At 42.6% G+C, this 126325-nt stretch overlaps 1 protein-coding gene across 1 annotated transcript; it reads right to left on the bottom strand.

Annotated features, from left to right (window-relative positions):
• Window positions 1–22343: 22343 nt before the first annotated feature.
• XIRP2 (xin actin binding repeat containing 2) lies at window positions 22344–109990 on the bottom strand. The gene is made up of 9 exons (XM_079974905.1): window positions 109856–109990; window positions 78113–78264; window positions 65890–66015; window positions 44237–44350; window positions 42061–42133; window positions 40247–40371; window positions 29416–38875; window positions 25097–25230; window positions 22344–22482 (listed from the first exon to the last, which is right to left on the bottom strand). The coding sequence occupies exons 2-8, from the start codon at window positions 78167–78169 to the stop codon at window positions 25136–25138; spliced, it is 10050 nt and encodes a 3349-aa protein (XP_079831031.1). The 5' UTR covers window positions 78170–78264; window positions 109856–109990; the 3' UTR covers window positions 22344–22482; window positions 25097–25135.
• Between the last annotated feature and the right edge of the window lie 16335 nt (window positions 109991–126325).

Raw genomic sequence — 126325 nt, 5'->3', positions numbered from 1 at the left:
ACAGTTTACACTAGCAATAGTACCTTTTTCTTCTTCAGCGCACTTGCTGTAATCATAAGGCTTCACAATAATTTTTCAGAGAGAAAGCTGACTGCACAGAGGATGGACAGCACAAGCTACAGCTCAGCATCCTTTTGACAAGTTGGGTACCACTGTATCAACTGACAACATTCTTAGTTACAAAACCTTGTGTCATTTGGAACACGACAGTGATACAAATAAGCAAGCACCAAAACATCTGGAAAGAATGATATATATGCAGGGTGGTTTAAGGAAATAGGGATCCTGTGGTCTGCATCCATCAGACAGCCGACAAGAGATGATACAAGTATGAGCTCAATGTGTATGGTGCATCCTTGTGTTTGTAGATTAAGGTTGTTGCCTTCTTACAAAACACCCTGTTGTACTTGTGGCTGGAAGCTCATCCCTAACAGGGATGAGGGAGCCTGTGGCCCTAAGGACATTGTTCAGCTCCCACCACCCCGACCTTTGGCCATACTTGCTGGGGCTGATGGGAGTTGGAGTCCAACAACCTCTGGTGGGTCACAGGCTCCTCATCCCTCATCCAGAAGAAGAATCCGCATGATGATTCCTTTAATGAGTTGCTGTTACAGGATGAGGGTAAAAGATGTCAATGGAGCGTAATGCCCTAAACTGTGCACAGGCTAATGCAACATTCCTGCAGCCACAAGGACTCAAACAGATATGTGTAGTTCCTCGGGAGTTTATTAACTTTGATGGAAGAGGCAGTTCCATGCACAGAAAGGAATGTGCATGTGAAGTGGTGTCCTTCATTGAAACGAATGGTGACACCTGCATGCTCAAGTATGGCACTCATGTCAAAGCATTCTTCACTGGGGCATCAAAGTCCAATGCAACCACCAGTTTTCAAAATGTGACTCTCTGGATGCAGCAGAATTGAATTAAAAACTAATTATCAGCTGTAAGTTACTCAAACCTTCAATGAATATTCAAAAGCTAGCCTACGGTATTGTATGTGAGTTAAAGCAGATATTTAGCAATAGAAATGTTTAGTTGTCTTTAGAACATAAATATTTAAAGTCTGCAGTTTTACATATAATGTATTTTACATTTTCCCTGTGTGGGATTCATAAATCCTTCAAGCCGGGGGGGAAAAGGGAATAATTCTGTGTTCAGTTATTTCTGAATAGCTAAGAGAAATATTTTTGTATTATCTAAAAAACGTAAACAAAAACCTTCAGCCATTCCGCTTGGACAATATTGGCCATCTCATAAATATAACCTTCAAGACTCAACATTCTGGTGCAGTTTCTTCCCATAATATAATAGCTCTGGTGCACACAGTAGCTATTTTCTTGTCCAGAAAAGCCTGCCCTCAGCCTACTCAGAATCAGTAATATGTCTAACCCAATTCATCAAAAGTGTTGGAAGATAACTAAACAGCATTTGGTTGGAATACAAAAACCATCTATCACATCTCAACAGCCGTATTGTTGCAGATTCTCCCAAAAGTGCCTGCTGGAAGAATCTTGGTGGAGGCAGAGATAAAGGAAACAAACCGTTTAAAAATCACATTTTGGGGAGGGGTGTGGGTGGAAATCACATCAGTGATATGCCTAAAATTTAATTTAGCTAGCACTTATTATCTCATTTTTTTTTTTTTAGCTCTCCCTGTTAGTAAGAAATGCCCCACATAGGTGAACTCACTGCACAGAAAAACTGCATCGTGAAGAACCAGGTCCTAGTTTTCAGCATTGTCGAGGCTGGATATTATTGTATTAGTAGTGCTAGATTTTACTGATGATTTTCTGTCCATTGCTGTATTGTATTGCATTGCACTATACCTATCTGCACTATACATTTAAAGCAGTATCATGCCACTTTAAAGCACTCATAACTTTCCCCAAAGGATCCAGCGTTTCTTAAGGAGGCTGAGAGTTGTTAGGAGACCATTATTCCACTCACTGAGCTACGATTCCAAGAGTGCTTTAACAGTCAATCCCAGGGAACTCTGGGAATTGTGCCTCTGTGAGGGGAATAGGGAGCTTCTAATGATACTGCTATGATAACAGTGGTATATGATACTGCTCTGGTTTAAATGTACAGTGCAGATGTGGCCTGTGTTTCGTTATTGAGATCCTTTGCTTTTTTAAAATTCTGGAACCTGAACCTGTAACTCCTCCTCCCCAGAATCAGACAGAACATATTTCTGCGAAGATGAAATCACAGTTTGGAACTGTTCCATAAGCAGACTCCACCCTTTCCCCTTCCTGCTAGTGAGCAGAGGTATTTGGATCCTGGTTAATACTCCTCAGGGACCTTCGTTTTGACTTTTAGCAAAATGATCCAGCTTTCCAAACAACCTGACTGAGACAGGCCTGCGAGTGTCTGGACTCCTTCCCAAAAAGTCACACATCATCCCTGCCATGGGAAAGGGAAACAGGTTATCTTCTCATGATTATTAACAGCAGCAATTGCCAGATTATCCCATGAAAAGCCTTTAGAAAGAAATTACATGCAAAATTATAAATAAAATGAAAATATTAATCACGATTAAGGAAACCACTGAACAAAACTACAGATTTATGCAAGCTGAAAGCTGAATGTTCTTTCCCTCGGTTAATCCAGTTCAGATTAATTTTTTGTATTAGAAAATTAATTTTTGCATTCTTGATAGCATTAATGTTCCTTGAAACAGATGGTCTGCTACTGTCTGGTGAGGGGGTGGAGAGACAGATTCTAACCGGGGGGTGGCAGTGGGGGGTGGGATGTGAAATAGCTTAACCACTCACAGATGCAAAGGAAGATTGAACAAAAGGAACAAAAGTCCATTCTGCAGTCCACTTACCTTGCTTGAGTCAGAAATTAGTTTAATTTATGGGGGTTGTGCTCTCACATGACCTCCAAATCTAGGTGCATTCCATCTCCCACCATCCCTGACTTTTGGTCATGCTGGCTGGGGCAGCAATATATGGAGGGGGCCACATGGTCTAGCCGTGCTATACTTGTCTGGAGAGTAAATCAAGGACAGTGCAATCCTACCTGTGTCTACTCAAAAATAAGCCCTACTAAATTCATTGGAGCTTACTCCTAGGTACGTGGGGTTAGGATTGCAGTCTTACTTCGGAGTAGACATGCCTTGGCTTAAGCTATATATAGTTTAGAGCCTCATTTCCTGTACCAAATTTACAGTGCAGAAGGTCAATGTGCTACAGTTCACAACCAGACTTACTAGATATGTACACACACAAAAGAGAACACTATGCAGCCTGCATCACTCACTGGTTCCATAATCATTCTGCACCACAGAATGAAGCCCCTTCAGCATATGCACTGTGGCAATTTCATGTGCCATTGTCCAGAGAGATGTGCGGAAACATTTCTAATGAGAAGTCTTCATGCATTTATCACAGTATTACATGCTTCTGTACATTGCTTAAGGTCAAGGTAGATAATCAAATTGATAAGGTGACCTTCAGAAGCCCTTCTCCGGGTGCCCCCGCCAAGTGAGCTATGACTAATGGGTATTGGGGAGATGGCCTTCTACCTTGCCTTCCACCTTCTTGACTTGCACCCACTCGGCATCCTTCTTGGATTTTAGGTGCAGACCCAGTTAAATGCCGACGACAACAACTACTCAGTGTTTCTACAATACAAAGCTGTTTTAACACAAGGTGCTCTTCCTAGGAAACCCTGGGAACCTGTAGGAGAAAATGGGATGGGGCATTTACCTGACCTCCTAGCAGCAGAGTCTCTACAGCTCACCTGGAGGGATAGTGGGAAGGGCAAGGAAGCAGGGAGGTCAGTGCTGTGCAAACACACCAGCAGGAGCACCATGTCAGTTGAAGTCTCCACTGCCTTGCCTCATTCACGCTCCCTCTTGGAAAGCAGCAGGAGGTTATGTAACTACTGCCATCCTACCCTATCACCTACTACTGCTCAGAACTGAAGTTCTGGAGTGGTTAGAGTTTTTTTTGGGGGGTGCAGACAAGCAAACATCTGAAGACACACCAGCTATGGTCTAAGGCATTTATTTTCAGGGCAGAGAATGTTTTCCGATATGTGTTCCACTAAACATAATAGTATGTAGGAATTCCCAGTGTTTTCACCAAACTACCAATCCCAGAAGCCCTGATAGTTAAGATGATATAAAACTGGCATAAGTTTGTATTGTAGCTGCACTGCTGCCCCCAATGAAGGGATTATAGGTGCTTCTGGAGGACATTCTGACAAATGGACAACCACTGTCTCTAAATGGTACCATGACCACACTCTTGGGGGGGGGGGAGATTTCTGCATGCTTCAAAGAATCCAGCTGGTGATAACAAAAGATTGTGAATATAATTAAGTTAAACATAATGATAAAGAATTCTGAGACGGGGCTGAGTGATTTGCTGGTGAATCATGATGACACAACAATTCTATTGTTAAAATGTTGTTGATCAAGAAATATCTTTCTGGCTTCCAACCGATGGCTATTAGCAGCTGTCTATTTACCCTTGGGCTCAGCACAAAGCCATCAAAAATATGCAAATGAATGAAAAAAATGGATTTTAGAATGCAGTGTAACAGAGCACATCTCTCCATGAACAAAAGGAGGTAATTTGGAGACAATATGAATAGGGTGGAACCAGTAGCTTGCAAACAACTTTGTGTCCTGACCAATCTACAATATTCATTGTCTAAAATACCCCACATGGAATGCATTCTCTGGTGCCTAAGACCTGGAATAGTCCCCTGTGCATGTTAGCAGATTCAGCTTGAGAAGAGGTGTTTGGATCCCCCAGTCCTACTACGTTAGGTAACTTCATAATACAAATCAAACCAGGGTCCATGGACAAGGGTTTGATTTGGTATTTCTCACTAACTTGAAGTGTTGATGCTAACCTTTAAAGCCCTAAATGGTCTCGGCCCAGTATACCTGAAGGAGCATCTCCACCTCCATCATTCAGCCGGGACACTGAAGTCCTCCTCCGAAGGTCATCTGCTGGTTCCCTCATTGTGAGATGCAAAGTTACAGGGAACCAGGCAGAAGGCCTTCCCGGTAGTGGCACCTTTGGCCCCTACAATAGCCCTTTCCTGCTCATGATCCCCAACAATTGGTGTTCAATGCTGCTTCTGATATGGGAGGTAATATAATCACCATGAATGGTCCAATCCCTCTTTAAAGGTAAAGAGGTAAAGATACTCTGACCATTAGGTCTAGCTGCGGTGGACTCTGGGGTTGTGTGTTCATCTCGCTCTATAGGCCGAAGGAGTCAGCGTTTGTCTGCAGACAGCTTCTGGGTCATGTGGCCAGCATGACTAAGCCGCTTCTGGCAAATCAGAGCAGTGCACGGAAACACCATTTACCTTCCCGTCGGAGTGGTACCTATTTATCTACTTGCACTTTGACGTGCTTTCGAACTGCTAGGTGGGCAGGAGCTGGGACAGAGAAATGGGAGCTCACCCCATTGCGGGGATTCGAACTGCTGACCTGCTGATCGGCAAGCCCTAGGCTCTGTGGTTTAGACCACAGCGCCACCCGCGTCCCATTATTACCTATATGACCATTAAAGTTCCTTTGAAGTGCTAACTACTGTCTTCCTATGCATCTTTTAGACCAGTTGGATGCTTAAGCTCTGAAGATTCAAGACTGCTGTATTTCAAGGATCTTTGGGGATATACCCACTAATTTGGGGGATGTAGTGAGGTACCCCTAATGCAGCAGGGCAGATTGGGTAAGAGGAGGAAGAACCCTAATCTCTCTCTCTCTCTCTCTCTCTCTCTCTCTCTCTCTCTCTCACACACACACACACACACACACCCAAACTTAGAACTGCAAGGTAAGTTGGGAGGGAATAGGATCACATATGTTATGAAGTAAGGTATGTAGAAAATCACTTAAAGTTGTGGAACACAGCAAGTACAAGTGGGATCAGGGTGTGGGAATTGTTTTCACACTTGTTCATTGCCCTGGAATCTCCTGATAAAGGACACTTTGGCAATATTTCGGCTGAATAACTAAATATATAAAGCAAACAAAGCTCAAGCTACCTGAGCAAATTAAAACAGCTGAAGGTCAATAAAGAAGGGCAATCATGGGTCTCAGAGAAGAGTTTATTCCACAGCATTGGGGCAATGTAGTCACGTACACATTTATACATAAAGTAATTAAGAAACATGAACATGTTCTGCCACTCTGCCTTTGCCCTGGACATAGCACTCAGGTTGTACTTCTGATCAGATTAGTTGACGATCGAAGCCCACAGAAATTATTTCATCAGTTTGATCCTTCAATAGCCCTTACAATATAATCCTGTACACATACACTCAGAAATAAGCCCCATTGGCTTCAATGGGACTTACTCTCAGGTAAGTTGGTATAGAGTTGTAGCATTAGTTGAATTGATCAGAAGGTGCTTGTGTGTGGAATATTCCAACCTCTGGCATCTCCAGCTTCTCCAGATGATTGAGGGCCCCTGACATGTCTTCCTGGCACTGCGCACATGATGATGTGTGATGTCCTGATGTCACACTTGGAACTCTCTGAATTTTGAGGGGGCCCAGCCCCTGCAAAAAAGATCAGGGCCCAAAGTGCCTTGGGCCCAGAAACCGGTGCCCTTGTACCCTGGAGACGCCAGAGATTGGAACAGGGGGCTGTTGCGTACTAAGCAGATGCTTCATCACTGACCTCCAGCCTTTCTCCAAATGGTAAAATGGGGAAAAGATGATAGGAACATAGGAATACACCTTATACCAAGCCAAGCCATTGGTGCATCTGTTGACAATGACAGGAAGCAGCTCTCCAGATTTTCAGCCCAGGGTATTTTTCAGTCCCACCTGGAGATGGAACCTGCAACCTTCTGCATACAGAGCAGAAGCTCTGTCACTGCAATACACATCCCCCCCTCCCAATATATGGAATCTCTCTCATTGGTTTTAGAAAACGCTAATTATCTGATATTGCCACAACCCTGCTTCTAAAAACCAGGTGACTTAGGTGGTGTTCCAGCTGTGCAGAGCTAAGAGGGACAGAGGCAAGAAGAATAAACATTCAAATATAGTGGTTTTGATCCCGAAATGTGCCAGTTCTTTGAAGTGCTAAGAATCCTCCAGGGCTGGAACTATATAATGAACACATCAGGAGGAGACATGCCTTCATTTCAAATGGTGGCAGGCCGTTCTGTCCTGTAGCCGTTTCCAGCCCCCGAAGGCCAAACATTTCTAAACCAGGCACCTAACTTTGTACTAGAAGGTGACTTTATTCCGACACGGTGCACAGTCTCTCCAGTCAAAGCATCTCCCTCTTCTGCACATTTATTTTCCTGATGGTTTCTCAGCCTTGCTTGTGGAGCCCACGTGAGCTTTATTATGTCAGGCTACCGTAAAGCACCAGTGAGCTTGACAGTGAATCATTTCATCGCAACATTAATCTGGGCGGGTTGTGGGTATTTGGGGGAGGGTTTGTATCTTCCTTTCTGGCTGTGCCATATGGTGCCTTAAAAAAAAAAACTTCCAAGGTGTGATAGTGCACAAATTGCAGGCTTACGTGCTTCCGAGGAATAAAAGAAAAATGGGGAAAGGCTCCTGGCGATGCTGCTTCACTCCACAAGCAGGGTTCACATGGCTTCTCTTTTGTTGCACTCCGACAGCAGAGACAACAACCAAGAGCCTTTCAAGTTGTTCTCCGTTGCCTCTTTCCCAAGTATCAAAATAGCCGTGCTTGATGGCGATGGAAATCTCCTCTCACCAGCCTTCCTCACAAAGGCACAATTTGTATCTTTTTTTGAAAAACGAGCCCCGTACTGATGAATTATAAGCACTGACTCAGCAAGCAAAGGAAGATAGAAAACAAGAGGATGCAAAAAAAATAAAAAAATGTGCAAGCATTAATTTCTTCCCCTTCACTTATTGCTTCACCCTAAGCCAGGGTTGGAGGAGCTGGAGAGATCCAGATGTTGATGGACTTCAATGCTCATCAGCCCTGGCAAGCATGGCCAAAGGTCAGAAATGTTGGGGATGGTAATCCAACAGAAGATCAGGAGGAAAACTGGTTGGCTGTCCCTGCCCTAGGTTGCACAAGGCTCAGAAAATAAGAATGGAATATATAATAACATTTAGCTGTCCACTGCACACCTTCCTCCTCTTAACTGCTTTTATAGTATGCCTACCTTAAGGGGGTGATCCAGAGAAGACAGAGTACCCCTCATTGGAAGAAGATTTATACACTGAATATATTGTACCTGCCAAGTGCCCCAGAAAAAAATGGGACATCCTGTTTTTTTGCACAAGATTGTGGTGGTCATTTTGGGTATGGTGCTCTCACTCTGCATTCTCACCCCTAAGCAGTGCTTTTTGGGGGTTGCATGAGATCTTGCCCTCCAAAAGTGCTTTTTGGGGCAAAAGGAAGGTCTGGGTCAGGTGACTCTCCCAGAAGCACGTCCTGGAAGACATGCACCCAGTTTGGGGTCTGGAAAAGTTGGACAGTGTGATAGATACAGTGCTTCCCACCCCCCTTAAAAAATGTTTAGGCGTACTCTCATTTTGACTCAAGAAAACTACCATTTTATAGTTCAAACCAGGGGAAATAAATTCAGTAAGTGGACAAAAGTACAAAGAGTCACAAAATGTTTAGGGGTATACGTACTCCTGCATCCCCCCAGAAAAAAGCACCGGATAGATACATTCTGATGGTTAGTTAGTTGGCAGGGCTTCCAGATCACAGGGCACAGAGCTGGGCACAGGGCCTTTGCAGGTACTTCCAATCTGCTGGTTGGTGGTGCCCGGAAACAACCTGTTGGCCAAGTCTCTTAGTTACCTCCCCACCACCTCCACTTGACACATACCCTCCATTTTTCCAATGAAAATAGAAATGTCCCTTCCAACATTTCTCCACTGAAAATAGGGGTGTCCTAAGGAAAAGCAAGGGACGTGGGTGATGCTGTGGGTTAAACCAGAGCCTAGGACTTGCCGATCAGAAGGTCGGCAGTTCAAATCCCCATGACGGGGTGAGCTCCCGTTGCTTGGTCCCTGCTCCTGCCAACCTAGCAGTTTGAAAGCACGTCAACGTGCAAGTAGATAAATAGGTACCGCTCCAGCGGGAAGGTAAATGGCGTTTCCGTGCGCTGTTCTGGTTCACCAGAAGCGGCTTAGTCATGCTGGCCACAACCCGGAAGCTGTACACAGGCTCCCTCAGCCAATAAAGCGAGATGAGTGCTGCAACCCCAGAGTCGGTCACGACTGGACCTAATGGTCAGGGGTCCCTTTACCTTTACGGAAAAGCAGGACATTCCAGTACAATTCAGAAACCGGAATGACTTCTGTAAATCCCGGACTGTCCCTGGAAAACAGGGATACCTGGAGGGTCTGTATATCATATGTGACATCAGGTGTAAGGCAAGGGGGCATGGCTTGACCAAAACAGCCTTGTGGGCCAGCTGTGGAAGCCTGGGAGGCCTAAAGAGGCCTGATGGCCAGAGGTTCCTATCTGCTGCTATGTAGGTTGGAAGGAAAATCATCCAGCAATGTTCTCCAGGCTCATGCTGTATCTTTATTCCAGGTGGAAGGGGTTGTTGAGACCTTCACTATCAAACTGGCTAGACAAATTGCACTTAGAGGTGGCACTTTCACACTTTCACACTTTCACCATGACAGAACCTCCCCCCCCCCCACAATTTTTCTCATGCTGGGCAGCTGTTAAAGGCATAGACAAAAAAGTATGGGGGGAAAACATGGCAACTCTAGTAGCAGAGTGCCCCATGTCCCAAGTGTGAGGGAAGGCAGAAAGTAATCTGTTACAGCGCCTTTTAATAACTTCCTGAACTTCTTGTTTGTTTGTTTTTAAAAACACCCTGCAAAACAAATGCTTCACAGCCTATTCATGATGGATTTAATTTTTAGTCGCAAGTTCAGTTTATATACCTAGAAGCCATTAGCACTTATGAAATATTTCATTTAGATTATTATAATTAGACATTTGATAGTTGTTACGCATTTTTTGCTTTTGCCTGTCGTTTGCTCTGCATTTGTTTGTTGTGTGTTGTTCACAGTGGTAATTTAATATGCTTGCAACTGCATTTACCAGTTGGAAGTTAACTCCTGTGACCTAAATCTTACATAAATAATTCTGGTAATTATCCTCCATGTTGGAACAGAAGCCTTGACTGTAAATATTTATAGCTGAGATTCTGCAGAAAGTGCTTTGTGGGGTGCTAGATAAGGTTGGGCTCTAGCATGACAGGAAGAGTTTTCTTCAATGTTGCTGGGGAGGAATTTGGAAGCTTCCATCCGTTTAACCACCTACAAGACTATCCTCTGTAGAGAAATCTCACCAAACCAGCATCCTTTCAAGGCAATCGAACCCATATTTGCCTTAAAAAAACAACCATCCCTTGCATTTACTTTGGTGGGGCTGGGGTAAGGTTTTTCTTGGCTCAGAGTATTTTCTTGGCTACCTCAGCCAGCCTCCAGATCCCATGAGTTGGTGGGCGGATTATGCAGCAGGATAAAAAATTCAACACCCGGTGCTGCCTTAATACAGTTGCACACTTCCGTCACTGGGTACTTTTGAAAATGGCTTCTCCATGCAAACCAAGAAGGGATCTTTCTAGACAATGGAACACTCTTCTTATCTCTGTGGCTGTGATCTCCTGAGTGATGTGTCAAGCAGTTGAATGTGCATGCATACTATGTCTGTTTCCCTCCTTCCCACCCACCCCTCTGCGCAGCCCCGGGCACTGGCAACCCATGTTACACCACTGATCTAATTCCATCACCAGGGCAGGGTGTGTGTGTGTTAGGTTTTAACACACGGTAACCTCCAGGTTTTGTTGGACTACAACTCCCATGAGCCTTGATAATTGGCCATACTGGCTGGGGCTGATGGGTATTGGAGTCCCAAATACCTGAAGGGCACCAGGTTGCAGAAGGCTGCTTTAGATGAAATGAAGTAGTGATGGATTTTCTCTCTTTTGGGTGTAGGAAGAGTTTTGTCACCCAACTTCACAAAATTTCTAGAATTCAACAGCTAGGATTTATGCAAAGGGCATAAAATCATAGAATCACAGAACTGCAGGATTGGAAGGGTCCCGAAGGACTGCCTTGCAGTGAAGATGAGAAAGTTGCTGTTTCCTGCTAAGGACTTTCACACACACACACTTTCCTCTCAATCCTCCTTCCTCTCCCCTCCCCACCTTCTTGGCTAGTCTCTAGGGATCTTATCCCCCAAGGTCATCTAGCATTCATGGATCCAAGAAAAGCAAAATTCCTACCTAGGAGAACTTTACTGTCGCCACTAAAATTTCCTGGGTCATTTTATGGTGCTAATATATGTATGTGTGCTGTGGGCCATAAAGTTGGCTATGTTTCACAGAAAACACAAATACTACCAAGAAAGTACAAGAGCCATCCACTGCCTTTTCGTGGCCACACATCCCAATGAAAATAAGGACACCTCAGGCAGACATTTACAGTTATGATCTATGTTCCATTTTTTATAGTTGTCAGGATGCACCTCGTTGATCATGCAAACAGCACCAATTCAGGTTGTTCCAAGCTGGCCCGGGTGCTAAGCCAACTATGTTAATGAAGCTGCAAAGGGCCTTCTCTCCCTCCCCTCCACACATTTACAAGCCCCATAAAGCCTAGTACTAGAAATGCAAAAGTCTCTTAAGGACACATCAACTCACATCCTTTGATTAGTGCAGAAGAAAACATGTCCACTCTTGGGGCCCTGTGATACACAAGTGGGTGCTCTGCCCCCTGCTAATAGGGTGGCTAGTTTTAGAAGCAGGCATTCTAACTGTTCCTTTAACAGCCGTCTGATTTGCAGCAATTAGCAGGTGACCTGGTTTAGCTTCATAGCCTGAAAAGTCCAAGCTGCTGCTATCAAGCTGCTGTTAAAACAACAGGGATCAAGACAGGCCGTTTCTTTTTCCTTGGCTGGCTGGCAACCTTAAGTGCCGATACGGATAGAGAGATCTAGACTGTGTTGTCCCAACAGCTATGGATCAGTTGAATTGTTTACATTTTAGGGACATAGGTAGAAACATAGAAAGCAACCTTATATTGAGTCAGATGATTGGCACACCCTTCAGCCTTTCTCCTATGAAAATAGTAACGCTAAAGGGACCCCCTGACCGTTAGGTCCAGTAGTAGGCGACTCTGGGGTTGCGGCGCTCGTCTCGCATTATTGGCAGAGGGAGCCGGCATACAACTTCTGGGTCATGTGGCCAGCATGACTAAGCTGCTTCTGGCGAACCAGAGCAGCGCACGGAAATGCTGTTTACCTTCCTGCCAGAGCGGTACCTATTTATCTACTTGCACTGTGTGCTTTCAAACTGCTAGGTTGGCAGGAGCAGGGACCGAGCAATGGGAGCTCACCCCATCATGGGGATTTGAACCGCCAACCTTCTGATTGGCAAACCCTAGGCTCTGTGGTTTAACCCACAGCGCCACCTGCATCCCTATGAAAACAGGGACATCCTATTCTGTAACAACATCTCTACTATCTATAGCCCACCCATCTGACTGGGTTGTCCCAGCCTCTCTGGGCAGCTTTCAACATATATAACAACAACATGAAACATATATTTAAAAACTTCCCTATACAGTGGTACCTCGGGTTACAAACACTTTGGGTTACAGACTCTGCTAACCCGGAAGCAGTACCTCAGGTTAAGAACTTTACCTCAGGATGAGAACAGAAATTGTGTGGCAGCGGCAGGAGCCCCCTCAGCTAAAGTTTTACCTCAGGTAATAAACGGTTTCAGGTTAAGAACGGGCCTCTGAACAAATTAAGTTCATAACCAGAGGTACCACTGTACAGGGCTGCCTTCAGGCAGCTTGGGGGTTGAATAGTTCCATACCCTCCAACATTTCTCCAATGAAAATAGGGATGTCCTAAGGAAAAGCAGGACATTCCAGGATTGAATCAGAAACTGTGATGGCTTCTGTAAACCTGTGACTTTCCCTGGAAAATAAAGACACTTGGAGGGTCTGCATTGGTCCATCTAGCTAAGCGCTGGGGAATCCTTGGCCCTTCAGATGTTGCCAATCCACAGCTCCCATCAGCCCCAGCAAGCAAGGGCAATGGCCAGGGATGGTGGGAGTTGTCGTTCAGCAACATTTGGAGGGCCACAGATTCCCCACCCATGATATGGCTCACTATTAGTCACACTGGCCTGATTCACACTGCACAGTCAGCCAAACTAAGGTTAGCATGAGCTTAACCACAGTTTGGACAACACAGTAAACTGAACTTTGGCTTATCTCAGTATGGTGCAGCAACAAAAAGCACTGGGAAGGAGCAAAGTGACTGCAAGCTCCTCTCCAGAAGTTCGCACCCTTGCACAGTCTTCACTTAGCACATAGCGCAAGTGACTGGTAGTGGCTTTTCAGGATATCAGGCAGCAGTCTCCCCCAGCAGGGGTCTCCCCCAGCCCAATCCAGAGATGCCAAGGGTTGCACTTCGGTCCTCTGCCGGTGGAACACATGCTCTGCCATTGAGCTGTGGCCCTTCTATGCAGAAGAGGAGAGGCAGTCCTGTGCCAGATGGCACCCTACATTGCAGGGCGATGAGTGCTGTGCTAGGGCTGCAAAGTGATTAAATAATGTTTGATTCTTGCCTCTTAAAGCAGTTCCTCAACTGTTGAGAAGAAAATGGTTCAGTAAATGTCCTGAACCCTTGGCCTACCTGGTGGCAAGCGCCCAGTTCAGGGTCAATCCATATGTCCAAAGTCCAAAGATTCTTCCTCATCCAAGCTGGGGTCCATCAACATGGGCACTTGAGCAGACACAGCACCTCAGCTCTGCTGCTGTTTTATAGTTTGCATGCTGATTGCAGCACCTGGGCTTGGCGAGGCAAGTGACCCTCACCTGTTCCAAGTCTACTCCAGCTGAGGAACACTAGTGAGCCCCACCTGGCTTGCTAGTGAGCTGGGCTGTGGGCCCTTGCCTGCCTCTGCCTCCTAGAGCACCCTGCTTGTTGCTCCCTATGCCTCAGAGCCCTCTGTGTTTGTGGAGGCTGGGATCCCTGTGGCTCTGGTGATGGGTCTTGCTGCTCTGGTTCCTGTGCACTGACCCCCATCCCCTTGTCATCCTCTGACACTCCATGAGTACTTTCTACACCAACCTCTCCTTGCCCATCCTCAGCTTTTCCCGGTGTGTCCCAGTCCCAGCTACATCCCTCACTGGGATCCTCTTCCTCTTCTCCATTGTCCTGCCAGTCCATGACACTAAACTAAAGGCTTTCATTGTAAGAATGAGAGTCTGTTAGAAATAAAACTGCCTAAAACATCAATAAGCATGTACGAACTGACATGCCACATATTGCACAAGTGATTTTAGTCATCATCCTTCATGCTAGAATTGAATCTTTAACTATAATTATTTGAACTATAATAATATCAAAAATAAACAAAGTTGTGACACAATGTAACTGAAGGTAGTGTACCAGAGAGTGACATTTTATTGCTAACATGATATTTAATTTTTTTAAAATCTTGTAAGTGTGTGTGTGTGTGTATCCCAAGCAGGTATGCTTTTACTTCATATTTTGCACCAACTAAAAGTAGCCCCAACTAAGGAATCAGCTGGACCAGATGCAAGTCTGCATCCTCAGTTTATACTCACAGTTGTGAGAAGAAGAAAAAGGTCACCTGTCATTTTTCCCGTGTTGAATCTGTATTTGTTGAAGTGCCTCCATGTGGTTCTATGGCCCATCCCATGGTCACTTTCCCTCTGTCATAAATGATGACACAAACTGACACTTAAGAGGAATTTGCATGACTCTTTTCAGATGACAACTAATGAATTGTCAAACCAACACAAGGTTGGGAGAAGGGCATAGTAAGTGGTGTGATAACCCCCCCCCCCACTTTCTCCTCCCTCTCTCCCCGCCTCTTCTTCCCCACAAATCCCACCTGCAAATCACCTGGGCTCCCAGTTCTCTTGCTATAGCGACAAGATGGCACTACTGATAAAACACGAGTGTTGCCTTTTATACAATGATAGGTTGTGGACCACATCCAAGCCAACATATTTAGCAAACAACAATGACAACTCCAGGGAAGAGGCGTTTTACCCTTGGAATGACCACCAGTGAAAAGTAGCCCCTTTCTGTTTTGTGGGCTGTTTTGCTTCTTTATTGCAGTCTCTAGCGTCTGCAGCAAAGAGTCATTCTGAGTTAAATATGGATCTGACAAAACTGAAAATGAAACTGTCCCAGGATGGCATTTTTACAAAAGAGTTTTAGATTTTTATCTCTCTTCCACCAGATTAACTTTTCTACTTAAGAGAGGCACTGTCTTATGAGTCAGAGCAAATGTTGAAAGGTTTAATGTAGCTTTTAGTCACAGTTCCATAGCGAGGCCACAAAATGGCCTTTCCCCTCCTGCTCAGTCTCAGCAGAGCTGACTGGATTTTTGGCAGCCCCTGATTTCAGAGGTAGCAATTCTACAGGTTTATGTATATAAAAGAACCAGGTTTGAGCTGAAAGTCCAGTTTCAAAAACCCTCATGGCAGCCTCCACCCCCCCTTTTTTGGCAGATAGTCTGAAGAAAATGTGCAAGTAGAGTCACCGGTGACATTTCACATAAAGCAAAATTCAAAGTGAATTTTGTGGCAGGGCCTGAGGTGCAGCCAAGGAATTTCAAATTCAATAAAGCTAGTGAACCTTCCCAAGGGGCTCCTGTGCCTTCCTAGGTTGACAAAGGAATTCAATTTTTAAAAAGCTTTTTAAGAACATTAGAAGAACTCTAACTCTGCTGGATCAGACCAAAGGTCACTGTAGGTTGAGGCCACCATCTTCATTTCCACCAGATGCTTGCAGAAAACCCATGCGTAGTCTGAAGGCAACATTTCGGTTTATACCCCATCTCTGCCCATGCCAATGGTATTCAGTGATCAATGGGCTCTGGATATAGACATTTCTTAAAGCCACCCATGAATTTGTGACACACCATTGATCCTCCTTTCTCTTTTAAAGGCATTTGGCAGAGCAATCCAAACCCGCTTTGTGCCAGGCTGAGGGATGGGTTGGATTCACAGAAGTGCCCCTCTGCCTAACTCCGCCAGCCTCCATTGGCCTCCCACCCACTGCTACCTGTGGATTGACTCTGGTATTGCTCTACTGAGGTGCAGCTCCACCTGCTGCCCACCAAACAAGTGGATGGAAGCAGGGCTGGCTTGAGGTACTTTGGCACCTGAGGCAAACCACAAATGGTGCCCTTCCCCCACAACCAGGGAAGATGGGCTGAGTAAAGATCGACACCTGGAACAAGGTGGGAATCAAGATCTCTATCAGGAACCAGGGAGGGAATCAAATTAACCATAACCAATGGTGGTCTTGGGGATCAAAGGCCATGCAGGGGAGAAAGGTGCTGGCTCTGAATCAGAGCCCAGGAGACCCCAGAAACTGGTCCCAGCCATTTTCTCCCTAGAGGTGGAACAAGACCAGCAGTATCCTCTTTTCACTGAAAGGTTGCTGTAGTGGCAGGGGAGGGCGGCTGAAGAGGTGGTAGGGTTGGCCTCCAAGGACAGCACAGCTGATGCCTTCCTTGGAGGAAGGACCGATTACCCCTTTGGATCTTGTTGCTTCTTTGGATCCTACTGCCTGGGACCTTTGCCTCACCTTGCCTCGTGAGTGGAAGTGCATTGGTGGGATCCCTACCATCAGAAACCTCCCAAATAGGTCCCTTTGGATCCTCGGCAAGGCCCTATTGCTGTGCAGCAATCTGCTTGCCCCTCCCACCTTATTATTATTATTTATTAAATTTTGCATACTGCCCTATACCCATAGATCTCAAGGTGCAGATGGACTGTGAAGGTGCCGGTGGTCTCAGCCCTCTGGAAAACTCCACCAGGGTGGAGTAGATTTGGGATCACAGCCTAAGCCATTGGCCATCACCACATTTCAATTATTATGCTCCATCAGTCAAGGCTGGTTCCTGTCCTGTCAGGTAAGCTCATTTACATGTTACTAGGAGATGAGAGAGAAGTCAATCCAGGCTTGCCATTGCTGGTAGCAGCTCATTTCCCCCACAACTCTGTGCAATCCATTCTCTGCAGCTTGTGCAAGAGGACAGGAAGGTGGAATCCAAGCCACACAGGAAGAAAGTTCATTGTCTACCTTCTACCTTTCACCTTTGCTGCAGAGCAGAAAGAGAATGAGGAGAGGTCAGAGCAGCCCTAAATTAGCCAGGTCTGCTCCCCCATGATTGGTCACCATGGCCCAGGTGACCTTGCCCCCTTCTTCCTTAGGAAATTCCTGTCAGCCTCTTTCAGGAAAGTGAGTAATGGTGCAAACTCACCTCTGCTAAAAGATGCTTCTACATTGCTAATTTGCCTGTTTGTCCTGACAGCTCCAGGGCTCCCACAGCGCAGTTCTTCCAAAGCTTCTTAGATTTGATTTCAACATACTATTGATATTACAAAGAGCACAATCACATCCAACCCCAACACCATTTCCCCCCCAAGTTTTGCAATGGAGAGTTGCTACAGTCATTTTCTATTAGCCTGATGAGAAATACTTTCAAGAATGCCACTTCCCTGATCTCTTTGACTTCAACTTTTTTTATTATTATGCTAACGTCTGCGCTGCACGGACTGGTTTGGCTTTACTTTCGCATTCTCTTTCTTTCACTCAGCCTTCTTCACTGAAATTGATGGGGATTTGGGCAAGTGATCCATGTGTCTCATTTCTGGTATGGATGAGCTGCCTCATTTTTATCTCCTTCAGGGAAGATTTAGAGTACTGCTTAAAGTTTTAGACTATTGTGCAATGAATATATATATATATATATATATATATATGGAAAATCTTTTCAGGGAGCACTTTGGGCTGGTAATCATTTGTGCAATGGAATTTACGCTTGCAAAGTCACACTCCCTGCCAATCACTTAGATGCAAGTCATAATACCACGTTTGTTTCATCGGGGGCAAGGATGAAGGATGCAACCTCTTTCTCAGAAACAAATAAAAATGATTAGCATCCAAAAGGCCATGTGAGATGGTTCTGATGATGGCAAATCTCTGAATAAATGTTCGATGAGTTGTATAATAGGAACAGTTCAAGGCAAAGTGCTCTCAAGTGGAGGGAATGTGCATCTTAAAAAAGAAACAACTACCCACAAATTTTTTATACAGTACAGCCCTGTAACATTAATTTCTTTGGTGGAGTGAGGCTGGGCTTCTTGCTCACAGTGTGAGAAGTGGGTTTCTCCACACAAAGTGCATCTCAGTCTGTTCTCCCAAGTCCCACCCCCCTTTTTTGAAGCACCACTTAAGCTGAGTGTTTTACACAGAGCAGAATTGATACCTTGCTGTTTTTTGCCACACCCAGCCTTGGCCAGCGCTCCAGGAGCTACATGGCAGTGGGGGCCACAGCACATTCTGTCACACACATACAAAATACATACACAGATCCTGATCTTTCCTCCTCCTCAGCTGATCCATGCAGATCAGCTGAGAAGGGTGGAAATTGCCCCCTCCCTGCTCATCAAATAATCAATCCCAGAAACTACAACTAATTCAGAATGCGGCAGCTAGACTGGTGACTGGAAGTGGCCACTGAGACCACCTAACACTGGATTTGAAAGACCTACATTGGCTCCCAGTGCGTTTCTGAGCACAATTCAAAGTGTTGGTGCTGACCTTTAAAGCCCTAAATGGCCTCGGCCCAGTAAACATGAAGGATCGTCTCCACCACCATCATTCAGCCCAGACACTGAGGTCCAGCTCTGAGGGCTTTCTGGAGGTTCCCTCACTGCGAGGTTACAGGGAACCAGACAGAAGGCCTTCTCGGTAGTGGCGCCCGCCCTGTGGAATGCCCTCCCATCAGATGTCAAAGAGAAAAACAACTACCAGACTTTTAGAAGACATCTGAAGGCAGCCTTGTTTAGGGAAGCTTTAAATGTTTGATGTTTCATCGTGTTTTTAATATTCTGTGGGGAGCCACCCAGAGTGGGTGGGGAAACCCAGCCAGATGGGCAGTGTATGTATGTATGTATGTATGAATGAATGAATGAATGAATGAATGAATGAATGAATAAATAAATAAATAAATAAAACTACTACTACAATCTGATGACCAGGGAAGGGGCAACTTGCATTCCTATCTGGATGCTGGGCTGCATGGTGAGGTTGAAATCCCAACTCCCAAAACTGCTTTAATGGGACAGTCGACAAATTCATGGTCTGTCACTGGCTCTTGTTGTGATGCTCATGCCGTCACTGAAAAAGTGTTTATGCGCATAGGAATGCTTTTGCTCATGTGTTCCACTTGTGGGCTTCTCGCAGGCATCTGGTTGGCCACCTCAAATTAGATGGGCCTTTGGCCTCACCCAGCAGCATCTTTCTTCTGTTCTCATCATGTATATTACTTTAGTTTTATGAGCCAGTGTTCCCAGAGAAGAATAATTATGAACGTTAGGCTTCAGTTTGGTTTTCAGTGCTGCTGATTTTATTTATTTATTATGTTCACCACAAAGTAATTCTCTTATGCTAAAACCATTATAGTAATTTGCTATTACCAAACTTTTTCAAAAGTGTTGGGCTTAAAAATAAACTCAAAAGCTGCATTTTGTAAAGTGCTTTTTTATTATTAGGCATTGTCAACTGCTCAGTGAAGTGCTTTCATGCAAGCTCGACTACTGTTAACCTAGAAAAATCACTGCTATTCAGTACATAAAAGTCAGTCATCAAAAGTGCTACATGTTTCTAAAACTGAACCAGAGCCTGGTTTCGTTTCCAGTCACGCTGGAATATTTCAGTGAATTAACATTGGCTCACCAGCTCACTATTTCTGTAGAAGTTCTCTGAATGCACATCAGTTCAACACAAGCAAGCTGAAGTCCCATTGATTCCAATGGGAGAAACTTAGCTTACTGTTTTCTCATTGAGCTAAATGGGACTTTTAGTGTGCAAATCTATGAAGGTAAGCCATATTGAACTTAGTAGTACTTACTTTTAAGAAAATATGCAAAGGATCTTGCTGCATACTGCTTAACTTTGGTTGGATCTTGCACCTTATTTTTGGTTTTCAGGCAACATAATGTATACACTGGATTCAAAAACATGAAGGCACATCATACCTCAACAACAAAAACAATATGTATAATGTGCAAATGCTGGATAAATGGATTATGGTGCATTATGATGATCTATTTCAACCAAGGACTCTGATTCAATATTTCTTTTCTTAAAAAAAATGAAAAAGAAACAATGCTACTCCTATAGCTAAGAAAGCAAATGTACATACCATATCATGAAACAACAGCTCATTTACTTACAGTAATAACAGTAGGTGAAAAAATATCTTTAGAAACCTTTGTCTTAGAGCACACCAGGTGCATCATCTCCAAGTTTATTACAACAGATAAAGCATATATTTGAAAAAGTGCAGTAGAAGAGAATGATATTGTAGCTTGTTTTTCCAGGTATGGAGTCACACATGCACGTTCATCTCTTGAATGCAACACTAACACAATGATCTACAGCATGTGTGAAGGGACCCATCATAAGAGCTAAAACCACAGTGAGAATTTTCATACACGCAATGTCACCTCAAACTAGATACATTTCAGTTCACACCTTTAGCCAGAGCTATCAAGCATTGGGTAAACAGGAGATGCGCTTGCATGTATGAAGTAGCCCTTAATAAACATTTTTTTTTTAAATACAGATTATCTTTGTCTGAACAGACATGACAGATATTTCTCAGCTATACATGAATTCCAGTACACCTCCAGCAAATTAAGTGTAAATCGTTGGTGAAATAGAGTACAAATAAATGTTTTCTGGTGCGACCTCGTGGTTTAAGTGTTTACAAAAAGTTATGGCAGGTAGCCGGATGTGAAAGGTATATTTCATAAATAATGGATATATAAACGTTTAACCACAGTTAACAAATTGTGCTCGGTCAATTGGACTACATTTACTCATTATCATCATACTGTGTATTTCCTTTAAATTGATCTCCATCAGCTGGCTTCCTCATCTTGACATAATCTTCTTGAGAAGACAGAACAGCTCTACAGCTTGAGTCCAGTGAATCTATGCTTGTATCTTTCTGCATAATTTCCTTTGCTTGACAGATATTAATACGACCATTCATAGCGTCTTTTGAATATGGTCTGGAAATATCTTTGGTTGCGCCAAAAGAGCCCAACAGACCAATGCTGTCATTGCAGGATAAAAAAAAAGTTTCTGTGTTACCGGATGAAATAGTATTTAACTTTTTAGCATGTCTGACTGCTTCCCTGGTGCCTAGTAACTCACTATCCAAAGGATATGCTGCATTAGCGACCTCCTTTAAAACGACGGCGTTGCTAGCGCGTGGTTTTTGACAACTGGCAATTTTATTATTATGTTGAATAAGATTATCTGAGGTAGTGGTAACTTTCCTTTTGATGCTTTCTTCAACGAGATTTAAAGCCTCAGTGGAGTAGCCCATGTCAGGGTCAGTTCTACTGAGCTGTTCTGAATTTCCTGTGTCTCTCTCTAGCCTTTCAAATGCATATTCATAGGGAGCATTCTTTGCGTGGCTCAATTCTCCTAACAGAGAGTGCATATCACCAAGATATACTTCCTGTCTCCCAATGTTCTGATACGGAAAAGCGGATGTACAACTGTTGTTGTTGTTGTTGTTGTTGTTGTTGTTGTTGTTGTTGTTGTTGTTATTGCTGCTGTTGAAAGTGATATCCTTATTATTCGGCAATATGATGTCCTCATCTGTGTTAGTAACTGGTATAACTTCCGCAACATCAGCCTTGCTATTTCTTCCATCCATCTCCTTTTCAGTACCCTTCATAGTCGTGTTACCACATTCTTTCACATTCTTTCCACTTTCCTTCTCCTTTTCTGATTCTTCAGCTTCACTTATTTTCCCTTGCCTAGTTTCGTTTCCCCCCTTTTTGCTGACTTCGCATGTCCTTGTCATACTGGTATTTGTGGCTTCCACTCCCTGAGATGCAGGAGTAGGAAAGGGCTGGCCATTTGATTGCGAGTCAACAGTTTCACCTCTCTTTTTCTCCTTGGTTTCCCAAATATAGTCATCGCCATTTGCCAGTTGATGCTGGTTTCGGTCACCCACACATGGATTTAGACAGGTCCTGACAACCTCTTGTTCAGAAACTTCTGGTGGCCACTTTGGTTTATTCACTTTAACCTCCTCCTCAATAGAAAATGATTTTTTGGGTGATTCCATAGAAGGAGGCCATGTGACATTTAGTTTTCCCCACTCTGTGTTTTGTTTTAAATTCTCACCCAAAGTTTCACGATGCCCTCGCCGCCTGCCAGGATTTGAAATTTGATCCGTTGGTTTATCTGTCTTTGAGATGGATGGATTAACTTCTTGAGCACGAACACAGCCAATGGGACCTTTTTGATCTTTGGGAATCCATAATTCTTTATGTTGCTTGTGTCCAAAACCTTCATCATAATTTCCTTTGGATTTGAAAAGTTGCTTAAAATGGGGTTTACAGTATATTTTTCCATGGAGAGAAGCGTAATTTCCCAAGCTGCCAAATCAAAGAGAAAGTGTTTTATGGCATCTATCTATCACAAATGCTCCAAGAATATCCAATTTCAGTTGACATTTTAAGTACCTATAAATAACAGTTTCTATAAATATGGCCCTAACTCATATCATTTTAGAAAAGAAATAATAAATGCATTTTATTTAATGTATTCTCAGAGATTACCGATTTGATGTATTCTAACAGATTATGTCTACTAGCAAGTGATATAACATTCACTTTCAATGTTGGTTTTATAACTTTGTTTTAAATGTGGAAATTGTTTTTTCAGGGCACACAAACCATAGCAGTGTGCAGCACTAGAGGGAAATTGTTCTTTGTGAGGCAGTGTGGAAGAAGAGTAGGTTGAAGGTGCCTATTCTTTTGAGGGATCAGTCTTCAACTCACTATTGGGTTGTGGCCTGATCCAAAGGAGGTTGCAACAGGAGCACCACCACCATGCAAATATATGGCCAAAAGAAGAAGAAATGAGTCCTCACATGCGTGCCTGGATAGCTCAGTGGGTTAGAGGGTGGTGATGATAATGCCAAGATTGCAAGTTCGATCCCTGCATGGGGCAGTTACATATTCCTGCATTGGAGGGGGTTGGACTAGATGATCCTCAGGGTCCCTTCCAACACCACAATACTATGATTCTTTGTTTGGGTTAAAAGTAGGTCATGGGTCTCCAAAGGCTGAAGACACCCGCTTTAGAATAAAATATTTCAGAGGATGGTGATAAATTTAACAGAATGATGGACAATACTGGCACAGTCCACTCAAGATCCGTAAGTCCCATTTATTTTACTGGAAAGGCTAAACAAATATTTACCCTTTCTCAGTTCTCAACAGGAATGAAATATGCTTAATTTTGATTGGTTCACACTCATTTTTACCAGTTTATACAGTGTGGTGAACCGCTTAGCCCATGAACCTGATCTGGACCACCAAGCCTTTTTAACAGCTCACCCTTGACCCAATGTACCAGGAGTGATAGCTCAGCGGCACTGTGATGCTGATCAGCCCCACCCCCACCCTGAGAGCGGGTCAGAGCACTCCAGAAAGATGAAGGAGCATCCCATCCATAGATTAATTTGCTTCACATTGAGCAGCTTTGCACACTATGTGGATGTTACAATCAGAAACTATATGCGAGTCCCGCTTCCTGTTTCCCAACAGGTTTGTGAAAAACATACCCAAGTGTGGCATTTGCTCTCCCAGGTGTGTGACATCATACTGGGTTCATAAGGAAAGGGTTAACTAATTGTAAGGGGCGGAGTTAACTGTATATAAGGTTTAAGCACAGAGGGGTTTTTTTTAGAAAGAGTTAGAGTTAGGGTGGTTGAGAAGACAGTCTGGAATTAGAAGAGACAGAGGAGATAAATCTGTGGGTTGGGCTAGTCTGGTGTGAGAGAGTGAGAGAATTTGTTAAGAGGAGTCAGTCAAACAGTTGAGATAATCCCTCAGAAGGTATTAGGAAGGTATAGGCTGGTAAAGAAACTAAAGTTAAGATACTGACAGGAATATTATCTGAGAAACCATAAACTTGTTAATGTTTGTAAAATAAACTTGTTTATTTGGTTCACTTTTAACAACTGTCTGGACTCAGTGTTCTACCCAAGAGTAACAGGTTGGTGGCAGCGGGGAAGCGAGAACAGTGGTGGCACAGGGATCAATAGACCGTTAAACGTCCGGGGACCCTGTGTGATTGCCACACCAAGGAACATCAGACCTTGCATCTGATAGCCACGCATCTCCCTGGATCGTATGTGTGCCGGACATTTCACACATGACCCCCGAAGTGTGGAAAGAGGAACCACAACCCATTTGTACTTTCTGTTTGAACACTTTTCAGATAAACCAAGGTGTGTTTCAGATTCATTACACAAGTATTGATTAACTGCAGCGTACTGAAATACAGCACAGCAATGCAGGCATGGTGAGGCTGTCCAGTCACATCACTACTATTCCTGGGAGCCAAATGGGAATGGGCAACGTGGCAAGGAGAGCAGTGCAGTGCACCTCTTCTCTTTTCGTTGATCTATACTTTGCTGATTTTTCTTGGAATCATTTTACATGGTTGTTTTTTTTAATAATCATACATAAACTGATATATTTCTTTTCTTTGTTTTTTAATTGCATGATTGTATTACTGTAAGCTGTCCTGAGGCCTTTTGTTGAAGGGTAAGTAATGAATCTTTCAACTAAATAAATATTATGAGTTCCTTGGGAAACACGGCATATTTAGTGTCCATGTGCAATATTATTTTGCAAACATAGCAAATGGAAAATAATTTCCAGGGAACAGATCCACCCAATTATTCTTGTCACTCTGATTCTACCTATAAGACTTACATCGCACTTTGCATCCAGCTCTGACAAGTTCTAAAATATGGAGAACCGATATTTCCCCCCCCCCTCCTTTAGATGGAAATGTCCAAAGAGAAAGAGCTTACAGTAAGTGACCTGCCAAATAACCATTTCGGTGCTAGAGTTCAGCAGGAATTCCCGGTCTGTTGACTTTTGACCCACTCTCTTGGATATCACTCATATGAAAACAGACACCGGCTTTGACAGTATTTGTACGTCAACGTGTTAATTGTTCACTTTATCTTACCTTAATTTACTGCCACAATGGTGACACCGGAAACATGATTTATGAAAGGTCTGCTTGTCGGCAACCAGGCATTCCATTGGATAGACTCTCTTTTGACAAAGTAGGCACGTTTCCTTTCCCTGAAGTTGCAGTTTCTAGAAATAAATAAGACAGGGTCTCAGGGCTATTACTCATTTTTCCCCCCTTCAAGCTCTGCACCAAATGTTTTGCCACCACTAAGAAAGCTGAAATGCTTGACTCACATAGAATTAACACCTAAGATTCCAGTTTAAAGGGCCAAATAAAATCCATGTTGCATCGAAACCTATACATCCTTGGGAGACTAGGCTCACCTGTTTACTTGGAAGGCACAGATTGCGGTTTAATATTCCAAGAGGAAGAGTGACTCATGCTTCCTACTTTTACATTTTCACTGTCATGTGCCAAGCAGGAGCTTGCATAGCGAAGCTGCATATTTCTGCAGCCGGAGCTCGCCCACACCTTCCCACTGGGGAGGCGATGCATATGTTCCCCCTTAGCACATATTTCAGTGCAAATGCCTGTTTTTCCTCTTTCACTGCATTGGGGATTTTCTGCAGGCAGCAGATCATACATTTTTAAAGGGTTGGCTCAACAGCATTGATCAATAGTCCAAGACATTTTGTGTTATTTACTTTGTTGAATCAGACCTGTTCTCCTTGGACAACGTGGATTATTACAGTGATGTTGATCCCTTTGTGTGTGTTTGTGTGGGGGGCTTGATGCTGTTTAGCAATGAAGTTGCTGCCAAGGTTTGCGTTGCTGTGCTCTCTGCGAGGGACTGTGTTCCATCCAGGAATGGATGAAACCAGCTGACCAACTCCACTCCACAGTCCCACCACCTGCGTACTGATACTATAAACCAGGGCTGACTCACCTTTGCCCCCTCCCCCAGATGTTGTTGGATTACAACTTCCATAAACCCCAGCTAAATTTGGCCAATGTTCAGGAATGATGGGAGTTGTAGTCCAACAACATCTGGGGGAAGGGGCACGGCTTAGACATCCTTGCTAAAAAGAAGGCACTTCAGAATAGATGACAGCAATCTGGTTTTTTCCCCCTTTTCTTTTTGAATTACATTTGGCCAGAAGAAGAGAGAATGGGACTTAGAGAGAAGTTTGGTTCTTAAAATACCCTATTTAGGTTGAGCTAATTTTTTGAATTATGGTGCCGAAGGAGACTCTTGAGAGTCCCATGGACTGCAAGAAGATCAAACCTATCTATTCTTAAGGAAATAGGCCCTGAGTGCTCACCGTAAAGACAGATCCTGAAGTTGAGGCTGCAATACTTTGGCTACCTCATGAGAAGAGAAGGATCCTTGGAAAAGACCCTGATGTTGGGAAAGATTGAGGGCACAAGGAGAAGGGACAGCAGAGGACGAGATGGTTGGACAGTGTTCTCAAAGCTACGAACGTGAGTTTGACCAAACTGCAGGAGGCAGTGGAAGACAGGAGTGCCTGGCGTGCTCTGGTCCATGGGGTCACAAAGAGTTGGACACGACTAAACGACTAAACAACAACAGCAGTCTGTGAATATTCTACATGTGCTCCTCTATGCTTAAATGTATTGACACTGTGGGGTTTTTTTTTTTTTTTTGCATTTAGACCATTCATACAACTCTTAGGTTGCTGATTTAACTGTTTTTAGCATTATTTAATTGGAATTGTTTATATTAAGTATTGATTTTTGTGAGAAATTAGCTTATAATTACTGTTGCTTTTGTACTCGGCATATTGATATGTTAGGAAGTAATCTGAGCCCTTGATCCATGTTCCTGGAGGGGGTTAGAATTGGGCAAATGTCACTCCATCCAGCTCTGCTGAAAGGGTAGCTCTACTGCCATGGATGCCCCATTGCACCTACTGAAGATGGTACTGTCAGCCGTATTCCTGCTGACAGTAGCTGGTGCAAGGACCCCAAATGTGGGTGTTATATGGGGAGCAGCAGGAGTGACCAAGGGTTTACTGGGTCCTAAAATGGCCCCTTTTCAAGTTAAGGTCTTGATTTGGGCCTCTCTGCTGATCGTGCTCAGAGCTGAAACAGGAGAGAGAGAGAGAGAGAGAGAGAGAGAGAGAGATATGCCCCCAACTCTGCCAGAAAAGGTTTAGGTAAGGCGATGGTCCCATGACTCTGATTTTCCCTGGGACCAGATTATTCTGATTTGGATTGCTCTGTTATTATACTTTTGACATTGATGTATTTACTGACATGTTGTACATATTATTGCTATGAAGCACTTTGAGCTCAACTTTGCTGTTGGAAAAGTGGCATGCAAGTAAATCAGATGAAATCCTTTGAAGATGAAGCCCATCACCACTTTTATTATAGCAATTAAAATGGATTAATATGGCATCAATATCATCACCCTTTGTTTTTCGTCTCTTAGCTGTGATATAACGACCTGAAATGTTTTTATTGCTGTTATTATGACCCTGATTATATTGCTTATATTTTACAAGGTTTTTAATTGTTTTAAATCTTGTACACTACTGTGGGAAAATATTTTGAATGAAGGCTAATAATTTCTTTAAATAAATAAATATCCAGGGAGGCCAAAGAGTTGTTGGAGAGGGGAGAGAAAGGGCCAGGAAAGTCCCTTTCTATGAGCTTCTTTTTGTTTCCTATTCATGGGTTCCAAGCCCATAAGTTGGTTTCACATTTACGTATACTGTAACAGAGAGTTTGGAAATCCCAAAATCCTACTGATGTAATCACCCTAAAAAGTTCTGGTAGTGCAAGCATTTCTGGCAATGCAATTAAACTTCCCCTGTGGTGTAGTGGTTAAGAGCGGTAGTCTCGTAATCTGATGAATGGGGTTCGAGTCCCTGCACCTCCACATGCAGCTGCTGGGTGACCTTGGGCCAGTCACACTTCTCAGAAGTCTCTCAGCCTCACTCACCTCACAGAGTGTTTGTTGTGGGGGAGGAAGGGAAAGGAGAATGTTAGCCGCTTTGAGACTCCTTCGGGTAGTGATAAAGCGGGATATCAAATCCAAACTCTTCTTCTTTTCTTCCTGTCCAACCCCATGAACCACTTAAAGCTGTTCCAGATGGTTGTGGAGAAATCCACAACATATTTCAGGGATGTGCAGGCAGAGAAGAGGGAGAGGAAATTCTATGGTGCAGCCAAAAGTGTTTACACAAGTGGAACTATTTACCTGGATAACATCTAGTGATTATATCCATAACTTCACCACTCCTTTTCACAATGTTTTTTACTGCTCTTAGGGTCTTCAGTCTCTCCTTCACTATAACATGTATTTGCAATAGTATGAATGAAGTGTTTTCACCAAATCAGTGCAATATTATTGTGCTTCCTTTCCCTGCTCCATCAATTTGTGCCCATCCCTTGGCACAAACATCACTGAGTATGCCTTCCTATGGGAGAATCATTTTTGACAATAATACCACACTCCACAGAGTAGAACTGCAAATAAATGCAACATTTTATGATGTCTTCTTTCTCTCTGTCTGGCATTCTGAGGTTTCAGCCCTAAACACACTTCTATAATTGGATCATTACCACGGAGCACATTGTAAGGGTTGGGCTATAAATCTCTTTAAAGGCCTGCACATATAAAACAAAATGAAGTTGCATTAAGGCAGGGGTAGCTAACCTGCCACTTTCCGAATGTTGATGGACTACAATACCCATCATCCCTGACCGTTGGTCATGCTGGCTAGGGATGACGGGAGTTGTAGTCCATCAACACCAGGTGGCTGGAGATAAGACACCCCTGCATTATGGGAATACTCTTCTAGGAAAAAGTCAAGCACTAGCCACTTTTTTAAAAAAAAAATGATGGCTGCAAAAGATCATATTAATTTTATACGCCATGCAGATCCAAAGACCTTCATTCAATTAAGTGCAAAAAAACCCAAAACAACCCACACAGGTTAGCATACTTTTAAAACTGTAGGAATCAACAAAAGTATCTTAAAACAAATGTCATAGTATGTTAATTATTTTGTTCTAATTTTAGTGCTCAGGAAAATGTCATTCCCAGAAATCAAATTTAACATTTGCCTTTTTCAACCTAAATCTAGGTTAGTCCCACACTTGGCACATATATCAAAGCACATGCCTTTGGAAAGGAAAGGGAAGGAAGAAGAAAGATTTCTGAGACACAGAGAGAGTTGGGGTAAGTGGGAGGGGAAAACACCAGCAAAGAATTGTTAGTTGGAGTTCTGTAACTTCACTCTTCCAATAGACATATTAATTGCACTCCATGTTTCATTGCCATGGTGCCATACTCTTCCCAAGCTGTTAATACCTGCTTCACACGCTGCATGCTTATTTACCACTGATAAACTCTGCCTCTTCGTGGAAGCTACTTCTCACTTCTGCTTCGGCAGCATCAGACACGGTGTAGCCGAGGCTTTTGAAGACTCTCTCGCTTTCTTGCCAAGTCTTCTGAAAATTCCTTAGCAGCTCTTCTGGTGAATCAGCAGCAGAAATATCCAAGATATGCCCTGAGATGACGTCTTCATAGGTTGGCGGTGCACGCTTGAAGCCAAATCCTGACTGCATCCCATCTGCACTTCGTGATGTGGAGGTGGCAGTTCTCGATTCCATGACGGTGTTCTCAAATGTATCCATGCCGGAGGAGCATTCAGTGTGGAACTTTGCATCAAAGCACACCCTGGGTTCCAAGGGATGCTCTTTAATGGCACATTGCTTTTGCTTGCAAGGTGCGTTTTCCTTGGGTTCTCTTTGCCACTTGCCTGGAAACTTTTGGAAGCTATCTAATCTCTTCTCACTCTCTTGGGAACTTTGGCTCAATTCCTCCTTCCTAACCCTGTGCCTTTCTTCTTTTATTTTACCACTGATTACACCATTCTCAACATACTTTTTCTTTGTTTTCACCTCAGCCACTGGCTTATCATGAAGTGTTCCTAACACTACATGTATTTTATCCTCACTCTCCTTTCCCAATCTTTCCGATGCAGACGGTTCCTTCCTTATGGGAATAATCAATTCAGGGACTTCGGCCTTCTGCGCAAGACCTTGGAGACCAGTCTTGGAAACCTCAATATTTTGAGTCCTGCAGACAGAGTCCATATTTTGTCCATGTGGCTTTAAGCCTTCTGGAATGTTTCCTCCCTTTTTGGAGATGTGAGTCTTGTTTGTTTTGGATTCTTCACTAGCTTTTTTCACTGTACCAGCAGTTATTTGGGATTCATTTACGGACGACATTTTTGAAGTTAAAACATCAGATTGCCGTGCCTCAATCTTGATTTGTCGGCGGAGTGTTGCAGGAGATTTCACTATCTCTGACCTCTTTTCCACAATAGGAACTGGGGTTACTGATCGGTTTTGCGTTGCTCCTTGAGCGAGTTTTACTGTGGTGTCTTTAAGCTTGGCCAGCTGCTCAGAACGGCTTCTTGGAGGAGAGGGGGAGAGGCAGGCAGCTGGCCACTGCACCTTAGACGTTGGTGTAGTAGACCTGGGAGGTGGTGATGGTGGAACCGGGGTACTTTCCCTTTGAACAGGAGACAAGACCTCCCTGAGAGGAGATTCAATGCATCTAGATTCAATTGTAATGTAAGTAGGTGAAGGTGCTCTCATTCTTAGGGTTGAGGGTGAAGAAGTTCTGGTTTCCGAAAACCTGTGTTCACTAACTTGCTGTTTCACCTCTCGATGTGCCCTTGTGTCTTTGATCATCTCTTTAGTCTCCTGTGATTCTTTCCTGCTTGAACCAATGCTTACTTTAGCTATCTTTTGCAATGATCCCCCAACTTTAGGAAACTCTTTTCTTGGTTTTTGGGGTTTTGTGGAATTCATGGCTGTCTGGATGGCCTCCTCAAAGGATCCAAGCATTTTGGTGGCTTGATCTTTAATCAGTGATAACTCTTCTTTCATCTTCTCAACATCATTCCCTTGTGCGAAGTAAGCTAAGTTTTGCTTCCTGTCTTGTTCTAATAACCACTCTGGAATGACATTTAAGAATGCCTGTAATGTTTTCAGCCCATTTTTATTCGGCTCAGTTTCAAACTCCTTCACTCTGGACAACACCTGCTGTACCTCCTCACGTTTCCTCAAAAACTCTAATATATCGATTGGGCTTTTCTCGTTACTCTGCAGTGATCCTCCTGGTGAAATGGATGATAATGTCTTTTTCTGTGCCAGCTCTTGTATCATCTCTGTTGCCTTTAAAGGGCCTTTTTTCTGCTGTGTGGACTTTTCCTGGGCATATTCCTTTCCTTGTAGGCTGCTAGTTTTCTGGGACAGTTTTTTATTTTGGGCATTTGTTTCTGAAACAAATGTTTTCTCTTTCTGTGAGATAGATGTCTGTGACTCCTGATGCATATCAATTATCTTTTGCTTGACCATTTTGTCTGATTTATTGCTAACCTCGTCTTGTTTTCTTTGGATTATTACTTTCTCTTCCTTGGGGCAAGTGATGACTTGCTTCTGCTTTCTTTCCACAGCCAAGGAGACTCTTTCTTGCTTCATTTCTTCTGTCCCTGTTTCTTTCCTTTGAACTAATATTTGCTTCACTTCACTTGAATCTTTCTCTCTTCCATCCTGCTTGCCTTCTGTATATTTTAGGAGTCCTTTCCCCACGTGCATCTTCTCATCAACGTTCACCTGGTTATTTGTCTTTGTGGTGCTTTGCTTTTTTCTGATAGAATTGCTTACATTGTCTTTCTGTTTCTCTTTAACTTCTTGCTTCACAGCATTCTGGAAGCTAGTTCCCTCTTGCTTTTTATGCATCTCAGACTCCTTGTGGGTTTCATATGAACTTTGTTCTAAGGTGGGAAGCTTAACGGTTCTTACATTGAAAGTAGGGGAGACCAGTTTGCTTTGGGGCATGTGCAAATGCTCCACAGTTTTCTGTTGCTCTCCTGCATGCATAGGATGTTCTTCATGGGTCTGTACCTTCTGAGAAGACACACAGTGCTTTGTTAGGTTTTCTGACTCATGCGTTGATGTTTTTTGAGTGTGTTCCTCTGCTGAGATCCTAACAATGGTTTGAGACTGTTCAGCAGCCAATACCGTTGACATAGACTGCAGTTTATTGCTTTGTGACACCACAACTTGCGCCTTTCCCTGACATTCAGGCTGAGTGGGCCGATCTGGAGCTGAGGACAAAAGGCCTGGCAGAGGGGTTTGATCCTGTTTGTCTGGTTTTAGTACTGGCAGACAATGTTCTGGCTCTGTCTGAACAGAACTTCCCGAAGCTTCACTGTTTCTTCGCATAACCACTTTGCAAACATCTTGGGTTTGCTTCTGCTCCATCTGTTCCCTTTGCTGCCTGTATTTTTCTTCTGCGATCATTAAAGGGGTTTTGAATTTTCGCACATAAGGCTTAGGACTTGCTTGTGTCACATCTGCTGGCAGGGAAGGAGATTTGACAAGCGGGAATGGACTTGTTTTCTTTAATGGTGAGGGCTCCAGCTTGATCACTTCCATAACTGATGCCGGCCTTCTAACCTCTTCAGCCCTTGCACAAACTCTTTCTTCTCTCTTTTCACAGCTAACAACATTCCTCATTGTTGTGCTTTCCATGTTTTCTTCCATTATTTTTGTGGTATTGTTTTCTTGGTGCCTCTGGACAATGCTTGGGTGAACTTTGTGAGATGTTTTAGGCTGGGGTGCTTCTGACTCTTTTGTAAGTTCTATTGGAGGATGTTTCTTGGTGTGTGGGGCCTTGCCAGGCTTAACACTGGCATGAAGCTGAGTCGACTGCTGCAAAGTGTTGTCTAGGCGTTTGAGGAAATGTTCTTTCCTTTGCTTTGCCTGATGAACAGCAAAGGGCTGAGGAACAGGAGATGAAGCCAAAGCCACCAATTCATGCTCATCTTCGATAGGGGGCGGAGGTGGAGGAGGAAAATGTTCATATTCGGCTTTAGCCTGTCCTATGGGGGGCGGAGGGGAAGGAAAGCTTTGTCTGTCAGAAGCCATCAGGAAATGAGTCAGAGGAGGAGGAGGAGGCAGAGGAAGATCTGCTTCAGATGAAGTCACTGATATTGGGGGCGAAGGGGGAGGAGGAGGCGGAGGCGGAGAATCAATTTCTGTCCTCTCTGGGCCTTTGGGGTTTTTGTTTGGATTCAGTGGATTTTTCACCACACCTCTGAAGTCCGATGCCGCAGCTTCAACTTTAGCTTTTCCTTGAAACTTCACTGTGGATTTTTCATTTTGCTGGATAATGTCTTGCTTCCTCTCAGCTTCTTTAAATTGGCTGTGGATTTCCTGGGTGACTCTGACTTTTTTATTGGTTTTAATATTCTGCTCTGATGCCATGGAAACCTCTGCTTGGGTCGCCTTAACATTCTTTTTCTTCTCTTGGCAAACTGCCTTTGAATACTGAGATTGTTTTCTATCTTGCTGCGCCCCCTGCGCTTCAACATGACCAGTTGCTTTGGAAATCACGCCAGTTGACATGTTGACCAGCTGCTCCACACCCCTGCGATGAGAGCTGTGCTCACGGGCCGACAATTTTGATTTTTCTTTCCTCTCCTCCTGAACGCTCATGTCAAAATATTCTTCATCTTTACATTCCTGGAAGACATTCTGCTTCTTTCCAGTCATTACTTGCTTTGCAGATGGTACAATGCCGGGTGAACTGCCCTTCCGCAGCGTTCCACCTCCCTCTGACTTCTCTGTTCTTTCGCTTTTCTGAATACTGCTAGGAAGAGCAGGTTGATCAATCACATATTGATCTGTATGACTTTTTGCTTCCCTTTTCACAATGTTCTGGACTCTGACCTTATTCGTGGACTTATCCACTTTCTCGGTGACCTTGTGCTGGGAATTAGATAAGCACTTCACATTTTTCTTATCTGACTCACGTGCCTTGCTGCTCCATTTCTGAACAGAATGGATTGCTCTGGTGCCTCCAGTGAGAACACTTGTCTCCCCAGACTTCATTCCTTCATGAAGTTCCCGGTGACATTCTTCAATATTATTTTGTGAACTTTCAGTTACATTAACTTGCTTCTTGACTAATTGCTGAGGTGGCTCATGCAGTTGCTCGGTGAGCCTCTTCATCTCTCGGCCGGTGCCTGTTTGCTGCAGCTTTGTTTTAGTTTCTGCAGAAGTTTCAAGAAAGCTCGCTACCTCCACCTGAACATCCCTCCTGACCATTTCCTCTTTGCTGACGCTCTTGAAAGACTGTTGTGCTGCTTTTAAAGACCTCAATGTGGATTCAAGGTCACCTCGAACAACCTCTTCTCTCAATACCTGGCTTTTTGTGTTTCTTGCTTTCTCCAGAGATTCAATCGCTTGCTTAATATCTCCAGGGATGACATCAGGCTTTTCTGTTTCCTTCAGCTGAGAAGCTGATTCTTTAAGGGACTTCAGAATTGCAAGGATGTCAGCTTTTATAATTTCTTCCTTCTCTGTAACAGTTGTTTGATTTATGGCCTGGCTGAGGGAATTTAAAGCTGCCTTCAAATCACCCCTTATAATTTCTTCTTTGCATACATGACAAGATGTATTTTGTGGCTCTGTTGTAAAGATTTTAACTGCATTGCACACATCTCCAGGGATTATGTCAGTTTCCTCAACTGTCCGCTGAATTTGAGACTTCTTTTTCTTAAGCAACAGTTTTGTAGCTTCAACATCACCACCGATGATTTCCTCCTCCTCCTCTTCTTGATTATGTCTTGCAAATGTTTCGTTTTCCCCTGTCTGGAGTAGCCTCAAATAATCTAGTGCCCCAGCTTCTATGCATGTTGTAAAAAACTGAACATTTCCCCTTTCTGAATCATCTATTTTAGGTCTTTCTGATATTTCATAATTCATTGCAGAAGAGAGAAGGCTATGAATTGTACGCTTCACATCGCCACATATCACTTCTTCTTGCTCGATTTTATCACTATCCTTTTTGTGAAAGAGAGAATAGACTGTCATGTTAATATCACCTCTCTCATTTTCCTGAATTAAAATTCCACGTTTTACAGAGCTGTCCTTACTAAACAGGTTTTTTATGGCTTGCTGTATATCACCTCTCACTACCTCTTCCTTTTCAATGTGAACATCTGTTGATCTATTCAGCAATTGCTCTTTTGCTAAATTCACATTTCCCTTTTCATCTTCATTGACTTTAGTTTCCCTTTCAATGGGGCCTGGTTTGGACAGCAGGTTCAACATGATGTTGGCTAAATCTCCTCTGATTATCTCTTCTTTTTGTATTTCAGGAGCCTCCTGATTCATAAGTTTATATTTTGTCATTCGGACATCGCCAATTTCATCTGCTTCCAAGATGATCCCATGGGATTCTACGACTTTGTGAGAATAAAGTTCCTTTAAAGTTTCTTTCACGCTTTTCCCTATGATTTCTTCCTTTTCAACTCTGCTTTCATTGAATTCATGGAAAGGAGTTGTTTCAAACAGCCACGTTGTAGTCTTTACATCTGCCTGTGGAATTTCTTCTTTATCTATTTTTGTATCGTTTTCGTCAGTTTCCTTAATGGAGTCCAGAGGCTGGTTTTCAAAAAGCCACACTGCATGCTGAACATCACCTTCTTGCACATCCTCCTTTGTTACTGTCTTGACATCTTTATACTCTGACCCCTCTCCTCTAATCTCATCCATGGTGTGTGTTTCAAATAACCAAGTAGACGTTTTGACATTGCCTTGCTGTATTTCGCTGACACTCACTGTTCTTACATACATGCCTCCTTGGCTTTCTTCAGACTCAAATAATTTCTTGTTGGCCTTCACGTTGCCACCCTGCACAGTGTCGACTGTGGGTACAATGAATTTTTCCTCATCTGAAATGGTGTCCAGAGGCTGTGTTTCAAATCGGTATCTGACCGAACTAACATCTCCTTTCTGAATATCTTCCTGGGTGACAGATTTTATAACATACACATTATCTGATTTGTTTATCGATCCTAAAGGCTTTGTTTCAAACAACCACCGCGTTCCACGTACATCCCCATGAATTACTTCTTCCTTCTTCACGGTAGTCACCTCATGATAATACCCTTCTTTGTCTTGAATTGCGTAAAGTGGCTGGGTCTCAAAGAGCATTCTGTAGCTTTTCACGTCCCCTTTGGCTATTTCTTCTTCACTTATGGTTTTCTTGGTGCTGACATCTACAGAAGATTCATCTTTAATCTGGTCCAAAGAAAACGTCTCAAAGATGAAACATCCTTTCCTCACATTTCCACCTTGTATGTCTGTAACAGTTTTAACTGAGGTCTTGTCTCCCTGGTGGTCTGTTATTTCATCAATTGACTGGTTCTCAAAAAGCCAACAGCAACGCAAAACATCCCCTTTCTGTATATCTTCACTTTGGATGGTTTTAATTTTGTTCACAACTTCCTCTGAGCTGACATTTATTGAGTCTAACGATTGATTCTCAAATTTATACCGCATGGTGGAGACATCTCCAGGCTGGATGTCAATTTCCACCACCCGCTTAAGTTCTTTCTCTTCTTCTCCTTGGATATTTTCTAGGTTTTCAGTCTCAAAAAGGAAACAAGCTGTGCGGACATCACTTCCCTGAATGTCCTCCTGCTCCACAGTGTGAAGTTTTATGGCTGTTTCTGCTTCTTCCTTTATTGCATCGAGAGGCTGAGTTTCAAAGAGCCAGGTACAGGTCTTGACATCTCCTCTGCGGATTTCTTCACTGTCTGTTGTGACCTTCTCTTTGTCATATAGAGATTCCATTGGCTGGGTTTCAAATAACCACCTGCATGTTTTAACATTCCCCTTCACAATTTCAGTTTTCTCAGTCTGTTCTGTGCTTTCTTCATCTTCCACGTTGCTAAAGTATTTAATGGAGTCAAGGGGCTGAGTTTCAAACAGCCACTTGGCTGTTTTCACATCACCTGACTGTACTTCTTGTGAGGAGATCCCTTTGATGATCTCAATTTTTTCAATACTCTCGTCAAACTGGTCAATGGGCCTTGTCTCAAAGAGCCACCTGCAGTTCCTGACATCCCCTCTCACGACCTCCTCTTGTCGAATTGTTTTAACTTCATGATATTTGCCATGCCTATCTTGGATGGCATATAATGGAGTTGTTTCAAAAAGACCTTTGTTTAATTTTACAGCACCTCTTGTTACACCTTCCACATGGATTTTACATGAGTCGTCATGTTTTCTGAAACGGCACATTTCAAATGCATGTTTGCAGCTGCTCACATCCCCCTTGTCAATTTCCTCCAGTCTCACAGTTCTTATGACTTCTTTCTTTTCCTCTCTAATCTGTTCAAGGGGCTTAGTCTCAAAAATCCATTTCTGATGCCTCACATCCCCTTTTTCTTCCTCAGTGGCAGCCATTTTCTGAAGCTTTCCAACATCTGGGCTGTCTTTCAGCATATCCATTGGCAGTGTTTCAAACAAGTGTTTTGTGGTATTTACGTCACCTCCGATTATTTCTTCTGTGGGTAGAGGATTTTCATCTTCACTTTCCTTTAGAGTGTCAAGAGGCTGAGTCTCAAAAAGCCAGCATTTTCTGCAGACATCAGTGCCTAGGATGACTTCTTTTTCCACCACAGTTTCTTCAGTCTCCTCCTTAATGGCATCTAAAGGCTGGGTTTCAAAGAGCCATTTTGCCCTGCCTACTTCACCTTTGACACCCTCCTCCATGGAGATTCCACGGACAACTTTGATTTCCAATGAATCTTTGTTGATCATGTCCAAAGGCTGCGTTTCAAACATCCAGCGCACTGTCCTGACATCTCCTCTCTCAAGGTCTTCTCTGTGGACAGTTTTAATCTCTAGCATTTGGCCCAAATTGTTCCTAATAACATACATGGGTAGAGTTTCAAAATGCCTTATACTTCTCTTCACACCGCCTTTAATCTCCTGTAATTCAGATCGGAGCTGCAGCAGCTTAGCTTCATCCACTGAATAAAGTTGTCCAATGCTATCCAGATGCTGTGTTTCAAACATATACCTCACCGTTTTCACATCTCCGCCAGTGATCTCCTCATCAGAGGTTTCATTGGATTCCTGGTCTTTCTCATGGTGAATTTTATTCATTGAGTCCAGTGGCTGAGTTTCAAACATCCACGCGGCTGTGCGGACATCGCCTCGAGCCAATTCAGGAATTCTGTCTGCGCTTTCAGTGTTGTCTGAAGAATGTCCACCCAGTGCATCAATGGGCTGGTTTTCAAACATCCAGGTGGTATATTTAACATCCCCACCTGCAATGATTTCTTGACTGGCAATGCTTTTAACATTGTCTGGGTCAGGAGATTCATCTTTGATGGAATCCAGAGGCTGATTTTCAAAGATCCACCTCATAGATTGGACCTCTCCCTTGAGGATTTCATCCCACTCCAGATATTCCCTTTCTGGGCTCATGCACTTCTGAGGGCTGCTCTCTGTGTTTTCAAAGACGTACCTCGCCTGGCGTACATCTCTTGCAGCTGAGCTGCTTATTTCAGTGTCACTAGACACGATATCAGAAATATCATTGAAGTAATCTTTTTCCAAATTCTTTCTCAATTCTGGGTGGATGTGTTTGTACAAACGCTTTAATTCGTAAAGGTTTCTTTGCTTGGAATACAGATCTTTGGGAAGGGGCTGCTTCGATGGAGAGGGAGAGGATTCAGGGGACTGGGAAAACTCTGTCATTTCAGGTGGAGCCTGTAGTAAGTCTGGAGAAGGTGGAGGAGGAAACTCCTCTGTACTTGCATACTTGGAAGAGCAGCTATAAGCTGCAGCTGAGGCAGCAGATGTGCACTCGGTTTCCCTCGCCATATATATTCCTTGCTGTCTATTTGCAGAAGCCACTTCAGCAGAAGAGGAAAAGGCTGCAGAAGGCCAGGCCATTTCTTGATACTCATTTTCAATCTTTAGGGGACAAAATTAGTTGTTTCTTTTAAAAAACTGTTTTCTTGAATTCATTCTATATAGTTCACTCAGCCCTCCCAAGTGCTAAGAAGCAGGAGCTCAAATTTCTAATCTACCTGAGAACAAAACTAATGTCGAACAGTCAACATATTGGGGAAGGGCCATTGCTCAGTAGTAGAGCATCTGCTTTTCAGGCAGAAAGGTCCAAATTTCAATTCCTGGCATCTGTAGGCAGGGCTGTGAGAGTCCCCAGCCTGTTATGCTTGAGAGCTGCTACCAGTTGGTGTAGACAATAATAGGCTAGATGGGCCTACCTGGTAGAAGGCAGCCTCCTACATTCTATGAATTAGAACTGGTGCAATTCATCCATAGCCTCCATTACTTCAACAAGGTAGTTTGTTCCGATATTATTTATCTGCACTATAGTATATACACATTCTGAGATAATCTTGATCTTGCCTGCTTTTATCTCATATTAACAGATGCAGCAGTCATAGGCCTATGCCTTCTTGTAAGAATTGTAAATAGACAGAACACAGAGCAAGGAGCCAGATAGTTTATACCCGTAAAATATCATTTATCTACACTATAGTGTGTGTGTCTTCTTCTAAGAATTGGAAATGGAATACAGAACATGCAGCCAGAGAAAAAGAATTTAACAGCACACAAAGGATATTTTGAAAAGGAAAGCTGTACCTTATAGGTGGGTGTTGATCAAAAAATGCACTTAAGGATGTTAGAGAATTCCAGATTATGTCTGTAAAATTTAGACTAAACACATGCAAGATCTTCCTAGATATCTCCCAAACAGACCGAAATATAATTTAATATACAAACAGCACTGTCCTGTGAGCCACTGTACATCGGTTCATGGGATCACGCTTAAGGAGCCCAATGTTGCTATGACACTCTAACAGGTACATGGGAAGATAAGGGGTGGTCACAACCCCAACTCTGCTATTGGCTGCCATGCTCACAGCATCCTAACATCTTTTTCAGTCAAAGAAAAGCCAGTGTAATCAAATCCCACTACTTCATTGCAGCAAGGACTTGGCAGGAAGAACAGTGAGCACACTCTGTCTTACTATCAAGTGATCATCAGAAGACACTAGCAGGAGTCACTGTTTGCCCTGCCACAGTTTTAATTTGCCCCCAAACAATTGGAGCATAACCACCCCACCCCCCTTGCCACACACATCCCTTGTTTACGGACTTAAGATTTGCACTGGAAATATCACTTAAACGAATGCAACATAGCTATTCTGAATTTAAAGGCACTGCAACTCAGAAAAGAATATTAACTATATGCAAAAAATGATAACAATTCAGGATTGTTCGGATGGAGAAAATCCCATTTTTGGCACCACCGACCTTGATCTGCTTTGCAGGTGTTCCACTCTCTCGGCCAGAATGGAACTGAGCTGTTTTTTCAAAGTGCTGCTTTAAGGATTGCGTAGAAATCTTTGGGATCTCCTCATCTGTAGCTGCATTGACCACTGCAATACAGAAAGAAAATTAAAAGAAAAATGAAAACTTGAATTTATATTGGCTGTATGAAAATTCATTAGCATATTTCTGTGTATTTCTCCCCACAGGCACATTTTTGTATGTGATCCCCCCCCAAATATATTGCATTTTTATATCATATTTTCACAAATGTATGCATTTTTATGAACAACTCCCCCTAACGTATGCATTTCAATTTTTTCCCCAAAGTGCAAATTTCAAAGGACGGTTTGCATTTTGGTTTGCATATTATTCGGGATTTGTGAGTTACACCCTTGTGCAAATTAAGTGAAACAAACAATGAATTTATTAGTTTATTGTACAAAACTCACATACAAAACTAGCGGATATGACCTCTGCTATTTTTAAGCAGCATTTGAACATGGTTTGGCATGGAGTCTACTAGTTTCGAACAGACACTGTTGATTTTCGGATCCCTGTACCACACCTGAATCATTGCGTGAATTAGCTTCTCCATAGTTGTACAGTCTACAGCATGGAGGTGACTTTTGCATATAGCCCACAAATTCCCAATGGGATTTACATCCGGGGAATTCCCTGGCCAATCAAGTACCTGTATTTGCTGCTCTGTCATGAATTTCTTCACCACTTTCAATGTGTGACAGGGGACTAGGTCCTGCTGCAATATCCCAGTACCATCAGGATACCTCTTTTTCAGCTCTGGAATAACTCTTTTTCATAGAACCAATTGTGGCGAGCACATCATTCCTTCTATTGGCTTCCAGCACCATAATGATAAACTGACTTTTCGTGTTTGTTTTAAGTACAGGATTACGAGTAAGATAGAAAACATGCTATGTTTTAATTTATTTGCACAAGGGTGTAGATAGTGTTGCAAACCAGAGCAAATATCTCCTCCATCCCTACTTCAGGAATCCCCAAAGGCTTGAGCATTCCCAGTGGCGTGATTGGTTGGAAGTTGCTACCAAAAACCACCAGGTTGGATTTGATGGGCCTCTGGGTCAAAGTCTAGCCTGGAGACTCTGTGGTTCTTATTCTGCACTATTTCTCTCGCATTGATAGCAGAGAACCTTTCATAGATAGAAAGTCCTAGCCATGAGCTAGAATCACATTGAACCAGAGTTTATTTGCTGAGTGACATAGCAGCACCTCTTTCACATGTCAGACCAGAGCTGATTGAACACTGCAATAACAGGGACTGTGAGCCTTTATTAATTTCTGGCTAGGTGATCAGTCCAAGGGTAATTATATCCTTTGATATTCATGACATTTAAATATCTGCTAGGGGAATTGTTACAATAATAATAGAGAAAGAAAAATTGTTTGCCTAAGCCCAGGGCACTTGTGAAAAACACTCAAGCATATATTAGGTAATTTTAAGCACACCGCCATTCATATCAATGGGATGTATGAATGTGCATAAGAGGAGATGCAAAGGCTTCTGGGCTGGAGTGAGTGTAAATAACCTTAATTATATCCTAATCTTTATGGCCACAATCCATCCAAAGTTAAGTCCCACTGATTTTGATGGATGATATTTAAGTAGGTGCTTAGTTCTCCAGTCAAAATTAATGGCACTCCCAGGACTTAATTGTGGATGGATTTTGTCTTTCATCCATATGCATACAACAGAATTTGCTGTGTGAAAGGGTAGCTATCGCTTCTTGCCCCCCAGTATATTCTCAGATTTCTCTTACCTGTTTCCTCAATGCTTTGAGTGACGTTAGAAGCTCTCTTAGCTTCAGACAAAGCTTGTTCACGATGAGAAACCTGCAAACACAAATACACACCACAAAATAATTAAATAAACCAAATTTCAGTGTGAAAATCAATATTTTAATTTGATCTATTGTATGCTTTATGCATTGGGACGCAGGTGGCGCTGTGGGTTAAAGCCTCAGCGCCTAGGGCTTGCCGATCGAAAGGTCAGCGGTTCGAATCCCTGCGGCGGGGTGCGCTCCCGCTGCTCGGTCCCAGCGCCTGCCAACCTAGCAGTTCGAAAGCACCTCCGGGTGCAAGTAGATAAATAGGGACCGCTTACCAGCGGGAAGGTAAACGGCGTTTCCGTGTGCGGCTCTGGCTCTGGATCTGGCCAGAGCAGCGATGTCACGCTGGCCACGTGACCCGGAAGAGTCTCCGGACAGCGCTGGCCCCTGGCCTCTTAAGTGAGATGGGCGCACAACCCCAGAGTCTGTCAAGACTGGCCCGTATGGGCAGGGGTACCTTTACCTTTACTATGCTTTATGCAACTCTGGGCGGAGGAGGAACAAGTGCTTTAAGGAGGGAACAGTGTGAACACTAGAACTGATGCTCTGTAGTTATCTGTGAGACAGAAAATCAGCAATTAAAATTTCACCTCTGCCAAAAATTCACAAGGTAGGCAAGTTGCCATCTCTTCGTCTCTTGAAATGCATTTATTTATGTATTTTATTGATGTATATACCACTATTTATAAATATGTAAGAGCAATACTTGACAGTGCTTGAATTGGGGGGACAGAGAGGGTCCAGCCCCCCTTAGTTTAGGGGTCAGTCCTCCTACAAGACTGCATCATTTGGCTAAGCTTAGTATGTTAGGGGATGAGAGATTTCTTTAAGACCCCCCCCGCCACCTCCCCATCCCCATAATTTAAGCCCCAGTATCTGGAAATGTCGTCATCATCATCATCATCACCATCTCAAAGCATGTGATAATACTGGGACAATAATTTAGCCTACTTTACAGGGCAGTTTTAAGGATAACTGAGACAAAGTATGTGAAGTGCTTTGAGGACTCAATAACTTCTATTTGAATGCAGAAAACTTCAAATACACACCATCAGTGACTGAATTTGGATACATGCGGGTACAGTGCACACCACCTCTCCCCCCCATCTTGCCACTGTTTGCCCACCCCCCCTTGCTCCCCTCACACTTTTGCTGCCACCACCTCCATTGCTGCAAATGCTTCCTGGGCTTGGGGAACAAGGCACAAGGCTCTGTCAGGATCCTGAGTACCTGCTGCCTCATTCCCTAAGCCCAGGAAACACCTGCCTGGCTTTGGGAAGGATGCAGCAGCGTGCTGGGATCCTGACGGAGCCTGACAGACCCTCACACCCTCATCCCGCAAGCTGGACAAGCAGGTCCTGGGCTCAGGGAACGAGGCCCTGCCAGCATCCTGGAGCCTGAAATGAGAGGGCTCTTGGACCCTGTCAGAGCCCTCCTGCCTCCATCCCAAAGCTGAGCAAGTGCTTCCTGCTGGAGCCCTGCTGCCTCCTTCCCTGAGCATGTGCAGAGTGCCTCCCACCCCGTTTGCCCAGTTGGTTGTCCCTCCTCCAGCCATTTCTAGGTGGTGAGTACCAGCACCTTATTTTCAAGAGACCGAAAAGCACTGGGTACAGCAATACAAACTTACACGTCGGTACAGACATCTGGACCAGCAGTTCTTTAATTTCTGTAGTAAAGTGTCTATCCGGTAGGTATAGCATATTGCATACAATGGTCACTTGTTCCAGTTTAGCATGGGGCAACCCAACGAGGAGAGACCAAAGAAGAAAGTGGAAATGGGTTTGAGGAGGAACGGGTGTGGTTAACAGGAAGGTGTCAAAGAAGGAAAGCTGCGGTGAAAGGAGGAAAGGATCCACTGCTCTTCTGTCACCCAAGGGCCCATACAAACCTGAAGCTGGCCCTGCCAAGTGGCAACATTTTTGCACAAATACTTTTATCAGTGGTACTTCAATTATTTCCTGAGACGGGTAATGCGAACGGGTAATGAGTACAGGTGCAAATCGCTCCATGCTTTGGAGTTTTCTCCAAAGCAAGGACGGATGCTGTAAGCACCAGAGGGCAAAAGTGGCACAGGCAAAATGGTATCTCATTGCATTGGTACAGTTACCTTTTCTGATTGAAAGGCTTCCCGCTGAGTTGCCTTTGACGCCACCTCGTTCACTCTGGTTTCTGTGCTGCTGCTGCTGCTTGAGATTGTGGCTTGGCTTCGACTCGTCACCTTCTGAAGATGAATAGAAAACAATTCTACGTTGGCAAGTTTACGGTACACTTAAATAAACACTTTCTTATTTTCTTTTCTTTTCCTTTTATTTCTTGTACACGGGCCTTTCCTCATACAGAGCCCTCAGGGACTAACACCAGCATTAAAACACACACAAGTAAAGTCACAATTGGCAATGCAACAGCATGTGGCAATCAGTGAAACAGGTTGACCAAGAGGGCCACTCCCGCGATACTCTGAAGATCTGCAAAAATAAATGGTTCTTAAGCTGGCGCATGAATCAATACATAATGCGGGTGAGAACCAGATCTGTACTGGGAGGGGGTTCCATAAATAGAACTGCCTCCATAATCATAAATGATTCTACGGTATATAAGAGGAAAGAGCCAGTTATTTAGTAATAGGGCATAACTCATAATATAATTGGCAAGGATAAGATAAGAAAAAAAAAAATACTGGGATGGCTTTTGCCGTAACACACATTGTGGTTTCATTACTATAGTGCATCCAGGAAATTTCCTTTGCTAGGCTTTGTGGCATAAGATATGTATTAAAAGTAGTAGTACAGGACACAGTGACCTGGGTTTTAATGGAAGCTCTGTTGATTTAATCGTCAAATTCCTATTTACAAGCAAGTACGTGACTGGCATATATAGGAGAAAGTTCCCCAACTTGAAGATGATGTGAAGGTCTTGTTCGGAGGATGTAAATATGCGGAGCTAAAAGTCCCAGCAGGTGGGACAGAGGAATATTTCTAGTGTTGCTAGAAATTGTTGCAGCTTAAATCCCTGATTACAAACAACAGCAACTCTTAATCTTTGCCTTCAATACAAGCTGTGCATTATGGCTCCTCAGCTCCTCAGATTTCAACCCTATTCGAGCTGAACAAGGCTGCCCCCACCCACCTTTCTACCCGATTTTTGCCACAGTGGGGCCAGCTGCCACAAAGAAGAAGGTTGTCCTCCATCTTCTGTCCTGCTCCTCAGGGAAGGACACCTCTGTCATTTCCTACTTGCTCCCTGGTGCTTGGGATGCTGTTACTACAGTGATCCAGACATTGGGGGATGGAGAGTGGAAAGAGATACCCCTTTCTTCCACCACCAGTGCCAAAGAAGAGGAAGGTGAGAAGGAGCACTGTGGTGTTTGTACGAATTGCTTTGGGTTGCTAGCCTCACCCTGAGTCAAGCCTGGAGAGTTCACTCCTCACTGCCTGTTTCTCCAAGGGGCAAATGAGGGAGGAACCAATTCACATGTCAGAAACTGTAAAGTAATGAGGTCTCCAGCAAACAGCATAATGGTGGGAAGCAGCATCTGCAGTGTGCGACAATTATTATGACAATGTAGCTAGTTTTTTCAGCATGATGGCCATATACAAGCCCAAGTTAAATTCCCATGGATTTCAAGGGGAGCATTAGCAGAAGTCAATAGGAATTAATAAGGGCTTAACTTTGGCTGGGCTCATGCACAAGAGGACTTCCATTGCATTCCCTAAACAATGGCTTAATTGGCCATTCCTGGGGTTGCTCAGTTGGTAGTTCATGAGACTCTTAATCTCAGGGTTGTGAGTTTGAATCCCACACTGGGGAAAAGATACCTGCATTGCAGGGGGTTGGACTAAATGACCCCCATGCTCCCAACTCTACAAGTTGATGATTCTATGATCCTCCTCGTATCCATGTTATCATGGATGTTCATGCCAAATTTGAAAATCACATGCCTGGCTCTATAGATCTGTAGGACCTGGAGCACATGGAAATAGTCAGAGACACACAAACGGTTCTGGGTGTGATGGACTGTTCAGCTCATTTTCCCAAAGCCCTTGGGCAGGGACAAGGGGTGTGGGGGTGATTTCCAAAGGAAATAATCTATTTCCTTGTTTGATAATTCATAGGTTCATAAATATTTCCTGATGTCCACAGGGAAAGAGAGCATGTGAACTGCAGAATGTAAAGGTTTGAACTTTCCAACTGTTGCTTGCAACAGCAATTATGTTAAGCGGAGGCAACCATGAGGCTGGTCACAGGCAGAACATATCGTTCAAACTAGGTGGTAAGGAATGGTAGGAAGAATGGGCAAGATTATTTAGATGGATCATTTCCCTCCCCCTCCCATAAATGTAATTGTGGAAATGCTGTTGTAAAGTGATTTTCACATAAAAATAGCGTGCGGTTGAAAGCAAATGCGGGTCAGGGGGAGGAATCAATGCATGTCCCACAGGTAAGAATAAATGTTAAGAAGTGTTCAGGATTGATTTTTTTTTTTTTTTACATACAGAATTCTCTGGAGTAGATCACAGTTGAAAGGAAGCAGAAGTCAAGGAGCCTAGATGGCATCATCCACTGGCATCTCTCTCATTTTGAGATGAACCTTAAAACTACATTATATTAAGCATATTCCTAATTATGGTTCCATTAGGTATATAACTGACAGTTCAAAGACAGCTAACAATGGTTAGTAAGTGTATGAGGGCTTGCTTTGTATTTATAGTTGAATCTTTCCTACAGCGCCAATGGGATTGTTGTGTAGCTAAGTGGCTTGAGAGCTACAGGCATTCCATTTACAATTTGCCTCATCTTTCTTCCTTGCCGAGACTGAGTGATGAGCACAGCACACAATTGGCAGGGAACACAACTGGTTCTAGTCTACACGGTTCGCCTACAGCTGTTGTTATCACAGTCTGTGTGCTTTTTATGTCCAGTGCCAAAAATAAAGGCTAAATGGGATGAGTTGCCAGTCTGGTCCAGGCACTCTTGAAGGAGATGGGGTTTCTGGATCCATGAAATCCGGGTCCATGCCTGGTTTTGGTACTTGGTCACCCTGCAGGATAACCTCTGTGGGGATCAAGGATAGAGCATGAGACTCGTAATCCAAGGTAGTGGGGTTTGAGCCCCAAATTGGGTGAAATATTTCTGCATTGCAGGGGCCCTTGTGGTTCCTTCCAACTCTACAATTTTATGATTCAATTATTCTTAGACAGGGGGAGTGTGAACCTGTTGATTCCCCTTGTCCTCGCAGCTGTTGCTATGCTGTTACTAAGAACCATGGTATTAATTTGGAAAGGCTGTCCAAGCTGGGTGAGGGTGGTATTTCATTGTGGTGGTTCCACTCATCCAAAATGTAGCACTGGGGGGAATTTTCTGCTTCAGGGTTCTATCTTATCCACTTTTCTGTTCATCATCTACAAAAGACCACTGAATGGTCTTTTAATATATTACTAATTGAATACTTTACGGACTTGAAATTGAATCTGCTCACACACACACACACAAATGAGAGAGAGAAATTCTTCTTCACCCAGATATGTTGCTGTTGTTGTTGTTTAGTTGTTTAGTCGTGTCTGACTCTTCGTGACCCCATGGACCAGAGCACGCCAGGCACTTCTGTCTCCCACTGCCCCCTGCAGTTTGGTCAAATTCATGCTGGTAGCTTCGAGAACACTATCCAACCATCTCATCCTCTGTCGTCCCCTTCTCCTTGTGCCCTCCATCTTTCCCAACATCAGGGTCTTTTCCAGGGAGTCTTCTCTTCTCATGAGGTGGCCAAAGTATTGGAGCCTCAGCTTCACAATCTGTCTTCCAGTGAGCACTCAGGGCTGATTTCCTTAAGAATGGATAGGTTTGATCTTCTTTCAGTCCATGGGACTCTCAAGAGTCTCCTCCAGCACCACAATTCAAAGGAATCAATTCTTCAGCGATCAGCCTTCTTTATGGTCCAGCTTTCACTTCCATACATCACTACTGGGAAAACCATAGCTTTTACTATATGGACCTTTGTTGGCAAGGTGATGTCTCTACTTTTTAAGATGCTTTTTAAGATGTTGTCATTGCTTTTCTCCCAAGAAGCAGATGTCTTTTAATTTCATGGCTGCTGTCACCATCTGCAGTGATCATGGAGGCCAAGAAAGTAAAATCTCTCACTGCCTCCATTTCTTCCCCTTCTATTTGCCAGGAGGTGATGGGACCAGTGGCCATGATCTTCATTTTTTTGATGTTGAGTTTCAGACCATATCTTGCGCTCTCCTCTTTCGCCCTCAATAAAAGGTTCTTTAATTCCTCCTCACTTTCTGCCATCAAGGTTGTGTCATCTGCATATCTGAGGTTGTTGTTATTTCTTCCAGCAATCTTTATTCTGGCTGGGGATTCATCCAGCCCAGCCTTTCGCATGATGAATTCTGCATATAAGTTAAATAAGCAGGGAGACAATATACAGCCTTGTCGTACTCCTTTCCCAATTTTGACCCAATTTTGAATCATCCGGATATAAGAAGGTCCAATTTCAGGTCTGCCAACCATGTCCCTGTCCATTAAATGGAAGTTATGTGGGCAACATTTTAGAATCTTCTCATGACACATATGCCGATAAGCAAACTCTGTGTTAAAGCTACTAATTTTTTGTAAGACAACACCACAGGAGATGTTGGACTACGCAGCATGGGAGAATAACAGGTTCTCACCCATTTGACAATGAACCATATTAGTAATCAGCATTGTTTAGTTTGTGTATCCATCACTTGCAGTGACATCCTATTCATGTCTCCTCAGAAGCTGGACCCACCCCCAGGGAAAATGGGTGCAGGACTGCAAGCCTCACCTACTATGCTCATCCTTTCATCTACAAGTCTTGGTCTGCTTTTGTGCAGCCCTGGCAAAGAGCTGTCAATCCCCTTCAAGCAAATCCCAAAATAGAGTGGATGAGCCCTACACGTTAGTGACCAATATTATTTGTAATCACATTCTTCGGAGAGATGTGCAGCCAGAGGTCTCTAAAGGGAATGATGATCATATTCTTCAGCAGTGACTCAGGTGCACTACCCTGGTTTTACTAGCAGTAATCCATTTTCCTGAGCTTTCTGTGCTTTTTATGATGAGCCAAACTTCACATCAGTTGATGCTCTTTGTTATGGCACAATGTTCTCTGGTCTATAAGAATTCAGCTTTATCCCTTTCCATGGAGAAGGCTGCCTGCTCTTTGTCTGAGAGTGTTTGTATCTGACAGCCAGGTTTATGCCGTATTGACGGATTGGCCTCCTTATCCTTCAAAATCAATTTAGTAGCTGCGACTGAGATGATTTTTGGCCCCTTCAAGAACAGAAGAGGTTCTTTCCAATTTCACACAGTGCAGTGGTGAACTTCTGTAGCTAAATTGCATGCTACACCCCGCCACACGCACACAAAGATACCAGGCTCTGAAACAAAGATCCTGGTGTTTAGTAGTGGTCTGCATGCCTAGACACATTGTGAAGATAGTGAGAGAACAGTCCCCAACCTTCTCCAAATGATATGATCAGCACTGTCAAAATGGACAGCATCGGCCATGCATTTGGTACTATAACATGGATCCCAATGCACACTGCAGGAACCCTATATCAATCCTTGGTACCAGATATAAGGAAGTTTGTTTTAAAAACAAACAAGTTCAAGTTCAACATGTCTGCAAAGGAGCTAATTCTGGCTCACAGCTGTCCCTTTGCAAAACAAAGCTGCTGTGCCAAAGTATAAAACATACTTAAGAAGTCTAAGAAAACATCTAAACACACACACATATGTGTGTGAATTTTGTTTCATTTACTTCCCCCAACAATTAGGATCTTTAAACTAAAAGGCCCAAAGTGTGAATGAACTTGAAGATGAACAAGAAATCATTCAAAGTTCTGCTCCAAAAATGAACTTAATTCATGTTCAGCTCACTTGGCAATTATGGGAACTATTTTCAGATACAGTTCAGAAATTTTTGAACTAATTCAGTGAATTTCATTTAACCAAACTAGGTCATCCCAAGGCCTGATAAGAATTTGGCAAAAGGAACTGCAGGCATGACCCTCATTTACACATGTGGATCCTTATCCATTAGGGCTTCAGCCCTGCACAAACAAACTAGGAGTATGCTCCATTTAATACAGTGGGACTTACATTTGAGCATACATATGCACAGGACTGAGGTTCACCGACATTGGGTGGTGGCATACCATGCCAAAGAGTTTAATATTTGATGCTACAATTCTATGCAATTCTCTTTGCAATGTTAAGTTGTGCATGTATTACAGTATACAGTGGTGTCTTGGGTTACAGACGCTTCAGGTTACAGACTCCGCTAACCCATAAATAGTACCTCAGGTTAAGAATTTTGCTTCAGGATGAGAACAGAAATCGTGTGGCGGTAGTGGGAGGCCCCATTAGCTAAAGTGGTACCTCAGGTTAAGAACAGTTTCAGGTTAAGAATGGACCTCCAGAACGATTTACCGGTAAGTTCTTAACCTGAGGTACCACTGTATTTGTTTCTGAAGAGCAAGAGACATATACCAGGCAGATGATTTTTGGAGAGCAGATTACGCTTGCTTTGGTTTTCAGAAAACTGGCCACTGCTCCCATCAATGGCTGTTGCTTAAATGTTATTCAAAACTATTTCATTGTGTTCAGTAGCATTGTGTGAAGGAGACAGGAGGGGGCTTCCTAGCAGTATTTACAACCAGAGTTTGAAAGCACTTCACCACATGCTGCTTTTTTCCTTTTTTTAAACTTTTACTTTTACTTAGAATTGAACACTACCCTGGTGGGAAAGTCAAATGAAAGAGCTCCATCTATGTGGCTCCTGCTAATGCATGGCTTTTTAGATCTATTTGAGTGTGCTGGTTGTGTGGGAAAGCTACACAAAAGCAGGATGGAATTACTAAGCCCTGTGTTGTGATGCCCATTATTCTCTATGAGTTGGAGGATGAAATTTGTAATGTGTAGACTGCTCAATGCTCCCCATATGATTTATAACCTAAGTTTTGCAGAACAAAACTGTCCTTGCTATAACTCCCCCCCCCCCGGTCCTTTACCTAACTTATTATCTGACTTTGAACTTTGGGTTCCGTTGTTTCCCTGTTCTTGTGGTAGTTTTCAGTATCCTCTCCAATAACTCTGATGAATCAGATGCTTGATGTCATCTTGCGCTTTCTGGTTTGTATCCCCATCCCTCAATTTTTCCACCTCTTTGGCTCACTCACAGATCATGTTTTGGATTTGATAACAGTTTTTTCTATATTTCCATTTCCTGATGGTCACCTTCTTTTTCTCTCATTCTTCTTTGTGCAAACCTCTTACTAGATCATCAAATTACCTTCAGAATCTGAATTACCTTTGTGCAAACCTCTTACTAGATCATCGAATTACCTTCAGAATCTGGATTTTGATGCCTTCACCCCTGTTAGGTCCTTCGGTCGATATCTCCTGTTTATTTATTCCCTGCATCTTCTTCTAGTGTTCCTCTTTCCCTATGGAACTGCTCTTCTACATTGTTCCTGTCATCCTTCTCCTACTTTGCCTTTAGTTCCTCATTGTAGTAATTTCAGTAATGAACTTGGGCTGCTTTATAAGTTATGGGGCAAGACTAAACACATTTCTTCTCCCTGGCATAAATTAATGTACATGTCTTTTCTTCTTCCACCTGCTCAACCTTAGTATTTGCCAAAACAAATTGCTTCTTTTCCTTCTTCTCCTTGCTTTTTAACTGTTAATTTTGTGCTCTACCTTTTTTCATCCCCTCCCCATGTCTCACATCTCGGATTTTTGCTTAGTTCCCCTGCCCACCATAATAAATCAGCAGCTCCTGACTTTTCTATTTCTGTAACTTACATCTCCTGGTCCTTTATAGAACTCTTATTTCTAAACCTTCTCAACCAAATGGGTCATAGCTCATTGGCAGAGGACCTGCAATGCATGGAGAAGGTCCCACATTCAATCCTGGGCATCTCCAGGGCTGGAAAAGATGCCTAGTCAGTATAGACAATACTGAGCTGGACAGATCATCTAAAGAAATAGCAGTGGAAGAAGGAAAGCAATGAGCAGAAGAAATAAAGGAAGATGCTTTGATACAAGGCAAATTCCTATGCCTCCCCCTATGCCTCATGATTTTCTTCTTTCTCTACTATTTCTTCAGAAGATCTTTCTGGTTTCGTCCTCACCCAAACCTACATCCAGTCCTTTTTCATCTCATTTCTTCTTCTTCTCATTAAATATATTGCTTTAGCTCATTTTGCTTTCTTTCTCTAACTAATCCCTCCTTGATTTCTGGTTAGTTTTCTTTGACTTTTAATTCTAATTTTAATTTAAGAACAATGGTTGATTCTTCTTCACTTGCTATTGGCTAGTTTTTCATCTTGCTTTTCGGTGGCATCCAGTGTTAGTCAAACTTAGAGCAGACCCATTTAAATCAGTGGTTGTCTGCTGAATTCAGTGGGCCTACTCTGAGAATCACTAACATTGGATATCTCCCTTTGTTTCTTAATTACTTGAACAAATCTTATTTGAATTTTATCAAATACTCTTTTTGAGTCTTATCAATCAGATCTTCATGCTAACAGAACATAAACAATGTTCTTTTCCTTAGCTAATTTATCTGAATGCCCCTTGTATGCTGATCTCTTCCTGATCTCTCCTCTGCATTAAATATTATTAGTAATTCTCTTCTTCCTTCTGTTTTCAATATTGTTAATCATACTCTTCTTTCTTCCTTGCATGAGTTTAGTTTCATGGTTCTCCTCATATATTTTTTTAACAATGCTTGTGTTTCTATTATTTGAAATTCCTAAAGGAATTCAGGCTGATTCAGGCTGTTTGATTCTTGTTGTTTACCTTCATTAGAGTTTTAGATTCTCTCATTTAGTCTTTTCATATTGATCAGCATGTTCAGGACGATATCTAGCTACTCTTTTCTATTTCTGATCTGTCTTCTTCTTTTGCCAATCTTTCATCATGTCTTCTTGCTGCTTCCACATGGCAGCCTGCTCATTCTTTGAAGTTAAATCTTCAAACAGAAAATAGAATATCTTATTTTTCCTGTCTCTTCTCTTCCCGTTCTTTTTCCTTCTTTGATTTATGGCTGATGTTATCAGTTGTCCTTCTCTTCCAACCAGAGATCTCAGAACCTTTTCCTTCTTTTTTCTTCACAGACTTTATTTTCAGCTAAGCTCTGTCATTTTCGGTTGTCAAAGCCAGCTAAAATTCATTCATTTCTTTTTGTTTATTCTGTCCATCCTTTGAATCATTCTCTTATTTTCTGACACTTGGATTATTGCAGTGCTCTTTTGGTTGGTCTTCTGAATTACCCTCTTGTTGCTTTCATTTTGTCACCTGCCTTATTTTTCCTCACACAAATATGATCATGTTTCTCTGCCTTTGATTCCTCTTCAGTTACCTTTTCCTTTTCACATTCAATTTATGATTCTGCAACTTGCCACAAAATGTATTCAATCTCGGACTTCCTGTTATGCAACGAACCCAGCAAGTCGCCCTCTCGGGTGCTCTGATGCCTGGGAGGGGTCCCCATGGAGATTAATGGGTAAGGGGCATGTCTCCCCTATCCTTTTGAGGGTAACAAAAGGGCACGACCTGTGGTCGTCCATTAATGCCTTTTTGGTAATAACTGGACTGACTGTCTGTAAAGCACTTGGAAGAGAATAAACTGTTGAGTTGGATGTAATGGAACTGAGGATTGGCAGTATGGACTGCAGGAAGATTAATTAGTTTAGGAAGGAGGATGGAGAGGACATATGGATTTTGTTGAGATTACATCAGCCAACCCTCTTGAAGCTTGAAGTTGGAAAGAAGAACAGTGAAAGGGACGGGATGGACCACAGTGTATACCAACTTGGCGGCTTCTAAGACTTTCAGACAGAAAAGAAGAGGTGTGGATTGTGTTTATTTATTAATGAGCTGGTTGTATGTAAAACTGAGGATTAAATTTGGCAAAATCTGAAGGGTGGGTGATGCTGGGAGATTGGCAGTATTAAAGGGGGGGTGTTTATTACATATTTTTACAAAAAAAATTATAGGGGTTTCATTTTCACCCTCTGCACGCCGCACCAGTGAAGATGAGTTGTTGATTACTGGGGCCAGATGTCAGACAGCAATGTTCAAGACTATGTTAGGGAGGAATGTGTGTATGTTGACTGGGAGGAAACAAGACCTGTTTTTCTCAGGTAAAATGTTACTCAAGAGGTATCAGGAGGAAATGTTTGAAAATTGATGAACAAGTATTATAGATAGATGAGGATTTACTCTACTCAACTATTTTGAGGACAGGTTATAACAATGTATAAAAGATATAGCAGAAATTGGTAACTGAACAGGTGTGGAGGCGAAGGGATGAATGTATTTTTAATTATAGCTGGAAAAGTTATTTTATTGGGAGCAGCAAAGGAGGAAGGAAAATAGAGGGGACATCTGGGGTGGCTGGTAAGTCAACTTTTAAATTTGTATTGAACTTGTATTAATTTGGTGAAAAATTGTTAAAATTTATGGAAAATCAATAAAAATAATTGGCAAAAAAATGTATTCATTCTCTAGATCCTGCTTGCCTTCATCTCTGGTTTCTCTATATTCTAATTTCCTTCCTTTCCATTTTTCTGCTTCTTATTATTTGTCACATGCTGGACTTCTTCCTCTCATGCTTCATGCTTTTTTCCTTTTTCTCCCTCACTATGCAACTCTTTAGCAAACAATATTTGTTAAATTAATTCTCATACTTTTGATTTTAAAATGCCTTTAGAATGCAATTCTATAATCAAATCTGAGTTTTATGCTGAAATCCTAATCCTCTTTAACTATGAGTAAAAGGTAAAGGGACCCCTGACCATTAGGTCCAGTCGTGAACGACTCTGGGGTCGCAGCGCTCATCTCGCTTTATTGGCCGAGGGAGCTGGCGTACAGCTTCCGGTCATGTGGACTCATAGCATGACTATGAGTAACCCCAATTTAATTCAATAGGTCTTATTTCTGAGTCTACATGGTTTGGATGGTGTTATAAGTCTATTTGAAGTGGTGCTTGCTTCTGAGTAGAGAGATATATATATAACTGCATTGTCTTATCTATTTCAGCTAGTTTCTTGCTGCCTTCTCCAGTGTTTAGATTCATTTTTAGTATATTATTTCAGTATTAGCAGATTGTTGTCTTACAAAGATAGTAAGACCACTACGTAAGACCTGTCTTTGGGTCAAGCAGAAAAGAGGTATCCATAATGAGTCTCCAAAATAGATAGTGTATTGCAAATTCACTAGGATGTATGTCACTGGAATACAATGGGACAGAGACCTGGGTTAAATGTGTAACAAACTCACCCATGCTGGGTTCCATGCACCTGGTGTCATGCCTGTTGGCATCTACATGTGCAGCATTAGTACACAAGTGATCTGTGCCTCAGGAGTATTTTGTGCTAGCATGTTCATTATGCACACAGAACCGGTGACACTGTGTGCGCAATTCCTTTTCTTCTTTTTTGCTCAGCACATTTAAACCGGGCTGTATTTTTGTAAATGCGGAATCTGATATAATCTGACGGATGGAGGCTTTCACATGGCATCTTCAGTTTGCTTCCAGCGCAGCCATGATGTGCATTTTGTGGCCTTTAGCAAGTCAGCATTACCTATCCCACCAGGATGCCATGAGGATGAAAGGAGATCATTGCAAGTGTGCCACCCTGAGTTCTTTAGAAGCCAGAATAGAAGGATTACTAATAAATATATTTCTTGCTATCCAGAGACGAGTGATGTTTGCCCTTTAGTTGGACTTTGCTTTCAGTTCTGCTAGAAGCAAGTACTAACCATTATTCAGCCACTCGTTTTATGTGAAGAACTGCACATAGCTCAAAAGCTTGCACAACTAATATATAATACCTCTGTAATACAATGGTATCAGTGCTCAAATTACAGACAGCAGAAGAGAATCAGAGTTGAATAAAGAGGAGTCAGCCACACCTGGGGCTGCTGTACCACTCACTGGGGAATTGGACCAGGTTCACTGTGTGCTCCTACAGAAGCTTGGGCTGATGATTTGGAAGCCATGGAAACTGAGGCTGGTGGTCTGGAGTATGCAGAGCTTAGGTCCTTAAGAGACACTATTAGGAATCAGAGTTGCCCAGCAACACAAGGAGGACATCAGAAGGAAGGTCATAGAAAGAGTAAGTACTTGTCTTCAGGACAGAGTGCTGGCCAGAACCACAGGTGTCAGGCCAAGGTGGTGGAGCCTGGGGAAGGTAGACTGAACGAAGAGATGTATTAGGTCTCAGTTCATCTCCAGTCTTCCTCAGAGCAAGTTGCTCACTTGGTGCTGCAACCACAGAACTGCATTGCTGCCTTGGCCTCATGGGTACCCAATTAGTATGGTCAGAACCACCTTCCACTTGGACACTCAGGGTGGGGTGAGTTAAAGCCAAGTCAGTGTCTTGGATCCAAAATGTTCCTCCTAGTAGAATATCCACAGCAAATAATTTGAATGAACGCTTACAGAGGAAATCATTCAAGGATCCTGTCAGTGATCAGAAAAGAGCAAGCCTTCTTCCTTCGGCCTCCCAGATCTTATAATGTCACGGAACTGATATGCTTTCCTGGTTTGTTGCTAGCTTTTAAAAATGAAGATTTAACTTGTTTTCCACTGTTTATTGCCAAATGTTCCTTCTAGAACAAAGATCTTTTATAGTAAGACTGTACTGTGTGCTCCTACACACACACAAAACAAACATAGCAGTCTGAAAGGAGAGGCAAACAGCTATTGACCTGAAAGCTGCAGTGTGAAAGAAAATTCATGGTAAAATCAGGTATTTTTTGCCTATTTGACTCTAATGCACAACAATAACATTAGCAGATTTCTTTTCCTAAGGAACATGGGCTCAACAATCATTATTATTTCTAACTGAGGTGATGCATGCTTCAAGTCCAATGTTTAAAATGCATCTTGATCAAGCTTCTATTGCTCTCTTTGGTACACTGCATTGAATATTGACCCAACATACCAAAGTTAAATAAGGACAGGATGCCAGCCTGGATTTCCTTGTTACCATTAGCTACGTGAATCCTGGCTTGCAATAGGGCAACACAGCAGACCTGATCTTTATATTTGCTCGGGTGGCTTAAAACAGCTTTCAAACTGGGAATGCATCACATTGATTAAAAGGAATTGAATAATTTCCTGTGACAGGCTATGGATTCCCTTAAGAATTGTCAGAAATCTGTGGACAGAAAACCCATGCAGTTTCAGAAGGGGAAGTGAATGCATAACTTGATTAGATGAGATTTTTTGCTGGAGGCTACTCTCCCTGCCTGTCTCCCATATACCTCAAGGGATATGACTACCATATGCATTTCGATCTATACTTATTTTTAGCATTAGGTTTACTTTAAGTAAGTGAAATGCACTAAGCATAGGTAAGTACCAGTTGAGATTGCGCCCGTGAGAGTGTAGTACATTACTGACAAATCACGTTAAATCAAATGGCGAGCACCTTTTTTTTAAACTGGGGTGTGTATTATTTATGATCCTACAGAAGAGGAAGCTCCATTAGATATAAATACAGCACCATTAATGAAAGCAGCAGAAGAAAAAAAGTTGAGCTCCTAAAGGATTAGGTAAAAGTAAAGGGACCCCTGACCAGTCGTGACCGACTCTGGGTTTGCGGCGCTCATCTCGCTTTATTGGCCGAGGGATCCGGCGTACAGCTTCCGGGTCAGGTGACCAGCATGACTAAGCCACTTCTGGCGAACCAGATCAGTGCACGGAAACATCGTTTACCTTCCCACCGGAGTGGTACCTATTTATCTACTTGCACTTTGACATGCTTTCGAACTGCTAGGTTGGCAGGAGCTGGGACCGAGCAACGGGAGCTCACCCCGTTGTGGGGATTCGAACAGCTGACCTTCTGATTGGCAAGTCCTAGGCTCTGTGGTTTAACCCACAGCACCACCCATGTCCCATCCACAGGCCAGAAAACTGAGTAAATATGCAGAGGACCAAGCTCTTGTTTTTATCCAGACAGTCCCACTTTCTGCTCTGCCCTATTCTATTAAGACCAAGAAGATAATCTCTGTTCTCTCTATGAGTGTCTTTTGTGCCCGGAATTCCTTTTCAGCCCGAAAGACTATGGTGGTTGTTTGTTTGTTTGTTTTTAGCCTTGCAGTACATATTGCTGCTAATAGGATTTATTTGTGTAAAGCCTGCATACATAGAAGACAAAGAAGATGCCTAGAGGTCTGTGCTTGTTTTGGTTTTTGGTTTTTTTACAAACCTGTAGTAGGTAAGCTGATTTCTTCTTCATGATGCATTTGAAAATCAAATTAAGAGTGGCGTAATTCATGGGACATTATTAATTGGGCAAAAGCTTCTTTTCAGTCTCAAGAAGTTGAAAGTTTAGTATTATACTAAACTTCTACCTCAGGGATCTCCAACCGGTCAACCGCGATTGATAGGTCGATCCCCGGATGATAGTGGTAGATCGCGGTTGATCGAGGGCTCACTTTCCTCTGCGGGGCAAAAAGGGCACCCACCCCCGCCCCCTTGCTCTTCCCTTCATTCGTGCAAGATTGCAAAAAAGGAAGATGGAGTTATTGCTGCCGTGTTTACTACTCGGTAAGCATTTCATGGCGTGTCCCCCCAAAAAAAGCAGCAGAAGTAAGGCATCCCCCCAAAAAAGCTCAGCAACTTTGGCCTGCCTCCCTAGCTCAACAACTTTGGGTTCCCTCCCAAATGGGTAGATCACTGCTAGATTTTTTTTATCCGGGAGTAGATCGCAGTCTCTTGGGAGTTGGACGTCCCTGTTCTACTGCATGCACATCACATCTCCTGCTGTATACCAGTCCCCCCAAAAAAAACCCTTGGGTCCCCCCAGCTGTTTTTGAACTACAATACCCATCATCCCTGACCCTGCTAGCTAGGAATGATGGGAGTTGTAGTCCAAAAACAGCCAGAGACCCAAGTCTGAGAAAATACTACACAAAGAAGATTGTCTTTTCACTTTATTGTGGGGAACCTGCCAGGTTCTCTCCCACTTCCCATCTCCACTCAAATCTAGTCCTTGGCTGAAGTATTTGGCCCAGTCATTTTCATACATTTTGAGGAGAATGTCCTCTGATGATTGGATTAATCTTTGGGGAATGGACAAATTGTTAAGAATTTTCATCATTGACTTCAAATTCAAGGTGCTCTCAGTTTGTTTATTTTCTTTTTTAAAACAACAGAAATGGCTTTCCACAGTGTGGCTGCTCAGGCTCCATTCTCGGAACAGACTGCTCTTTGGGAATAATGCTACACCCATCATGACATGTACAATATAGATATTTCTCATACACATCACTTGACTGGAGAAGTTACCTTCGGAGAAGTGCAAATTTTGAGTTGGCTGTGTTTTGATTTGCATATTGTTAAGTGTGAATTAAGCAAGTTTGCCTTTAAATGAAAACTGGATCAAATCCACACACCCCCCCCATTCCCGGTTAAAAAGTAACATGGGAAGTAATTATTAACTACATGGAAGGGAACAGCTACTTCTGACCAGCCTGGAGAGATCAGGGAACTACTGCTAACATGGCATAAAGCACCTGAAGATAAAGCCCAGTATCAATAAAAACACTTTTAACACACTCTAAAAGGCTTTATTTATGCTTGTTTTGGTTGACCTCTATAACTCACTCCTGGTTTTTCTGCTGAGCCGTGTTAAACTTGCACCAATGAAATGTACCGTGCCACAGAGAGCTGTCAGAACGGTTCGTTGTATCACCATAGCTGGCAGAATTTCTGACTGTAGATATGAGATGGTCTGAGTAAATTGCATATGCAAACCTATTAAATATAGGCCTTTTGTGTTTCACACCTTTAATTATTTTGGCTTTTTTCTCCCTCAAGTTTTACCTAAATTTGCTTTCCTGTAATGGAGGGTTAGCCCTCCATCTGTTGTTGTACTCCTGCTCCCTGTAGTACCAGCCAGCTTGGTTAATAGTCAGGAATGATGGTAGTTGAAGTCCAGCAATATCTGGGGAGCACCACATCGCCTACTTAAAACACAGAATTTCTATGTGGTGCACGTAAAATGTTTAAACAAAATAACCCTCTAGAATAAGGACACTTAAAATCTATCATAGAAACAGAAAACTACCTTTAATGCCTGCTAAAATAGGAAAGTCTTTTTCAAGCACCTGAAGTTTACCAGAGAGGGTGCCTACCTAATCTCAACTGGAAGGGGGTTCTACAGGATTTTGCCCCAAATACTGAATGCACAGCTTCTGGTAGTTACAAGCCATGTATCTGAACCATGGGGGAGAGCGGGGCTGACTGAGATTCCTTTCAAAGATCACAGTGGTTGGGCAGAGATATAAGGCATCAGGAGGTGCTGAAGGTATCTTGCACCCAAGGGCCTTGTACATTAAGACAAGAACCCTGAACCTGGTCCAGTATAATATGGTATAATAAGTATAATAAGTACCAGTGTCATGTGCTGACATGTTCCCATCAACAATCTAGTTGCAGCACTGGGCACCAGACAAAGCAGAAGGGTAGCCCCATATGGAGCACATTGCGATGATCAAGCGTTGAGAGTGAATGCTCATTAAATAGCCAACTTTGTCTAATACTCCTGCAAGCAAATCATGATGAAGGGTCATCTGGAAGCTACACTAATGACATATCCAGGTTGTCACATTATCAAGACATGTGTTTCCCTGCACCTGTACTGCAACAATGGCTGCCTGCTGGTGGAGAGAGAGAAAATGCAGAATGTGTTGATGTCATAACACGGACTCTTCCAGAAGAGTTTGCAATACCAGCCCTGCCTCATACACAACCTGTATTCCCATATTAGGTACCAGCGGGTTAATTTAAGGAAGCATAGTGAAGTATTGTCAATGGCTAATTTTAAAATTCACAGGATGATAGCCAGTTGTCAGTACATGAGTGGAATGGACTTCCCCTTCCCCTCCTCCCCTAGAGCTCTAATCAAGGAACACCCCAAGAGGAAGAGGAAGTCCTGTTGTACAAGCAGTAGCCCCCTCACACAACATTGGGTTTCACCCACAGTTTAAAAGCAAAGCAGCCTAGATGCCTAGATGCAAAATTGTTTACAGTACAACCACATACACACAGAGAAACTCTCTCACATACATTTACTATACATTATGGTATACTCAGTCCCTGGTCCATACATGCCAGCTCCTAGGGGCTGAGGCTGTTTTGGCCCCCCTGATTTTTTTAAGAGGGCCAGACTCCCTCAATGTTCAGAGGGCATTTGGCTCTATCCCATGGCTCCTTGTGACAACATTAGGACGTCGCATCAGGCCCCTCAATCAACTTGAGAAGCTGGTGCCTCTGCTCAGTCCTAGTCAAGATTTCAGGCTACTCTGAGTGATTTCAGGCTGCTTCATCCTAATGGGCTTCACTGGGAAGAAGAACCAAGAACCTTAACCTTTATTTGAAACCAGGCACACAAACCCAGGCACGGACAAACACAATATGACATTTCTCTAGGGATGAAACATTTCCTACTACAGATTGTGTGAAAGGATTTAATCGCAATTCTCCATGTGAAAACCCATGATTTCATTGACATGTACCTCCAGCATTAGACTCAAAACATTTTTTGGTGATGCTTTTAATTCTGCCTTCGGATACAGAGTTCTCATTTTATGTAAATAAAACCTGCTCACGTTGATACCCAAAGGCAGCTAGCTGTCTCACTGTGGACTGTAAAAGCTGGATGACATAATTGACAGTGACCTTGTGTATGAATGACCTTGATTTAAAGCACCTCGAGACCATGGAATTTTATTTATTGGTTCAGCAGAGTTTTAGACTAACATCATTTTGTTGTTTCATAGATGAGCGCTGAGCATTAGAGTAAATGTGGCTGTTTATCAAGCCGTTACTATTTCTCAAAATGAACAGCACATATATAGTGCAATGAGTTTCATTATACCATCCCTTACATATTCCAAAAATCATTAACTTGGCTGCAACAGTTTTTTTCCATGATATATGATAATGAAGTAATAAAATACATAAACCTCTTATCTAAACCAACATTTGGAAGCTGCGTTTATATGGCTTTGTGTAGCATCTGGGTTCCTCTGTGCCATTTTTGATCTATTTAGAGAAGCTGATTAAATTTAACACAAAGAAAACAGCAAACTCTTTCCCAAAGAGAACAGCTTAGCACAGCTCCAAGAAAAATATATGCAAAACACTCACAGATAGTTTATAATGAATTATAACCCCAAAGACGTGGTTTACATTTTCATATGTTTGGGGGCCATAGAGAAGAGGTGTGTTTGGATCACTGTTCTACAATATGAGCTTTGACTGGCACTTCATTCATTTGTTTGTTTTACCTTCAGATACAGTAACCGCCACAAGGACATGGGTGGCACTGTGGTCTAAACCACTGAGCCTCTTGGGCTTGCCGATTCAAAAGGTCAGCAGTTCGAGTCCCTGCGATGGGGTGAGCTCACATTGGCTGTCCCAGCTTCTGCCAACCTAGCAGAAAGCATACCAGTGCAAGTAGATAAATCAGTCCCGCTGTGGCAGGAAGGTAAATGGCATTTCCATGCACTCTGGCTTCTGTTGTGCCAGAAGTGGTTTAGTCATGCTAGTCACATGACTCGGAAAGCTGTCTGTGGACAAACACCGACTCACTCGGCCTGAAAGGTAGATGAGCGCCACAACCTTGTACAGTGGTACCTCGGGTTAAGTACTTAATTCATTCTGGAGGTCCGTACTTAACCTGAAACTGTTCTTAACCTGAAGCACCACTTTAGCTAAAGGGGCCTCCCGCTGCTGCCACTGCGCCGCTGGAGAACGATTTCTGTTCTCATCCTGAAGCAAAGTTCTTAACCTGAAGCACTATTTCTGGGTTAGCGGAGTATGTAACCTGAAGCGTATGTAACCCGAGGTACCACTATAGTCACCTTTGACAGGACCTAACCATCCAGGGGTCCTTACAGTAACCCTGTAAAACAGAACATTGAAAATTACCAATATTCATGCGCATCCAGGAAAATTGCCAATCAGGGAAGCAGCTCATATTACTTTTTTTGTTTAAAGCCAAGTGAACATTCCCATGGCACATCCTCTTTCAATGGCAATACAGGGCCGGCGCTATCATTAGGTAGAGCGAAGGGGATGGGGATGCCTCAGGCAGTTGATTTTGAGTGTCATTAGAGAGCAGCAAACTGTTAATTGTTTAATGTATGTTTATTGCATTTTTGCTCCCAGAGAAAGGGACTTGTGGGATTTTCTTTGAAAACAACTAGGCCAGCTTGGGTTCCTTATGTGCATAGGGATAGGTTTGGGGATGCATCATTTGCTGTTCTGTTGTTCAGTCAACAAAATGCCATGGGCCAGCCCTCTTGCAAGTTGGAGAATTTGACAGTCATCAAACTTTAATGCAAGCTCTGTAATTTTTGCTTATTCGCCAACCATACGAGTAGGCAGAGTTTTATGCGAGCACTAGCAATATTTAAGGATACATTGTAAATCAATCAATCAATCAATCAATCAATCACAAACTTCATGACAATGTTGTCAAACCCAGACCATTATACTAATGGTACTCTGTTCACTGACATTGTTTTGGAGTTACCATCCAATCTGATATGCTGAAATGTATATTTCCTTGAAGTGATGATGGTAGCCATTAACAATAATTGTTATATTTCTTATCCTGTCTCTCTACCTATATAACTCTCGGTTATACTAGTTTTTGTTGTGAACAGTCCTGAGACCTGAAGGACGGCATACAAAATAAATAAAAAATAAAATAAAATAAAATAAAATAAAATAAAATAAAATAAAATAAAATATTTCATGCTTTTATCTTGTATTTTTATGATTGAACTGCTCTGAGATCTACAAATGAAGGGTGGAATACAAATTTATTAAATACTAAAGCCTCAGCGCCTAGGACTTGCCGATCGAAAGGTCGGCGGTTCGAATCCCTGCGGCGGGGTGCGCTCCCATCGTTCGGTCCCAGCGCCTGCCAACCTAGCAGTTCGAAAGCACCCCCGGGTGCAAGTAGATAAATAGGGACCGCTTACCAGCGGGAAGGTAAACGGCGTTTCCGTGTGCGGCTCTGGCTCGCCAGAGCAGCGATGTCATGCTGGCCACGTGACCCGGAAGTGTCTCCGGACAGCACTGGCCCCTGGCCTCTTAAGTGAGATGGGCGCACAACCCCAGAGTCTGTCAAGACTGGCCCGTACGGGCAGGGGTACCTTTGCCTTTACCTTTAAATAATAGTAGGAAGGACACATTACTCTGTCCCAGCTCCTGCCCACCTAGCAGTTCGAAAGCACGTCAAAGTACAAGTAGATAAATAGGTACCGCTCCGGCAGGAAGATAAATGGTGTTTCCGTGCACTGCTCTGGTTTGCCAGATGCGGCTTAGTCATGCTGGCCACATGACCCAGAAGCTGTCTGCAGACAAACACCGGCTCCCTCAGGCAGTAAAGCAAGATGAGAGTTCAACCCCAGAGTCGTCCGCAACTGGACCTAACGGTCAGGGGTACCTTAACCTTTACTTTTTAATAATAGCAGTAGTAGTAGGCAATAAATATGTAGGCAGATTATTTTTAAAAGTAAGAATGATTATCTCAGCTTCCCTCAGAGATACTTGAGGGAATCCTATCAATGGATGGCTCAGTAATCTGCACAAACAATGTTGGGTAGAAATCTGTATCCTGAGGCAAAAAATATCATCGACAAGCTGAGAGGAGGAGGAGGACTAGAGGGCGGGCCTTATGAATAGAAGCAGAAACATTACCTATACAATACTGGGTGGTGGATGCTGCATTATCAATTTTGGTTTGAGTCACACTTCACAGTTCCACCAAGTAACTGTAAGGTCAAGAGACACGATTACAGTGCTTGATGGCTTAAAATAAAGCCACCCAGACATGTGACACTTCTCAGTATCAACCCCCACCCCCAAGAAAAAAACCCAGTTAGGACCAACAACACAATTGAGGATTGAGGATTGAGTAAACATTTAAAACAGAAAATAGTGAAGCAAATTACAGTGTTCAGCTGCATGCACAAGTCTCATTAAATTTTTTAAAAAAGGAAAGAAGAAAGGGACATGCCAAAATTAATGTGATGCTGCCACAAGACAGATGAATTACAACGTGCCTGGTGGGGGTGGGGTGGGTATATGATGGGATACTTGATGACGGGCAATAAATAACAGTAGCCGCACTGTCAATAACAATATCCGTTACACAAGCAACGCCAGCAACACTGTCGGGAAGATCGAAAGCACTTACGTTGTTTTTTGTAAACCACCAGATTTGGCCGAGATCATATACGTTTAACAAAATATGAACTGCAACAGACCAAGTTTGCGTTATGGTAACATGATGAAAAGATGCAGTAAGCCCTGTTCTTAGTGATGACAGTCTTTAAAAGACTTAGGTGGAATCTATACACAGTTCTAGGAATGCTTTTTCCAAAAAGCGTTTTTTAAAAATACATGGAATTTTCCCTAAGCTCACCATCGCCATCTAGTGTCACTTTGTTTATTGTACTTAAAACACACTTAAAACGTTTTATTTGCAGCTGTATAGCTGAGTCCTGTGAATATGAATGGGCTATCACACATTTAAAACAAAAACAAAAAACCGCCCATAAAAGTCATCTGTAAGCATACACCCTGATTTATATGAAAGTGGCTTACAAGGTCAATACATCTTACTGTTGCTTAAAACTAGGACTACCCTCCACACAACCACCATTACTAATTCTACTACTTCTTACCTGTACAGATTTCTGCTGGTATTGGTACTGAGTACTCTGCGATGTGGCAGTTTCTGCTTTTTCAAACTGGTTCTTCACGCTTGCCAAGCCTCCAGGTATCCTACAAGCCTCTGTTTCTTCGAGAGCCTGGTGGGACAAATAAGGGTGGGCATTGGATTAGGATGCATGAGAGGAGGAGTTCATATCCTCACCCAGCCATGAAGCTTGCCGGGTGAATTGAACCAGTCGCTGTCTCTCAACCATCATCTTACTTAACCATAGTTGCTATTCTGCCTGTTCTTCCAAATGACGCTTCTGCATTTTGTAGGATTGTTTTTTTTTATTAATTAAAAAAGTCAGTTTTTTTAAAAAAGGAGTTTTAAAATATTAGAAGTGCACAAAGTGTAAGATGCGAATTATTATGCAATGGTGATGTTGTTGTTTTTTATGCAGAAAATGCCTTTTGACACTTGTTCCTTGTATCCCGAACAGCAGCTCATTCGCATACATTTCTTAATAAGCCATGCCAAAGTTAGAAAGCAAGCCTATTAGGAGGCTGTCATCAAAATCCTTAAAATATGAATGGGCTGTACATTATGAAGATTCCTACTTAGAGAAGCTTGCTGTGGTATTATTACCTCATTGATTTAAAAGATTAAAGCCATACTAACAATAAGCAGATTTCAGAATCCCCTAATCCAGAGCTTCTTCAATACCATTAACTACTTTACACTGTCAGGTGTTCAGAGACAACGAAGAGATTCTGCTGTTACACAGCTACGAATTAATCTCTTTTCAAAACCAACATGCAAAGTCTCAGAGGCCCCTTCCATAATGCAGATGGATTAGCACAATAATGCACGCTGCACTCTGTGTTTGGAAAGAACTGCGTTTCAGACACTGACCCAGAGAGAGCCACAAAGTAAGTTAGAAAAGCCGAGGCTCAATGACAACTTGGAAACTGGGATTCCAGCGAGACTTTTAAAACAGTGGCGGATCCACAATGCATCTGGAAGCCACTGGCTCCTGACAACCACAATGATGACTAATCACCACCACTTAGGATCTGCCCATTACCTATCTATCTTCCTTTGTTTTCCTCTGTGCTAATAGGTTCCTTGTGTTTTGAATACCATGTAAGAGGAGGAAGCAGGAAGCAGGAAGGGAGTGTGAACCAGCAGGTAATTTTAGGACAGGGGTGGGAAACTGTGAACCCCAACTTCCCCCAACCACAGTCACCATGGCCAACGCTTAGGAAAAACAAGAGCTGTGGTTCAAAACCATCTGGGGAGCCACAGCTTCCCCATCTCTGCTTTAGGGTAATAACCCTGATCCCAAGCTCTGCCTGGAGTTTGGGTCATGCACATGCATGTTTGGCCTGGGGCAAGCTATATACATTGTGCACAAATGGACATGACACACTGACAATGACTGCTCTTACTAAAGAAAAGCAGCCTGTTTGAATCTAGAACAGTGTTTCCCAAACTTGCGCAGCCAGCTATTTTTTGGGACTACAGTTCCCATCATCCCTGACCACTGGTCCTGCTAGCTAGGGACGATGGGAGTTGTAGTCCAACAAGAGCTGGAAACACTGATCTAGAAGCCTCAGGTGACCAGGAGGTGCCTCATCTTTTCTCCATTTTTCTACTGGCCATTTCCCCTTTCCTCCAAGATCCACATGTGTATATCAGATGTGAGGGGGGAAGGAAGATCTCGAGTAAGAAGATGGCCCATCGGAAATGGTAAAGGACCCTCCCCCTACTCACGGCTTCTCTGATAAAATTTGCTGCAGCTGCATTGCGTGCATTTCTGTATAACATGTTGTTTGCCCCTAAGTATAGAGATCCCATTTGTTTCTTATACATCACAGTGTTGTTCTCTAATATCCAAGTGTGAGTGGGTGAAGCATATATTTCATTCTTTGGGTGCCAGCTTGACAAATCTGCACATTTGCTTCCAGCATTCTTATATATTAAAGCTGTGAAAAACAGATGAGCACACACTTTGCAAATCTCCATTGCGCACTTTGTTTTCCAGGAATGCAGGGGATATATTGCCAGAGTGCATTGTGCAAGTTTGTGGGATTAAAAAAACACAACAACACCCAAACAAGCATGTTTTGGACAGGTATGAATTCACTCAGAGACTTCATAACTCCAAGGCTAAGAAACCGCCTCCCAAAATAGCTTCAAAAACATTGATTTTTTAAAAAACAAAAACAAAAAAACATGCTACTTTGCCACTAACCTCCACAAAGAAGAAGAAGAAGTAGTAGTGGCGGCAATGGGATACTTTTTAAATGGTATATTTGCCCACTGACATCAGAACCATCTCTACCATTAGGCAGCATGAAGAAGCTGCCTTAGGAAGCAGAAACTTGGGTGGGGGCAGGCAGCAGCAGTGAAGTATTGGAAGAAACAGTTGAATATGCTACACAACGTGCCTTGAAGCTTCAAGCCAGCCTGCCATCCTCTGGTGTGGTGAAGGGAAAATTAAACTAGCAGTCCAGTTGGTTTCAGTACGTGGAATGGACAGGGGCACCATCTTGATCTTCACCTTTATTCACAACGATTTACATGTCACAAGGAGTTGAAATCCTAGGTAATGTTGTTACAAAAAAGAATCTCACTCATCTCCCCCACAGCAAGAAGTGGGAGTTGCTCCCTCCCATCTGGATCTCACTTTTGCAGATTATTATGGAAGCACAAAAAGACATGCTTTTCTCTGTATCAGGGCTGGAAACGGAATGGGAACCCACGGAGGGGCCAAGAACATCACATTCAAGGGAAGTGAGTGGCATGGAGACCATGGCAAAGAGATACAAAGAAGGGTATAATGTCAAAAATTAAAGAACTTAAAATAAAAATCCTAGCAAGGCTTCCTTCCCCTCCAAAACAAATCAAGCAAAAATTCTGTGTCATGTTCTATCTAACCTAGTGGTACAAGTAACTTTCGTTATTGTGGTTTGCAGGGCATTAGGGCCATCCAAAGACAGATGGGAAGCAGCAACATCGTGGCAGGGGGATTGGACACCACTGCTTTGTGACAAATTACCTTGCTGATTGGACCTCATTAGAATATAGCACTCTGCCTGTTTAACTGAACACTTTGTTGCAAACTAGGAGATGGTGGAAGCAGTGACCTTGGGAAAGGCTACCTCTAGCAAAAAGAGCCACGTCTTGTCTATTGAAAGAGAAGTGAACTCTAATAAACCAGGTATGGTGTTTTTAAAATGTCTTTTTAAACCACCAAAAAGTCTATAAAAACACTCTCCTGATAAGGAACTGGCAACTTCCTCCCTCACTTGGGTGGGAAACCATTCTCAGTTTAGTGCTCAGAGTTTTCCATTAAGATTTTCCACATTAACAAGTGGCATGGAAGTTCTTGTCCTGCACAGTTTGCATGATTTTGTTAAAAATCAAACCCTGTTTATGACCTTGCGTGTCAACCCCAGACACACACTTGAGGGCTGTGCTGCTCCTTCTTCCACACACACCTCTGTTGCCTTGCACAAAATTCACATGAACCTTATTTTCCCAACAAAGACGGCTCCCTCCTGGTTCCTGCCGTATGGCAAGCATTTTGGACTATATCAAGCGGAAGTGGAGGTGTCACACCTTATGTTTAGATTTGGGGTCCTCTGTTTTGAAATGGCAATTTCACACCAGGGCACTAAATAGCCAAAGCTGCCAGGATCTGACATATTTCTTAACAATGATAACAACCCCAAAACACTATAGCAACTAGCAAGTCAGTGGGGAATGTAATTTTCTTGAAATGTCCAAGTCATTTTGGGTAGCTAGTACATATATCTGAGGAGCAACTAGGCATGTCCTAACAAAACAGTACCGGTTTCCAAAGGATGCAAAAGACATGAAGTTTCGTTTGAAGATCTATGTTTTGGCAGAGCAAATGTGAACAGCCAGTTATATTAGCAAGCGGCCATTTCATGCATGCCTAGCGCAAGCCAGTGAATTTTCAATGATTTGTGGTGGGCAATTTTAGTCTGACACTCTTTAAACTCTCCGATGAATGTTACTTATATAAAAGGCCACTAGCAAATATCTACTGTCTGTTCAGACATCCTGTTTGGGAGAAAGTAGCTCTAATTTCAGTGTTAGGTTTAGCTACGTATTGTGTCCTTAAATGGCACAAAACATTCAGTAGTCAGTAAATTTACAATGCAAAGGTGTGTAGAGTTCTTAATACAGTTCTTGGATTTGGAGAGAGATTACAGGTTTCCATTAAATTCTCTATTTTAATTATGGAAGCAGTATATCTCTTTCTCTCTCCAGCACAAAAACAAACAAGCAAAATCTCCTTGCAACACACATTTTCTTTGACCAAAAGTGAAATGCCAATCAACCAAGCACCTCTAATGCAACAGTTGTCATACGATAGGTAGAAAAGGTAATAATAATAATAATAATAATAATAATAATAATAATAATGTACAATGGCCCTTTGTTGGATGATTGTTTGAGGTGTTAGAAGGCAATGAGAAGCAATTGTAGGATGGTTGATTACAGTAATTTCACTATTTCCGAACAAATGAAAAACACAAGTTACATTTGAATACTGCATTGTATGAAGGCACTCAGAGAAAAAAAAAATATATATATGAATGAGAGAGAATATGTTTTGCCTAATTAAATGTATGAGGCCTGTTCTTCAGATAGGAAGGATAGTAGCTCAGTGGTAGAGCATTTGTGCTGCATGCAGAAATTTCCAGGTTCAATCCCTAATATCTCTACAGGTAGGTAAGGCTGGAAATGCTGCCAGTCAATGTGGACAATACTGAGCTAGATGGATCAAAGGTTTGCCTCAGCATAAGACCACTTCCTATATTCCTTTGTGAGTGGCAGGAATTGGTCCTATTCCTGTGGCTCCTGTGTACTGGACTGTGTGCATGCTTAGGGCAGAGTAGAGGCATCACTACAGAGTTTGCCAATGGCCCATAGTACCCTGCACAACACACAAAAGTACACTTCATTCACCGGCCTCCTCGGCTACATATTGCAGTGCAATGCAAAAGGAGCAAGCCGTTTCCAGCTGTGAAGGTCTAAAGAACTGCAAGGCATTTGCTACTGCTGCGTCATCATGCCCAATGGACACCTGTTGGTCATACATTACTATCAGGGATGGGGAGCATGTGGCCCATTGGATGTTGTTCAACTCCAATTCCTAGGCACCAGTTCCTAGGGGCCTGCTCTCTCCCCCCACCCACCATTTGTTCACAATGATCAGGGAGTGGAGAAGGCCGAGTGCGGAGCCAAGCGTGGCATGGCTTCAGTGGCTGGCTCTTCCTCCTCCTGCCGCAGAGGGGAAAGAGGGAGGAAGCAGTCCCTGGTGGGTGGCAGCGACAGGAGGAGGAAGAGGCCGTCAACCGTGGAGCCCAGCAAGGTGCGGCATAACTTCAGCAGCTCATGGTTCCTTCTCCTGCTGCTGCTGCTGCTGCTGCTGCATAACAGAAAGACGGGGGGAAGCAGCCCCTGGCTGGTGGTGGCAACAGCAGGAGGGGAAGGCCAAACACAAGACAGGAGGAGCTGATGGCCATTGAAGCCACACTGCCATTGTGTTTGGCTCTGGCCCCGAGCTCCTCCTGGCATCCTGATGTCACATATGTGTCATCAGCCCCTCTCCCCAATCTTCTGTGCAGGTTGGTGCTTCTGACAGCCAGCATGGCCCATGCTCAGGGATGATAGGACTTGGAATCCACCAAAATCTGGAGGTCCACATGTTCCCCTGCTGTAGAGTCTGGGGACCAATAATAATAATAATTTATTATTTATACCCCGCCTATCTGGCTGGGTTTCCCCAGCCACTTTGGACAGCTTCCAACAAAACACTAAAATACAATAACCTATTAAACATTAAAAGGCTTCTCTAAACAGGGCTGCCTTCAGATGTCTTCTAAAAGTTTAGTAGTTATTTTTCTCTTTGACATCTGGTGGGAGGGCGTTCCACAGGGCGGGCGCCACTACCAAGAAGGCCCTCTGCCTGGTTTCCTGTAACCTGGCTTCTCACAGCAAGGGAACCTCCAGAAGGCCCTCGGTGCTGGACCTCAGTGTCCAGGCTGAACGATGGGGGTGGAGACGCTCCTTCAGGTATACTGGACCGAAGCCGTTTAGGGCTTTAAAGGTTAGCACCAACACTATGAATTGTGCTCCCACCGACTAAACAGCAAGAAGTAGATTAGGCAATACCTTTAAAGTCTCCACATTACCTGGGTACTTCCTTTGAGGCACTTAGTGATGCAAAGCTCTAAGTATTATGCATGGAACTTTTATTTTGATACTTGTATTCTGGCACTATTAAATGGGGCTGTCAAAAGAAGATTTGTAGTTCCTTAATTGCTTGACTTTTAAACAACCAACCGATTTTCATATTAAATTTGCATATTACCCAAATCGCCGTATGGGCGTGTTTTTAATATATCAAAGAAGACAGATTTTGTTTGCGAAAATTTAAGTGATCACTCACTGTTAGGAAGGAACGGGACCTTTAATATTTTATTGCTCATTCCTCCTTACCCAGAAACACACCGAAAGCAAAATAGCCTCAAAAATAAGTATTGTGCCATGAACTTACAGCCTCATGAATTAAAATTTGCCCCATCTCTGTTTCAAGTTACCCTCTATGTATAAAGCAACTATAACAGTGCATTCCAGGGCATGCCTACTCAATATTAAGTCCTTCTGAGTTCAATGGGACTTGTTCCCTGCTAAGTGTGTATAGCAGGGATGGAGAGCTTCTCACCAGGCCTCCTCATTTGGCCCAGAAACCATGCCCATCTGCCCCAAATCTGATGTCATATGTGACATCAGGTGTGGAATAGGAACAGATGCAGCTAAATTGGCAACTGTTGTGGCCAAGATATGTAGAAAGCCATCCCTGTGCACCAGAAGTTCAGTTCTGCTTGTTTCAGGTGCGTGAGAGAGTTCCGTAGCATTTTTCCTTTCGCTGTTTCTTTAGCGGCAGCACTGAGACCCTCCGCCTCATCCCTCCCTTATTTGCTCTAGGAAGGGAGAAGTTGGAAAGCATCTCTGGGTGGATAGGTGGTGGCAGAGGTGGTTGCAGAGCCAGTCAGGCAGCAGGGCTGCTAGCTGTAGCTGCCAGTTTCAGGTGTGCCCCCCTCCCCACAAAGCATGGGGTCTAAGAGAGGTGACCTTTCTCCACCACAACAGGGGTGTCCCTAACTGTGAGCATAGCTGCGTCTTGTGCGTTGACACAAGTTTTCACATGCAGGTCAGATGGAATGGGTATACCCTAAATGGCCTCAGCCCTGTATACCTGAAGGAGCGTCTCCACCCCCATCCTTCTGCCCAGACATTGAGATCCAGCACTGGTGGCCCCCTCAATGTGAGTAGTGAAGCTACAGGGAACCAGGCAGAGGGCCTTCTCGGTAGTGGCACTCACCCTGTGGAACGGCCTCCCATCAGATGTCAAGGAGATGAATCACTATATAACCTTTAGAAGGCATCTGAAGGCAGCTCTGTATAGGAAAGCTTTTTTATGTGCAATTATTTTTTATGTTTTTATGTGTGTTGGAAGCCACCCAGAGAGGCTGAAGCAACCCAGTCAGATGGGTAGTAGTATTATGCAACATGGAGGATATGGACAAAACAAGGGCATCTGTAACACTCTGGTAATGGTGTATTACCCTATGTAAAGCAGCCAATTTTATAGAACCATGAATATGACTGCAGGCATCAAGCCTTCTGCTGGTTCCATATTTCCTGGGATTAGAGAATCCATCTTCATTACAATTCACTAATTATTTCAATGATCTTTTAACATTCCTGTTGCTTTTCTTACAACAGGAGGCAGCTGTGGCTGCACTGCAGTCATTTCAAGCAACAACTACTACTACAACAACAATACTAAGCTGCCGCCACCATGGGAATCTGCAGCTATTCCTACTCCTTTAACTGGTTTATCAAGTGACAAGAGTGTAAACAGATCTCATTTCTCTGTTGACTAAGCCAATTCGAACAGATTTTATGCCTTCAGCAGCAGGAAGAAGAGAAATTGGCCAGCAGTATGATGTACACAGTACAAATTTTTATCTGTCATACCTTATATTTAACCCTAGGTAATTTTAAAGATGCTACACAGCAATCGTAAAGTACCATTAATGCTGGAATGTAGCTAAATAAATTCTAATCAGAGTAAACCCACTGAAACCAATGACCAAAATCAGCCCCTTCCATTGATTTCAATTAGTCTGCTCTAAATATGAGCAGTACCATACAACTCATTGGGTGGTAAGCAATGCTAGTCCTACTCAGAGTAGACCCACCAAATTTAATATACATTACTAATTTCATTAAGTGGGTCATTAAGTGACCCCCCTTCATTTCAGTGGGTCTGCTTTGAGCAGGACTTGGTTGAATACAACCCATTGGGCCAAATTCAACTAACTGGTCCCATTACGGCAAGCCCATACAAGGACTTCCCCCCTCTTCCCTCCCCACTGAATTGGCTGTGTGTGTGTAAGTAAGTAAGTAGAACTGCTCACATATGGAGGGGAGGAGATTTTGTTCCATTGAGCAAGCAGGAATGCATGTGCTGACAACCTGTGTGGCAGTGTGACATTGAATCCTACCTATTGTACAGGGTGAGTCTTTTAAAAGAGGCCCTGTGGAACAGGTGTACTCTGTATCCATGGGGCCTCTTTTAAAGGACTCACCCTGTATATTAGCTTAGGTTATGTATGCATGTATGCATGTATTATATTCTGCATTTATATTCCACTTTTTTCTCCAAGGAGTTCAATGTGGCACGCATGGTTCTTCTCCTCATTTCATCTCCACAGCAACCCTGTGAGGTAGGTTAGGCTCAAAGGCAGTGACTGGCCCAAGGTCACCCAGTGAGCTTCATGGCTGAGTGGGGATTGGAGCTATGGTCTCCAACCAGTACACCACACTGGCTCTGGGTTATGCTTTTTCCATTTTTCTAGGTTTATGTTATCATAGCTTTTGTACTTATTTTGCATTCAGATATAGAATCACAGAATTGTAGAATTAGAAGGGATCACAAGGGTAAGGTAAAGGTAAAGGTACCCCTGCCCGTACAGGCCAGTCGTGTCCGACTCTAGGGTTGTGCACCCATCTCACTTAAGAGGCCGGGGGCCAGCGCTGTCCGGAGACACTTCCAGGTCACGTGGCCAGCGTGATGAAACTGCTCTGGCGAGTCAGCACCAGCGCAGCACACGGAAACGCCGTTTACCTTCCCGCTTTAAAGCGGTACCTATTTATCTACTTGCATTTAGGGGTGCTTTCGAACTGCTAGGTGGGCAGGAGCTGGGACCGAAAGACGGGAGCTTACCCTGCCGTGGGGATTCGAACCGCCGACCATACGATTGGCAAGTCCTAGGCACTGAGGTTTTACCCACAGCGCCACCCGCGTCCCTCATCACAAGGGTAATCTAGTCCAAATGCCTGCAATGCAGGAATCTTTTGCCCAATGTGGGGCTCACACCCACAGCCCTGAGATTAAGAGTCTTATGCTCTACCATATAGATACAGACACGGCTTTTTTCCAGTTGGAACTCACCAGAACTTAGTTCTAGCACCTCTCAGATGGGCGCCGTTGTTATTATAAGAGAACAAAGGAGGCATTCATGGTGAGTTCCGGCACCTCTTCTTCTAGAAAAATAGCACTGGATGCATATAGATATATACAGACACTTACCCATCTACTTCTATACAAAGCAATTATTCTTCATGTTAACTGTCACCCATCCTAAGTCTTAATGTTATAGTGAGAGAAGTGGTGTGTGGGTATATACGATGAGAGTGGCTGCAAATTTCTGGATCCCACAGAAAAGGGGCGACAATATGCCCCCTCCATCCAAACTGTTACTGGAGGCTGAAGCCTCTAGGGTTAGGGTTGGGAGGCAATTTTCAGCTCCATCTGAAAGACGTCTACAAGCGCAGAGCTTCATTTATCTTCACACTAGTGAATAGCAGACATTCACTTACATGGGGAGAGTAAAGGGCTTTTTATGTTCCATTCGGCGTTCCATAAAAAAGTTGGACTCCTTTCTGAAGGTTAAAAATCCATCATATACACTGCTATGGATTTACTTCACACACACTTTTAAAAGATATCCTTAATTTGGGATGGCTCCCTTTGCATCATGAAATGAGATTATTCTGATATGATATCTGATTGACTTTTGTTTCCTTGACTTTAAGATTTGCCAAACATCGCAAAAGCAAACAGGAGCCCAGGCTCATTTTATTATGCCTTGGACGTGAATTCTCATATGCAGCTAAGCAAAGATTAATCTGTGAGCAGAAGCTTCCATTGGGAGAGCTGACGTCAGCACTTCTGAGCAGAAAGCAGGCACCCAAGTGGGAGCACAGCAGCGATCCCTCTGACCCACGTTATTATCTTTGCAGTGAGCAATTTATTTTCCTGAGCTCTCCAGGAATTAGTTACACCTTCAGAGCAAACCCCAGGAGTTTAGCTTCTAATCATTTTTGTTATCCCTCAGTAGGGCCCACAATCAGACACTTTCCTTGGACTTCCAGTTGAGGACAGGGTCAGTTCTTACCACCTTTCAAATATGACTACCAGGTCCCCAACTCCAAAAGAGGTGCATCCACTATACAGTGGTACCTCGGGTTACATACGTTTCAGGTTACAGACTCCGCTAACCCAGAAATAGTACCTCGGGTTAAGAACTTTGCTTCAGGATGAGAACAGAAATCACGTGGCGGCAGCAGCTGGAGGCCCCATTAGCTAAAGTGGTGCTTCAGGTTAAGAACAGTTTCAGGTTAAGAACGGACCTCCAGAACAAATTAAGTACTTAACCCGAGGTACCACTGTACATTATTTGGAAGAACTGTGGAGCTAAGTAATGGGCCTCTTAATCCCAGGATATTTTGTCAGTACTGTTGTACCTTGGAAGTCGAGTGCCTTGCTAGTCAAACGTTTTGGCTCCCAAATGTCACAAACGTTATGGTTTGACTGTTACAGTTTGTGAACTATTTTTGGAAGCCAAACATCCGACAAGGCTTCCGCAGTTTCCGATTTGCTGCAGGAAGTCGCGCTTTGGTTTCCGAACATTTTGGAAGTCAAATGGACTTCCAGAATGGATTCCATTTGACTTCCAAGGTACGATTATATAACAAGCACAGTCTGCAATGGCATGTGTGCTAGGGAGGAGCTACCAAGCCAACTCCCCAACACCAACATCGCTGATGTTTACTAGGATAGAAGTGGGTCAGGGCAGGGTGATGGTGAGGTTGGGACCATGCGAGTAAATTGGCAGGACCACCACTGCTCACCACCAACCTGTCCCAACTCAACCCCATCAAGGTAAGCAGCAGCTAATTATAGAACTCCTTTGGATTTTTGTGGGTATGTGTGGGGAAAGGAAAATGAATTAATTTGAGACACTTGGGTCTGAAGATTGGGGAAATATTGCTGAAGAGAAAGTAGAACAAGCTGGATGTCATCCTAGGGTGAGTTTTTTGAATAATTTCTTTTATGTAACTGACAGGTAGAAAACCAGAAGTCCTTGTCATTTCTCTTTCTTCTTCTTCTTCTTCTTCTTTCCTTTCCTTCTTTTATCATTTTTTCTTTCTTTTTGTTTTGTTTTCCTTTGATGTCCTCTGCTCTGGGCCATTATTGGGGTCCAAGAATTACAGACACACGAAGGTGATGGATGGTTGGGTGAAGGACATTGACTGAGTGAGAGGCAGGGAAGGGAAGACCTGCCAGAGTGAGCAAAAGGAAAGCTCCCAGGCGAGAGTTTGGAGGAGGGTCCACCACTTTCTGTGTGAGACAAGGGTTAAGATCCACCTTTGAGAGAGGACTCTGTGTTTCCTTCCTTCCTTCCTTCCTTCCTTCCTTCCTTCCTTCCTTCCTTCCTTCCTGTTTTTATTTAGATTAGTTTCTTTCATCTTACTCTATTATGAAAAAACTTTAATAAAATCTTACAGGGTGGGGAGAGTAAGCAAGGGCAATTCTTCCACATGTGCTGCGGCTGAAACAAGCTATGACAAATGGTCACGTTGCTCTGCTTACCTGTTTGCCTACTGGTTGTGTGAACAGCCTATCGTGGACCAGACAGGGAAAATTGTGCCTTCTTATCATGTGACTCGTGAAAGAAAGACAGGATGGAACATTATCACTTGACAAATATTTGCTTTGAAGAGATGGTATGAAGGCAAAGAACACTGGCACACTATCAAACTAAAGGCTTAGGAGGGAAAGGTGGCTCACTTACATTTGCAGAGGAATTGCTGATCTCTACTTTGGACACGGCTGCTTGATACAAAGCCATCCTCTCCTTCAGTGAGACCACCTCCTGGGGCTCCTTGTTGCTCTGGCTAGTCCCTCCGGGCTGTCCACTGGCTGATTTCTTACCACCTACGGAACCTAAAACAGAACAAAACGAGACAAGAACACAAGGGTATGAAGAAAAGGATTATTTCTGTGTGAAGTAAGGAGGAAGTGGAATGGTTTATATTTATTTATTAAAGCCTGCATTTATATACCCTTTCCATAAACAAAAGTCACATGGGAGCTAGTTTGGATTGGATTGCGGTATAAAAGAGTAACATCCGCAACAAATGATTAAAAGCCCTTAAAACACAATTAATGAGCCATTTTAAAATCATTTTGCTAGTACCAGAGATAGGCAAAACTGCTACTTTCTTTGTTTTTTCCTTAGAGAATTATACAAACGGCCACTGTGCTGCATCTATGCAATATTTCTATAATGCGTAGATGCAGCTGTTTATTATATTTAGTACAATGAGCTGATTACATGTTATCAGATTGTTTTACCTGTTGTGACCTGTCTCTGGCTTTGTTGTTTGTTTGTTTATTTATGATATGCTTACCGGGCTGCTTTCCTATGATATAAGCTGGCCTTACAATGGAAATATGGGTTATAAATGTTTTAAATACGTGTTTTTAATGCTGCATGTGGCAGCTATGAATGAACAGGAGGCACCTATTGGTTTTCCTTGTGCCAGGAACCTTTCCTTGGATTCTCAAGGGTGTTCAACACCTACTGAATGGGAAAGTGGGATAGCGGTAACACCAGTTCCAGAAACTGGTTAAGGTTAGAAGGCTTCTTGCTAGAAAAGAGGGAAAATCTAGATAATCAGAGGTTGCAGCAAAGGGAGAAAGAAGACCAAATGGTGGAATGAAGTTATATGGCTTTGGCAGAAATGTTATAAGGAACTAGGTACAGATAGATTGTTAATGTATTAAAGGGAAAAAACAAGGTTAGAATATGTTAAGATTAATTACAGGACAGAAAATAGATGAAGATGGAAAGGAATTGCTGAAACAGTTAATTGAAGTGGAATACAAAAAGGGAGGCATGAGGAAGTCAATGAAACAAGTGAATGAAAGTTAAGATTGAAAATATTGGAAGTGTTTTTAATTGTTTTTGTTTTGTTTTGTTAATTTAATGTTTTATGTAGTGTTTTTGTTTCTGTTTTTGTATTTTATTATGTTGATTTGTTTAATTCTTTTTCTTTCTTTTTGTAATCTTTAAACTCTTAATAAATATTATTTTTTAAAAAACAAAACAAAACAAAGGGAGAAAGAAGACCTTCTGGGAGTTGTAACGCTGTGAACCCCTCCATCATAGGCTCCGGTTGTATATATTTGTAAATAAACCATATATCATAAAGACACCACAGTCTCCACTGTGCCTCATTTCCAAACAAAATACAAACCCTGGGGAGCACCTGGGAATCTTGCTCTGCTCAGCTATAGGGGTGGTGTGCAGTAATGGACTGGATGACCCTTGGGGTCCCTTCCAACTCTACAATTCTATAATTCTATAATTCTATGAATGTGATCTCCACAATTCAGTCTTTTACTATTAATTATTTTGCCTGCAGGACTGTGATAAATCCTTCACAATAATTAATTATTTTGACCTCCCTTGAAGTACTGCAAAATGAAGTCACTGTGCAGGGGCTGACTACTCCCAAGCCCACAGGTTGCCCCCTTAGTTCTGTAAAACTTTTTGTGAAAACGCAAAACATAAATTACTTCCTCTATTAGCCTCACAACCAGGTCAGTAATTTTCCTTCCAACCGGCAATTAATGAAATTATTCCTGTCAAATATGTGCATTTTCTTGTCATAATATGCTTTTTTATTTGCAGCTTAATGAGCTTAACAACCATTTTATTGAGCTCTTAGCTGGGCTACAATATAACCTTTTCAGCAGAGGGGGACAGGAAACCCAGCATTTGTAAATTTGACCAAAAAATATTCCTCTGTATTACACCTATGCTTGTTGATTTCAACCATACATTCACACTCCAAGCATGCAACTGAAATGAGCAAAATCACAAAAGACTATGGAGCCAAACACCATTTAGGATCAATTTATGCACTTAATGTTCCAGAAAGAACAGCCCCATCTTCATGCGCCTTCCATTCGACTCTGTAAGCACAATCCAGCATGTGTCTACTCAGAAATAAACCCCACTGAATTCAATGGAACTTGCAGAGCATCGGACTGCAGCCTATGAGGCTTGCAGGTGAGGTCATCATGATTTGTTACCAACACTACTTTGCTTTAAAAGTCCTTACATTTTTATTGGTGTTTGTTCCTTCCGCTTCAGTCACAGTAGGGGATATGAGGCTGGAAAATTGTTACTGGCTCTCCATGCACAGCTGATGAGATTCATGAGTTTGCTAGGGTTTTCAGCCTCTTAGTCATTTTCAGCCTCACTTTATAACCCTGTCCTTTTGAAAGTTTTATTTCTTAGAACACAACTTTGCAACAATAACTCCAGAGACATGGTGGTGCTTCATACAGGATGGCATGAGTTGAGACACCAGTGAGCAAGGAGAAAGGGAATCTTGGTCTCACTACTACACAAATGATGAACATCCACACATGCTTGAGAAGCCAGTCACACAAACGTTAGAGCAGCGTTTCTCAAACTTGGGTCTCTAGCTGTTGTTGGACTACAACTCCCATCACCCCTAGCTAGCAGGACTAGCGGTTAGGGATGATTGGAGTTGTAGTCTAACAGCAGCTGAAGACCCAAGTTTGAGAAACACTGTGTTAGAGTACGCAGAAGGGTCAAGCTTTTTTTAAAGGTTGCAATAAGGCATTAAACCAAGATCTGCAAAGCTTGACTTTGGGTATATACAGGTTCCCACAGTAAGAATGACACGAACTCCCTCTCCCACTGGCAGTGACAGCCTATAGGACTAGTATTAGTACTATAGTACTCAAAGCATTTCTTGTTTTCTTGTCATTATTTATGCCCATTGTAGAATGTAAACTTGGTTTCATATGAGTTGTTCTATTTCCATCTGGAAAGAGTATCCTGAAAACCTTTCAGGTTGCTCACTCACAGAGAATAGGCAATTGCATTCAAGAACAAGTAGTGCTATTTTGTTCTTTCTTATTCTCACTTCCACTTGTTATATTCAAATAGCAAGTAATGGTTGGAATTGGGAAAGGATTTCAGAGAAGCAGCTCTTCCAAGGACTACTGGTCCTGAACACTATGCATCACCTCCAGCATCAAAGCACAAGAGTGGGAAACAAGATATTATTATTATTGCATTGATTTTGTATGTTGCCCTATACCCATAGATCTTGGCACTTCACAACATAAAATTACAATATAAAACATTATGCCAATAAAGGCTAATAAGGTAAAGGTAAAGGACTCCTGGATGGTTAAGTCCAGTCAAAGGAGACTATGAGGTTGTGGCGCTCATCTTGCTTTCAGGCCAAGGGAGCAGGCATTAGTCCACAGACAGCTTTCTGGATTATACGACCAACATGACTAAGCCGCTTCAGGCACAACGGAGCACCGTGACGGAAACCAGAGCGCACGGAAATGCCGTTTACCTTCCTGCCACAGTGGTACCTATTTATCAACTTGCACTGGTGTGCTTTTGAACTGCTAGGTTGGCAGGAGCTGGGACAGAGCAACGGGAGCTCACTTTGTCACGGGGATTCAAACCACTTACCTTCCGATCAGCAAGCCCAAGTGGCTCAGTGGTTTAGACCACAGTGCCACCCGCGTCCAATAACAATATAAAACACACAAAATACATAATAAAAACAGAACCCAGCAGGGCTTTTCTTTATGTTCTTAAGATACAAATAGATTCCCTGCCCCACCCCCACCCCTTCTGGTCAAAAGTGTCATAAGACAAAATCTTGTAAGTTTACGTGAAAGGTGTGTCCATATGCCACGAGCAGTGAATTCCTTTTCGAACTCTTGGGCTGTGTGTGGCACGTCCTCTATAATGCCTTTGTTACTATTACCAGAATACTAACTTAGTTTAGTAGTTAGAATTTGCAAGATTTTTCATTGGTTCTTAAAATAGCTTATTGATATTTCTGGGCTGATTCTTCTTCTTTTTTTATGAACAAGGGACAGAACAAAGCAATAGAGGCTAAAGCCAGACAATAGTTTCTTTCTTAGAGAGTTGAAGGTGATACAGTTAGCATTGCTCCCTGTGGTTTCCTATAAACTCATTTCTTTTTATCCTGCTACCAGCTGTGGTGTGCCTGGATGGCAGAAGCTGCAGACAAACCTATAGCTAGAGAAAAATACACCTCTCTGCTGTTGCTGTTTTAAATGCACCTATCTAGAAATACTGATTTAAAGAGCAGCAGATTAATGCTTGTGATGACTCAATGGGAAAGTTGCATGAGGCTGTTAACATGAAGTTTGGTTTATACATATCTTTGATATGGCTGCTATCATATGAGGAATATACCGGTAATTAGCCCTATGTCTGAATTGAAACCCAGTGGACTCAGTTACACTTTTTCTTATAATGCAAGAAGATTCCTGCTGGATCAGACCAAAAGCCCATTGAATCTAACACTCAAAATTGCTAAACCTATGTCAGTAGGAAGTCCATGAGTGGTAGGAAGTCTCATGAGTGTAACAGCAGAATGAAGTGTCATTACCATCTCTGGGATCCCATAGCTAATTCTCCCCTGGTCTCCTCACTGGCCCAAATAGGACTAATTTAGCCAGCTAGCCGTGGTGATCATCTAATGTTTATTGGATGGATTTCCCCACTAAATTGATTTTTGAATTCTGAATTTATTGTTATTCACGTTTTATATTGTATTTTATGCTGTTTTTTGTTGCATCAATTAAGTGTTTTAAATTTGTTGTTAGCCGCCCTGAGCCCGGTTTTCTGAACCGGGAAGGGCGGGGTATAAATAAAAAAATATTATTATTATTAAAGAACGGGGCTATGGGTGGCTCACTGGGTTCAGGCCCTACCCACTGCTAACATGCCAGCAGGAACCGCCTCCCCCCCCCCAAGGAAATGCAGCAATATTGACAGAATAAATGTTCCTCAACCCTGCTTTTATGTAATGGGGATTACATGATGGACTACAGCAGTGCAAAGTAGTCCCTAAAGTGTACCCTAAAATATATTTGTCATTCTGCTGTGTGGTAGAACCCAGAAAGAAAGGAGGGCAAGGACTTCATTTGCTGAAGGCTTAGAGAGCAGAGCTGCAAGGTCAAATTCCCCTTTACTTAGAAAATCAGATTTTCTAAGTATCCTAAAGTTCTTCATTCTGCTACAGTTGAAGCACAGCTGGTACAGAGCAGTAAACATTCCTTGTGATAAAGGGCTATCATTTCTCCAGTGAAAATAGGGGCGTCCTGTTTAATAAGAAAAATAATAATAAATAATAATAATTTTATTATTCATACCCTGCCCATCTGACTGGGGTGCCTCGGCCATTCTGGGCAGCTTCCAACATATAATAAAACATTAAACATTTTAAAACTTCCCTATATAGGGCTGCCTTCAGATGTCTTCTAAAGGATGTATAGTTACTTATCTTCTTGGCTTGGGGGCTGGGGGAGGTCACATAACTCCATACCCTCCAACATTTCTCCAATGAAAATAGGAATGTCCTAAGGAAAAACAGGACTTTCTCATATCAAATGAGAAACTGGTACGGCTTCTGTAAATCCAGGATTGTCCCTGGAAAATAGGAGCACTTGGAAGTCTGTGCTTAGAAACCAGAGCAGCAAGGTCAATTTCCCCCCGGTTGGTTAATACTATGAAATAGCTGCTGTTCATGCTGTGGGTACAACACTGTGCTCTTAAAGCACATTCAGAGCACCCCCCCCCCAAAAAAAAAATAATTCCAGGAAATGTAGTTTGTTAAAGGGTGCTGGAAATTGTAGCTCTGTGAGGGGTAAACTTACAGTGTCCAGAATTCTTTGAGGGAAAGAATATGCTCCGAATGTGCATTAAAGGCATTGTGTTTTTTTTTTTTTTTTTTATAATGATTTTTATTAATTTTCCACACATAAAATAAAGAACAATGTAACACAGTATAACTTCATAATCATCGGTTCATAACCTTTTTTCTCTGACTTCCCCATACCTCCCTATCCCTGCATCCTTGTTTAAAATTCTTTAGCAACCCTTAAGTCCATTGTCTTAGTTCTTTTTCATAAATATTTCTTAAGTTTTTTTTGTTTACTGCTGCAATTCTTTACTTCTTACCCCCTGACATCTTAACATTCCTCAATTTTACAGTTATTTTTAAGATATATCTTGAAATTCTTCCAGTCCTCTTCCACTGTCTCTTTCCCCTGGTCCCGGATTCTGCCCGTCATCTCAGCCAGTCCCATAAAGTCAATCACCTTTGTTTGCCATTCTTCCAGAGTAGGTAGTTCTTGCGTCTTCCAATACTTTGCCAGTAGAATTCTTGCTGCTGTAGTAGCATACATAAAGAATGTCCTATCCTTCCTTAACACCACTTGGCCCACCATACCCAAGAGGAAAGCCTCTGGTTTCTTAGGAAAAGTCCATTTAAGGACCTTCTTAATTTCATTATAGATTATTTCCCAGAAAGCTTTAACCTTTGGGCAGGTCCACCAAAGGTGGTAGAAAGTACCTTCAGTCTCATTACATTTCCAACACTTATTATTAGGCAAATGATAAATTTTTGCAAGCTTGACTGGGGTCATGTACCACCGGTAGATCATTTTCATAATATTTTCTTTTAAAGCATTACATGCAGTAAATTTGATACCGGTGGTCCATAACTGTTCCCAGTCAGCAAACATAATATCATGACCTATATCTTGCGCCCATTTAATCATAGCTGATTTCACCGTTTCATCCTGTGTATTCCATTTTAACAGCAAGTTATACATTCTTGATAAATTCTTAGTATTGGGTTCCAACAATTCTGTTTCTAATTTTGACTTCTCTTTCTGAAATCCTATTTTCCTGTCCTGTTTAAACGTCTCATTTATCTGGTAGTAATGCAACCAATCTCGAACCTTAGATTTTAGTTTCTCATAACTCTGAAGTTTCACCCTTTCACCATCGTATTCTATAATCTCATGATATTTTGGCCATTTAGAATCCATATTAAGCTTTTTTACTTCCCTAGCTTCCATTGGTGACACCCACCTAGGGGTTTTGCTTTCCAACAGATCTTTGTATCTAATCCAAACATTATACAATGCTTTCCTTACAATATGGTTTTTAAAACTTTTGTACACCTTTACCTTGTCGTACCATAAATATGCATGCCAACCAAAGCTATTGTCATACCCTTCCAGATCCAAAATGTCAGTATTCTCAAGAAGTAGCCAGTGTTTCAACCAGCAGAAAGCTGCTGATTCATAGTAGAGTCTTAAGTCCGGCAGGGCAAACCCCCCTCTATCCTTTGCATCAGTTAAAATCTTAAATTTAATTCTGGGCTTTTTGCCCTGCCAGACAAATTTTGATATATCTTTCTGCCACTTCTTGAAACAATCCATCTTGTCCACAATCTGCAGCGTCTGGAATAAAAACAGCATTCTAGGCAATACATTCATCTTAATAGTAGCGATTCGGCCTAACAAGGAAAGTTTCAGCCTTGACCAAATTTCCAGATCCTTTTTAACTTCTGACCAACATTTTTCATAATTATCCTTAAATAAATTCACATTCTTAGATGTTAAGTTTACCCCTAGGTATTTTACCCTTTTTGTTATTTCCAAGCCTGTTTCATTCTGAAAACTCTCTCTTTCTTCCATTGTTAAATTTTTTTCCAACACTTTCGTTTTTTGTCTGTTCAATTTAAAACCTGCTACTTGACCAAATATTTCAATTAGTTCTAAAACTCTTTTAGTACTAGTGTCTGGCTGTTGCAAGGTCAATACTAGATCATCTGCAAATGCTCTTAATTTATAATGTCTAACTCCGACCTGAACTCCTTTAACCAACTGGTCCTTTCTGATCATGTTTAACAAAACCTCCAGGACTGATATAAAAAGTAAAGGGGATATTGGGCAACCTTGTCGTGTACCTTTTTCTATAGGTATTTCTTCTGTTACCACGTTATTTACAATTAATTTGGCTTTTTGTTGAGAATATATTGCACCTATACCGTTTTCAAAACCTTGACCTACCCCCATCCCTTGGAGATTCTTTTTCATAAAAGTCCAACAAATGTTGTCAAAGGCTTTCTCCGCATCCACAAAAATCAAAACTGCTTTCCTATTAATGTCAACGTCCAGCAGCTCCAAAATGTCTATAATGTTCCTCACATTGTCTGACATATGTCTACCTGGGAGAAAGCCTGTTTGGTCCTTATGAATCTCTTCTACCAACACTCTCTTCAATCTTTTTGCCAAAATGTCTGCAAAAATTTTGTAATCCACATTGAGTAAAGATATAGGGCGGTAGTTTTTAACTTGGTTCTTCTCAGTCTCTGTTTTCGGTATAAGTGAGATGAAAGCCTCTTTCCACGATTCAGGTGCCTTTTTCCCCTTCAAAATTTCATTGCAAACTTCCTTCAATGGTTGTATCAGCCATTCTTTCAGCATTTTGTAATATTTGGCCGTCAGGCCATCTGGTCCTGGTGATTTTCCCAGTTTCATATTTTGAATGGTACCCTCTATTTCTTGTTCTGTTATTTCCTCGTTTAAGATCCTTTTACTTTGTTCTGAGATTTTTGGTAAACCGTATTTTCTGATGAATTCTTCTATTTCTTGCTCGTTGGTTGGCCCTTGTGCATACAATTTCTTAAAAAAGCTTTGAAAACAATTGTTGATCTCGTTGGGTTTGTGGATAATCTTTCCATCCATTTCTAAACTTGTTACCGTATTCATTTTCTGCCTTTTTTTCAATTGCCATGACAGAAGTTTCCCACATTTATCCGCTGATTCAAAAGTTTTTTGTCTCATTTGCTTTATCTTCCATTCTATTTGTTGGTTCATGAGTTCCATATATTGCATCTGATGAAACTTTATTTCTCTCAAAATCTCATGAGACTTTGGTTTGGACCTCAACTTCTTCTCTCCTTCTTTTATTTTTTCTAAAATTTTTTCCTTCTTTTCATTTTGTTGCTTCCTCTTAATAGAATTTTGTTGAATTAGGAAACCTCGCATCACGGCTTTGCTTGCGTCCCAAATTATTCTTTTTTCCACATCTGTTTTCCTGTTGATCTCAAAATAATCTTTTAATGTTTTAAGGGCCTTCTTGTGGATCTCTTCGTCCTTAAATAGGGTGTCATTCATTCTCCATCTAAAGGAACCAGTAGTTGTTAGTTTCATCTCCATCTTAACCGCGTTGTGGTCGGAGCACGTTTTTGGGCAGATTTCTACTTTTTTTGTTCTTGACGCCAGACTGCTAGAAATCCAAATTTGGTCTATTCTTGTCCATGTCATTTTTGCTTCAGAGAAGAAAGTTCCCTCTCTCTCTAAAGGATTCTTCGTTCTCCAAATGTCAATCAAGTCCATTGTTTCAGTCATTTCAAAAAAGATCCTTGGTAGTCTCCCTTCTTTCGAGATCACTTGTCTCTGTGCTTTATCCATGTTTGTTGAGACAACTCCATTCATATCTCCCATCATTAGGATTTTATAATCTAAAAAGTCAACTAATGTCTCATGCAACTTCCTAAAGAATTCAGCCTTCCCTTCATTTGGGGCATAAACTCCCACAATTAATATCTTTTCTCCTTGAATTTGTATTTCAATTGCCAGGTATCTTCCTTGTTCATCTTTAAATATCAATTTTGGAGCCAACTTTTCCTTTGCATAGATCACCACACCTCTTTTCTTTACTTTATCTGATGAGATGAATTCTTGACCGAGTCTCTTATTTATTAATAATTTCCTGTGTATCCTGGCAATATGGGTTTCTTGCAAACATATTATGTCTAATTGTTCTTTCTTCAAAATGTGAAAAACCTGTCTTCTTTTCCGAGGAAGGTTCAAACCATTACAGTTCCAACTAAGGAGTTGCAGAGACATTTTGTATTTAGGTAGCTGTTCCTCCAACTGCTCCAAGCTTCTGCTCTTCCTCCGATGGTGGTAATGAAAGTCCAAATGACAAATTTGCTATATCGGGTGGTTCCCTCTCCTCCACGGTTCCTTTCTGCAAATCCTCCAGATACTTCTCTAGAAATAGTTCTTTGTCCTGAATTGTTTTTATTTTAATCTTCCTTCCATTGAAGTTAAAGGACAATCCTTGTGGAAATTCCCATCTGAATGGTATAGTATTTTTCTTCAGCAGGTCTACTAAACTCTTATAATATGTTCTCACCTCTAAAATGTATTTAGGAATGTCCTTAAAAATCTGTATCTGACAATTTTGGATCACCAGTGCCTTTTGGTAATGCAAATTCAATATTCTATCTCTTTCTTCTTTTGATCTCAATGTAATTAGGCAGTCCCTTGGTTTTTTGTCCTGCCTTCTACCCAGTCGAAAGGCCGATATTATCTCAAGTTCCTCATCTTCCTCCCATTCCTCCCGCCAAAAAGTTATGATGTTCTCTGTGAGAAATTTCACAAGGTTGTCCCCTTCCAATTCAGGCACCAATCTAAATTTTAAATTCTTCTCTTTACGTTGAAGTTCCAGTAAGGAGAGGGCTGCATCATGCTCATTCACTTTTTTAATAATAGGCCCAAATTTTTCCCTTGTCTCTTCAGCTGTTATTTTTGCACTTTCTGCAATCTTTCGTGTTTCTGAATTTTCCTGAATTAATCTATTTATAGAATCTGTGTTCGATGCAACACTAGCCGTATTCACATCCAACCTTGTTGTCAACTCTGTTAATTTTTTAGAATTCTCTGTCGAAAGTTTTGTCAATGCTTCCAGGGATTGATTTATTTTAAGTAGAGCCTGAGTCATAGGATCCATAGAAGCTGGTGTTTTTTCCTGCACAGCTGCAGTTCCTGATATAGAGGCCCTTTTCTTGTGAGATTGTTTTGCCTTCTGCCTTGTTACTATCTCTTCTGTAGGGGCACTCATATCCTCAAGGTCGTTTTCACAGAGTTGATTCCCAAGTGGAAAATCCCACTGTTACTTTTTCAAGTGCAACAGTTTCAGATAGAGCCCTCTAGAGGGAGCATTCAATTGTATCCAAATGGCAAAGATGGAAAAAAACAAAGAAGCAAGGGAGTATAACAGTAGCCAAAAGTTTCCAATGTCCAAATTATAAAGTCTCTATTTTTCTATGTGGCCAAAATACAGCAAAGTACATCTAAGGTCCGATAACTTTTTTGCAAACAAGTCCCCGCTTCTCAAAAGTTTGACAGTCCACGTCCCAGGTGTCTTGTTTGGGCAGCCCGACCCCAGGGGATTTGGCAATGGAAGGTCTTAATTTCCATTAATTTTCCAGCAGATTAACAACATTCCAGTCCCTTCCCCCCTTCTCCTGCCAGTCTGGGGGGAGATTTTAAGTCCGATGTCAGTTTGACAGCTTAAAAAAATTAGAAAGGTTCCCTTTAAGTGCAGCTTGATTTTCGTTGCTTTATTCCTTCTGCAGTTCCGGGGAGGCAGACTTCCTTAATTTTTGCCTTTCCCGTTTTCAGCCAAATTTATTTTTTAAAAGTCCCGTTGCTTTTCCAATCTTACTCACGGGTGTTGTGGTCAAATTCCAATTGCAGGAAGGAATCGGCGCTCTCCGCTCATGGCGACGCGGCTTCACTCCGCTAGCTGGGTGACGACTCTCAGCACCGCGCTTACCCCGATGCCGCTCAGAAGCCTTTAAAAAGGCTCCCTCACAGTACCGGGGGGCGCAAAGGGTGCCCACCGAATCTCCTTTGTTCACAGGCTCCGCGCCTGTGATTTTAGGGGTCCCCCGCTTGCCGTAGCGGGTGAGACCCGAACTAACGGAGCAGTCCTGCCTCGGAGCTCGAGGCTCGGACCGCCATTAAGCGCTGGCGCCGACCGGAAGTCCATTAAAGGCATTGTGTGTTAGCCACATCGGAGTGCAGTAGTACTCAGAAACACACCAGCAGGTGGAGTCTTCCCCTATAGTTACTGGAGGAATATGCTGTTCTGATGGCCCGTAAAACATTACACATGTAGCAATTTCCTTTTGGCAAAGGCATGCTGATTGTTAATAAACAGCAGTCATCTGCATAGCTCTTCCCCTTTCTTCTGTATTAGGTCTAAGGAGAAGAGAATGTACAAAAAAGATAATAATTGTAAGCCCACCAAAAAACACTTCCTTCGAAAATTACTGGAAGAACATTTGCTCCAGTTGACTGGAGAGGAATCCACTGCTGTACATTAAACAAAAATAATGTCCATTTTTAATCCTTGATCCTGTCTTCCAGGTTGTTAGCCGTGGCTAGCCACAGCAGTGATCAAATTATAGCTCCACCACCCATCCCCAGTCCCCCGTACCCTTTTCTGAAGGCCTTCTTGGCTATTATTTTTAGAAGGTAACAGATGAAAGGAGCACGATGGGGGGACGGGGACGGGGACGGGGACGGGAACATTTAAGCAGTGTGGAAATGTGATTTTCATTAAGAACCCCTCTACATTATCTGCTCTAACTTGAGCACTGGGTCATGGTTTTGTTTTTAAACAGCATATTCATGCAAAGTAGAGATTGTCATTAAATGCTGGCTATGTGTGTGTGTGTGTGTGTGTGTGTGAGAGAGAGAGAGAGAGAGAGAGAGAGAGACAGCAAGTGGGAGAGAGAGAAATGCAAAACAGGTAGAGCAGAACTCTGCCCAAACTCTTGCTTCCTTTGACTTACTCTGTGAAACTAATATATGCTGCTTGATCCAGGAGTACAGAGAAATGTATACGCAGCCATCTCTAGCACCTCAGAAATGTCTCCATTCACAAACAAGTACCCAGCAGTCTCTTCTGTTGGCATTTTCCCTATTCCCTTGCCAGGCTAAGAGAATCATTTATAATTGAAAGGATGCCTTAAAAGCATCACCATGAATATCTTCGCTCTTGGTGTACGCAGGGATGAAGAAAATAAGTTGTGAACATCCTCTGGCTTATTAATAATCTCTCTGTAGAGAATCAACCACCCATCTCCCCCAAGTTTACCTCATAAAAATTGCACCATTCCTGTGCGGGCAAGCTTTACGCTGCTTGGAAACTTTGATTTGGCAGCACACAAACTTCTGCGAACAGGATGTTTTCCTCTAGAAAATGGGAAGTGTTCAGCCAGCAATTCTGTATTGATTGAAATGCTGCCTTGCTATCAATTCCCACATGGACATACTGTGCTAACCTTTGAGCATCTTGGTGGGGTGAAGGGTTAGTACAGGCAATAATGTACAGCTCTCAGGCCGAACACACTGTGTCCTGAATTCAGCCTCTTGTTACAATCTTGGGATTCCTCCACTTTCATTGATGTGTGGGCAGACAGAGGCATCCAACAAAATAGTTCCATATGTGCAAAGATTTCCACCTGCACAACAGAACTCCCCCTCCTCTTCCCATGTGCTCGCCCCAAACCCTCCCCAAATCTGGTCCAGACAGTTGAGGGAACCACAGAACAGACAGGAGGAGCACAGAAAAAGGAGAGGGAGAAGTTTCATTGCACAACCAAGTATCCTTGAGCTAATGGAACAACTTTGTTTGATAGCACCCAGAGTGTTTGAAAGGTTCAGCAATTAGCAAATATGGAATTGCTGCAATATTCAGAAGCAAATATTGCTCACTTTTATATTTTTGAAAGGGAAACAGCCATGGTGTCCTAGTAACCTTTGGTGAACCTGAAAGCTCTTTTGCATACATCATGATCTAATTTAATTAGTGCTGGGAGAAAGCCCATGGAACAAAATGGACCTTTTTTCTTACTAGACATTTATAGGATTGCACTGATAGTTTGCATAAGACTTCATGTGCGCCATCTTAAGACTGCAAGAAGACTCATTCTCTCCTCCACCGCTTTTAAAAAAGTTTTATTTTATATTTGCTTAATGTCCAGCTGGATGAAGAATTGTGGGTGCAAAAGCTTGTTCACTACACTCTGTCCTTGTCATAGGTCCTAAGGAAAGTATTATACCACTGTTACTTTTTTTTACCACGGCTATCTGTATATATATATATTTTTGCATTGATTATGATTACCACCATATCTTCGCATGATTTTCTGGGACTGTATTATGACATTAAATATATGGGGCCCTCCAAGTGTCCCTATTTTCCAGGGAGAGTCCCAGATTTACAGAAGCCGTCCTCGTTTCTGACTTGATCCTGGAACATCCCACATTTCCTTAGGACATCCATATTTTCATCGGATAAATGCTGGCAGGTATGGTTATGCAACCCCTGAGGCCAAGGAGATAAGTAACTATATAATCTTTAGAAGACAATTGCAGTCCAGTATAGGGAAGATTTTTTTTTTAATATAAAATAATAATAATAAATGTTTTATTAGGTTTATGTATATGTTGGAAGCTGCCAAGAATGGCTAGGGGAACCCTTTTAGATGGGCGGAGCTATAAATAAAATTATTATTATTATGGAATAGGATGTCCCTATTTTTATCAGAGAAATGTTGAAAAGTATGAAGTAACAAGAGGATTTTGTACATTTGAACAAATTTATAAGTACTTATAAGTGATTAGACCATGATTATTTCTCTTGCCAACAACACACAGTCCTTCCTGTTTCATCTGCAGGTGTTGTCCGAATTCTTTCTCCCAAGCAAATGGATCTTTCACTTCCTTCATAGAAGCTGCGCAATCAGCATTCCAACCACTTTCTGGAAATGGCCAGGAAATAAGAGTGGAGCCACCGAAGTACAGTGCCCCCAGTCCTCACATTCCTGGGGTGCTCTGGAAAGATACCAAGGATCAAAAGCTACTGAAAGATTGAGGGGAAACAAGTAGGGTCACACGCTCCCCATCTTTCTCCTGATAAATGTCACCAACAAGGCTAACAAAGGCAGTTTCAGTATTATGACCAGGTCTGAGGCCTGACTGGAAGGGACCCAAGTAATCAGCTTCCTCCAAGCATGTCTGAAGCTGGTCCACTACCACCTTCTCAAGCATTCTGCCCCCAAAGGGGATATTCGACAATTGGCATTAGTTGTTTAACACTTCTGGATCCAGGGAGACCTTAAGGAAGGGCGCACACCACAGTCTCCTCCAGGAAAGCATTCATCACACCCTGGACCCTCCCTGTCAACCTCCTACAGCTAGTTCTAAGCAGCCAAGATGGGCAAAGGTGGATTGAACAAGCCATTCAGAACATGCAATTGGGCAAATCTCCAGGGCCAGATGGGCTCACCTCCAAGTACTATAAGACATTGAAAGACTATTTGATACAACCATTGTTGGAGGTTAGCAACAAAATTTTGGAGGGGAAGAAGGCGCCGGAATCATGGAAAGAAGCGTTTATCACATTGATACCAAAATTGGAAACTGAAAAGACTCAACTTAAGAACTACCGCCCCATTTCCCTTCTAAATGTGGATTACAAAATATTTGCAGACATTTTAGCACGTAGATTTAAAAAAGTTTTGAATCAGGTAATTCACAAGGATCAGGCAGGCTTTCTCCCGGGCAGACATTTGTTTGCTAATACAAGGAACATTATTGATATTTTGGAACTTTTGCAAACAAATATCAATACAAAAGCAGTGTTAATTTTTATAGATGCGGAGAAGGCCTTTGATAATATTTCTTGGAAATTTATGAAGGGAAACTTGGAAGGGATGGGAGTGGGACGGGGTTTTGGAAATGGGATAGACGCAATTTATTCAGAACAAAAGGCCAAACTGATAGTTAACAATGTGATTACAGAAGAGTTCAAAATTGAAAAAGGAACACGACAAGGCTGTCCTATTTCCCCATTGTTATTTATTTCGGTCCTGGAGGTGCTCTTGAACATGATTAGAGGGGACCGGCTGGTTGAAGGAATTCAGGTCGGAGCGAAGCAATATAAACTTAAAGCGTTTGCAGATGACTTAGTTTTGACCCTACAGGAGCCAGAATCTAGTACGAAAAAAGTATTACAACTGATTCAAGAGTTTGGTTGGGTAGCGGGATTTAAACTAAACAAGCAGAAAACTAAGGTATTGGGAAAAAATTTGACAGTTACAGAGTCAGAACGGTTTCAGAAAGAGACAGAGTTAAATGTGGTTAAAAAAGTAAAATACCTAGGGGTAAACATAACAGCATAAAATCTGAGTCTATTTAAAGATAATTATGAGAAATGCTGGGCAGAAATTAAGAGAGACTTAGAAAGTTGGGCAAGATTGAAACTTTCCTTGTTAGGCCGAATCGCTGCTGTAAAGATGAATGTATTGCCCAAAATGCTCTTTTTATTTCAAACATTACAGATTGTGGACAAAACAGAGTGTTTCCGGAAGTGGCAGAGAGACATTTCCAAATTTGTCTGGCAGGGCAAAAAGCCCAGAATTAAGTTTAAGATATTAACTGACGCGAAAGAAAGAGGGGGCTTTGCCCTGCTAGACTTAAGGCTGTATTATGAATCAGCAGCTTTCTGCTGGTTGAAAGATTGGCTGCTCCTCGAGGACACTGATGTATTAGATTTGGAAGGTTTTGACAATGCATTTGGTTGGCATGCATATTTATGGTATGACAAGGTCAAGATTAATAAGAATTTCAAGAACCATATTGTCAGAAAAGCAGTGTTTAATGTCTGGACAAAATACAAAGACTTATTGGAAACCAAAACTCCAAGGTGGCTTTCACCATTGGAAGCTAAGGCCCGGAAAAGACTCAATATGGAGGCCAAATGGCCGAAGTATTGGGAAATATTAGAAAAAGACGGAGACAACTGGAAATTGCAGAGTCAGGAGAAAATGAAAGACAAAGTGCGAGATTGGTTACACTATGCTCAGATTAAAGAAGTTTTTAAACTTGACAAAAAATTAGGATTCCAGGTGGAAAAATCGAAGTTAGAAACGGAACTGTTAGAGCCTAAGACTAAGGTACTTTCAAGAATGTATAACTTGCTGTTAAAATGGAATACATAAGATGAAACGGTTAAATCGGCTATGATAAAGTGGGCACAGGATATTGGGTATAATATTATGTTTGAGGACTGGGAAAAGTTGTGGACTACTGGGCTGAATTTCACTGCATGTAATGCTTTGAAAGAAAATGTAATGAAAATGATATATAGATGGTACATGACCCCAGTCAAACTTGCAAAAATATACCACTTGTCTGATAATAAATGTTGGAAATATAAGGAAAATGAAGGAATGTTCTTTCACCTTTGGTGGACTTGCCCTAGAGTGAAGGCTTTCTGGGAAATGATATATAATGAGCTGAAAAAGGTATTTAAGTATACCTTCCTTAAGAAACCAGAGGCCTTCCTTTTGGGTATTGTTGGCCAAGGGGTGTTAAAGAAGGATCGAACATTTTTTATGTATGCAACAACAGCAGCAAGGATACTCGTTGCCAAGCATTGGAAAACTCAAGATCTACCCACACTGGAAGAATGGCAGATGCAACTGATAGACTATATGGAACTGGCCGAGATGACGGGCAGAATCCGAGACCTGGGAGAGGAGACGGTGGAAGAAGATTGGAGAAAATTTAAGATTTATTTGCAGAAATATTGTAAATTGTATGAATGTTAAGCAGGATGTTTGATCATAAACAATTTGGCACCATCGAAACAGATGAAGTGAATTATGAAGATAAGTTAAATTTATGAAAAAATCAAACTTTTAGATAACTATTAGGCTAAGTTTAATGTATTAAAGAGTGAAATAAACATATCTAAAATTTAAGATATAACATTGGAAAAATTGATTGCAGGGTGAGGATAAGGCGATAAATTGCTGGTTTAATTTTTATAAATTTGGAACGCAGGAGCGGGAGATGTGAGGAAGTCCAAAGAGGACAAGAAAATATGTTATGATATGTGATATTTTTGTATGTTTTGTTTTGTGTGTTGTAATTAAAAAATCCTTAATAAATATTATATATATATAAAAAAAAGATGGGCAAAGGTGGTTGTCTAAACCTCTTCAAACAGCTTGTCCATATCCTCAGACTGCAACGATCATGACACTTTAAAACCACCAAAAGAAATTTAAGTGTAGCATTTTGGAGAGGTTAGAAGAAAAGAAAACTGCTAATCAGCAGAGCACCTTAGCCCATGTGAAAGTTGCTGGAACAAGCCTAGTTTATTCCATTAGTTTAGGTATGGGGTGAGTGGGAAGGTTCTTATAACAATCTATCAGGAGGTTAATTTAATTTCTATGTTGTAGATGTTCACAACGGTCTGCCGCTTTTGTTCTAAATTTCAAAATGCATTTAATCTGATGCGTCTGACATCATGTAATTTAATTTTAAAGAACTCCTCCTGAGATATATACCAGCATCTGGTCATTTCCCAGTAGCTCAACAGGCATTTACTGTTAAGGGCATTGTAGTTGCTAAAAGAACTATTTTAGAACACTTGGAATCTGCTTCCTCTCCAATCAATATGCAGTATGCACAATTAGCAATTTCATTTACGAATGGAATAAAGGCATACAAAGGGAGAAGGAAACTCGAGACTTTTTTGGACGTGGGCCTTCCCACCCAAATTATGCTGGCCAAATCAATGGGCTATTGGATTTCAAAAAAAGAGAGACTTGGATGCTTATTTTAGCTATGCTTTAATACATTTCTTTTCACATACTGAAATTACCTAGAAATAATAAAAATAAAAGAACTTGGTCTCATTTTACATGCCATTGCAGAACACATATAAGTGAAATAATGGGGGAAACCCTTTGGAAGAATACATCAGCGTGCAACATAAAAAAAGAACACCAACTAATAAAGGCGCTTGAAGGGTGCTATGATTCATCTTTAATATGTAAATTGTGATTATGTTTTTTCCGGCATTTGTTTTCTATGCCTCATAATTGCACACACATATTAAATAATGTCGCCATACCATTCTCCGCTTAATGAGGGGTATTTATTATTATAAACGGAACCAATGAAAATTGGATGTGTTGGAGGCAAAGCAAGGATTAGAATGGATTTTGCCTCCCATCAAGTCAGTCTCTCAGCCTTATAATAACTACATCTGAATTACTCAGCTATAACTTCCAGAAAGATATGATGTCATAATCAATATAGACCGATCCATAACGAGGGCTTTGCTAGTGCAACAGGGGTACTCTCCTGCCTTAATAATTTCCTGCCTTAAGTGCTCTCATAGCAGCTTCCTTTTCTTTTCCCCCTTCATAAATTAAGCCTAGAGAAGTAACAGAATCTGACAGAAGAACTGCTGGGAAAGGGTTTATAGAGGTGGGTGCACTCAAATTGCACATAAAGTGGGACATACTGAAATATTCAACCTCATGGGTAACCCAACCTATAAGGTATGTGAGAGCCTAGAAGTGTACAGTTTAATTCAAAGGGAAGGAGAGGGGGAGCGAGAGAGCGAGACAGAGGAGTAAAAAGCAGAGAGCGTGTGTCTTATTTCTTGCCATAGAAATGTCACTGCTCCCTTTCTGACAGCTGTGCGGTTCTCAAAATCTGCCTGACTCACTCTGAAATTATTTCCCAGTGCCACAATGTTTTTTTAAGCGTCGAAATCACCTTTTTAAAAAGTTGATGAATGCAAACCTGACATTCTGCGCAAATGTCCTTGCAAGGACACCTGAGACTACTTGCCAGGCTATCATGTTTATCAGCTGAGACCAAACCGTCTGAGGGAGGTGGGGGCACATTTGTGAGAAGCTTGTCAATTCTTGGGGCAGAGCTGACAACTGACATCTTACGAGGGAACCCGATTTTTGCTTTCTGACAGAGGAACAGCTTTTGTCCTTTTAAGAACCCCCAGGAAGTTGGAAGGTGCAAAGTGCAGTTTCTGATGTCACATCGTGATGGTGGGTGGTGGAGATGGAAAGGCCCCTGCTCTTGCTAAATGCTTACCCAGGCATAGGCAAACTTCGGTCCTCCAGATGTTTTGGAACTACAATTCCCACCATCCCTAGCTAACAGGACCAGTGGTCAGGGATGATGGGGGTTGTAGTCTCAAAACATCTGGAACGCCAGAGTTTGCCTATGCCTGTGCTTACCTGTTTCAGATAACGTAAAGAGACAGAAACTATGTTAGACTGTGGCTACATCTTTGAGGTTCATGAGAGCTTCACTGCCAACATCCATCCCATGAGAACCAACCAAACTTCATCATTATATCTGCAGATGAGACCCATTTGCAATGGTTTTTGCATGGCAATGCAACAGTTGTTTCAAATGGCAGGGCTTTATGGCTGCTTTTCCATTCTGAACAGACTGCCCTTGACAAGCATGTTCAAGAAAAGATAAGGATTAGGAAGGAGTTGATTGGTTTTTGCCCTCACAAAAATTACCTTTCCTGTTCAGGGAAATCTATATTCTCCCTCTTCATGATGGCAGATAAACCTGAGAGCAGCTAAGGTTACCTCTTGACCCTGCCCTCCTTTATTCTTCCCAGTTTCCCTTTTCTTTTAATTATATAGTCTTTGCCCTAGTCAACGAGCAGTTTTAAATGTGCAATCTTTCTAAGTGTGATAAATGCACAAGTGAACAAATGCATGCGGATTATTCTGTCTGGAAGAGGTACAGCTGACCTGCAGTTAAAACAACTTTGGGAGCCAACTTCAAGAGCAAAGTTCTTGTGCTCCATATATACTGCTGCAACTAAATTCTCCATTACCTAAACAGGTTTTATTTAAGGGAGGGGGCTCATGGATGATATATGCTACAACAATGAACTACGGTTAACCTAAACCAGGCATATGCAAACTTGGCCCTCCAGATGTTTTGAGACTACAATTCCCATCATCCCTGACCACTGGTCCTGTTAGCTAGGGATCATGAGAGTTGTAGTCCCAAAACATCTGGAGGGCCGAGTTTGCATATGTCTGACCTAAACTATTGAGAGTAATCACATGCACATTTGTGTTGCATACCTCCCAACATTCCTCAGATGAAAATAGGGACATTTCTCACTCCCCACAACTGACCCTCCTCGGCCCCCCATTTTTGGCCCATCCGCTACCACAGAGCATTTCCACCACTGCAACACAAATCGAACACAGCACACACGCCCTCCACGGTCCAGGGAAAAACCCCTTAATCCTAATTTTATTTTACTTCATTCTTTGGTAGATTTACTGAACGAAAAGCAATTAATAAGTTTCAGAAAGGGGCAAGATGTGGAGGCACAAAGCACTTCTTAGAGAAATCAAGACTCCTTGCGCTTCGCTCCACTCCCCCCCCCTTCCCACCCAAGGTGGCCTCTGCCTGCCCCTCAGAGCCAGTGTGTCACATTGGGTTGGGCCTTGATGGTAGCAGCCTCTCCTTCTCTTCACCCGTTCTCCGCTACAAGCTGCCCAACAGTGGAGGCCAACAGTGGCAGCCATGGAAAGGCCACGGGATGTTCCCTCACAGCTGTCACTGCCACTGCTGGCCCTGCTCAAGATAAGCAGTGGCTCATCCTTCTCCCCGAGTTCGGTGGCAGCAGTGCTGACAGGGAAATCAGGGACATTGCAGGTTCAAATCAGGAGCCAGGATGGCTTTTGGTAATTCCAGGACCGTCCCTGGAAAATAGGGACACTTGGAGGGTATGTTGCTGTGTTTTGATAGCAGTTTGTATCATATAAGGTGTGCTCTGCTTCACCTCTTTAAAGCCAGAGCAGAAAACATGTGCCGGGAATATCACTTAAGTAATTATCTTTGCAGCACTTATAAGGCATGAAAGAATGGGAATTAAACTCCCCTGGCAGATTAAAAATAGAAGGCTGCTTTGAACCTCTGAACCTCCTATAACACAATCAAACTTACTGCCAAAAATCCTCCGAAAGGTGCCACATGAGCAAGTGAAGATTAAAACTACAAAACTGTTTGTATGAAAAGCAAAACACGTACCTATCGGGCTTTGCGCCAATTCCGTTCCCTGCCCAAAGTTGAATGTTTCCATTATTGCAGTACAGTGAAAGGCAATATTTATTTGTGTCTGAAAACTTTACCCCACCCCACTAAACAAAGATTTTTTTTTGACGGTGGCCATATTGCAACAGACTTTACATTTGCTCATGTGGTTGTGAGATTAGAAAACTCAGCCTTGGACACAGTGGCCTTAGTCTGCCATCTGCCCATGGAAGTTGGTGGAAAATAACACTGAGCAAATGAATCTTGGCAGGGAGTGCATATTCTCTCACCGAGTTTTCACCTTCACCTCCATAATTTAATTATGTACATAATGCATAGTGATAAGGGAAGAAATGAGTTCACGGTTAAAGGTGAACCTCCCTAATTTGCACCTTCCAAAAAAATAAAAATAAAAAATACATAAACCAAAACACTACCGTCCTTTGAAACTCATGAATTTTGCAAGGCACTTCTCCAGTCGAGTAATGTTACACAAATGCACATGCTGAGGCAAAGTGTGCATAAAAATGCATATGTTAGCAACCCCAGCATAACAAAAATGCATTATATTAAGGAAATTGCTTTGCAAAAATGTGTATAATAGGCAAAAATGCATACAAGCACGGGTACATTCATTCCAAAATCCTGGCTGGATCTACACACACCAAAAAAGCATTGTAAACCTCAAAGTGGGAAATCATGTTGGTGGAAGACGGACCTCCACAGCACCATCTGGTGTCACAGTGTTGTAACACGTATAAAACACTTTTTCTTTACTAATGTAGCTGAGTTTTTCACAATTAATTTTCATGAGGACTTAAAATAAAAAGAGGAAACTGATGCAGAAACACCAGTTTTTAAAGAGTGGAAAAACGGGGAACTGAAAGAAGCAGAAATTGACAGATTTGCCCATCCCTGGTAATAAAAAGCATATGTTTATGCATTTATACATAGAATCATAGAGGTGGAAGAGACCCTGAGGATCATCTAGTCCAGGCATAGGCAAACTTGGCCCGCCAGATGTTTTGGGACTACAACTCCCGTCATCCCTAGCTAACAGGACCAGTGGTCAGGGATGATGGGAATTGTAGTCCCAAAACATCTGGAGGGCCAAGTTTGCCTATGCCTGATCTAGTCCGATCCCTTGCAATGCAGGAATATGTAGCTGTCCCATCAAACCTGCATATATACATACATATACACATGCAACCAAGGAGGAGCAAGAGGCAAAGGAAGTCAACAGAAAAGCCTGCTTCATGTCCTAATCACTCACGGATTAGAAGGGACAGAGTAGGCAGGGCTTTTTTCCAGCTGGAAATCAGTTCTGGCTCCTCTAAGGTGGACACCGTTGCCATTCAATGAGGATGGTGCTCATGGTGAGTTCTGTCACCTTTTTGTAGAAAATACCACTGAGAGTAGGCCTTCTGTGGGATCTGGAAACCTGATTGTGCATGCTTCCAGGTCCCCTAGAAGTCTATGCATGCTGGCCTCCTCAGCCCAGAAAGCCATGCTCAATATGTGGGCATTGGGAAATGGGGAGCTGCACAATGCTGGGGACTGGCTGGTGCCATAGTCCAGTGCTTCCCTTTCCAGTGTCAGACCCTCCTTTCCATAATAAACACATGACAGGAACTAGAGACAGTGTTATGTACTGAGTTGAATAGGAAACAAAATGCAGCAGTCTGATTGGTCCTAGAACAATAGGATTCAGAATGCAGCAGTCTGATTGGTCCGCAGGAGCCACCCAATCCGCTCCAGGTGGAAGTGAATCCGCAACGTGATTGGCCTACAGGAGAATCCCGGAATTAGCCAATCACATGGGGCCCATTGTGTAAATAATGTATATAAAGCAGAGAGTTTGGGGAAACTTCCATTCCTCGCTACTATGAGCTAAATAAAGAGCATGAAATCCACACGTGACTCTGAGTATATTTCAGAGAGGAGAGACAATGTAAAGGGAGTAAGGTAAAAAGCACTCTGCATGTGAGCAAACTTAAGGAATGGTGTAGGATAGGTGACCTTTGTGTAAGTTATTGTGTGTTTGGTGGGGGGGCTGTTTCCATCAGTTTATTCATTTGAGAGGGACCTGTGTGTACCTGTAGCCCCTATCCAGGACCAGGCCTTAGTCTTTCTGATTTTGCTCTCTCTTGTACATGCCCAAGTTTGCTTGTGTATCCTCAAAAAGTATCATGGGGCAGGCAAACAAAAATACAAAATTCCCTGATGATTAAATTCAGGCGCCTTCTTCATCATCAGTTAAGCTTCTCTTCAAGCACAACCTTTCTATTTAAAACTAGGATCCCCGTGAGGTCCCACACATTTAAATATGCAACCAACAATTTTAGAGCACAACTCACAGGCAGACAGAATGTGAGGAAGGCTCTCAGTATGGTGGCATTTGATGCGTAACTAGCACAGCAATCTCCCAAAATAAACCGCTTTAGGATCAGTTTTATGACAGGTCAGATTCTCAGCTCAAACCAAACGTTTGTCTTTTTAAAAACCCTTTTAAGTAAAATTGACACATCTCAATTTGGGACAGACAAGGCAATTACAACTTTCTTGGACAAATCCAGTAAGCCGAGGGAGATATTTCAATGACGCTCTGTGGTAAATGATACGCATCCAAGGTGGGGGGGGGGGGATGTGAGAGAAGGACTCATATAACACGGATGCTGAACAGCTTATAGCACATACCCAGGGTGAAAAAATAAATCACTTCTTTTATTTTCAGCTTTCATTATTCATCGGGTCTTATTCCTTTCCCCCTTTAACACAACTATTTTTAAAACTTGTGGAAAACAAAACAAAGAATGGATATGGGGCGATCTGTTCCATCTGCCTGGATGAGCAGGGAACTAAATGAATACCATAGGACACCTGGTGTTTCCATACCATATTCAACACTAACATTTCTAACTTCCCCCAATTATATATCAGGTTGTTATGACCCCAGATGACCCTAAAGCCACAGTATCTTGTAAACTTTAGCAACTTTAGCTCTTTGGACAGAGATAGCCTGTCACACTCTGGTAACAACTAGCCTACCTAGACTTTAAAAAAAACAACCAAAACTGTACATTTTTAAAAAACCATTGGTTTTATTTTTATTTTTTTGTTTTTATTGAAATCCTTCATGGATATTTTATAGCATTTTATGCAAACTACTTAGAGACTTTTTAATGGAATGACATTTTGCTAAATCAATCAATCATTCAATCTACAAGTGGGCCAAAGGTTTGCAAAAACAAACTTTTCCAATGTGTGTGAGCATGACTGTATGCGTGTGCAAAAGATTTCGAACCTTTGAATTCGGAGGCAATTTCAAGGGTGGGGACTAAATTTTTCAGATAGCTGGGTGTATGTTGACTACGGCTGTGAGCAAAGGTGGCTCCCCCAACAACATCATCTGTGAAGATGAAGATGATGAATATGTAAACCACTTCTGAACTTCACTCAGTTACAGTTATGGTTACAGCTATGGTTGTTGCTTTCCTACTTTGATTGATTTGTGTACCTTGTTGACTTTTTGCAGTTGTATTTTTGAAAATTAATAAACATATAGTAAAACTAATGTACACACCTGGAATAATGTCATCGCAGGTGGCATCCAAAGTACATTTTTCAGCCGTTGTATTTTTAATGAGGAAAAGGAGATAGCCGCCATCTTTGCTTTTATCACATGTATCTAAAGTATTCAAGGTATTACCGAAAGTGCATAAAAGCCCTTAAAACACCCTAGGAGCCAGTTACCTGAAGGATCACCTTGTCTCTTATACACTGGCCAGATTGCTGTGATCACCTGGAGAAGTCCTCTGTCTCACACTTATTTTACGCTGTCTTGTTTTCCATGGAAGCCAAGGCTCTCAGCAAACTGGCACCAGCAATTTGGAACACTCTTCCTATTAAATTCCAGCAGGCGCTGCTAATTCTGATATTTCATCACCTACTGAAAAACATTTTTGTTTCTCCAAGCATTTTTAGGGAATTAATTTGATTCAGTGCTAGTCATTTGTTCTGTGTTTTATAGCTTTATGGTGTTTTAATGATTTTATTGTACACTGCCTTTTTTAATGCTTTGCTGGCCTTTAAATATCCCCCACCCCACCACCCCAACTGATGACCTGTCTTCCCAATTCACCACCACCAAATGGCATAGTAAAATTGGGAATGAATACTTTGTTGCGGCCTTAAACTAACATCCCTGTTAAAGAGTGCTGCAAAGTGTTGTATGCAAGGCTGCCTTTGAAGAATATCTGGAAACTTCAATTAGGTCAAAATACAGCCAGTTTTGCAAGGGACGCAGGTGGCGCTGTGGGTTAAAGCCTCAGCGCCTAGGACTTGCCGATCGAAAGGTCGGCGGTTCGAATCCCTGCGGCGGGGTGCGCTCCCGCTGCTCGGTCCCAGCGCCTGCCAACCTAGCAGTTCGAAAGCACCTCCGGGTGCAAGTAGATAAATAGGGACCGCTTACCAGCGGGAAGGTAAACGGCGTTTCCGTGTGCGGCTCTGGCTCGCCAGAGCAGCGATGTCACGCTGGCCACGTGACCCGGAAGTGTCTCCGGACAGCGCTGGCCCCTGGCCTCTTAAGTGAGATGGGCGCACAACCCCAGAGTCTGTCAAGACTGGCCCGTACGGGCAGGGGTACCTTTACCTTTACCTTTACAGCCAGTTTTTGGGATAATAATGCAATATGTGTAAGGTTGGTGCGGTTTCTCTACTTAGGTTTTGAAAACCTTTGTTTGTGACATTTATTTATGTCTTGAATATGGTTTTTATGTTTTTTGTGGTATTTACTATTTTTTTTTAATAAAAAGAAATGCAAAATACAAATGCAGTCACTAGACAATTGACTTCAACAGTCTGGAAAGAAAATATATTGGTGTTTTAAAACCAACTAACTGGCTCCTGGTCTGTTTTATAGCACAATTCAAATCATAACAATTAGAGCTCTCTACAGATTGGCATTTGAATATCTAAAGCACTGACTTCTTGTCACATGAATTGGCCCATGTCAAGAGACATGGAGACATCATGGAGAGAGTGGTCAGATGAGCAGCAGGTGTGGGAGGAGATTGGGGAGTTGGAGGAGCCTGATGCAGAGGAAAGCCCTAGAGGAATGCTGGGAGGGCCCTTATGGCTTGGGAAGCAGAGAATTGGATTTGGGGACAGGGCTAAGCAGAAGAGTGACCCACCTCTGGGCCATCAGATACCATTAGCATAACATAAGTATGGTGGCCTTGGTGTTTGCCCGTGGCTTTCAGGGAGGAGGCATCTAAGGGTAGATCTGGATTCAAGTTGTCCCATTGCCTCCATCTCTATCTCCAAGGATGCAGAGATGACTGCACCAGCAGGAACAGACAGTGCAAACTTTTTGTACTCATAAGGATGCCTACTTGCTTGCCTGGTGCTGAGACTAGGGGGAATGTCAAGTGTTGAAACAAATAATAATAATAATAATAATAATAATAATAATAATAATAATAATACAGTCATACCTCATGTTACGTTTGCTTCAGGTTGCGCATTTTCAGGTTGCGTCCTGCTGCGACCCGGAAGTACCTGAAAGGGTTACTTCCGGGTTTCGCCGCTCACACATGTGCAGACACGCAAAATGACATCACACGCATGCGCAGAAGCGGCAAATTGCGACCATGCATGTGAAGATGCGGGTTGCGTTCTTTTCAGGTTGCGAACGGGCCTCCGGAATGGATCCCATTCGCAACCAGAGGTACCACTGTAATAATAAATTTTTATTTGTACCCCGCCCTCCCTAGCAAGAGCTGGGCTCAGAGTGGCTAACATCATATAAATAATACAATAGGCATAGAAAAAAGCAATCAATCGATTAAAATGCATCCTAAAATTAATTCAAATAAATTAAAGTTAAAGTTAAAACTGAACTGATGACAATCTGCAGGTTAAAACTGAAAGTGGCTAATACTCACCAGGACCAACTATTTCCACTGATACTATAAAGACCTGTGAGTGGTAAGTTTACACCTAGCCATATATTGTAGAGCTCTGCCATGCCTTAGGAATGTGTAGCCTGCAGCCAAGCCTTTGTTGGGACAGTGTACTGATTTTTCCAACAGAGCCTTTCATCACAAACTGATAGTTTGCAGAGGGCTTTAAAAATTACTCAGAGAGTTGCATACAGGCCCAGAACCACACATTGCCCACCTCTGATGTATGGGTTGAGATTATCATGGCTGCAACCCTTTGACCCTGCAGTTATTGTGCATTCTCACAGCTCACTGCAGAAAAGCAATGGCAGGTTTTCCAATTCACAGGTCCCCACCACCCCCATTAAGCACTAAAGCAAGGTTTGTATCTAATGTAGCACTGAGTAACCATCCTGCCAGTGTAAGGATTTGTGTTTGTGCAGCAGGATGTCCACTGTCCTCTGCTTGCACATGCCCCATTTGCTCTGGAAGGTTAGGGGAACACCTAGAACAGATTTAGGTAGTGCACAGAGGGAGGAAGAAGGAAAGTCCTGTTTCAAAAGTGTAAATTCTTGGAGTTTCTCAGCACTACATTGGAAACTGTTTTCCTGTTTGTCCCTTTCCTGGATCTATTCAAAATAGTCAGGAACTACTTGTTTGTCTAATTTTAGCATCCTCCAAAGTACACATACCTTTTCATCCCTGGCTAATTTGACATTAAGTGTTTAAGTGATAAGGAGGGAAGAAAACAACATAACTTGTTTGAATGTCAGACATCGAATGATGCCAAGGCACTGCTTGATTAAACCGAAAGCTGCAGATAGACTCGCAGCCCAAAATAATCTGCCCCAGGATGAACTTGAATCTGTATCTTCAGTGCAATCCTGAGGCAGCAGTCTTGAAGTTGGTTAGGACCTCAGCTGGCCTTAGAAGTTCAGAAGTAAAGATGAACCTCAGATATAAGATGGATGGTCAACAATGCTAAATTTTGGGGGGCTGGAGATGGAGATGGTGGTGGCAAAGAGATAAGTGCCTACTAGACAATGTGGGAACATAACTTGAAAGATATTGGGAGAGTAAGAAGAACCTAAATGAGAGGTATGTGAAAGAACTATTAGAAAAAGAAGTGGGCAACTTAATGTTAGAAGCTTGTGGTAGGTGTGGCCTGCACATATTCATTCATGTGCACATAGTCTCTCTCTCTCTCTCTCTCTCTCTCACACACACACACACACACACACTCTCCCTCACACACACTTAAAAATGGGGAGAGTGCAATCCTCACTCTCCCATACCCTCCAATAAGGACATCTGTAATTATTATTCAATAATAATAATAATAATAATAATAATAATAATAATAATATTTATACCCTGCCCATCTGACTGGGTTGCCCCAGTCACTCTGAGCAGCTTCCAGCATACATAAAAACATAATAAAACATTAAGCATTTAAAAAAACATTCCTATACAGGGCTGCTTACTTAGCTCCTTGGCTCGTGGGTCACATAACTCTATACCCTCCAACATTTCTCCGATGAAAATAAGGACATTCTAAGGAAAAGCAGGATATTTCAGGATCAAATCAGAAACCAGGATGGCTTCTATAAATCCAGGGCTGTCCCTGGAAAACAGGGACACCTTGAGGGTCCGATCTCAAAAGCTCTCCTTGCTGAAACAGAGAAGGCTGGACCACTCCCTACTTCAGCAGGGAGAGAAAGCACTTTCAAAATGCTGGTAGTGCTGGTGCAAGGAGTTATCTCCCCTGCTGAAGGTTATTCTGCCACAACCAATACTTTACCTTCCTGTTTATTTCCATCATCCTGGTTTGAAAAATTCAATTTCAGGCCAGAATATCAGTGCAAAATATCAAGAAATGGAAAAGTTGTTAGATCAGTTGTCTTGAGCTATGCTTATGGTGAAAAAGAAGGACTAATTGCACAGTTGCACAGCCATTTTTCTGCAGTCGTTGCACGTTGACTGTGCCATTTTGGGCTGAGCTGGCTGTGTGTGTGAGCATACTAACGCCATACGCTGAAGTCGGCGTAGATATGATTTTGGAATAAAAAACAGATACCGGTAATTCTTTTGGGAAGTTGTGTTGAATGCTAGGTTCAACAAGCAATAACTTCAGGTTTAATTAAACTTTGAAGTCCAAGTGGAATGTTCTTGGGGGTAAGGGAGGTAGGGAAAAGCAACCCAATGCCTATTAATACCACAAACATTTCAGTCAGAATCCCTAGATCTTCACCACAGTGCTAATTGTAAAGCACTAAGCTGTTGGTTTATATTGGCGATAGAGGGACATGCCTCTTTATTTTCAGCATGTCTATTTTTATAAAGATTGCAGCTTGGTAATGGTCCTTAAATACATGCTGGAGTAATGGGGTAGGCTGCATGAGGATTGCTTCTGAATACCTTGTGAACTTATTAGCCAACATGGCACAATTAGGGGCGGTGATCTCACTGAAGGAACAAGTCATGTGTAATCTAATACCCTATCGTATTAGCTCACCATTGAAATAAATAATTAGGAGGCAAAAGAACCAAAAACAAAGCACCTACCTAGCATGAAATACTTGGGAGTATTACTAGCCTATCTTTCCAACAAGAGTTCATACCAGCGCAATAATTACTGTTGTGACAATGTAACCAGAAACAAATTAACACTAACCATATATGACATTTGAAAAGTTATTGTACTCAGTGCTGTATAAAACTTCTGCTAGTTTCAGTGCTAGTTTCTAAGATCTGTTCAAAACTTTTCAGACATCATACACACTATTCAAAAGCAAGCAAAAAAGATAAACTGTTCAAACGATCTGTATTTCTTATTCTTAATTACTAGTTTTGCTTCTAGGCCCTCTTCTGTGTTCTTGCCTTAAGTTGTTGAATGCATGAAGTGAGGTCTGCTCACACAACGAGACCCCCCCCCATCTCACCCACCTGCATACCCCCACAACTCTTAAATCTGCTCCGGGCGTTGGGGACACCCCAAGAACAGGCTCAGGGGAACACAAGGGGAGGGCCTCATTTCCCACCACACTGAATTCCTCTTGCATTGAATTCCACCCGGTGATTTTAAACATCCATGGCAATTTCAGTTCTCACTTCAATCCTACATTTGCACAGTGTCATAAATGCTACCTTTAGATGGTGTGCTATCTCTTTACAACAAAACCTTTGTGCCCTCCAGATGTTTTGGACGTCCCCTCCTGTCAGACCCAGACAGCAAAGGTCAGAGAATTGTGCTTCAAAACATGTGGAATGCATCAGGTTCAGGAAAGCTGTGTTAAATATTATGATGTACTTGAGCTGCTATGAAAATGACGATTGCTGTTTTAATTTAAAAATGCTGATGCACTCAGGAATTAGAGAGAGAGAGAGAGATTTTCATGCAGCGGGTGCTATTAACTTCAATGGGGTTTGTTCAGATCAAACCAAGGTTTACTTCCAACAAAGTGGAATTGGGAGTGCAATCTAGAATGCACTCTGTGCTGCAGTTTGGGGTTTGATCTCGAGCTGCAATCATTATGATTAGGTGCTGAAAATGTATCCATGTGGTGTTTATCCAATATATCAGAGTGTGTGGTGTTTGCGTGCACAAACCTGATCAGTCCACAGCCGCTCAGCTAGAAGTCCACACAAACTAACAAAGCAAAGCCAGTGAGTGCCACAGGTTGAGAGAGTGGTGTGAGATTCCAAGTATTGGCCATTTTGCTGTTGTTGTTGATTCTAAAATAACATTTAAATGCCACTCGTGTGTTCTTGCTCCCTCTCAGCCCTGTATCAATAAATGCCATGCTGTATCTATAATCTCCACATAAAATCCATGTCTTGAGAGGGAAGCAGTTTCTGTTCACCACTCACACAGGAATGTCATGCTTCCCACTCACATGAACACAGAGAATAATGCCCAACCCACTTACCTTTCCTAATGTTCAGAACTCTGTGAGAGAACCGCAGCCTCTTTGTCACTGAAAAATCTTTATAGTCCTCTCCACACAGACTTGGTTTTGCTTGGTTTTCTTTGCGAGACAAAGTTCCCAGTCCCCTGAATACAGAGTCTAGTGGAGACCAGCTCCACTGAAACACGCACCTCTCCCTTCTCTCAAGTGAGTGGATTGAGACAGCTGGTTTTATTTTAGCCCTGCATGCAGAACATGGCACTTGGCACCTATTTTTAGGGGCTGAGGCCTGATGAGCCAGTGCCTGAGTCGACTACTAGCTCTTGGAACCTGTTAGTAAAGGCCATCTTAGAGTGTCCTTTTGTCATATCTCTATGCATGGCATAAGCACTTGTTCAGTCAATCAAAGTTTCACTTACCTAACCCTCTAGTCATTCCTCCTTAAGTTTTTTCCCCCCTATATAAAACAAGAACTCCAATTATCCTACCAAAATAGGAACAACCCCACAATGCTTTGGATTAACATTTCTACCCCTTTCCCCTTAATTTATGCATTCCAAGTTATTTTGTGAGGGAATTTTTATTATTATTTTAAACTCCTATTCTACCAAACAATATATATGCTTTGGATTAGCATTTATTTAATGGAGGTTATACAGCAGGTTATTTTGTGAGGGAAATGTTTCCTTTAAACCAAGAAGTCCATATTTTTTAGGAAGTAGCACATTAAACTCTGGGGATGTGCATGAAAAAAAGCACTGGGAGAAGAGGTAGGCAGCCAGGTGAGAGCTGCGGGAGTCTGCCTTTCTATGTGTGGATAAATGATATGATATGCATGACATAAATGTGACAGGGAAAAAGAGAATCAAAAGTCTTTTTTGTTATTCTTTTTCTATATGTTTTCTATTTTGTATTTTCTTATGAGTTTGAATTTTCATGTTTAATATGTTAAAAAAAACTTTCAATAAAATTGATATTATTATTTTAAAATGAAATTGGCCCTGACTGGAGCAGGGTTTTTTTTTTAATTTTTAACCTGAGCCAAAACTCAGTCCCACAACTTGCCCAAAGTGTCAAGTTCAAAGTGAAGTAGCCACGAGTGCATTTTTTTCCTGGTCACCTCTGCATCACGACTCTCTATTCCCAAGTCTGTGAGGTTGATAATAGATTCACCAGTGAAACTCTGCTTACTGTGAAATATGAATTGAATTTGGAGGAAGGGTCATCAGTCAAAACATCTGAGGAATGTTGATAGGGTTTTGAGAAAAGGAGTGAAGCTCCTCACAGGAATTCCACACATCCCAAAGCTGTCATCCCAAGTTTTGCCTGTACTGTATTATTGGGAGCACCCTGATCAGGTGAGACATTTGTGGAATTTGGAGGGAAGACCATTAGTGTAAGTCTAGCCAAATGTCAGGATCAGGGAGGTGGTGGCAGTTTCGTGCATAGAAGATACAAGTTAGAAAATGCAGCTTCTAGACAGGACCATGCATTAGTACATTTATTTTAAGCACTGAGGATATCATGGAAAGTTTAGAGGCAAACCAGTCAGAAAGTTAAACAAAAAACTTTATTGTCTCTCTCTAGCAAGAATAGAGGTGACACAGGGAATGCCTGACTCCAGCAAATACAACTAAGTCAAGTGCCACCTAGTGAGTTGATTGTATAATTACCCCTAACCACAAAGAGGGCAACCACACTTTCCAATTCTATTGTGAAGCTAATTTTATACACAAGGAAGAATGAGTACCGAGTATTAAAATAAAACAATGGCGTGGATCCCAGGCCAGTAAATGCTTTCACTATTTTCACACAGGATGGTGACAATGTATGCCTTTATTTGGATCCCTAAATTATCTATCACCTTTTTGTCATGTATTAGCATGATCAAGGAACATAATCAAGGGAAGGTCTAAACAACTATAGGGTGATGATTATCAGTTCTCGAATTAGCACCCCCGCCCCCATGAATAGAGGGATCCTTTATAAAATTTAGAATTCTTGACTACCTAACTCTGCCTAAAAAGTCCTGTTGCACTGATTGATCTTGTTCTGCACACACAACAATCCCACCCTCAATATTTATTTTACCACCCCCCCCAAAAAAAGTTACATACTCTGGTATATTTCCAGGATGATATATAATCATCCTATATTCAATTTAAAGTCAATTTTTCAATAGTCCTGCACTCAACTTGTGAGTCACATCCTTGAATAAGTGAAGGAAGGTTCATTAAGGAGACAAACAGCTAATAGGAATAAGAGGCCTCTTACCAAACCTCTCACTACCCACCTTTAGTTTTCCTGGCATCTTATTCCATAAACTATTGAACAATAGAATCATAAAATTGTAGAGTTGGAAGGGACCTTAAGGGTCATCTAGTCCAATTCCTGCAATGCAAGAACCTCAACTCTCAGGCCCCCATCCAACTTGAAACCATACTGTACCCTGATTAGCTCTGCAAATGTGCTAGTAGTTTTACTGCTGCACCACTAGGAATGGCATGGATGTCATGGAGCCAAGACACATCTGCTTATTTATGTATGACATCTGTCTGCTGCCCCATAACTTAGAGTTCCCTGAGCGGCTTACAATACTTAAAAGAAGAAAGAAAGAAATACAATGCAATCATACAAAGGGGTAGAGCTCTCCTTCTCAACCATTATCTTATAGATCATCTTTGGGCTCTACCACCTCTCTTGGGGAGCTTTTGTACATCCTTGGCTTGTTTTGAAGTGAATGCCTTCACACCCATCTTACTTTTCATTGGAGCTGCTTCCTACCAGCACTGCCTCTCTGTTAATCAATTCATAAACACAGAGGTGGGGACCCTTTCTCAGCTCAAGGGCCACATTACAGCTTGGATAGCTCAGTTGGTTAGAGTGTAGCGCTGGTAACGCCAAGGTTGCAGGTTCGATCCCTGTATAAGACAGCTGCATATTCCTGTACTGCAGGCGGTTGGACTAGATGATCCTCAGAGTCACTTCCAACTCTACAATTCAATGATTCTACTATTCCTTTCTGAGAGCAACATACCAAGGGTGGGTGGGAGCAGAGGCAGAAGTGGGAGGAGAATGAAATGTGGATTTTAACTTTGTACAGTAGTCTAGCTTCTCCACACCCCTCTCTATCCTCCCTCCATGCATGATCAGAGCTCAAGGCCACGCGAAAACATTCAAGGAGGTTGCAAAGCCAGTCTGGGTGAGCAGTGTGGCTCAGGAGGGTGTGTGACCTAAGGACCAGTCAGGGAATCCTGGTTCCCTGTTTGGCCGCCCCAGATCTGAGGATCCCTGATGTCACACTTTGGGAAGTGTCAGCTGTTTGTCTCTTCCTCCACCCCACTTTTTCGGTAGAAAGCTTAACAAACTTCAGTTTTGTTCCCCAATTAGTAAGCATGCATTAAAACCGTATGAACGGTAGCTAAGATTCATCAAGTAAGTTAGAGGTATGATCCAGCTGCCATCAAGCATGCAGATTGCTTCTCAGCTTTGCCTCCACTAGATATTTGGTTGAGTCAATTAAAGCAATTAAAGCCTGAAGTAATTAAGGACAGCGATCCATGCTGATTGATCACATGGCGCCTGATGGCAGCGTTTTCACACATTTATGGAAGGAGGCTGCAATTATCCTGCGAGGAACACAGACCCGGTGACCTCAGAGTGGGGGGAAAGTAGCCTGGTTTTCACTGTCTTTCTCTTTTTTACTCAATAATTTGTATGTTGACAGATGCACCCAGGATGGTAGGAACAGGCCCAAATGGCGAAAAAGAAAAGAAGGGGGAAAGATGATAAATCTGTTAAAGGTGGGACTTAAATCCCGGAGAGATAAAATAAGACAGAAAATACACAACACACACACACTCTCATACAACTAAAATGTCTGGCAAGAGGGTTTAAAATAATAATAAATAAGAATTCTAATCTTGTTTACCAATGTGACAAGGACTGATGTGTGTACCAACATCAGCTCTCCAAATGCTTGTCAGATTTAAGCAAATACGTGTTTCTATCTGTCGCTGAAATAAATTCCCTGGAACAAGGGCATAGAATCCAAGTCCTCTAGCACACAATCTGGGATAAATGAGCAATCACTCTGGGCGTGACATTGTTATAAAGCCAACAAAAGTGCAAGGTGAACTCCGTCGATGACTATTCACATTTTTCAAATTATGTTAATCCAACAGCAGCTAGCTACTGGTACTTACTGCTGCGGTTTATCAATTACAGTTTCCATGCTCTAAACTAGTATAATTTCAAGGTTGATGGAAGCCACACTCCCACATAACTGAGGGCGTGTGTTTTTTTCCAAAAAGGAAAAGGCTTAACCTTCACTTCCTCTCAACAAGCTAACAACATCCATCTCTACTAGATGAAAATGTTCAGGTTCTATTTCAACTTCGTTTTCCAGACTTCAATACATTATCTTCCTCAGCCATCATTCTGGTTAGCAGCAAATGAGATTAGCCGGAGAGGTGTGCAATTAACAGTTTGCTGACAGTATTTAAATTGTCTAAATTACAGGGCAATACTATGATCCTTGGTATGCTGGGAAGTCGCTATGCCAGGGCTGCCACAGTCATAATGTCACAACCTGATAGCAAACCAATATCAAGGTCAACAGCAAAATAGCTCCTGAAACGAAAGCTAATGTGCCAATGCCAACACTCCCTCAAGCGTTCCTGGAAGCTCTGCTGCCAACCCTCAATCATGCCACTCACGCTCTCTAATTGTGCATAGAAAGTACCGGTCGGTGCACGGCAGCTGGACATTCTCATTATGCACACATAGCCTCCGCACAATGCACAAGCAACCATCAGGAATGAGAGGACAGCAGTGCCCACCCTCTGCACAAACAGTCATGATGCTCCAGGAATGAGGCCTGCATGGAGAATGTCAGAGTACAAAGGTTCGAGCCCTGCTGCGACAAACATGGTTCCGCACAAGCAGTGTCTCCGACACTGCATAAAGCACATCTGTATTGTAGCCTCTGTGCATGGAAGTCAGCATCATGCAAGAAAGAGGTGAGAGCTACATATGCAAGGAAGGATGGGAATTGCAGCAGCACTGGGAGCTGCTCAGTGGGAAAGGACAATGCAATGGGAAAATAAGAGCCATCATTTTAACTCCCACCTAGAGTCGATGCTAAAGAGGGACACAGGTGGCGCTGTGGGTTAAACTACAGAGCCTAGGGCTTGCCGATCAGAAGGTTGGTGGTTCAAATCCCCATGACGGGGTGAGCTCCTGTTGCTCGGTCCCTGCTCCTGCCAACCTAGCAGTTCGAAAGCACGTCAAAGTGCAAGTAGATAAATAGGTACCGCTCTGGCGGAAAGGTAAATGGTGTTTCCATGCACTGCTCTGGTTTGCCAGAGGCGGCTTAGTGATGCTGGCCACATGACCCGGAAGCTGTAAGACGGCTCCCTCGGCCAGTAAAACGAGATGAGCACCACAACCCCAGAGTCGTCCGTGACTGGACCTAATGTTCAGGGGTCCCTTTAGAATTGAGGGAGAAATTTGATTCAGTTCACATCTTTAGGTGAACCTACCTAATGCACACTTTTCCAAATGCATGCATGCACGCACCAAAATACATCTATTCTTCGAAATAAGAAACTGTCTGAATTTTGCAATGGAGTTCTCCAGCTCAGTGATGCATTCAAAAATGCATATACTAGGGTAATGTGTGTATGGAAAAGCAGCTATTAGTGAAAAATAGCATAGAGAAATGTCTTATGTAAGAGCAAATTGCTTTGCAAACATGTGTTTACAAAAGATGGGCATACAAATTTATGTGTATATTAAGAGAAATTTCATGAGGACTTTTTTTTTAAAGCAAACTGATGGGGAAATGTGGAGAGCTGAACTTTAAAATGGTAAAAGCAGAAACTGAAAGGAACTGAAATGGACAGCTCTTCCCATCCCTAATCCCACCCCAGGGAGATGTGAGTGAAGCTTTCACAAGGTACAAACCTACCTTCCTGGAGGTCCTGCTGGGACTATTATATCCTACTCAGAGTAACTGCAAGGAAAAACTTGTGAGTCTAAGAGCTGAAAATCATCCAAAAACCTAAGGCACCGAATTCCTTCAGTTAACAGTTGCAAGAGCTCATCTAACCGCTGAATAAAGAACTTTTAAACTCTGTTCTGTCTTCTGGAGTTTTATGTCAAATTGATGTGCTCCCATCCTTTTACCTCACTTTTTTAAAGATTCTCTCTCTCTCTCTCTCCCCATCCCCACCTTTCTCCCTTTCCTCTAAGAATCTATTCTCTTTTTTAGGGTTGTGAATGCAGTAGGGTATGCAAGTGAATTTGAAGTAATATGCTTCTACCCCACTGACTAAACAGATGTCTCCTTGTTCAACCTAAGCTTTTGGTCTGGATGTGAATTCCTGGACTTTTGAACTTCTTTTGATTCATTCTCAGGGTGGTACCCACATAAAAGATCCCTCTCGCACACAAGTTTTTTAAAGGGTTATATGTGAATCTCATGCATATGCAAGCTCCTAGAGAGACGTGGAACAGTTGGCAGTGCAGACTCAACTACCCTCCTTCCTGTATGTGTCCCATCATGAAGACATCTGGAAGGCGACTGCCCGTGAAGCGCTGGGGATGCCAAGACACTGCTGAAATAGTCACCAGTTTTATTGTGTGACAGCATCAGTTTGCAGAGTGAATTCTGATAGCATCACAGAGGAATGGGGATGGCAGTCTTTGTGCACTCCCAGTGTCTTCTTTGAACGTTGCCCGGTAGACAGAGGAGCAACTGGCATAGCTTTCCTCACCATTGCATCTCCTTACTGGGTAGAATTGCACCCGCCTGGCTGCCTCACTGCCGTCAGCCATGAACTCTGAAAAAGGCACAGTACCCTTGGCTTAAGGACACAAAAGATGGGATCCCCATGGATAAGCAGCTGGATTTCCAGAGCTGTTTATTCTGGAGGCCTTTCAAGTGGTCTGCCTGGCACTGGGCTCGGAGGGGAATACCCAACCTCTGTGCTCAGTTGTCTGTGGGAAGGCAAGGGAAACATAAGGGCATGGATGAGTAATGAGTTTCAGTCACAACAGTTGGGTCTAGTGACTAGGCACTCTTTAGGGATTGGTGAGTGAGTAGAAGTGAGAAGGAGAGCTATATCCTTCCACTCTGTTGCTTCAGCCTCTCAGCCATTGGCAGTCCCAACTGATGTCATCGTCCTGTTGGGAAGACAGTGTAATCATCACAAGAGCCCTCACTCATCCTCTGAAGGGAGTCATACTGACATTGCCTGTAGTTTCTATTTGGCCATTCTGCCAGTTCATGTATCAGAGCGCTGGCATGAATCTTCACCGTTTCAAAGACCTGGAAATTCTGTTCGCACTACCTACAAACTCTAAATAGAGGATACTTTTCCATTACAAGCATTAACAACTAAATCATCAAAGGGACCATATACGGAATTAAAAAGGGCAGATCATTTACAAAGTGAAGAATCAGCACCTCAGATTGCTTAAATACACTTCTCATGAGTTGTGCGAGGGAAATGCAAGTGTTCCCTCTGACCCATTCTCAACTTGAGACTTTGGCCTAGAGGTCCTGGTATCCCACGTAAGTGTCATCCTCATCTGTAATTATCCCCAAAGCTGAGCTTTATTTCTTTCAGTGTGCATCATTGACAGAATTCCTAACAGAATCTGAATCCGCCTCTGTCTTGTGCAAAGCCAATAAACAGAGTAGGATCACAGAGAGAATTCTTAATGCAGAAAAGTACATTCTAGAGAACTTTTGTTACAAGGAACAAGGAGAAGAGTTTGGATGGTGGTATTGGTGGGGAGGCTTAACTTGCAATGCAAGCTGCATTTACCAGGCTGACCTTGAAATGAACGGAAACATCTGATCAAACTTGATTCAGAAAGTGCTGGAAGATAATAAACACGAAACTTCATTTTTACTCAGTGACATTTTAGACTAGAAACACACTTGGAAACGTTGGAAGGAATTCTTCTGATCATTCCATCAAGCGTTTCTGCTGGCCAAGCAGAACAATTTCCCTCTCCTCCACAATGTTCAGGGGTTTCCTCTGATGTTCCAGGGTGCATTCGGAGGAGGTGCAGGGGTACATGGGGAAAGGAGAGGAAAAAATTATTTCAATCTTCTTTCACCACATCATGTAGCTTAAGAACATATGAAAAGTCTTGCTGGAGGAGACCAAAGGCTTGATCTTGCCCAGCATCCTGTTCTCACAGTGACCTACCAGATTCCTCTGGGAATCCCACGAGCAGGACATAAGGGCAATATGTGTGTGTGTAATGTTTGCTGCCCTTTCTCTGCCTTTTTCCAGCTCTATAATATTCAGCATCAGCATCATTGACAACAGGCTGCAAACCAAAGGGAGGAAGCCTAAAGGCATTTATAATTTTGTGTAGGAAAGGAGGAAATGCACTTACTCTTCACCTTGTACTTTTATTAGAGGCCAACTTTAACACCTGAAGCACCTGACTAACTAATTCACATGCGCTGTCCAAGAGACAAGAAATTGAAAACCAGAAAGAAGACAGTCCGTTGCAGCTACTGAGAGCACTTCTTGTACCAAGAGCATATGTTTTATGAACTGGTGAGTCTCCAATACGTATCTCAATTCTGCTTATAAGCCCACATGGTGGCATTTCAAAAACCACCATATCCTTGCTTTTTAAACACATTCCCCACCCACACTTCCTTGCTTGTATATGAACCAAATAATGCTAGCCTATTTTATTGCTGTTATCAGTTTCAGGGATGGGGAGTGTAATGAATGTATGGGGGTTGCTTGTGCGTAAGTTGCTACCATGCCTGGCTAGTTAGCCTGGTTAAACCTTTCCTGACAGGACAGCCCTTCACTTCGTGGCTGTTCAGTCGCTAGCAGAATCCGTCAGTGGGCGTTTCTTAAACTTCTTCCAGCACAAAAGCTCTTTGATGCCAAGTCTACGCCTACTTTCCCTGCGCGGAAGTCTTCTGCGCAGGGTGGGTGTGGGCAGAGGAGGACCAGTGCTCTCCCCGCTGGTCTCCAGTGAAGAGTCCTGGAGACCCCTCTCCAATTCCCCCAACCGCCCCCCTTTATCCCTGGTGTTACGCTGATTTCCTTCCCCAGCCGATGAGTTCCCTCTCTCCCTGCTTGCCCCTTCTCCGGCATCGCTTGGGAGCTCTGCCTCCACTCCTGGCTCCGATGTCAGTTCCCTGACAAGGAGTCTGTGGCCCAACAATGCTCCCCAAAATAATGGGTTGTACCCTTCTGTTTGGAGTAGTAAATGTCCCTAAGTTAGTTTTTACCTATCAGTTTCAATGTGTTTGCTCTGAGAATGATTGCTGCATATAACCCAATGTATTCAGTATGCTTGGGGAGTCGGTTCTTCATGAATTCTTGTACAACACAACATGGTCTGCTCCTCTTGATGCAAGGATCTGTACTTCAGTATCAAACATTCTGCAATTCTCCAATGGCTGCAATGCAGCTCTCAGCAGTTTTTTAACATGTCAAAATATGTAAACATGAGAGAATATATGCATTTAAATGCCATTTAAAATATACATTAAAATATGAATTTTGAACACTTTTCTTTCTTTTATAAAAGGACAACTAATGCAGAAACGGAACAGAATAGAATTACGGGTCGAGATATGCAAAAGTGATACAGACCAGAAGTAGACAGATCTGCCTCCGCCAAGTGCATATGAAGTGCCATGTATATGAAGTGTCCTACTTATATGAAGTGAGCATGTAGGGAAAGTGCAGTATCATTAAGTATTGTTCTTACATTATTAGCGAGAATTTGTTCCAACAAGCCTTGTTAATATAATCATCTGGCAGCCTGCTGCATTAGGAATATCATTGCCTAGTGGGAATTTGATTTGGGCAATTCTGCTTTTCCTATTGACAGAATGGGGAACAGAGAGGCTCTCAATTGCTTTTATTGCAAGACTCACCTTCAGAGTTTCATTTTAATTATATGTTTCCTTTTGTACCGGTGATGTGGAAGGAATCACACCAACGTGCCCTTCACTGAATTCTTAGTGGTCAAAAAACAATGTTTTTCTCTGCCTTCCCCTCCTGTATAATTTCAAGTGGGGTTTTAACCTCAGAGCTATACCATCTGCCAGAGAACAAATACTGACTTTTTGTTCTCTTTGGGAGTTCCATTGACCCCATTTCCCAAGTGCCTCACATTTCAAAATTCTGGATTAGGAAAGCAGAAAAAAAGGGAAAGATGGAAAGAAAAAGAAAGAAAAGTCTGTACTCTGAAGTAAGAATTAAATTACTGAGAGACAAACAAAAAACAAACCCTGAATGTTTCTTCTTAGCTTTGGCAGGTCAAAACAGAATTTATATGAAACCAAATTAATGGGTGTTTGATTTGCTGCAACTAAAGAAGACAGTTTTGAAGGGGGGGGGGGCAGAATCAGCCCCATGGCACAATGGCCAACTAATAACTCTCTCAGAAACACAGATGAGTAATACAAATGTCAAAATATCCTTAATCATGTGATTTAAGTGTCCAGTTTGGTATGTCACTGAATGACAAATGGATTGTTATCAAGTTGCATTTCATCGTTCATGCTACATCATATGAAATCATTTGGCTAAAAATGTGCCTGCTTATTACCCCTTAGCCGTTGACAGCCTAAGTGTTATAAATATGAAAGAGGCTGTGTTAGAGCCATTCAGCCCACTGATTTATGAGTCTGACTTGCGGAAAGCATGACAAAAATCTCTTTTTAAGGAGCACATTTCTGAGAAAAGTATGTTTTCCCTAAATGGAAATTCTGCTCCTATATCCATGGATCCTGCTGCTCTGGTTAATGCACAAACAAGGTAAAGTTCACGCACGTCTCTGACAGGATCTTGCTCATTCCTTATTCATGTCACCTTGCTTCCAAAAGGTTTGCTTGGCAGAGGCCAAAAGATAGCGCCTCTCTCAAGGATGAGAGATCAAGGTTGATGTGGAGATTTCACTGGCGTGCATAAATAAGAGCAAATCAAACAGACATCATCGTATTTTCTTGTCATTCTTATTTACAGCGCTTAACGTCTTAAATAAGAGGCACTGAAAGCTCATGCTTCCAGAAGAGGCCCACATCCCCTAATCTGAGGCCTCTAAGAGCGGACTGCTTCCACAGTCACATTACCTGGCTGTAGGGTATGACACACTGCACTTGCTCAGAAAAACACTGTCCTTTAAGGGACCCCTGACCATTAGGTCCAGTCCTGACCGACCCTGGGGTTGTGGCGCTCATCTCGCTTTATTGGCCAATGGAGCCAGCGTACAGCTTCCGGGTCATGTGGCCAGCATGACTAAGCCGCTTCTGGTGAACCAGAGCAGTGCACGGAGCAGTACCTATTTATCTACTTGCACTTTGACGTGCTTTCGAACTGCTAGGTAGGCAGGAGCAGGGACCGAGCAACGGGAGCTCACCCCTTCGCAGGGATTCGAATGCCGACCTTCTGATCGGCAAGTCCTAGGCTCTGTGGTTTAACCCACAGCACCACCCATGTCCTGCACTTGCTCAGGAAAACACTGTCTTTTAGCTATCAATTAAACAGTGAGTCCTGACACCAGGCTCACCAGTTTCGGCCCAACATTGTGGGTGCCCTGCGCGTGTGAGTGATGTCACGCACAACACGCTTGTGACGTCACACAGCTGGAGGAGGTCCTGAAAACTGGTTTGGGGGCAGGGTCAGGAGACCCACCAGAACAGCACCTGGGGAGGAGGAGAGAGGAGATCATTCTATCTGGAAAAACCTTTGCACAATGTTGAATTCCTCCCCATGTATTTCAAGGTAAGATAGCATCTGTAGACGGACGGAGATGGTGCTCGCAGAGTTGAGCCGTATATTTACACTCCACCTCCTCATAAAATGTTCAAGGCAACATAGACGTAATTAAAAGCCCGCAATCAATACTGAAATGCCTGAATAAAAATCCCACAAGGCTGCAGTGCTTAAATCTCATTTAAAATTAACGGGACATAAGCTAGTTCTGACTGGAGGCCATACTTAAGTGTGGGCAGCATGGCATAGAAGTTGCTTGCCTAGCTTTCTAAAGCAAATGGCAGATACAAGGGTCTGACTTTGATCGAGACACTGGTGTGAAGGGGGGGGGGTTTAAACACACACACACACACACCCTTCTAATGAGGATATATAAAATGGCCTTGTGGGGAAATGGGGAGGACCAATTATGCTTGCAGGCTGTAGGTTCTCACCTCTGCTCCAACCCACTGAATTCCACGGAGCTTACCTGTCAAGTTAAACATTAGATAATCCCAGGGAGGGACGCGGGTGGCGCTGTGGGTAAAAGCCTCAGCGCCTAGGGCTTGCCGATCGGAAGGTCGGCGGTTCGAATCCCCGCGGCGGGGTGCGCTCCCGCTGCTCGGTCCCAGCGCCTGCCAACCTAGCAGTTCGAAAGCACCCCCGGGTGCAAGTAGATAAATAGGGACCGCTTACTGGCGGGAAGGTAAACGGCGTTTCCGTGTGCTGCGCTGGCTCGCCAGATGCAGCTTTGTCATGCTGGCCACGTGACCTGGAAGTGTCTCCGGACAGCGCTGGCCCCCGGCCTCTTGAGTGAGATGGGCGCACCAGCCCCAGAGTCTGTCAAGACTGGCCCGTACGGGCAGGGGTACCTTTACCTTTAATCCCATTTAAGTCTATGGGAGTTACAAAGCTATTATTATTATTATTATTATTAACTAAATTATTTAATTCATCAAGAGGCTCTTAATCTCACGAGGCATTTAAATGTCAGAGCAAGCTGATCAGTAAATCACACAGTTCAAAGCTTGAGTTAACTCGATTAGAGAAGCATGAACTTCAGACTTAGCTGAGTTTCAGGCCTAATGTGCACAGCAACTCATGCCCTGTAGGCCCTACTCTATTAGGGTTGCCATATCTTGAAGAAAAAAAAGAGGAAAGTCTGAGCTGCTGCCAGTCCGAGCCAGGGAAAAAGGTGTGTGGGGCTGCTGTCATGCCCGGGCACCTCTTTTGCTGGCTCGGGCTGGCAGCGGCCACAATGTGCAGAGCAGCCTGAACCGCCCAAACACGAGCCGCCTGAGCCCAAAAAACTTGGACATTTCCTTTAAAACACAAAAATCTGCCCGATGGGCATGTTAGCCCCCCCAAAAGAGGATAATGTCCGGGTTTCCCCAGATGTATGGCAACCCTATAACTCCATGAAATCAGTTGCTGGGACTAAAAGACCCTGCCTCCCCACAGCCATCTAGGCAGTCTCCTCTACGGGGCTTCTTGCCAGCAATTGGAGACTGTGCCTGCATGCAGCTTGTCTTTGCTCCTCCCATTTCATCTCTCTCCTGGATCTGGGAGTCAGGGGTGAGGGAAGCTTGTCGCAGCAGGATGGGGAGACACCAATGGGAGATGAGTCACTAGCCGGACTCATCTCTGCCTCTTGATCTCCCTTCTTCCCACTGTGACCAACTAGTCCATGACATCAAACTTCTCTGTTCTTAACATCTGGTTTCCAAACAAACTTTAGTTTGGATGTGAAATATGGTATCTGGATATATATGCAACATTAATATTAAAGAAACATTGGGATGCTTCTCCACAATGATAATTTTTGACAAGCACATTGCCAGTTTCAAAATACACAATGTAAAATTCCAGCATTGACTCTTCTCTTCATAAATTCCAAACAGCATCTATTCAGTACCTCACGTAAACTTGCATTGTATTTTGTTCTTAAATTACATTGAAATTTGTGGCAATCTGCAGTTTTGAGCATTAACATTTAAATGCCACTTCCAAAATGTTAATAAATCAAAATTACACCCAACGAAAGCTTTACTAAAATGTGGCACCATTCTGTCCTGTTTTATCATAAAAACATTAAATATATTTTAAGGTAATCATCTGAACAAGAATAGATGGAAAGCTTTTTCTTTCCTCCTTTTTACAGAATGCAGCTTTCATTATACAGTCATGGTTTTAGAGAGGTATTTTGAATATATATATATATATATATATATATATATATATATACACATGCCCTGTGCTTGAAGAAATTAACATGGTGTTCTATTTGAAGCTGGGGAAACTATCTTACAAAAAAAGAGCAATCAAAGTTATTCTTTTTGCTTGCCCTTATTTCATCACAAAAGCACCTTCCCCAAACATTTTACTACTGAAACCTGCCTTTCAAAATTACAAGAGTGTCAAATAAATTTGTGCTTTACAGCATCGAATGTTGTTTACTTCAGAAGCCTACCCATATATTATCATTATAATTTTGCTTTGAATCTGTATCTTGCGGGGGGGGGGGGCGGCGGTTGTTGTTGCTGCTGCTGCTGCAGAAGAAGAAGAAGAAGAATTCCCCCCTCCCCCGCTGGATGTTTTGCTGTCTAACTTGTTCTATACAAAGTATGAAAGCAAGAAATCAGATCAAAAAGTGTTATGCTAACCTTCAGCGTTGTTGTTCTGCGCATTTACTGGTGGCATCTTGTCAAAAAGTGGTTTGCCACCTTTTGCTTCTGGATCTTTCCCTGGAATGACAGAATGGCTCCCAGGCTGGATTTTAAATGCTGGTGATCGCAAACTTCTCTCGGTTTCTACTTCCTGTTAGAAGACATTAAGGGAATGTGTATTAAAAGCTATCAGTAGGAAACAGATGTGGCTGTCTGAGGGAGGAGGATGTGAAAAGGTGAGGGAAAGAGCAGTGGGGTTCCATTACATGATTGATGTTTTCCAAAATGCTTCAGGGTAAATCTCTAACATTGCAGAGGGTTACAAATGTTCATTTGCTGTCAGTTTACATTTCAACACATCAAGAAGCTAGGCAACCACTGCAGCTTCTTCACATTTGGCGTTTCTTTGCACATTTTTCAACACCACCACATTTCCGGAAGGAAATACTGTATGTAACAACAACAATGGATCTGAGTGCATTTTTATTTTATTTTTACAAATCCAAAAGGGTGTTTCAATGGGTTTGATGCAACATGTCCCTGCTCATTTAAAGGGTATGTTGGAAGTTAGATACATTTCTGCTGAGTTTTAATTGGCTGCTATCCCTGGGATCTTCCAAACAGATTTCACTCATCATCACAGCCATAGGGAGCCAAGTTCCCAGGGGCGGAGGAAGGGGGTATGGTGGGGGCGGGACACTCTGGGTGTCACCACTGTGGGGGGGGGCGGTGACAAAATGCCAGATGGCACTGTGGCGTTCGTACGGAGCCCCCAGTCGTCTCACGGACTATTGACCCGTACACCACTAATCCGCTGCCACCAACCAGGTCCTGGTAAAATCACTTCAGACTCAGTCAGCTTCTCAGTTAATAAAGAAGAGTGTATTTCAGACACAAACAAACTTTTACGGCATTCCAAACGTTGTTGCTCTTTACTTTCTTAGTCTTATTTTCCTCTCTCTGTCTCTTCTACCTCCCACACTCAAGAACCCACTGCCTTAACTGTCTCTCTATTACCAACTGCATTTCCCAACCAGCCAACCCACTAAATCCAACCAACTACCCAACAACAACTCCCAACGAACTCCTCCACAAACTCATCCGAGAACTGGTTTTATAGTCCCACTGACTCCACCCCCTGGGTCCTGACTGGGCAACCTGTTTAACTATCTCACCTCCAGCACTCTCTCTTATGTTAATGTCACAGAAAATCACCGTGGGGCCTGCAGCACGCCTGAGCCACGAGTCTCTCCTGGGAGTGACACGGTGGCTTGGGCGCCCGCAGGCTCCGTGCTGCCCCAAACGATCCGCCTGCCACCTCCCCCCCCCTCAGTTGTAGGGCGGCTGAGTGGGAGGAGGCAGGCAGACTCCTTGGAGGCCCTGCGAAGCATCCTGCCCCTGCTTGCCCCACCCTGCCCCACCCTGAGGTCGACTGTCCCCGCCCCTGGGTGCAGGGCACATGTGCCACCCCAGGCACCCGATTGGCTTGCTCCGCTGCTGCATGTTCCTTCCACCCATCTCATTCAGTAATCATAATCACACACAGAATTGTAGCAGCAAATGTCTGCAGTTAAGTAACCCTTAAAATAAATAAATTACAATTTCACTAGAATGGACAATCTGAAGCTCTGCTTGTTCTCTTGCCTGGCTTGCTGTTTAGGATGCGACCGGAAAGCATATTTGGCTCTTTGGGAATAAACACTTTAGACAAATCCTTGATTTTAATAAGAATACTAAGGTGATTACAGCTGCAAAATTGATGAGATGTTGCAAAGGACTAATTTGTAAAAGATTCCTGTGGACTGAAAATATTGTGGACATCTCCAAAGCAACTACAAGCAAGTCGCTTTTGATACCTTTTGCTGTTTTACATGCCGAAATCGAAGCAGCATGAGAATGAAATGTAACAGAGCATAACTTTGGAAGCACATTTATTGCAGTGACTTTTCTATTAGTTATTTCATAAGGCAAAGTTGTTAATCAAAAGTGTATTTATTCTCTGTATGCTGGTAAAAACAAAAAAACAAACAACAAATCTGCTGACGTTCTTTTTTCTAAATAATCTTATC

Source organism: Podarcis cretensis, assembly GCF_951804945.1.
Source record: "Podarcis cretensis genome assembly, chromosome: 1".
Classification (NCBI taxonomy): domain Eukaryota; kingdom Metazoa; phylum Chordata; class Lepidosauria; order Squamata; family Lacertidae; genus Podarcis; species Podarcis cretensis.
The sequence above is the reverse complement of the archived record's forward strand: the minus strand, read 5'-3'. Positions and strand labels throughout refer to the sequence as shown.

What these genes read in the sequence shown, in the direction of transcription:
- XIRP2 (XM_079974905.1), bottom strand. Translation starts at nt 78,169, where the DNA reads ATGGCTTTGTATCAAGCAGCCGTGTCCAAAGTAGAGATCAGCAATTCC. An exon ending in AAGCCTTTCAATCAGAAAAG is followed by an intron (nt 42,134 to 44,236) that starts GTAACTGTACCA and finishes TTGTGTTTGCAG; the next exon opens with GTTTCTCATCGTGAACAAGC. An exon ending in TCAAAGCATTGAGGAAACAG is followed by an intron (nt 40,372 to 42,060) that starts GTAAGAGAAATC and finishes TCTGTATTGCAG; the next exon opens with TGGTCAATGCAGCTACAGAT.